This window comes from Mytilus californianus, unplaced genomic scaffold, assembly GCF_021869535.1.
Source record: "Mytilus californianus isolate M0D057914Y unplaced genomic scaffold, xbMytCali1.0.p SCAF_6, whole genome shotgun sequence".
Taxonomy (NCBI): domain Eukaryota; kingdom Metazoa; phylum Mollusca; class Bivalvia; order Mytilida; family Mytilidae; genus Mytilus; species Mytilus californianus.
In genome coordinates, this window is record NW_026262712.1 from 24,979,509 (window position 1) to 25,123,687 (window position 144,179).

The 144,179-nt window shown below is 33.1% G+C and overlaps 2 protein-coding genes and 2 long non-coding RNA genes across 4 annotated transcripts; 2 read left to right on the forward strand and 2 right to left on the reverse strand.

The window, feature by feature from the left end:
• Window positions 1–25,264: 25,264 nt before the first annotated feature.
• On the reverse strand, window positions 25,265–106,096 carry LOC127705557 (uncharacterized). The gene is made up of 20 exons (XM_052209883.1): window positions 106,067–106,096; window positions 105,342–105,503; window positions 103,460–103,641; window positions 102,037–102,109; window positions 100,673–100,850; window positions 100,166–100,284; window positions 97,493–97,612; window positions 96,890–96,958; window positions 81,198–81,449; window positions 69,445–69,502; window positions 64,750–66,384; window positions 59,023–59,085; window positions 55,633–55,707; window positions 55,191–55,250; window positions 54,627–54,689; window positions 53,713–53,754; window positions 52,358–52,417; window positions 42,337–42,387; window positions 41,194–41,301; window positions 25,265–25,425 (listed from the first exon to the last, which is right to left on the reverse strand). Exons 1-20 carry the CDS (start codon window positions 106,094–106,096, stop codon window positions 25,265–25,267), a joined length of 3,561 nt encoding a protein of 1,186 aa, XP_052065843.1.
• Window positions 26,396–30,513, forward strand: LOC127706114 (uncharacterized). Its single transcript, XR_007984228.1, has 2 exons — window positions 26,396–26,639; window positions 29,691–30,513. It is a non-coding gene; the product is annotated as an uncharacterized LOC127706114 (long non-coding RNA).
• A 4,689-nt stretch (window positions 106,097–110,785) lies between the features above and the next one.
• LOC127706122 (uncharacterized) lies at window positions 110,786–113,461 on the forward strand. Its single transcript, XR_007984236.1, has 2 exons — window positions 110,786–111,529; window positions 112,295–113,461. It is a non-coding gene; the product is annotated as an uncharacterized LOC127706122 (long non-coding RNA).
• Window positions 113,462–135,343: 21,882 nt separating this feature from the next.
• On the reverse strand, window positions 135,344–140,408 carry LOC127706091 (uncharacterized). Its single transcript, XM_052210546.1, has 2 exons — window positions 139,636–140,408; window positions 135,344–137,353 (listed from the first exon to the last, which is right to left on the reverse strand). Exons 1-2 carry the CDS (start codon window positions 140,147–140,149, stop codon window positions 136,368–136,370), a joined length of 1,500 nt encoding a protein of 499 aa, XP_052066506.1. The 5' UTR covers window positions 140,150–140,408; the 3' UTR covers window positions 135,344–136,367.
• Window positions 140,409–144,179: the final 3,771 nt, after the last annotated feature.

The following is a 144,179-nucleotide window of genomic DNA, read 5'->3' on the forward strand; positions in this document are numbered from 1 at the left end:
AATGAGGAGATGATCTCCGATACAAAAATACAATGAGGAGCTGATCTCCGATACCAAAAAATACTATGAGAAGCTGATCTCCGGTACAAAAAAAATACAATGGGGAGCTGATCTCCAATACCAAAAATACTATGAGGAGCTGATCTCCGGTACAAAAAAATACAATGAGGAGCTGATCTCTGGTACAAAAACAATGAGGAGCTTATCTCCGATACAAAAATAACAATGAGGAGCTGATCTCCGATACTTATAAAACAATGAGGATCTGATCTCCTATACTTATATAACAATGATGATCTTCTAATGTTAGCATTAGGTTTAACTTGCTTGAGCACATAATTGCGGATGCAACTGAAGGCAGCGTCACTATTAAACACTTTTCTGATTGATCTTCCATTCTTAGATAATAAGGTTTCTTTCCAATGAGGCTCTTGATCTGTGATAGGTGATAAGGCAGCACATTTTGGTTTTCAACAGCACCATCCTTTCTTGAATTTTCAATGGAGCCATTGTTTTACCATGTACACTACAGATCTGAAACTAAATGAATATTTGATAAGCGTTATGCTTCAATAATACAGTTAGCCATTCTTTATAACTTATAAAATATGATACAAAATGAGCTCTAAAAGCTGACTCTAGTAAATAGCAGTTCTTGAATGTCTGCTTTTTAAACTAATAAAAATCTGACTGAAAAAAATAAGACTAATGTACTTATCTTATGACAATTCTGTTGTAGAATTTGATCTTTTCTATTAGACTGGTCCTTTTGTTGAAGCTGGTTCATCCAATTTGTTGAATTTTGATCAGATTAAAAAATTTTGAATTTTGTTTTTTTTTAGAACATAACTATGCCACTGTCATAAAAGTCAATAGAACTTGCCCGAGTCACTCCGCCATATCTGTCACCGAGGGCCAGTGTGGCATGCTTTTTGCTAGGGGGGACTAATTTTGCATGCCTGACCCAAGGGACAAGGGGTCAGTCTATAAATAGACTTACGACAGACAAGTGGCAAAGTTAATACTCTAAAACGTTTAACAATTTAATAAATAACAATATATGCCAAAGATAATTCCAAATAATTAAAACAAACGCACTAAAGAATTTAAATGTCACTGTTCTTAAGAATTGTCTAATCACTTTTGTAGAATCACTAGCTGGAATTGTCCGAAATAGGAATTTGCAGAATAACTGATTTTAAGGCTGAGAATGTCTGAATCACTAATATGGAAATGTTCTGATCGATGAGTAGGTTGGTTGATTTGAATTGTCCAAAGTTGTTTAGATGTTAGAGTCACTTAGTTGAAACGGTATCTTGAGTTGAAGGTCTTGAGCCGTTGAGCTGTTAGTCTGTCCCATGTTGTCTGGTGGAGGCGTACAATGAATCCAGTTGATTGATGGCCAATCTTGTTATAACTGAAAATTGATTGCATAGCCAAGACTGGATACAGACGCTACTCTGTAGGTTCACTCCAAACTCCTTCCACACTGTTGTTAACTGTAACTGTACCAGTTGTTGTATAGTTAAGTTGAGTCTGTTCCAGTTGTTGGGTCTTAAAACACATCCTTGATAGCTAATGAATATCCTGAGTTGCCGCGCCGGTTAGATACTGAAGAGCGAACTGTTTGGTCACAGTTGTGAAGCTGACTTCTTTTCTCCTACTTGGCTTGAAGGTACTCTGTTCCTGGAACTCACTTACTGTCTTAACTGGATGGTCACCTAAGTGACTATGATGTTACTGTCCCTACATGCTGATTCTATTGTGACTTTTCCCTACTGTAACTGTGACTGTGACTAATAGTGAAGTATCAAAATTTCTACGAACTATTTATACCAAAACTGAAAAGAACTCAAGCTGAGACATAAATTTCAAATTAATCCGAGTAATAATGATTTTGTATATAAAATGCCAAATGTAAAAATATGAATAGTGAAATTAAGATCAAATGCAATTAAAGGATTAAACTCTAATTATCAAATGACATCTGTCTACCTAATTACTAAATTAACAATAACTATGAAAAAGAGAAATACTCAAAGACATGTGTGACATATACAAATGTTTCTAATTAGCCATAGGTAATTTAATTAAAGTACCATTAAATTAGAAAACTGAAAAATAAACTTAATTCCTTAATAAAGCAAACTTTTGATTATGAACAAATAATTCTAAAATTATCTAACATACAGAAAAATGTATATGAAATACTGAAAAATACTTAAAAAACACTGGGAGGGAAAATGCACCTATGACATATTTCCCCCCGCTCAAAAATGTTTGTCCTCAAACATTACATAAATACCTATTCTATACATGAACATAAAGATATGCAGATAGAGTAAAAATATATACAACATAAAAATATAAAACCAAAGTCCTTAGCTATGTGAAGCACAATTTTGAAAAGAGGTTTGAAAACCTTTTTTGGAAGTACATTGTACTGAAGTAAGTTCATCAAGCTTACTTAGTACATGACATACACATTTTGGAGTACTGAAATAAGTTCATCAGGCTTACTTAGTACTTGATCAGTCACAAAGTCTGGCTGATGAGACCATACTTTTTAATGATCAACCAAATGATAAAATAACAAATTAACCAATACAAAATATAGACTTGGTGATACATGTATACTATTGATTATCAATCTAAGTAATATATACATGGACGTCTGTTAATAAATTGACTGTATACCTGAAATATATATATATGACAATTGACAAAAAAAATATAATATATTCCCTAAGATAAAATAAATATAGAGGAAAGGTTGTCTCCACTATTAAGACAATAAGGAGGCTTGACTTGTGGTCCTTTTAAACGAAATGGGACAGACTGATCCCCAGTCTCTAAACACACAAGAACTGATCTCCAGTACCTAAAAAACAATGAGGAGCTGATCACCGATTCAAAAATTACAATGAGGAGATGATCTCCGATACAAAAATACAATGAGGAGCTGATCTCCGATACCAAAAAATACTATGAGAAGCTGATCTCCGGTACAAAAAAAATACAATGGGGAGCTGATCTCCAATACCAAAAATACTATGAGGAGCTGATCTCCGGTACAAAAAAATACAATGAGGAGCTGATCTCTGGTACAAAAACAATGAGGAGCTTATCTCCGATACAAAAATAACAATGAGGAGCTGATCTCCGATACTTATAAAACAATGAGGATCTGATCTCCTATACTTATATAACAATGATGATCTTCTAATGTTAGCATTAGGTTTAACTTGCTTGAGCACATAATTGCGGATGCAACTGAAGGCAGCGTCACTATTAAACACTTTTCTGATTGATCTTCCATTCTTAGATAATAAGGTTTCTTTCCAATGAGGCTCTTGATCTGTGATAGGTGATAAGGCAGCACATTTTGGTTTTCAACAGCACCATCCTTTCTTGAATTTTCAATGGAGCCATTGTTTTACCATGTACACTACAGATCTGAAACTAAATGAATATTTGATAAGCGTTATGCTTCAATAATACAGTTAGCCATTCTTTATAACTTATAAAATATGATACAAAATGAGCTCTAAAAGCTGACTCTAGTAAATAGCAGTTCTTGAATGTCTGCTTTTTAAACTAATAAAAATCTGACTGAAAAAAATAAGACTAATGTACTTATCTTATGACAATTCTGTTGTAGAATTTGATCTTTTCTATTAGACTGGTCCTTTTGTTGAAGCTGGTTCATCCAATTTGTTGAATTTTGATCAGATTAAAAAATTTTGAATTTTGTTTTTTTTTAGAACATAACTATGCCACTGTCATAAAAGTCAATAGAACTTGCCCGAGTCACTCCGCCATATCTGTCACCGAGGGCCAGTGTGGCATGCTTTTTGCTAGGGGGGACTAATTTTGCATGCCTGACCCAAGGGACAAGGGGTCAGTCTATAAATAGACTTACGACAGACAAGTGGCAAAGTTAATACTCTAAAACGTTTAACAATTTAATAAATAACAATATATGCCAAAGATAATTCCAAATAATTAAAACAAACGCACTAAAGAATTTAAATGTCACTGTTCTTAAGAATTGTCTAATCACTTTTGTAGAATCACTAGCTGGAATTGTCCGAAATAGGAATTTGCAGAATAACTGATTTTAAGGCTGAGAATGTCTGAATCACTAATATGGAAATGTTCTGATCGATGAGTAGGTTGGTTGATTTGAATTGTCCAAAGTTGTTTAGATGTTAGAGTCACTTAGTTGAAACGGTATCTTGAGTTGAAGGTCTTGAGCCGTTGAGCTGTTAGTCTGTCCCATGTTGTCTGGTGGAGGCGTACAATGAATCCAGTTGATTGATGGCCAATCTTGTTATAACTGAAAATTGATTGCATAGCCAAGACTGGATACAGACGCTACTCTGTAGGTTCACTCCAAACTCCTTCCACACTGTTGTTAACTGTAACTGTACCAGTTGTTGTATAGTTAAGTTGAGTCTGTTCCAGTTGTTGGGTCTTAAAACACATCCTTGATAGCTAATGAATATCCTGAGTTGCCGCGCCGGTTAGATACTGAAGAGCGAACTGTTTGGTCACAGTTGTGAAGCTGACTTCTTTTCTCCTACTTGGCTTGAAGGTACTCTGTTCCTGGAACTCACTTACTGTCTTAACTGGATGGTCACCTAAGTGACTATGATGTTACTGTCCCTACATGCTGATTCTATTGTGACTTTTCCCTACTGTAACTGTGACTGTGACTAATAGTGAAGTATCAAAATTTCTACGAACTATTTATACCAAAACTGAAAAGAACTCAAGCTGAGACATAAATTTCAAATTAATCCGAGTAATAATGATTTTGTATATAAAATGCCAAATGTAAAAATATGAATAGTGATATTAAGATCAAATGCAATTAAAGGATTAAACTCTAATTATCAAATGACATCTGTCTACCTAATTACTAAATTAACAATAACTATGAAAAAGAGAAATACTCAAAGACATGTGTGACATATACAAATGTTTCTAATTAGCCATAGGTAATTTAATTAAAGTACCATTAAATTAGAAAACCGAAAAATAAACTTAATTCCTTAATAAAGCAAACTTTTGATTATGAACAAATAATTCTATAATTATCTAACATACAGAAAAATGTATATGAAATACTGAAAAATACTTAAAAAACACTGGGAGGGAAAATGCACCTATGACATATTCATTTATTTACAGTGATTAATAAATATCTTATTATATATTAAAACAAACACTTTTTCAGGAATGTATGAGCATGTTTTGAGTTAGTTGTGTTTTTTATATTAAAAAGTTTGTTTCATTTTACATGTTTTAATAAACAATTATGAAAATAGGATAATAGCCCAAGACACTGAAATAAACTTTGTATCAGACAAAAAGACCATTTCGTATCTCCCAATGCATGCGTGCATCCTTCCATTCACAATACATGTATTCATTCGATATACAATGACATATAATATAATTTTAAACAAAATAAAACCATGTAAAATGAATTTTACAACATTTACAGTTAGACTTTGTAACTTGATGTCATATTTGCAATTATTTTCTTTCTGTTATTCTTTATTTTGTTTTTGTTGTCTTATTTTAATAATTACTGTATTTTGTTCATTTATTTGTCTCTATTTTTCACTTTCATTAACTTCTTTAAGCATGTTCACTTCATTTGATTGAATGTCACAATTTTCTGACACAGTGAAATGAAACCATCAAGAGTTACTCCCCTTGCACTCTAAGTAATAGTAAACACTGGTCAAAACAACACATAAATGTTTTTCCGTGAGCTTATAAACTTGCATGAACATGCTTCAATGTTTATTTCAGTGTCTTGGGGGTGTGAGGGTGGACTTTTCTCCCATTTTCATTTTTTACTTTTGTTAAAAACTCGTATTTTCTCAAATGATTAATGTGGAGGTAAAAAGTGCAAGGCATATACTTCCATTTAAATTTCTTAAATATAAAATCATGACAAACCACAATTTAAGATTCAGCATGCAGTTAGTATAGGTTGTGCCATGCACAATATGTTTGGTGCATTGGTGTGATTCTTAGCTACACATATTTTTCTTTGGTTGTTAGTCCCGAGGTTCTAAAACAATATGGTCTGCATTCACACACAATGCATTGCGAAAAAGGTGTGAGGCACCTAAATTTTTGTCCAAATACGTTGATTTCAACTTCAAACATTTTTGCTAAACATGCAACATTTATTTTTGTTCTTTTGCCATTTGGGTATGTAACATATTGATCATCCCTAAACTATAATTATTTCTCCTTTGAATGGCCCCAGTCCAAATAATGCCTGTCCCATTTTCTGCCTCTTCACTGTTTAAAAGCATAAAATTTGTATTTTTTTTATAAAAATCAAAAGTATTGGAAGCTGTTTTTAATTAGATAGCACTAAAAGAGTGTAACTGACCTTGATTTCAGCAGCTTTCATCCTAAATTGTGATCATTGAACCATGAATACTCCATCACCTTTGAAATTAAACTTGACAATTTGGTTCAAGATTCTTACTTAATTTTCCATAGGAGTTAATGGTAACATTTTCCTCTGTTGCTCAGTCCATATCGTTTACTTGAATATGTATGATGGCTCATATTGAAGCTGAGACATTTATACATGTCTGATTAAATTTTCGGGTTGGCAAGTGAGATTACTTTTTTCACAAATTGCCGGACCCCGAAAGATGGTGAAAAATGTCACTCTCCTCATGAAATAATCACAAAATTCTGATCATAAAATTCAATAAAAAATTCAATTGTCCTTTCTAATAATTTATTTAAGGTCAAATCTACATATTTCTTTTCTCATCACATCAGCTCTATAAAACAGTTCTTATTGTTCATCTCAAGGTCCATGAGGGATATTGACCCATATGTTTTAAATTGGAGTTGGTGAATTGGTGGTCTGACACCTAAAGCTACTTGTCAAATTGATATTTTAGTGTTTAAAAGTGTTTTCATTTATATTTTATTTATAAATAATTAAAAGCATACTTAACTGACATACATGATTATCTCAAGATAGATATCAGCTGATATATGATCATTGAAATCAACTTCAGGATGTAATATCCATGTGATTATGGCTATGAGTCCCCCAGTTACATGTCATTATACTTACACACTTATTAATTTTTGTAAGTATCATACAGAGCTTTTTAAATTATAAAAAATGTTAATTAAAGTATAAGGATTTATTTTTGCATTATAAATTTTAGGGTGGATTCCCCAATATTGGTGTCAATAAATAGCTGGCATCTGACTGAATTTCTTCAATTTTATTAAAAGAAAGATTTGCAAGTGAGTTAACTCAAAATCCAACATGGAACATAATAAATATAGGATATTTTTAAGTCCCCTCCCAAAAAATGGTCCCAATTTAGGATTTTTCTCATTAAACATTCATTTAATCAAGAGTGCAAAACTTTGTACACATGCAACGAGGAACTGATAAAAAATTACTGTTTTATCCCAGCAACCCAATGAATATACCATCTTTTTTCAAGTCACCTTTTTGATAAAACAGTCCCTCATTTCAGCTTATAAAACTCTTATGATCTCAGGTTTTGATGAGTGGAAGCTACTATTCAACATGATACAAATTTAAAGACTCTTTATACAAATTTTATTTGAAAAAAAAAATGAATGTGCTATACCTAGACAACAAGAATACAGCAGAACATATATATTCATAACACGTCCTTCTCCCAATTTAAAATAATGGTTCCTAACTTTGTTTCAGATTTTTATTTTGATTATGTTCTGATGAGTTGAAAACTTCATCAAATTTGAAGAAGATGTGATAAATAGATGGAGAATGTGTCAATGGGACACAGATGATGCCCCCACTTGCATATCTTTTTATAAAGAGACATAACTAGAGAACTGTAAAAGTGACCCTACCCAAATTAGATCTGGATCTGTGTTTAATGGAGATTAGCCAGGTGTATCATATCACTTGTTTGAAAAAAAACTAAAGTTAAAGAACTGAAACTAATTTTGGGGCATACATACGGACCAGGGTAACGCTCAATGCCCAATCAGCCAAGGAGGGGTCATACAAATTAAGGCACTATCCCTGCAACAAGATCAAATGTATACAGGATAATTTTATAAGTCCCCCTATAAATGGTGATCCTGTTCAGCTTTATGAATATCTGTGGCCTCCATGTTTTGGTTGAGTGTTCAAAACTTCATTTAAATTAGGAGAAATCTGATGAGAAATGCGGGCTCTAGAGATGGAGTGCAGAAATGCTCTATCTGAAATAAGACTATTTCCTCTTTAGCAATGGAACATTGTGCTTAAATTTCATAAGTACTGGTTATATCTAAACAAAAGACCCCTCTTACCATGTTTATCATATAAAAAGACTGATGGACCCACTGACTGCATACATCATGTGATGCAAATGGAAATCAAAATCACAAAATAAAACAGCAGGCTTCTAGGAGCATAATAAGGTCAACCTTAAATAAATCTAAAATAACTAAAGTTAATGAGATATTTTGTGCAGTGCTTTGGGTACATTTTTTTTATTACTAAGATTTTTTTCAAACAATTGTTTTAGCTATTTGGGTTAACTAATATGACTAACATTCTTCAAAATAGAAATAGAAAATATATATTTAAGGTTTTGCAAGAAAAGAAACCATAAAGTATAGAATTGCCTTTTTTTTTTTTAATTTGAAACATATGGAAAGGGTGAAATCATGTATTTGGACATTGTAAAGGAGAACCACAGTTGTATCATTTTCCCAAAAGTTTTGCTTATTTTTTGTAAGTTTTTTTTTAGAAAAAAGTAAAATCCCCAACATTCTGAACTCTGAGGAAACTTTTTCTTTACGTTCTTTTTTAGGGATGGATATGTTTGGCTATGGTTGGATACATCAGCTACAATTTGTTAAAAACAATTCTAGTCTAGCTCTATTGTGATACATTACCAAAACAATTAGGACAACCAGAAATTCACATAAGGCAAATTAAATTTTTTTTTTATTGTAAAGTTCAAATCAGTTATGATTAATTTTTGTTAAATTCATCATTCATTTTTCATGTTTTTGTAAGCTATACAGTTTTTAATTACTACACATTCATTAGCATTATTTAGTTTTGTTTGTTTTAATTTTCAAATTTTTAATATAAAGAAATTGACATGTAACTGTATTAGCTGCTCAAAGGCAGGGGTATCATTGGGTACCACCCAACTAATTGTATCTCACTTTGACAAGATAATCACTTTGTCAGATTGTTAAACTTATAATTTATACTTTAAACATGATTAACTTAAGACATTTTAAGGTATCTACAATTTTTTTTTAAAGTTTTAAGATTATCATTCTATGGAGTTTAAACAAAAATCCATTCCCTCTTCTTTTTTTTTTCTTCCTAAAGGGCAAGTAGTGAATGGTAATTTTCCAACATGAGCTATGTTTGAAAAATTTGCCACTATCTACATGGAAGAAAAATAAGATGCCATCAGCTCGAATCATCTTGATAAAATTAAACAGAAAGATCCTTAAGATCTCCTTGAAGATGAAAACCAGCCTATCAATTAATAATTAAATGATCTGTGTTTGATATACTAAAAAACGGAAGATTTATATGCAAAATTTAAAATGGTCTATGTTTTGAAAAACATAGAATTGATTCTTGTACTCAGTAAACCCTGATCCTAATATCTGATATGAATTAACTCATAACCAAAACCAAAATAAAAAAATTATTAGAAAATGAAATAAAATGCTCTGCTAGGGCGCAGCTTGATATGACCGCAGAGGTCGAACCCGGAACAGTTGGGGCAAGTATGGACACAACATTCAAGCTTGATACAGCACTGAATTTGTATTGTAATTAAATATTTGACACAGCATAGGTTTCTGACACAGAATGAATGTGGTCTAAGAACTTAAAATGTTTTAATTTACCTATTCAAACCATATCATTATCATTTGCTTTTATATATAAATCAGAAATAACCAATTTAAAATGGAAAATTTTAAAGAAAAAAAAGGAAAAAAAAAATCCCCCACCCCAAATTTTTTGAACCCCCTTATGATTAATCACCCCCAATCTCAATCCCAGCCTTCCCTTTGTGGTATGGTACCTTGCAGTACAATTTCAGAGAGATCCATACACTTGAACACAAGTTATTGTCTGGAAACTAGAAAAATGCTTGTTTTTTGGCCCCTTTTTGGCCCTAAATTCCTAAACGTTTAGGGCAATTACCCCCAAACTCAAACCCAGCTTTCCCTTTGTGGTATGGTACCTTGCAGTACAATTTCAGAGAGATCCATACACTTGAACACAAGTTATTGTCTGGAAACTAGAAAAATGCTTATTTTTGGCCCCTTTTCGGCCCCTTATTCCTAAACGTTTAAGGCAATTACCCCCAAACTCAATTCCAGCTTTCCCTTTGTGGTATGGTACCTTGCAGTACAATTTCAGAGAGATCCATACACTTGAACACAAGTTATTGTCTGGAAACTAGAAAAATGCTTATTTTTGGCCCCTTTTTGGCCCCTTATTCCTAAACGTTTAGGGCAATTACCCCCAAACTCAAACCCAGCTTTCCCTTTGTGAAATGGAACCTTGCAGTACAATTTCATAAAGATCCATACACTTACACACAATTTATTGTCATGAAACTAGAAAAATGCTTGTTTTTTGGCCCCTTTATGGCCCCTAATTCCTAAAATTTTGAGGGAATTAACCCCAAAATCAATCCTAGTCTTCCCTTTGTGGTATGGTACCTTGCAGTACAATTTCAGAGAGATCCATACACTTGAACACAAGTTATTGTCTGGAAACTAGAAAAATGCTTATTTTTGGCCCCTTTTCGGCCCCTTATTCCTAAACGTTTAGGGCAATTACCCCCAAACTCAATTCCAGCTTTCCCTTTGTGATATGGAACCTTGTAGTACAATGTCAGAGAGATCCATACACTTACACACAAGTTATTGTCATGAAACTAGAAAAATGCTTGTTTTTTGCCCTTTTTTGGCCCCTTATTCCAAAAATTTGGAGGAAATTACCCCCAAAATCAACCCCACCATTCCCTTTGTGATATGGAACCTTGTGGTACAATGTCAGAGAGATCCATACACTAACACACAAGTTATGTCTGGAAGTTACAAAAATGCTTATTTTTGGCCCCTTTTTGGCCCCTAATTCCTTAACTGTTGGTACCATAACCCCCAAAATCAATCCCCACCTTCCTTTTGTGGTATTGATCCTTATGGTAAAATTTCATAGAGATCCAAAGAGATCCATTCACCTAAAGTTAGAGTGCGAAAACCAATGTGTCTTCGGACAACGCCAACGTCATACTAATATACGACCGCAAAATATGTTTGCGCTCGTATAAAAAATCATTTTTTTCTGTGATAAAATGCAAAAAAAAAAAATCTTTATGATGAAAGAAAAAAAAAGATGATGGCATGTAGTACAGTTGAAAGGCCATAATGGCAGACAGCTGGCAGGTGGAACAGTTAATAAACAATGGTTACAAATGACATCAGATTGTTAAAGTGACAAAAAATTGCTACAGATGACAGCAAGAAGTACAGTTGGCACACCATGGTGAAAAAAAATACAGCTTGCAAAAAGATGTTTACAGATATCAGTAGACGATACAGTTGGCAAACAATGGATGCACATGGCAGATGACAGAACATTTGACAGACTACGGTAATAAATATCAGCATATGGTACAGTAGACAGACGATTATCACAAACACATAAGACGGTTCAGTTGACAATCAATCGTTACAGAGGGCAGCAGAATTAACAGTGGAGAAATTATTCTTACACATGGCAGCAAATAGTAGACTTGACAACAAATAGTTACAGATGGCGATATGTGGTAAGGTTGACAGACAATAGTTACAGCTGATGGTAGACGACAGACCATGGTGAAAGACTGCCGGCAGGTGGTATAGTTGACTAAAGATGGATACAGTTATCAAGCAGATGTACAGGTGACAAATAAAATGACGGTGACAGATTGCAGTAGTTGGTACATTTAACAAACGATGGTCACAGATGACAGCAAATGGAACAGATGGTAGCAAATGGAACAGATAAATGCAGATAGTCTCAGATGGTAGCAAATGGGACATATAATAGCAGATGATAGCAGAATTGACAAGTGATGGTTACAGACAGATGGTGCAGTTGACAGACAATGGTAACGGATGGAGCTAATGGTACAGTGAACAGTCGATATCAACAGCTGACAACCGATGGTAACAGATGGTAGCACATGGGAGAGTTGACACAAATGTAAAATCACAAACTCCAAGGAAAATTTAAAACAGAAAGTTCGTCAATAATTGGCAAAATCAAAAGCTCAAAAACACCAAATGAATGGAAACCAACTTCTTTATAAAAGAATGACCTTATCAACAACAAATTATCTTCTCATTGAAACACACGAATATAGTGGTGCAAAGGGAGAAAAATTTTCGGATGGCACTGAACAAAGTACTATAAATTGGAGATAACTCAATTGAAGATAAATGAAATGATTAGTTTATATGCAGGTTCAGGTGTAATACCAATAAAATCATAATACGTCACATCTGGTTGCATACGAAAAAAGGTTGAAAAAAAATATTCCCTTGAATTTAACAGTTAAAGGAAATTAATCCTACATTTCATTGTAGTAAAAAATTTCTGAGTCATGATCATATATCTTGGGTGTTTCAAATCACCATTATTTTTTATTTGGTGTTTCTATAGAATATTTTGGAAACTTGAGGTTACATAGTTACTAAAGCTTGTACACAGTTAAAGAAGAGATGAAAATTTTATTGGTTAACTTCCAATGATGGTTATTTTCTTATAAGCAATGAAATGTTCTGTGAAATTTTGTCTACAGTACTGCACAGGATAAAACTTTATACTCATTCCAAGTATTTCTGTATTTGAAAAAAAGATAAATTCTGCACAATTTTTAAAAAAGTGCAAAGTTAACAAAGACTATTAGGGGAAAATCAGTGGTGGTATTACACCTTCAGTGTTAAAGGACAACAGATGTGGCTTCTAGGACAAGTTGTCAAGGTTTTGACAATGAGAAAAAATGAGAATTTAAATAAACAGTGTGCTTTCAGAGAATAGTACAGCAGTTAATATTTCACAGCATTCAGATGTTTTGATAGATTTGATGGAAGGTGCTTGCAATCAAAATTTTACAAAATTAAAAGATTTAACCACAAACGACACCAAGTCTCCTGCAGAAGTTTGTTCTATAACTGAAAGTTCCATGCATTCAATTGTCTTACCTTCAAGTGATGGTTACTGATGAGAACAGATGGTACAGTTCATAGCCAATGATAAAAGATGGTAGGAGATGGTACAGTTGATAAACGATAGTTACAGATGACAAACGATGGTTACAGATAACAGCAGATAGAACAGTTGACAAACAATGGATACAAATTGCAGTGGACAGCAGAGTTAACATACAACGTTTATAAATATCAGCAGATGTGACAGTACACAGACGACTGTTACAAACATCAGAAGATGGTATAGTTGACAAGCAATCGTTATTGAGAGCAGCAGAATCAACAGTGGACAAATGATTGTTACAGATGGTAGAAAATGGTACACTTGACAAAAATTGGTTACAGATGGCTATATGTTGTAAGGTTGACAGACGACAGTTACAGCTGATGGCATATGGAAAAATGTGAATTTGTAGATTGATTAAATGAAAACAAAACATAATATTTAATTGATCCACTTGAATTTTTAGATTGGGTAAATGAAAACAAAACATTACAAGATGAAGACAATATGAAGTGGAAGGACAATGGTTGGAAACAGTTGAATATGCTAAAGGATTATAAACTTCCAAATGGTGCTGACGTGGTGCTAACACAATACCAGAAGTGTTGAACTTTGTCTAGATCTCCTAATGGTAAGACATGCTTGTATTTTAGAAAAGAACTTACAGACAACACAATGATAACAAATTATAGCCAGATAAGCTAAAAACATGCAGTGATGCTCACATTCTTTGAAAGCTGTTGAACGGCGGATTATACACCTACTTGCAAGATGCATACTAGACAAATCACCATGAAAAATAGTGTTAAGACAGTTTAATTGGCTGGTGGGATAGCTTACACACCATGACAACAGATGGCTGGCAGGTGGCATAGGTGACAGACCACAATAGCCGTTGCACTTGCAGATGGTACTGGTGACAAATCATGATGACAACAATGGCCTGATGAGAGATTGCAGCTGGCAGATGACTATTCATGACAAACCACAGGCATTTGATAGAAGTGATATATACTAGGATAAGAGGCTCAATGGCATCTGTTACAGGAGAGAGGTTATGATGAAATTTTGCTAACAGGTGGCAAAGATAACAGACCATTAAGACCAATGACAGGCGTAACATACTGTTGTGATCATTCCTTATTGAACTACATAAAGTAAATTAGAAAATTGCGAAATTAAATAGTCATGAAGTGGACTATAAAGGGTAAAAGGCAAAATAAAGTATAGCCGAAAATAAGTTGGTTTACAGTACATCCTAATGTGTTGAATCCCAAGTGATACAGAAATTGCAATCAAGACATGTTGCTTCCAGGTGCACAGATAACTGATCGTTGCAAACCACATTCATTGGATAGAGGTGACAGATTAACGAAAACCGATAGAATGGCAAATGATGCAGGAGAGAGGCAATGATGACAAATTGCTGACAGGTGGCACAGATAACTGATCATTACAAACCACATTCATTTGATAGAGGTGACAGAATAATGAAAACCGGTAGAACGACAACTGATACAGGGGAGAGGCTGTGATGACACACTGCTGACGGGTGGCATAGCTAATAGATCATGACAAACCACAGACATTTAAAATAGTTGGCGGTATATAATAAACAATTGGGCAACTGATACTGGAGAGGCAATAATGACACATTGCAGACAGGTGGCATAGGCTACAGATCATGAAAAACAGCAGACATTTGAAAAAGTTGGCAAACTTTAATGAACAATTGAATGGCAAACTGATACAGGAGAGGGGCAATGATGACACACTGCTGACAGGTGGCACATATAACTGATCATGACAAACCACAGACATATGATATAAAGGTGACAGACTATAAATGAACAAAATGAATAGAAACTAATACATAAGGGAGGCAATGATGAAATATTATTGACAGGTGGCAAAGATCACATATCATTTTGACAAACGACAAGCATATGATAGTGATGATATACTAGAATATCAGGTTGAAAGGCAATTTTCACAGGAGAGAAGCATTGGTGTCATATTGCTGACAAGTGTCAAAGATAACAGACCAAAACTATGATCAACAATAGGCATGTAATAGAGGTAATAAACTGATGATACTTTGAATGGCAACTGATACACTGGAAATGCAATGAAGACATATTGGTGACAGGTGGCAAAGATAACAGGCCATGATGGCAGTAGACGGTAATGTTGACAAATGATGGTTAAATAGGGTCGTAGATATCTCAGTCGACAAACAATGAATACAGATGGCAGTAGATGGTACTGTTGACAGATGATGGTTACATATGGCAAAAGAAGGTACAGTTGACAAACATTGGTTACAGATAGCAGTAGATGGTACTGTTGCCAAACGATGGTTACAGATGGTAGTAGACAGACGATGCTTACAGTTGGTAGTAGATGGAACAGTTGTCAAACGATGGTTACAGATGGTAGTAGATGGTATAGCTGACAAACGATGGTTACAGTTGGAAGTAGATGGTACAGTTCACAAACGATGGTTACTGATGGTAGTAGATGGAACAGTTGATAAACGATGGTTACAGATGGTAGTAGAGAGTACAGGTGACAAACGATGGTTACAGATGGTAGTAGATGGTACAGTAGACAGACGATGGTTACAGTTGGTAGTAGATGGTATAGTTGACAAACGATGGTTACAGATGGTAGTAGATGGTACAGTTCACAATCGATGGTTACAGATGGAAGTAGATGGGATAGTTGACAGACGATGGTTACAGATGGAAGTAGATGGAACAGTTGTCAAACGATGGTTACAGATGGTAGTAGATAGTACAGTTGACAAACGATGGTTACAGATGGAAGTAGATGGTACAATTGACAGACGATGGTTTCAGATGGTAGTAGATGGTACAGTTGACAAACGATGGTTACAGATGGTAGAAGATGGTACAGTTGACAAACGATGGTTACAGATGGTAGTAGATGGTACAGTTGACAGACGACGGTTACAGTTGGTAGTAGATGGTATAGTTGACAAACGATGGTTACAGATGGTAGTAGATGGTACAGTTCACAAACGATGGTTACAGATGGTAGTAGAAAGTAAAGTTGACAAACGATAGTTACAGATGGTATTAAATGGTATAGTTGACAAACGATGGTTACAGATGGTAGTAGATGGTATAGTTGACAAACGATGTTCACAGATGAAGTAGATGGTACAGTTAACAAACCATGGTGACAGATGGTAGTAGATGGTATAGTTGACAAACGATGGTGATAAATGGTAGTAGATGGTATAGTTGACAAACGATTGTTACAGATGGTAGTATATGGTACAGTTGACTGGCGATGGTTACAGATGGTAGTAGATGGTACAGTTGACAAACGATTGTTACAGATGATAGTAGATGGAACAGTTGATAAACGATGGTTATAGATGGTAGTAGATGGTACAGTTGACAAACGATGATTACAGATGGTAGTAGATGGTGCAGTTGACAGACGATGGTTACAGATGTTAGTAGATGGTACAGTTGACAAACGATGGTTACAGATGGTAGAAGATGGTACAGTTGACAAACGATGGTTGCAGATGGTAGTAGATAATACAGTTGACAAACGATGGTTACAGATAGTAGTAGATGGTACAGTTGACAAACGATGGTTACAGATGATAGTAGATGGTACAGTTGACAAACGAAGGTTACAGATGGTAGTAGACGGTACAGTTGACAAACGATGGTTACAGATGGTAGTAGCAGGTACAGTTGACAAACGATTGTTACAGTTCGTAGTAGATGGTATAGTTAACAAACGATTGTTACAGATGGTAGTAGATGATACAGTTGACAAAGGATGGTGACAGATGATAGAAGATGATACAGATGACAGACGATGGTGACAGATGGTAGTAGATGGAACAGTTGACAAACGATGGTTACAGATGGAAGTAGATGGTACAGTTGACAAACAATGGTTACAGATGGTAGAAGATGGTACAGTTGACAGGCGATGGTTGCAGGTGGTAGTAGATGGTACAGTTGACAAACGATGGCGACAGATGGTAGTAGATGGTACAGTTGACAAACGATTATGACAGATGATAGGAGATGGTACAGTTGACAAAGGATGGTTACATATGGTAGTAGATGGTACAGTTGACAAACGATTATGACAGATGATAGTAGATGGTACAGTTGACAAAGGATGGTTACAGATGGTAGTAGAGAGTACAGGTGACAAACGATGGTTACAGATGGTAGTAGATGGTACAGTAGGCAGACGACGGTTACAGATGGTAGTAGATGGTACAGTAGACAGACGATGGTTACAGTTGGTAGTAGATGGTATAGTTGACAAACGATGGTTACAGATGGTAGTAGATGGTACAGTTCACAAACGATGGTTACAGATGGTAATAGATGGGATAGTTGACAGACGATGGTTACAGATGGAAGTAGATGGAACAGTTGACAGACGATGGTTACAGTTGGTAGTAGATGAAACAGTTGTCAAACGATGGTTACAGATGGTAGTAGATAGTACAGTTGACAAACGATGGTGACAGATGGAAGTAGATGGTACAGTTGACAAACGATGGTTACAGATGGTAGTATATAGTACAGTTGACAAACGATGGTTGCAGGTGGTAGTAGAAAGTAAAGTTGACAAACGATAGTTACAGATGGTATTATATGGTATAGTTGGCAAACGAAGGTTACAGATGGTAGTAGATGGTATAGTTGACAAACGATGGTGACAGATGGACGTAGATGGTATAGTTGACAAACGAGGGTGACAAATGGTAGTAGATGGTATAGTTGACAAACGATTGTTACATTTGGTAGTAGATGGGATAGTTGACAAACGATGGTTACAGATGGTAGTAGATGGTACAGTTGACTGGCAATGGTTACAGATGGTAGTAGATGGTACAGTTGACAAACGATTGTTACAGATGATAGTAGATGGAACAGTTGACAAACGATGGTGACAGATGGTAGTAGATGGAACAGTTGAAAAACGATGGTTACAGATGGAAGTAGATGGTACAGTTGACAAACGATGGTTACAGATGGTAGTAGATGGTACATTTGACAAACGATGGTTACAGATGGTAGAAGACGGTACAGTTGACAAACGATGGTTACAGATGGTAGTAGATGGTACAGTTGACAAATGATGGTTACAGTTGGTAGTAGATGGTATAGTTGACAAACGATGATTACAGATGGTAGTAGATGGTACAGTTCACAAACGATGGTTACAGATGGCAGTAGAAAGTAAAGTTGACAAACGATAGTTACAGATGGTATTAGATGGTATAGTTGACAAACGATGGTTACAGATGGTAGTAGATGGTATAGTTGACAAACGATGTTCACAGATGAAGTAGATGGTACAGTTAACAAACCATGGTGACAGATGGTAGTAGATGGTATAGTTGACAAACGATGGTGACAAATGGTAGTAGATGGTATAGTTGACAACCGATTGTTACAGATGGTAGTAGATGGTACAGTTGACTGGCGATGGTTACAGATGGTAGTAGATGGTACAGTTGACAAACGATTGTTACAGATGATAGTAGATGGTACAGTTGACAAACGATTGTTACAGATGATAGTAGATGGAACAGTTGACAAACGATGGTTACAGATGGTAGTAGATGGTACAGTTGACAATCGATGATTACAGATGGTAGTAGATGGTGCAGTTGACAGACGATGGTTACAGATGGTAGTAGATGGTACAGTTGACAAACGATGGTTACAGATGGTAGAAGATGGTACAGTTGACAAACGATGGTTGCAGATGGTAGTAGATTATACAGTTGACAAACGATGGTTACAGACGGTAGTAGATGGTACAGTTCACAAACGATGGTTACAGATGGAAGTAGATGGGATAGTTGACAGACAATGGTTACAGATGATAGTAGATGGTACAGTTGACAAACGATGGTTACAGATGGTAGAAGATGGTACAGTTGACAAACGATGATTGCAGATGGTAGTAGATTATACAGTTGACAAACGATGGTGACAAATGGTAGTAGATGGTATAGTTGACAAACGATTGTTACAGATGGTAGTAGATGGTACAGTTGACTGGCGATGGTTACAGATGGTAGTAGATGGTACAGTTGACAAACGATTGTTACAGATGATAGTAGATGGAACAGTTGACAAACGATGGTTACAGATGGTAGTAGATGGAACAGTTGATAAACGATGGTTACAGATGGTAGTAGAGAGTACAGGTGACAAACGATGGTTACAGATGGTAGTAGATGGTACAGTAGACAGACGACGGTTACAGATGGTAGTAGATGGTACAGTAGACAGACGATGGTTACAGTTGGTAGTAGATGGTATAGTTGACAAACGATGGTTACAGATGGTAGTAGATGGTACAGTTCACAAACGATGGTTACAGATGGAAGTAGATGGGATAGTTGACAGACGATGGTTACAAATGGAAGTAGATGGAACAGTAGTCAAACGATGGTTACAGATGGTAGTAGATAGTAGTTGACAAACGATGGTTACAGATGGAAGTAGATGGTACAGTTGACAAACGATGGTTACAGATGATAGTAGATGGTACAGTTGACAAACGAAGGTTACAGATGGTAGTAGATTGTACAGTTGACAAACGATGGTTACTGATGGTAGTAGCAGGTACAGTTGACAAACGATTGTTACAGTTCGTAGTAGATGGTATAGTTAATAAACGATTGTTACAGATGGTATTAGATGATACAGTTGACAAAGGATGGTGACAGATGATAGTAGATGATACAGATGACAGACGATGGTGACAGATGGTAGTAGATGGAACAGTTGACAAACGATGGTTACAGATGGAAGTAGATGGTACAGTTGACAAACAATGGTTAGAGATGGTAGAAGATGGTACAGTTGACAGGCGATGGTTGCAGGTGGTAGTAGATGGTACAGTTGACAAACGATGGCGACAGATGGTAGTAGATGGTACAGTTGACAAACGATTATGACAGATGATAGTAGATGGTACAGTTGACAAACGATGGTTACATATGGAAGTAGATGGTACAGGTAACAGACGATGTGTACAGATGGTAGTAGATGGTACAGTTGACAGGCGATAATTGCAGGTGGTTGTAGATGGTACAGTTGACAAACGATGGTGACAGATGGTAGTAGATGGTACAGTTGACAAACGATGGTTACAGATGGTAGTAGATGGTACAGTTGACAAACGATGGTTACAGATGGTAGTAGATAGTATAGTTGACAAACGATGGTTACAGATGGTAGTAGATAGTACAGTTAACAAATGATGGTTACAGATGGTAGTAGATGGAACAGCTGACAAACGATGGTTACAGATGGTAGTAGATGGAACAGTTGACAAACGATTGTTACAGATGGTAGGATGAGGAACAGTCTACAGGTACACCATATCTCTATGTCCGGCTGAGGAACAGTCTACAGGTACACCATATCTCTGCGTCAGGCTGAGGAACAGTCTACAGGTACACCAAATCTCTGTGTCAGGCTGAGGAACAGTCTACAGGTGAATGAAATCTCTGTGTTAGGCTGAGGAACAGTCTACAGATACACCAAATCTCTGTGTCATGCTGAGGAACAGTCTACAGGTAAACCAAATCTCTGTGTCATGCTAACGGACAGTGTACAGATACACCATATCTCTGTCAGGCGGAGGAACAGTCTACAGGTACACCATATATCTGTGTAAGGCTTAAGAACAGTCTACAGGTACACCATATCTCTGTTTCATGCTGAGGAATTGAGGATATGAATTTCTGGTAAAAAGGTCATCATTAAAGCATAATACAGGCCAATAATTATTAAATATTTTTAAAAGTTGGAACAAGGGAAAGGTTCATAGTGTACTGATTTTTATTTGAATCTAAGTCGCAATAAATGCATTTATGTCTTCTAAACATATTACATGTGTTATGCTTTGATATAAAACAAGTATTTTGGTCATTTTGTAAATGGTTTTTGAAGACCCAGAATATATAGAGTGCATGCGAATACAAACTAAATAGTTCAAAACACAGTGTTTGTCAATTTTGACATATCAAACTTTAGATTGTATCAAAATTTAAGGCGAAGTGTACGTAATCAACTACTCCACAGATTTTTTAAAAATTTTACATGTGGATTCTGCTTGTAAAAATACATCAGAAAATAAAATAAAAAAAGGGGGTAACCGTTTTCGTTTTTCAGATACAAGCTGTTGAAATTAACAGCATGATACGCCAAAAATACAAAGGATATATAGGGAAAATCATAAAAATCGGCAGATATTTTTTACTTTATCAAGATTTTCTAATTCGTTGGTCCACAGAATTTTTTTAAAAATCGAAATGTGATTCAAAAATGAACGATGAATATATTGGTGCAAAGAAAGTCCTTAGCAACCGTGCTAGTTTTCAAGCTATATCGTCTGGAAGTTTCATTTTTAGCGGAAAAAATAAAAAAATATTCGGCGACGTTATTGATGTCTACTGTAACGTCGTCATAAATTCTAATATATAACGCTATTATACCGTACAGTGTCGTAACAAAAATCGTGTGTATAACCCATTTTCCTAATTTTTGCAAATGCTCAAGCGTAATCGAATTGATAAGGAAATAAACTGACTAATTTTCAAGGATATTTCTGCTGCCAAAAAAAAATAAAAAAATTGGCAAATAAATATACTGCAAGTGAAATAAAGTTACTTTATAGACTCCATCTTTTCTAAATAAGACAGGGTTCCACATCTTTTTGGCAATGTTTGTATTGTTCTAATAATTATGAATCAAATATCGAGTTTGAAATTGCCCCGGTTAGCACAGCGTTGACCGAATGATTCGATAGATAAAAAATAAAAGGATAGGGAGTAAATGTACATGGGACAAAATCGCACACAATGTATAGAAAAAGAATTATCAATGAACAGGGCTTTTATTCCTGTTCTTCATCTTGACAGTTGATGTAGGGTCTTCAACAATAAACGAATCATTCATACCATACAACAAGGTCAAGACGGCCCCTAGCGTCGACTTATGCGGTACTATTGATAAAAATAAACCACAGTTCACCTTCTTGCTCCCCACCCGCCTCTAAGTGCCAACTTGTGCGATGCTTGTGTGCGACGGTTCTCCAGTCGAAAGCACCAGAGATACAAGAAAAGTGCAGTAATTTTGAAAGACATCGATCGCCGCTAAAATATGCTTTAAAGTTACACATGTCGGGAGCGGTCAATGAATTAAATTATTTATAATTACGGGCGAGGTTTTTCAACTATTTGTCATACATTGCCCCAAAAAAGACCAATATATTCGAAACAACAAATGATAGACAATACATATAAAACTAAACAACAAATGATAGACAGAACGGGACACATCGAAATATATGTAAGAAAACCTAAAAAAAATATATATATATTAAAAAATTCGGTTATAATATTGAGGTCGCGTATAGAAGTCTTTTTTTAAATCTTATTTCTGGATGTTCGTATTTGAAAGAAGTAAATATAATTTTCTGCATCTTTTAATCCTCACCATTTCCGATGCTATTAAGGTATTGCGTGCAAAACCCATTATTTTTGTCAGGTTCACACACCTGCATGTGACACAACTCTGCAATTTTATTTTAAAAGTTCCTGTCTCAATCGCTTTCCTTTTTTCTTCACCTACACGACAAAGCATGATGTAATGTTTGATGGAGTTTCAGTAACAAAGGAAATAATTTCTTGTCCCTTTTTGTTAAATATCAACATGTACGACTCCCAAAAAATAAGAAAACTGCATCTGAATATTATCTTGAGAATTTGTATGGCTGTAATAAGGTCAAAAGAAGAACCCGCATATGAATTTCAGCCAAATAAAACAGATCGGAGTTTTTTTATATAACTTCCCGTAGCACAGATCATTCCCAGTGTTATGCCTTAGCATTGTGTATATTGTAATGCAGCTATTGCATTGTATAGTGTAATTCAAAAGCTTTGTGTATAGTGATATGCTATAAATGTACTGATGTAATGCTATAAATTTACGGATGTAATGCATGTACAAGGGCGATGTTATGAGAATGTATCAGTATGATGCTAGAAATTGTTCCTAGTGCAATGCAAGGTGATTGTTCATAATGTAATGCTATACGAGTTTAACTTGTGTATAGTGCCATTCAAGTTTTTTTTATATCATATAAAAATAAGGAGATGTGGTATGATTGCAAAAGAGACAACTATCGGTAGATCAGATGGGTTTTTTTTTTCTGTGAGTCCGTACTGGTCATGGTTCAAATTCTCTTTTGTTTTAAAAATATTTTACCAAATATCATTCAATATACAACAAAATGCCTAAAACTTGAAGTTTAAAGACTGAACTATCGACAAATTTAGTGTCGTCAAGTATATTAAACATTGTTGGGAATTTTTTCAAGAAAGTAAGGCCCGTGACCCCTATTACTTAAAAGTTTCCCCTATATAAACAAAATGAAATACCCCAAACTTAATTTCAATGTATTATGACGGAAAAATAAGGTCCGTGATCCCAAGTTTTTATATTGAAATTTGAAATTACATTGACTGAAAAGTCTTTTACAGAAGTTTACGAATAATCTATCGTCGAACATTTAGACACCCTAGCTACCTTACTGAATGAAGTGGATGTAAGCAATTATTAGATAGGCAACCATACAGCCTTCAACAATAAGAAAAATCCATACCGTATAGTCTGTTATAAAAGGCCCCGACATTGTAACATTATTTTCTTCGCCCTTCCCCCTTCTTCCCCTACCTTATACTCTTATACTCTATTCTATCATAATCTTCAATTGAGACTTGAGAAGAAAAATTGTACTTCAAAATTGTATTCACTTCTTCTGAATGATACCTTAAAGCACAACAAAAGAATACAAATTTTGCAATCCCTTCCAAATTAGAATTTGATAAAGTAAAAACAACATGTTCTATTTTTATCATACATGCGTAGTTTCAGTTTCAACCATGGTTCTAAATTTAGATTCTACTTTCCCCAAAAATTGCGGACGGAATAGAAGACACCTGTTTATTTTCTGCACATTGAGAACTGAGATTTGGATGACATAGATTTTACTTATTCCGAGATAAATGTGATAGTGCTCAATTCTAAGTTTCTGTGTAATGTCTTGTGGATGGAATCTGATTATCTTTTTTGGCTATGTTCTTCGACTTATAAATGTTATAAGGACTTATAAATGTTGCACTATAGTGCCGTAGTGGTCGATAACCCCTTTGTATCTTTTATACTTTTAACATAAATGAAATCATCCTTAAATTTTCAATTTGCATAAAAAACGGGACATGCCAACGTCTTTCTAGTTCAACATACAAATTCACATGCAATATAATTATTCGTTACCTACAATTTTACGCTACACTGTGAATTTCATTAAAAACTATTGTTTTTCAAAAAATATTGTGGGTCAATTTTGGTTTGATTTTAACGAGTTTGATACGACTAGAAGCAGAACTGTCACTGGTTTATTTGTTTATTTGTTTATTTGGTTATAGTTTTGTTGTTTAGGCGTTTTTACTTTCTGTTTAAATAAACACTGAGTCGTATTGTGTACCTGTTCCTGCCTGTCTAAAACAAAAACAGTGGCAATAGAGTCAGACTAACTCACAAGAGGATACTCAGATTTCTGATTGAAGATGTTGGAGTCATTCTGATAATTTCTTTGAAGTTTTGAGATGGCACAGGAATACTTGTCACAGTTTTGATTCATGATAGACCACACGAAGTCATTTGTCTTTCATGTGCCCATTTTTCCTTTCTTTGAGTAGGGGAGATAACTCGCGTAACTAACGATGCACGGTGTTTATCCCAAATTCCGCTAGAGGCGTGCAATTACGTATACTTCGCCTTAATGAATAAGTTATCTTATTGTATTTATTGAATTATCATTATCATTAAATATCTCATTAGTAGTTTAAATAAACATACCTTAACAGTAAAATTTCTTTTTCCTCTCCTCATATATTCCTCTGAACCTTTTTCTTTCATTAAATATTTTTGATTTGATAATATCTCTCCTTGTCAAAAAGTCAGTCTCTTGGGCCATTACACTTGGATGTAACTCCATAAATATTTTTATGTCCTTAAAACCTGGATAAAATATCACGTTTGTATTAATAAAAAAATAAAATTGAAACTATTTTAAGGATAGTGGTCTCTTCTTCTTGGGTTTTCTTAAAATAACAATATACATATTGGGAATTCACTTTTGTAAAAAAAAGTTAAAGAAGCAAAAGAAATGATTTCAGTTTTCCAATTGTGAACTTTCCATTAGTATGAAAAACAAGCAGCTCTATAGATATTGGAAGGAAAAATGGTGCTTTTTTTTTTTTAAATTTGAGGTCAAAGTTCGGTAATTCAGATTTTCATTAGTGTTAAAAAAATTTCACGGGGGGTTATAAAAAGTCAGAAAATAATGTCTGAATTGTGAAATAGGCAAGAAATTACTCCTTTAATGAAAACTTAAATAATAGTAATTCATTTTTGATTCATTTCCAACTACTGTAAATTCAGAAATTATTGCGTGCATTTATTATTGCGATTTTGTCATTTTAGACTAAATGGGATTTGAATTTTTGCTATATTGAGAAAAATCCTGTTTAATTCATATAAAAAATTTCAAAATGAGAGTTTAAATTTTTGCGATTATAACCCTGTCGCATTTTTCGCAATAATTTCTGAATTTACAGTAAATATAATCACCAAATGCCCATTTTTTGAAATTCAGATCAATGATCAACAAGAAAAATGCAAAGACGAAACAGGAAATTGCTTTCAATTGATATTTTTTACATTATATGTACATTTAAAGATATATATCTGAACGATGATAGTTGTATTTCTATTTAATTATATACTGGTTGCCACTACGTGGGTATGTTAAGGCAATTTTTTCAGGGGCAAATAACTCTTGTGATGCTCATGAATATTAATGAGCAACGTTGCGTCTCCATAGTGACGACACTGTCCGCTTCATATCTCTGGTCATCAATCGCTCTCGTATTTTGTTCTTTTTATTGATAAACTATGCAGAATTAGATAAATAATGATAATTTGTTGTAATTAAAAACCATATGTCACATTGTTTTACAAGCCATAACTTGTATTGTATGAAAATCCTTCTTGTCGATCTCGCAACGGAGGCGTGGCTTATTTTCCTTATTTGGAAAACCGATTCAACAGGAAGCTTGAAACCCACATGTTTTGAACGGACGGATTGTTTTTGTTGCATGAGGCGAAGAATGGCCTATGTACCCAAGGATTTCAGCATAAAAGCAGAATCGTACGACATAACTTGACTATGAGTAAGTATTTGGTCGTCTTTTTGCTGTTTTCTGTAGCCGACTATCTTCATTTTGACAAAAATCTACCCTTGAAGTTGCATCTTCTCCCCCTTTTTTCCATCTGTTCAGTAGAATTTAGAAATTATCCATGAACCAAGGATTTGTATAGTATACTATGCCTGAACTTTCTTAAATGCAAGTCCATTGATGGTCCACAGTGTTTATGTGCAATTTAGTTGAAGTTTTAGAATACCCATGAGTTGTCCAGGAAATTTGTTATGCTATAGTTACACTTTTTGATATAAAAACAAATTAATGTGCTCTAGCCTATTCCATGGTTGGCCAGTTGACATTCAATCTGTTTGAATTCATGAATCATGGATATTATTTCTTTTGAGAGCGAGTGATATCAGAACATGAGATTGGCAGCTCTGATAATAAGTTACTGGTCTAAAATGAATCTGAAGGCAACTGTAGAAGAAGAAGACACTAGACTGAATTTTCTACAAAGACCCTACCTCAATATTATCAATATAAACTGTATTGAGCACCTTTATTATCACAGAGTTTATAACTTCCCAGACAGTGTGTAGGCAAGACACTGCCAGATGTTTTGAAGAACTTTATCTATGTACATGTTCAAACTACACTTTCCCTCAATTTCAAAGCTGCATCATGCAAGGTCAGTTTTTAGACATGCCAAAACAACAAAAATTCTAGATTTTTATTCACTTAAAGACTTGAAAGACTTAAAATTAAGTGTAACTGTATGCTGATTGATTTTTTATTCTTTGGCTACCGCAGGCCAGATTCTTATTTTCTAAAGAAAATTTTGCATAGTATGTATACCTATTTGTCTGTTGTGTACAAAAAAAATGTAGTACTTACTAAATAGAAATTCTGAGAGACCTAAAAGAAGTTTTTTAAAAACCTGGGCTGTTGGTCCTGTGCCCAAATGTAAATCTTATATATACAAATGTATATACCCTTATTTTATTCTGTATGCTACTTTGTACATCTATACATGTTGTAGTTCTTTAATATGTATATGAATAAAAGGAGATGTAGGGTAGGGCGTACATTGTTAATTGTTTGTGTACATAATCATATATCATGAGACAGCTACCGAAGTTCTTTCTGTTCGACATGTTGTACTACCAGAATAAAGTTCATTTTTGTTTCATTCTGTTTAATTATATAACAGTCTGTATGAAATATGTTACATGTATTAAAAGGGAAAATAAATATTATAATTATTCAGCCTAAGGCTAAATTGATGTCATGTATGTCACATAGAGGTGTCTTCGAAAAATATTGAAAAACAAATGTCACCCACGGAATCAGACAAGTATCAAATAAAAAAGATTTACATTTGTATCTAGCTTTCCTCTCTTACATAATAATATAAAATAAGTAATATCAAAACTGGAAAACATATTATGATTGCCAACAATTCACAGCATGAACAGATCCAACACTGTGTCCAAATGAAGTAGAAGTTAACATCTATAGGTCACAGTGTTCTCCCCAGACACTTTATTTAGCATCTTGGTAAACTGGGAAATTAGAAATATCATCTTGTTAAGGTTTTTGTTTTATGTCACGAGTATCATTTTACTTATATATATGACAATATAGAATTATTATTATAAAAATTATAGCATCACATTGATATTAAACATTATCTATACATAAACTAATTCAGATGCAGAGGCGGATTCAATGGGGGGGGTCCTGGGCCCACCTTTTCTGGGGAAAATTTGGTTGTTTATATATATAGGAAATCACTGAAGCATGACTTGAGCGGGCCCCTTCTTGGGCAGTCTGTGCAGTGGGCCCCAACTTATGAAAATTTCTGCATCCGCCACTGAGATAGCATCACGTTCACGAAATAAAGCATCACATGATGCTGAAAGACCCTCGGGATCGCGAACACTGGGTTGCTGTATGGCTTTTAATGCTAATTTGGTATAGGGGCCCCCCTTTTGTTGGAAAAATTTGGTCGATTATATAGGGAATCACAGAAGCATGACTGGAGTGGACCCCCCCTTAGGTCAGTCTGGATCCGCCACTGGTCCTATATATAGATTCGGAAAAGGCGAATTACCTACCTTAAACCTTTTTGTTTCAACTTGGAGGCTGGAAACAAGCATTAGTTTAAATTTGTTTTGGCCTGAAGAAAATGAAATTAACAAACAATTTTTTTTGTTTGCAAAAACTTGTTATATTGAATGTTAGGTGGATAGTGTTCAGTTTTTAACACACCATTTTTAGCTCACCGGGGCCCTTCAGGCCCCATGTGAGCTTATGCCATCACTTATCGTCCGTCGTCTGTCGTTGTAAACTATTTCAAAAATCTTCTCCTCTGAAACTACTGGGCCAAATACCTTCAAACTTTAACCAAATGTTCCTTAGGGTATCTAGTTTATAAATTGTATCCGAAGTTTTGATCCATCAATAAACATGGCCGCCATGGCTAAAAATAGAACATAGGGGTCAAATGCAGTTTTTGGCTTATATCTCAAAAACTAAAGCTTTTAGAGCAAATGTGACAAGGGGTAAAATTGTTCAATTGGTCAAGATTTATCAGCTCTGAAATTTTCAGACGAATCGAACAACCCATTGTTGGGTTGCTGCCACCGAATTGGTAGTTTTAACAAAATTTTGCAGTTTTTTTTGTTATTATTTTGAATATTATCATGATTATTATAGATATATATAAACTGTAAGCAGCAATAATGTTCAGCAAAGTAAGATCTACAAAAAAGTTAAAATGACCATAATTGTCAATTGACCTCTAAAGGAGTTATTGACCTTTAAAGACAATTTTACACAATTTGTTCATCAAGTTTGCTAACATTTAAAAATCTTCTCCTCTGAAATACAGGTGAGCGATTCAGGCTCTTAAGAGCCTCTTGTTTCACAGAATTATTGCATGTATACTTGGAATACAATATAAATCATAAATGTTTATATATAAAAAATATTTGTGTCTGTAATACTGCTTACTGGATGGGTTCTTTTTTTTTGTGTGTACACAATTGTTAAATTGTTTCTTTTTTATTATTACAGGTTCAAGATGACAATGATGAGAACAAAGATAAGCCTAACACGTACATTGCAATAAGTGTCTGTGACTGCAGAATGTATGAACAGTTGGTAATCCACAAGCTTTGTGTCAAAATACGTCTTTTTTAACACATATTCTATCGTCATCCAGAAAACATGGAAAACAATGTGTTCAGGGCAATATAACTTTTTGAAATGGAATAAAGTAAACTTTCCAACCAGATATTCCACAGTGTGATCATGGTGATGTCAAACAGCATGTTAAAAATGGTTAAAAAAAATCTAGTAAGATTCAGCTTAAAGGTTAAAGGAGGAACCAGTTATTGACACCCACCATTTCTTGCCTGTTTTTCTGGAGAGAAAGAAAACCCTCCATTAATAGAATGCAGAAAGTGAAAGATATGGCTAATTGACTGTTTAATTTTAAAATTAATGGAACCTACAGATGGAAACGTGTGTAAAGCAAAAACTTCATTCAATCTATAAAGTAATTCAACATCTTGTAGCAGCCTCGTAGAGATCGTTCTACAGCCATACAGGTTGATCTAAAGTGAACAGATCTAACTTTCAACACAGAGATTAATCTAAACAAGTACGATTTGATCAAAAAAGAATTTGTACACATATACATTGTATATGTATAGTGGAAAAAATTACATGTGCAATTAATTACAAACAGAAAACCAACATAAAAGGGCTAAAAGTTATAGATATCTGTAAATTTACATAAGAACAGCAGTATCAACATTTGAACAGTAACTTCATCCATTAAATTTTTGTCAAGCTTGTGTATCAAAACATTAATTTGATTAAATATTTCTTTTTATGCACTGTATTGAAAATTTCATGAGTAAGTAGGTCAGATCGATTTCATATTTTTATGAAAGTTATTGGGTCCTTCATCACAATTAGTCATAGGTCACTGTACAGCTTTCAACAATGAGTAAAACTCTTATCATGTGCATTTATACATATAATTACCTGAGTTATGCTACATTAAATACACAAATTAAAAATAAAGACAGACAGCAACCAAAAAGAACAACATCAGCTTTAGCTTGAGAGACTGGCATATAAAATGTGACATAGTAATAAAATTGAGAATGGAAATGGGGAATGTGTCAAAGAGACAACAACCCGACCACAGAACAGACAACAACAGAAGGTCACCAATAGGTCTTCAATGCAGCGAGAAATTCCTGCACCCGCACTATAGATTAAACATGTTTTTGAGAGTTTTACAGTGACATAAACATGATTAAGAAAGGGCATTAAATATCATGTACATCTACATGATGTATGGGTACAAAAAATGTACATATAAAAATAAGAAAATGTGGTTTCATTGCTAAAAAGACAACTCTCCGCAACATGGACAAGCAACTAAATGATGTAGAAGTCAACAACTAAAGGTCAATGTAAGGCCTACAACTATGAGCAAAATTAAAACAACATAGCCATTTAGCTTGAATGCTCGTCTTGTAAATTGTACAGTTGCCTTTAACAATTGAGGGTGTTACAGTACAGAATTCAATAAAAAGAAACCAGAAAAAAGTTCAACCCCGAGAAATCCTAAGAAAATTTTGTAAATAATGACAAATGAAACATGCAGTGGTGGATCCAGGTTTAAAGTTTGAGATTCAGGTTGTTCAATAGCAGGTGGTACCCCGTACTTTTAATTCCCATGTTACAAAAAGTTTCATGTACATTAACCAGCTAAATTTAGGATTTTGTCGAGCCTGCGACCTTTGTCGCAGAAAGCTCGACAAAGGGATAGTGATCCGGCAGCGGCGTCGTCGTTGGCTAACTTCTTAAAAGCTTTATATTTTAGAAGGTGGAAGACCTGGATGCTTCATACTTTGTATATGGATGCCTCATGTTACGAAGTTTCTGTCAGTCACATGTCCAATGTCCTTGACCTCATTTTCATGGTTCAGTGACTACTTGAAAAAAAAGTTAAGATTTTTTGAAATATTAAATTTTCTCATATATTATAAGTAATGGGATAACTATATTTGGTATGTGCGTACCTTGCAAGGTCCTCATGCCCGTCAGACAGTTTTCACTTGACCTCGACCTCATTTCATGGATCAGTGAACAAGGTTAAGTTTTGGTGGTCAAGTCCATATCTCAGATACATGTACAATAAGCAATAGGTCTAGTATATTCGGTGTATGGAAGAACTGTTAGGTGTACATGTCCAACTGGCAGGTGTCATCTGACCTAGACCTCATTTTCATGGTTCAGTGGTTATAGTTAAGTTTTTGTGTTTTGGTCTGTTTTTTTTATACTGTATGCAATAGGTCTACTATATTTGGTGTATTGAATGATTGTAAGGTGTACATGTCTAGCTGTCCGGTGTCATCTAACCTTGACCTCATTTTCATGGTTCAGTGGTCAAAGTTAAGTTTTTGAGGTTTTTTTTTTTTTTCTAATACTATAGGCAATAGGTCAACTATATTTGGTGTATGGAAATATTTATGATCTATATGTCAGTCGCGCAGGTTTTATTTGACCGTGACCTCATTTTCAGGGTTCATTGCTCAGTGTTAAGTTTTTGTTTTTTGGTCTGTTTTCTTAAACTATAAGCAATAGGTCAACCATATTTGTTGTATGGAAGAATTGTTAGCTGTACATGTTTGCCTGGCATGGTTCATCTGACATTGACCTCATTTTCATGGTTCATTGGTCAATGTTTAGTTTTCTTGGTACATGTTAAGTTTATGTGACAGTTGTAATCAAGCTTTATCTTTAGGACTATCAACATAATATCAATGATTAGTAAAGAAGGTGAGACATTTCAGCGAGACATTTCAGTGTGTGCACTCTTGTTTATATTTTTGTAATATATTTAAAAGAATCTACTATAAGGTGAAAAATGTCAGTCAACATGAGAGATAATTAAAACCTTGGTGACTAAGCTTAAGTATAGATATCAATGAATACCAGCAATTGACAAGTTCAAATTCCATGGACAATGCAGAAAAATAAAATAAATATATCAATAGCTCAATCAAAATTGATGTCAAACACACAAAATGTGCAAAAGGACATCAGTTATGGTAAAAGAAATATTTAAAGAAGTTAAACATAAAAGCAACGATTTGGTATTAAACATGAATCCCAGGAAAAGTTGAACTTGTACACGTATGTTTTATTAGATTGTATTTGGACAGAAAACATACTTTCAGTAGTGTTAAATTTACAGATACATGTAATAATACAGTATTGCCATTTCAATAATCAAAATTAAGACACAGATGAGACTTCTATGCTTATATATTTTTCTTCGGTAAAGTTCCATTACACAGATTGCCCTTTTGCATACCACTCAAACTTTATATACTGTAAATTCAGAAATTATTGAATGCGAATAATATGACTAGGTTAGTATCACAATAATAAGAACTTGCATTCTTATAACTGAAACATACACATTTATGCAGAATTAACAAAGAGACAATCCAACCAAAGAGCAGATAACAGTCAAGGCAACCATTCTTGAATAATTGCAATAATAAATGCATGCAAAAATTTCAGTATTTACAGTTTTGAAAAATTGCTGGGTATCCTGATTTTACATGTTTTATAAACTGTTTTTTATCTTAAATAATAAATCATTTTTTGATAATAAAAAGTTGAAAATTGACATATATATATATATATGTGAAATCCCATTTTAAATAATTCTAGTGTTGGTTATTATAATATATAAGTTTATCCAGACTTTTTTTAAAGAGGGGTCAACAAGAAATCTGTAAGCAATACATGGTCACACATAGACTTTAATGCCATTTGTCTGTTTTTATATCAAAATTAGGAGATGTAGTATGATCGCCATTGAGACAACTATCCACCAAAGTTCAAAGGAAGTAGAATTTAGCAATTATACTTTATAGGCAACTACCGCCTTTGATAATGAGAAAATCCATAACGTATAGTGGGCTAAAAATGACTTAGACATAAAAAAAAAATTGAGAAACTTAACAGCCTAATAACAACAAAACAAATATGACAGACATGAACCAATTTAAAGGAAGCCACTGAAAAAATGGTCCCTTTAATACTGTAACACAACAACACAAATTCATTATTTTTGTCACAAAATGAAATGTGATGCGTTGATAACACAATATACATGATATAGATAAAATGTATGCGAGTACTGACTGGGACATCAATTTAAAAAAATGAATATCCTGGCCAGGTAAGAACTGGAAAAACACAAAATTAATGAAAAAAAGTGGAAATAATTTTTCACACAGCAACCCCCAGAAAAAAATATGTCTGTGTAGCAACAGATGAAAGGAAACATTCCATTTTTCCCACCCTTAATACCAAATTCTCTTGCATTTAAAATAAAGTGGTTCTCTATACTTTTCAAGACTTCTGATTGAACTTGTCATACTCATTTCCAAACATATTCTGCAACTGAATATGTCAGAACTGCTTCTTTTCTTTTATTCTTCTGTTATATAATTTTTAATGCATACCATTAGCATAAATTTGAAAACCCATATTTAATAAAGGGTTTATATAGTTAGAGATCAAGGATTTCATTTATATAGTAAGAGATCAGTGATTTATATAGCAAGATCTTGCTATACACAAAATAAATAGTCTTATATGAATATAAACCACCTGGGGCTAGAGGAAAGTAAATGGTTGATAAAAAGAACCAAGGACGACAACACATAACATACTCAGACTACCAAACTATACACCATAAGACTACTCTTCAAAGTTGAAGCGACCAAATTTGCATAGAGATTGGTAAAACAATTTATATTTATGTGGAAGGTGGAACTGCACATATTTTGTCAGTCCTTTTTTGGGGAAAATTCAACATTCTACATACAATTGAAGCCTAAAGAGGGGCATCAAACAAAGACAACTTGTTTTACTATTGTCGGTTACTGCAAAGGTCAAACGATTTCAACATATATTGTCAATAGGACCAATTTTTGTTGAGGTTTAATAATGTCAATATTCCCGCATCGTCAACTGTGACAACAGAGTTGCGGTTCTTTGATGATTGTACGAGTCTTCAGTGCGCTTGAATAACATAGACAATTTATCGAAACCATAGTTACCAATTATAAATTCACAAAAAGCGGGTTACCAGAGACGATATTTCTCAAAAAAATAAACTGAAATAGAAAGCTATAGATAAAACCTAATAGAAAAGTGCTGCGCACTTATTGAATATGAAACTGTAATCAAAATAGGAACGAAACTATGTACAAATTTAACGTTATATGCTGCCGGGTAAACTAAAATTATTATTTTTATTTAATATGTTCACTTCTGGAAAATCGCACAGCACTTTTAATTAACGGGAAAGCACAAGGATTCGTTTAAAAAAAAGTTTGTTGATTTTTATTCAGTGTAGTAACCCGTTTTTTGCCAATTTGGTTAAGGTATAGAACCACTAATTCAGGCCCGGTCGGAAAGAACATACAAGAAAGTAGTACATATTGTAAACAAAATAGTTCCTACGCATAGCTGTATCTTTGTCAATAGTTGGAATATTTGGGTAGTTTTAGTATCAAATGAAAGCTTGGGGACTTGGGATCACTGTAGAACCCTTATTGAAAGTTTTATTTGAATAATAAAGAAGTATATGAAATTTTAATAGGAGTGCTCATTTGGCCTGTTGTTCAGATCAGAAGTTCCTGTTTTTGTACTATCAAACTTCTGGGAACCAGTACGCTCTAATATGCAATTAAAGGTATGTTGATTTTTTCAGCACAAGTCAGGATAAGGTACAGTTTTGACATGAAATAACTGCCACTTTATTTGAACTTAAGACAAAGTAGCCATTAATGCTTGAATTTGCAGAATTTAACATAGAAAGCAATGGGGCTATGAATTAGTGGTTTTATACCTATTACTGACAGGCATGTGAAATTCTATTTTTAGAAATCATACCCTTTACAGTGAAAATTGGTCACATTTGTTGTCAGAAATCATGTTACATTATTTTTTTTATGTAACAATTATGTTAGTGTCAAGTTACAACCCTCAAATTGCTAAAATAAGGTATTTTAGCCTTTTTTGGTCATTTAGCATGCACACAGTTAAGATTTTACCCGAAATTTTAATTTTTGGATTATCTAACACTGAAACCAATGACTTGTATATCATGACTAGTTTACAGTATACATATTGTTTTTGGTCAAATTATCTAGTGAGTGTTCATGTTTTATTGTGTTTCTTAGTGAATTACTTATTTCAAGGAAAATTGGTGTATACTTATGTAGGAAATCCAAAATCTCACTTGAAATGCATTTTATAACCATTTTAGCAAGTTGTCTAGCTTGGAGATACATAAATTGCTCTTGTTGATCCATGTTTATACATAAAAGTATGGTTTTTTACCAAATCACTCTCCTTTTCCAACATGTAGAAAAAAGGGGGGACAAAATTATCAATTATATTTTATGTTTGGACCACTGTATTTATATTGAAGGAAGAATCTCTGATAAAAATAAACATATAGGTAAGAACACTGTTATTTGAGTAGATATTAACAAATCAGAGCTGGGAAAAATTGAAAAAGTGTTATATCTGTCACTTATTTAGTATCCATAAGTAGTTTTCTTTGTTTAACGCATATGCTACTACCAGTCCAATTTGAGCTTGAATTCAGTGATATAGTGTTTTGACAAAAGCTTGATGTGTTTTTCTATGCTAGAAATAGATCATAGAAGGAAATTAAGTCAAGCAGAAGTCAATATAACAAGTTTGGTGCTGTTATAGGTATAGAACCACTAATTCAGGCCTGGTCGGAAAGAACATACAAGAAAGTAGTACATATTGTAAACAAAATAGTTCCTACGCATAGCTGTATCTTTGTCAATAGTTGGAATATTTGGGTAGTTTTAGTATCAAATGAAAGCTTGGGGACTTGGGATCACTGTAGAACCCTTATTGAAAGTTTTATTTGAATAATAAAGAAGTATATGAAATTTTAATAGGAGTGCTCATTTGGCCTGTTGTTCAGATCAGAAGTTCCTGTTTTTGTACTATCAAACTTCTGGGAACCAGTACGCTCTAATATGCAATTAAAGGTATGTTGATTTTTTCAGCACAAGTCAGGATAAGGTACAGTTTTGACATGAAATAACTGCCACTTTATTTGAACTTAAGACAAAGTAGCCATTAATGCTTGAATTTGCAGAATTTAACATAGAAAGCAATGGGGCTATGAATTAGTGGTTTTATACCTTAAGGCATTTTACCCCTGTAGAAGTCACGTGACTTAGGCGATCATGACCAAAATTTCGGTTTACTGAATCCTTACTACACGAATATATAAATTCAACAACTTAGATTCATGAATTTTGGTTTAAACAATTTTATTCTTGATATATCATAATTTTGCCACTATTTACGTTTCAAAGTTCCTTAACCTACCTGCGTAGGTAACTGAATAAAATCGTTTAAATGAAGTACTGTTGGTTAGCTTATATTTTGCTGTTATGAACATTGAGATTGTATGGGTAGGAATTTTGACATGGGAAACCGACTATTGATCAGGACCCCCTTAGAAAAAGCTGCTGTAAGGGTGCATAAACATGCAAAGTGCACAACATTTTTCGAACACCTGCTTCTCATTATTGATCCTCGGGTTTAAACAATCCAAACAGTCAAAGTGCATGGTATCCACACTCCATCAGTTATATACAGTAGTACATTTGTACAATAATTTTTCCAATATTTCCGACTTAATATATATTGTTCAGACATTGTTTTCATCATCGTCTTCTTCAGAAATGGCTTGGCGAGTAGATGATTCCTATTTCACACATATCATGCACACAATTAAATACTTGTACAAGCCAAAAGTTATTCGTTGCATACATAGCTTAAATTTCAAGTTCTTTTCCCTTGTATGTGAAAATAAGGTCTTGAAGAATCTCTGATGACATAGGTCCATCAAAGAAAACTGGTATGTTTTCTGAATTCATCAAACACATGTACGTTTTTTTAAAAATAGTAAACAAATCTTCAATGCTTTCAGTTGGATGAGACAAAATATTAAATTAGGACAACCAATGACGGCCTAGCTTCCATACGTTTTGTTCAATACTGTGTTTATACAATTTATGTATATGTGTCAATTGAAACATGTTTTGAATTAAGGAACCATGATTGAGAGCCACATATGGAAGTGTTAATTCTGGAACACTACGATTAAACTGTTTGCAAATTAGAATATGTTACTGTATTTCGAGCATAAATTTCAGAGTCGACACGTAAGTCATATAGCTCAGCTTAAACCAATAATTTACCAACTGTTGATATGTAAAAGATGAAAGCCCATGAAATCCTCATATTCTTATAATGTAGGAGTAAATAACATCTGCCATAGACCATTTTTCCTGTAGGGCAACAATATACAATTGCTGGTCAAAAGTTTGTAAAGGGTTTTGCTGAACATATCTAAACATTGTTTCATAGTGGTATATACAATAAATGTTGCCATGTTGCTAGGTTTTATGTCTATGATCGGAGCAAAGGTTAGAAAGGTATCTTCAAATTTGAATTATGATAGACTTTGAAAAAGCCAGCAACAATTGGGACAATTTTTTTCAGTATTTCCTGCAAAATTGGGAATTGGATCAAATCTTTGTCTTGAAATAAGTCGGAGAAATATCCACAATATGTCAGCTGTATCTACGTTTTCATGCAAACAAAACTCAATGTCCCTTATAGCAGTGTTTTTTTAGTATCTTATCGATTGGTCAGCATTCCATAAGTTTAGTATTAGAATCATCAAGCATCACAGATCTTTATAGTTAATTTAGTTTAACCTGAAAGGAACTAAGAATAGCGTTTGCTGTGTGTTTCTCAGCATTGATGTCAACATTACATGCTCCCTCCTGGATTATATGACCACCTTCTCTGCAATGTAGCAATGTGGGTAAGTTCCACTGGATAAATCTAAAAACTGCCTTCAACTATGAACTATTGAAGAGGCTGCATGTAATATTTAGTGTTCATTTATACTTATTGTCTTAATTTCAGTTTTAATCTTGACGGTAATTTTTCAGGTTTTAAATGGCTATCTGCTCGAATGGCTTCAAAAATTTTACTTTAAACATCTTTAATTTCAAAAATCATGTACATGACATATACATATAAATACAGTAATACATTAATACTAAGGGCTACGGAAACAAGGTTTCCCTTATATTAATCCATCTCCCAAAATATTTTGATTGAACTACCAAACCCAACATTTGATTCTCCTTCTCCTTTCTGTTGCCGTATATTTTTTTCACAATTTATTTTTAAATGTTGTCAATTTGTGTAATAGACTATAAAAGTATCCATACTATTATATTTAATTGACATAAACACGAACTATGGTATGGTGCATTGGACAATAAAAAGTAAATGTACTTCGTATTGGTTAGAGAAAGAATCTGGAATTTCACTAAATTATAATAAACTATTAAAAATATGTTGAAAAAAAAGACACAAAAGCAAACTTTTTGTCGAGTTGCTTTTTGAATGAAAAAATCAACATGTCTTTTTCTTTCCACTTATGAAAAACTGCAGCGCAGGAAATAGCTACGACCAGGAAAGTAGGATTAAGGTATTGGCTTTGAAAAAAATTAATTATCAGCCTGCAATTATGCCGGTCCATTAAAGTCCTAAAATAAGCACCTTTTCTTGATTGGTCACTCCACTAAGAGCCTGTGTTGCTTACCTTGGTCTATGTGCATACAATGTATTTAATAAAGGACATTCTCCAATATTGTAGACAAGAATAAGAATTCATGACAAAATCTCTGTTTAATTGATCTTGAATTACTGATCATTTAGTCTGTTCAGTTTCTCTCAATCTTCTTTAGTTTTTCCTTAAAACTCAAAAGAGGGTAAAAAAAATCCTCATTTCAGGGCTCACTCCTATAAAGAGTAAGAGTCTACCACCCAATATATCCTCAAAATTTCACTTCTTAGTAGATCTTGCCATGCTGATAATTTTTGTGATTTAAAATGTCTATTTATCTATTATAATTTTTATCATATATGGCAAAACACAAAACGCAAATAGTAAAAAATCGTCAATAACTCCAATAAGAAGTCCTCTGATGATTTCCTCCAAGTTGTCCTTATTGTAGAACTTGTCTTGCTAATCATTTTTGCAATCTAAGTTTCTCTTTTCTATTATTTTTTCAAGATAAAAGGCAAAAATGGTAAAATTTGTCATTTAAGGGCAATAACTCCTATAAGAAGCTGTCTGACAGTTTTAACGTAATGGACATTAGATAGAGCTTATCATTCAGAACATTTTTGCTCAGTCAGATTTTCTCTATTTATAGTGGTTATTAAAATAATACAAATAACCTGCATGTTACCCCTATATTCTTTTTTTAGGCATGTCTGCCATCTTGGTTCCATCGGAGAAATTTTAAAACTACATACACCAATGAAGATTGTAGCCAAGTTTGGTTAAATTTGACCAAGTAGTTTCAGAGGAGAAGATTTTTGTAAAAGTTAACAAGGACAGACGACAACAATGACGACAAGTGGTGAGAAAAGCTCACTAGGACTTTCGGGCCAGGTGAGCTAAAAAGAGAGGCAAAAGAAACGAAAGGGACATTCAAACTAATAATGCCTGATAGGAAACAAAAGTTTTTTAATATCTTATCAACTGGGAGATATATACTCGATATGCATGCACTATTGGAATGATACTACATAGAAATGGGAAGTTCACAATTGGGAAGCAGTGATTTTCTCTTTGGTTGAAAACTTTTGTTCAATTTTGTTCTCAACCAACCCTCATTGTCAATTGCAAGATGTAAGTCAAGACATGATGCAGACTTAACAATATCTGTTGTATCCTGTATTTCAAGTTCCATGGGACAGATGAATTCAACATAGTCAACAAACTTTTAATCATTTAATGAGAGGACATCATCTTTATAGTGGAAAGCAATTGAAAAACCCTGATCTCAATGAAAATTACTAAAAATTATTTCTGAAAAAAAAAATGTGTTTGACCTGAATCCCAATCTGACATATATATGACACTTTGCTTTTGGTTTCAGTCATGATGTTCTGAGAGCTCAAAAATGCAAATAAAGGTTACTTGATTTTTTCCATTGAAGTTTCTATATTATTTTGTAAAATGTGCGGCTTTAAAAGAATAAAGATGTATAAACTATCTATGATACCTGATCCATGTCTAAATCAAGGAAACCAAAAAGTCATCATTACCTGTTTTAAATATATATATACTACAACCTAAATAATTCAGATATTTTTTTTTCTAAATACAGTGCTTCAGCCTGGTTTCAAAATATATTGAATATTATAGTTATTTTGGTATCAAATGAAAGTGAGAAAACTTGTGACAATTGTAGAACTTTTTGACTGACTTTTTTGAATAATAAAATCAATGTATCAAATTCAAATAGGTGGGCTTGAATCAGTGGTGTTTCTACTTCAGGATATTGACCTTAATACTATATGTAATACAACATACCAGGCATTCTCCCTTTTGCACCTTCTTTAGATACATCCTGGATGTATTGTTTGAAGTAGGATTTTACAGTGTTTGAATCTTTCTCACTCCATTGAACATATCGTCTTCCTTCAAAGAAAATAAGGCAACTCTATAATTCATAAGAGCTTATTCAAAATAGGTACATATTTAATGACAAACCTGTAGGTATGGTTGATACAGTTGGATTCATTTTCGTATATTCTTGTCATTTTCAAGAATGAATGAAGATAATGTATTTTTTGGTGTTTGATAATATCTATATTTGTTTATAAATAACAAAAAATAATGAAAAGATTTTTTTTTTTACCAAAAAAAGTTATTGTTACCAAGCTATTTAAAAAGGACATGTCACTAAATTTCTTTCCAGCACACAGCTTGTTACAGTAAACTTCAATATTACATTAAGCTTTCAAGTGTTAAATTGGAATTGCAATAATTCAAATCAATTTGTTTGAGGTGATTAATTGTCGCTATATTGTTTTGTGGAAATAACCAACATATTTTACTTTCAAATGAAGATTCCCTTTTGTTCCATTCAGAGTAATGAGGAGTTATCCCTGAAGGAATAGTAGTTGACACAGGGTAACCTCATCATTATTGATGGAGGTGCATGCATGGCCACTTTTATAGATTATTTACAATCTAATGTACGCAGACCGTAAGTTTCCTTGTTTGTATTGTTTTACATTTGTCATTTCAGGGCCTTTTATAGCTTACCATGCGGTATGGTTTGCTCATTGTTGAAGACCATACCATGACCTACAGTTGTTAATTTCTACATAATTTGGTGGAGAGATGTCTCATTGACAATCATATTGCATAGTCTTATTTTAATATCAATTGAGTACTAACAATTCAAACAGTGTTTTGACTAGATAGTTGACTTCGGGGTTGTAAAAACATGTTGAAGCTCCGTGTTGTCCATATGATGACCATCATTTCATTATTCAGAACATTCATCCAATGCATTCCAAAAAGAATCGAAACATTTTAATACTATGTGTCTTTTTTATTGGAGAACCCTTCAACAATATAGCTTTGATCTTTAAAATATAAATTTCAGTAAAATCTATACTGATCATCTTTTATCCAAAATACACTGCTTTATTCTCAAAAACATACCTTTCTTTCTTGTTCTTAATAGTTCTGCAATTTCTTCTTCAATTTCTTCATCTACAATAAAGTTACCAATTTGACTAAATTTGGTCCAATATATGAATGATTGGTGTATTGCAATTCATACATTAATTACTATTCATGTAATGATGCTGACCATTAAAGCCAAAGATGGAAAATCTTTTATTAAAGGCTGCATATAAAGTTAAAAAGATCGGATCCAGTCTCAGAATACAAGACCCCCCCCCCTAAATGACCCCAGGTTAACCAGGGCAGCTGATTCATAAAACTTAAATTGGAAATATCTATTTAATATTTGACCATAACCCTCTTAATTTACTTCCTTGTTAGAGTTAGTGTTCATTTTGATGGTAACTGCACTTCACATGTTTTCTATTGGGTATTTGAGTGTTGTGTGTACAAGATTGGCAAAGGGAGAGGTTTACTGGTTTTAACAGTTTCAATATCGCCTCATTTTGTGGCCAATGTCAGTCTGTCTAGACTACTAAAATTGAGAATGAAAATGTGGAATATGTCTAAGAGACAACAACCCGACCAAAGTGCAGATAACATCTGAAGGCCACCAATGGGTCTTCAACGCAGCGAGAAAATCCAACAACCGGAGGTGGGCCTCAGTTGGCCCCGAAATAAAAATCTGAGTCAGATGTCAGAATAGGTAACAAAAGAAACTATGCAAAATGACAATGATACATAAATAAACAAAGAACTACTAGCAGTAACTGACATGCCAGCTCCAGACCTCAATTAAACTGATTGAAAGATTATGTCTTCATCATATGAAAATCAAGCACAATCCCTCCCGTTTGTTTAGTATCATACCATCATAAAATATATGAGAAGAATATAACCTGTATCATGCCAACAACTGGTTTTAGAATAAATGTGTTTATTTCGGATTAGAGGACCCTATGAGTGAATCAATATTAATACCAAAATATGCCATTCTTAATGACCTGACAACAGTATCGTAACTATATCCCTTCTGTGTAGTCTGTTTAAAGGTTTGGTTAGCTTTTGAGGTGAATGCCGACATTTTTGTGCTTTGTAAAGAATATTACCAAAAAGATTGGATGTGAAATACCTGAACTTATAAGATGTCTGCATGTTGATTTATATTTACGAATGATGTCCTTGTACCGATGATAAAATTAAGTAAATGTTTTGACTACTGTAAATTCAGAAATTATTGCAAGGTTTTTATTATTGCGACAGAGTTGTAAACGCAATAATTTAAACTCACATTTTGAAATATTTTATATAAACTAAACAGGATTTTTTTCAAAATCGTAAAAATTAAAATCGCATTTAAGTCTAAAATGACAAAATCGCAATAATAAATGCACGCAATAATTTCTGAATTTACAGTAATTTGTGATATCTAAAACTGAGGTGTTATAATTTTTCAGTAATACAGAGATTTCTTTAGTTAAAATCAAGTACGTTGTTACATACACGAGAGAATCGAACAAGTTGAGATATATAAACACCATAAGATGGTGACAAGGGAACTCACAATTTAAAAATGGATAATTAACAATAGGAAATGAAAAATCATCTCTTTTATCATAAATTTTGGTATTAAGCTTCCCATATCAAGATCCAGGAAAGGGCAGTGTTCATTGTTAGTATTAGCTTTAATTATAGTCAGTTTGGCAGGATAAATCTCTTTAGTGTACATACTGAAGTTGTCATTATTGAGAGCCAATATATCATCCAAATATCTAAAAGTGTTATTCAATTTTTGAATCAGATGTTTTTTCGATGATTTTTTGCTAATTTTTGTCATAAATTGTAACTCATAATAATACAGAAACAGGGCTGATATGCATAAAACAACTTAAGTGAAGATAATCTATCATAGTACTAATTTATCGTAGGACATGTTGAAAAATCCGCCCGTTCAGAACAAATCTGAACTTAGGATGCTTTATTCATACGGGCCCTGGTCTGCAATAAGTGGTGCTTAATTAGTCCCCATGAGAATTCTGATAACTTGACGATATACGGAATCTCCATAGCGAACAAAAAATGTTATCTAGTAAAAATTCAAATATCCTTAATTGTTGTTTATCTGTTCTATTATGTAAGAGTTCTGTTGTTGACAGTTGATTCGATCTGTTATACCAGTCAGAGCTCTGACATAAACAAGTCAGAATAAAATGACTTCCATAGGTCAGATATAATTTGATGTAAGTGTTGTCTCCCTTCTTGCACTCAACAGAATATGACTTGTACAGGTCAGTTTATGTCAGACTTTAATTTATCATAAAATGACTTCCACAGGTCAGCTTTTGCACAAAATATTGTGACTTAATATCTTCATATTCTAATAAGATTTATGCCCCTTTTTAATGCATTTTGACTTCGAGAGGTCATTTTTGTTCTGATTTGAAGCAGTCATTACTACCACTTTGTTATCAATCTCCATAAAAATATGGTGATTACTAGTTTCGAATTAAAGAGTTTTAAAAAGTGGGGCTCATCTGACATCATACCTTCTCCTTTCCAGAATCTAAACATAATATATTTATCTCATCACTTTCAATTATTTCAAAATACAAAGAAAAACCAGGTGAGAAAAAATGGATCATACAATTTTCTGAATATCAAAAGATTTACAAAATACAATATTGGATACATTTACTAGTACCATGACAATACTTCAAATCTTCCAAGGAAAAACAAGACACTTATTCATGATAAGACTATGTTAAAAAAAGATATATTCTCATCCACTTTAAGCTAAATGTATTAAGAGCAAAACATTTATTATTTTAATATTTCATTGAGGTAAATACTGTTGTGCAAACTGACTCAAACAAGTCACATAATGTTCTGACTTACTAAACGACTATTACAACTTTTAAGTCTAGTATTGTCATATTGATTTAAAAATGTATAGGTAAGCCAGAAAAAAGACTGAGGAAATTAGGTCCCCATAAGTCACAATAATGAGGACTATAAAAAAGTTTATTTGGTATATTCAATATTAAATGTATTTTGTTTTAAACAGGTCAAATCATGTTCTGACTTAAAAGAGTCGGTCCAAAACTAAAATAAATTTATTAATTTATTGAACACTAAATGGATTGCAACTGTAACAGTAGGGCATTGTCATGATTGGGATGTGATTGTTAGAATGTATGGATACAAGTAGGAAAAAATATCACAAATATTAAGTCACAATTTTTAGAACTATATAAAAGTTTATTTGGTATATATTTGATATCTTAATATTTCATTGAGGTAAATCCTGTTGTGCAAACTGACTTGAACAAGTCACATTATGTTCTGACTTCAAAGAGTCAGTCAAAAACTATACTTTTACTAATTATTGCAACTTTTAAGTCTGGAATTGTCATATGCATTTAAGAATGTATGGGAAAATCAGATAAAAGACACCCAATAATAAAGTCACAATAATGAGGACTATAAAAAAGTTTATTTTGTTATATTTAATATTCAAATGTATTTTGTTTACAAATTTCATCAAATTATCTTAAAATTTTATTCTATTTCTGCATTTTCATGACTTTTTTTTTCTGTTAAGTTAACATATGGAACTTTTGGTTATAAAAAATATTATTTTGAAAACCATTTGACTGAATTGTTTCTAAACAAACTTATCAATTAATTAACTCAACAGTAGCAGATTCAGATTAGGGGGGGGGGGCTTAGAGGAAAAGACCAGTTTTGATTGGAAATTTTGTTCTGTAAACTGACTTTAACAGGTCAAATCATGTTCTGACTTCAAAGAGTCAAACAAAACTTAACTTATTACAACTTTTAAGTCTAGTATTGTCATATTGATTTAAAAATATATAGGTGAGCCAGATAAAAGACAGAGGAAATAAGGTCGCCATAAGTCACAATAATGAGGACTATAAAAAAGTTTATTTGGTATATTCAATATTAAATGTATTTTGTTTTAAACAGGTCAAATCATGTTCTGACTTAAAAGAGTCAGTCCAAAACTAAAATAAATTTATTGAAATATATAAGCTGGGCATTGCCATATGTTATTTAATGAATGTATGGGAACGTCAGATAAAAGACACAGAAAATATATGTAAGATCCCCTAAAATAAATAACCATTTGACTTAATTGTTTCTAAAAACTTATCAAATTTATAATAAACTCGAAAATGGCAGATTCAGAAGCAGGGCTTAAAGGAAGTACACCTAGCTTTGATTGGAAATTTTGTTCTGTAAACTGACTTTAACAGGTCAAATCATGTTCTGACTTCAAAGAGTCAAACAAAACTAAACTTATTACAACTTTTAAGTATAGTATTGTCATATTGATTTAAAAATGTATGGGTGAGCCAGATAAAAGACAGAGAGAATAAAGTCCCCATAAGTCACAATAATGAGGACTATAAAAAAGTTTATTTGGTATATTCAATATTAAATGTATTTTGTTTTAAACAGGTCAAATCATGTTCTGACTTAAAAGAGTCGGTCCAAAACTAAAATAAATTTATTAATTTATTGAACACTAAATGGATTGCAACTGTAACAGTAGGGCATTGTCATGATTGGGATGTGATTGTTAGAATGTATGGATACAAGTAGGAAAAAATATCACAAATATTAAGTCACAATTTTTAGAACTATATAAAAGTTTATTTGGTATATATTTGATATCTTAATATTTCATTGAGGTAAATCCTGTTGTGCAAACTGACTTGAACAAGTCACATTATGTTCTGACTTCAAAGAGTCAGTCAAAAACTATACTTTTACTAATTATTGCAACTTTTAAGTCTGGAATTGTCATATGCATTTAAGAATGTATGGGAAAATCAGATAAAAGACACCCAATAATAAAGTCTCAATAATGAGGACTATAAAAAAGTTTATTTTGTTATATTTAATATTCAAATGTATTTTGTTTACAAATTTCATCAAATTATCTTAAAATTTTATTCTATTTCTGCATTTTCATGACTTTTTTTTTCTGTTAAGTTAACATATGGAACTTTTGGTGATAAAAAATATTATTTTAAAAACCATTTGACTAATTGTTTCTAAACAAACTTATCAATTAATTAACTCAACAGTAGCAGATTCAGATTAGGGGGGGGGGGGGGGAGGGGGCTTAGAGGAAAAGACCAGTTTTGATTGGAAATTTTGTTCTGTAAACTGACTTTAACAGGTCAAATCATGTTCTGACTTCAAAGAGTCAAACAAAACTTAACGTATTACAACTGTTAAGTCTAGTATTGTCATATTGATTTAAAAATATATAGGTGAGCCAGATAAAAGACAGAGGAAATAAGGTCGCCATAAGTCACAATAATGAGGACTATAAAAAAGTTTATTTGGTATATTCAATATTAAATGTATTTTGTTTTAAACAGGTCAAATCATGTTCTGACTTAAAAGAGTCAGTCCAAAACTAAAATAAATTTATTGAAATATATAAGCTGGGCATTGCCATATGTTATTTAATGAATGTATGGGAACGTCAGATAAAAGACACAGAAAATATATGTAAGATCCCCTAAAATAAATAACCATTTGACTTAATTGTTTCTAAAAACTTATCAAATTTATAATAAACTCGAAAATGGCAGATTCAGAAGCAGGGCTTAAAGGAAGTACACCTAGCTTTGATTGGAAATTTTGTTCTGTAAACTGACTTTAACAGGTCAAATCATGTTCTGACTTCAAAGAGTCAAACAAAACTAAACTTATTACAACTTTTAAGTATAGTATTGTCATATTGATTTAAAAATGTATGGGTGAGCCAGATAAAAGACAGAGAGAATAAAGTCCCCATAAGTCACAATAATGAGGACTATAAAAAAGTTTATTTGGTATATTCAATATTAAATGTATTTTGTTTTAAACAGGTCAAATCATGTTCTGACTTAAAAGAGTCAGTCCAAAACTAAAATAAATTTATTGAAATATTTAAGCCTGGCATTGCAGGGCTTAAAGGAAGTACACCTAGCTTTGATTGGAAATTTTGTTCTGCAAATTGACTTAAACAGGTCAAGTCATGTTCTGACTTTAAAAAATTAGTCAAAAACTAAATTTATTGAAATTATTAAGTCAGGCATTGCCATTTGATATTAATGATAATGTATGGAAAAATCAATTAATAAACTCAACAGTGGCAGATTTTGAAGGGGGCTAAGAGGAAGAACACATAGCTTTGATTGGAAATTTTGTTCTGCAAATTGACTCAAACAGGTCAAATCATGTTCTGACTTAAAAGAGTCCGTCAAAAACTAAATGGATATGCATAAAATCTGGTTCATAATTTTTGAAAAGATGGAGAGATTAATGAGTCTATATTTTGTTATTCCGACTCACAAATGTCACTATGTGACAAATTTCGGGAATTTTTCTCTCCTTTTGACTGATTCCTATATGTTGTATGGGTGCCATAACTATCACTACAACGTGTACAAAGTCAGCATATTCTAAGGGACGCCATCAAAAGACCAATGTAGGATAAAAAAAACTTAAATCAAATAGTTTGGGGGTGGGGGTGGGGTTAAAGTTGCTGCAAGTTTTGTTTATCCAAAATCGATTTTACATAAATCCATATTGGTCAATCAATCTTTCCCAAATTAAGTTAAGAGGGGGTGTGGGTGGGTCAGTGAAAAAACTATGTGATGTGAATTAAGCTTTTTTATCCTACATTGAACTTTTGATGTCGTCCCTAATGACTTGACCTATTACAGTATTTCTGTCTGAATTTTGTATGAATATTCTGTATTTACTAATTTAACTACATGTATGTGATTGCAAGTGTATTAATTAGCTTTGTTTATTACTTATATTAAACTAAACCTCTATTAATCAATTATCTTTACTCTGGTTATTGATTATATAAGAAAAACTCTGCCTATTACTATATGACTGTAATCTAAACTCTGATTGTTAACATCCTGGATTGCATATCTGTATGACCATTAAACTCATGGTATGCCCATTTTATTTGAGGATATAAAAGTATTGTTTTTTCAATATAACATTTTCAGACACATTGAATCTGTGAAGACAGCTTTCAATTTGACTTTAGAAATTAAAGAGTTTGTAAGCAAAATGTTGGGGAAATTTAATTATAATTAAGAATGTTTAAAATTAGTTAAGAAAAAAGCCGACATTATTAATGTTAAAAAAATTTTGAGGAGAAAAAACATACAAATTCAGACCAAATATGGTGACTTTGTTTTCCTTCAAGAAGCCGTACATATAATCCATAATATTTTCACTGTTTTTTAAATACATGTAAAAGTTGAAAGATAACTATCTATTGATTTTTTTTTTAAAGAGCTTTTTTCGCAACACTTATAACTTTGTTATTTATGTTCCATTGTACACTTGTTATTCTTAATATCTTTAAAAATTGTTGTTTGGGAACAAAATCTTGTCAGGGTTTCTTATGGTACTAGCATGACAAGTGCATTCATATTCTAAAATACTCTAAACATTAAAAAAAAGTCAGTATTTTCAGATCATTCTGAGTCTTTCTGACCTTATTAAGTCAGAACATTCAGACTTTTATAAGTCAGAACATTCTGACTTCCAATGTTCTTCTCACTTCTGTAGAAACAAAGACTATCTATGTCTCAAATAAGAGGTAAATGCTTCATGTGGCTAAGCATCTGGGGTAAGAAATATAGATGTGTAATTTCAGAGGAAAACAAATATGCCAAATTTTTTTTTTTTTTATATAGATTAGACCGTTGGTTTTTCGGTTTGAATGGTTTTACACTAGTAATTTTTTGAGGCCCTTTATAGCTTGCTGTTCGGAGTGAGCCAAGGCTCCGTGTTGAAGGCCGTACCTTGACCTATAATGGTTTACTTTTATAAATTGTAACTTGGATGGAGAGTTGTCTCATTGGCACTCATACCACATCTTCCTATATCCATGTAATTAATAAGATGTGATGCATGTGAGAGGAAAATAATACTGAATAGACAATTCTGTTTGCACAAACACTGATAAATATAATATGTAAAGGTGGTCTCTCAGCAGATTAAAATAAACAAGAAATAATTGTAACAGGATGCTGTTACGAAGTCTCCCAAACAAAGCTCCCATAATTCATCATTCCCATGGTTGCCTGACATTGGGCAAGTTCCAGTACAAATTGGTTTTGTCTAGTAAAGTGATATGCATAAGTGACGCCTAGGGTTTGACCCTGCATGTCATTCAAATCTTCTTGAAATGACGAACAGGAATATCATATGGTTTACCTTTAGGGGTGGTGATCCAGAACATTTCAAAAAGGGGGATGGGGATGACCCCAATGGACTTCCCCCATATTTCATTTGATTTGTTTTATTGTCCTGTGCAAGAATGTATATGGTTTAGGGGTGGGGATCTCGACCGTTTACAAGTTTTCAAACATGAGTGGGTGGGGTGACCCTCAGGGACTTCACCTTTATTTCATTTGATTTGTCTTATTGACCCTTACAAGAATATATATGGTTAAGGGGTTGGACTCCCGACCGTTTACAAGTTTGCACACAGGAGGGGGTGGGGGTGACCCCAAGGGACTTCCCTTATATTTCGTTTGATTTGTTTTATTGTCCTATTCAAGAAAATATGTGGTTTAGGGGTGGGGATCTCGACCGTTTACAAGTTTTCAAACAGGAGGGGGTAGGGGTGACCCCCAGGGACCTCCCCAACATATCATTTGATTTGTTAAATTGTCCCATACAAGAATATATATGGTTTAGGGGTGGGGATCTCTACCGTTTACAAAATATAAGAACATTTGCAAATGGCAGGGGGTGGGGGTAAACCTGGAGACTAGCCCGGTATATTTCATTCAAATCAATTTGACATTATAAAGAGGAATAGAGAAATGACAGGGATAGGGGTGATCCCTGGAGACTTGCCCTACATTTCATTTGATTTGTTTTATCATGTCCCATGATCATAAATGAAGACCAGGTGTGTGCATCACTTATTGTTCTCAAGTTATAACTTTAAAAATAAAAAAAAACCCTTGGGTTCTTTAGTTAAACCCCTCCCTTCCTTTTTCTTTTATTAAAATTTTTCCCATTTTTGTTTCATTATCATCATATCAATATTCACAATGATCGTTTTTCTCATAGGGAGAAACGAATCAGAAAGGTTAAAAAATCAATTCGTGATTGAGTTTAAAAATAGAAAAATCACGTGACGATGTTCAGCTCGAAGCAATAATTTTACTTTTTAAATTGCACTGACTGGTTAATAATGTTGATATTGTTTAAGACAACACGAGTTATCTCCCGAAAATAACAATTCATTATCATAACAACATTTTCTGACCTGAACAAGTCAGAATTGTCAAACACCAGGTCATCTCAAAGACCACGCGTCCGTATTTACAGGTCGCGCGCCTTCATGAAACAGCAAAAAAATTACTTGCAAGGAACTTCTTTATAGGCAAAAAATATAAAAATGCCCATGAAAATACGGAGGTAATATGAATTACCTTTCTAAAAATGCCCACAATGACCTAGATTTTCACTAAAAATCGTAAATAATCAATATAATATTCAATGACTTCTCGTTCGAGACACTTCCAAAACAACGACTCTCAAACACGTGATCTCTTGCAAAAAACCACGTGATCGTATGTGTCGTAGATCGGCGGCAAATTCAAAATAACTTCTGGTTTTACGGACTCGAGTGAAAACTACGCAAAACAAAAATTGACGCGTACAGGTCAGAATTTCAAAACACTTTCTGACTTGAAGAAGTCATTTTATTCTGACTTGTTTATGTCAGAGCTCTGACTGTATACTGTGCAGTATTTTATTTGTGATTCCTGTTCAGATCTTTAATAGATAATTGAATGAACAGGTATGACACAGGCACTTTTCCCCCTTGAATTAGAAAATCTTACATCAAGAAACATCCACTTAATATTCACATGAAATTCATCTCTTAGGTATAGGATTTATTATTATAAATTTTAAGTGTTAGAGATACACACATTATTTTCCCCAGTATATACAAACGAACTGTACAAATGGTGTCTATTACCTTTGCTCTTTCTTTTCAATCCTCTCTTTTGTTGATTGCTACCCACAAAGGAAACAATAACTATGAAGAATAATCTGACCTAAACACCCCCATGTTTATTCAGTAAAAATCACATTACAGTGTCCAAAAAATAAACCAAACAGCAGCAACGTGTACACAAAATAAACATGCTATTGTTTAAAGAGATATTTAATCTAAGTTTCTGAAAAAATTTGTAGCTACCAATTTACCCACAAAATGAGTGAATAATCACTACTTCTGAGTGCACAATCATGAACATAAAATAAAAGATTAAACATGACTTTCTCAAAAATTACAAAAAGGTTAATTGAAATCATAAGCTTGATGTCAATGGTAATTAAGCCATAATAGTGGTAAACATTCAGGCAATAAAATTTGTTCTAATGGAATAAAAAATTTAAACATCTTGATAATGCAGTTTTCTATGATCAATTATAGCATTATGAATATGTAACAGTACACATCTGAATTAACTTCCTACTTCTAGTTAGTATTCATGTTGATAAGAACTGCACTATGCAGGTTTTTTAAATTATGTATTTGAGTTTTATGAAAGATAGGCGCAGGGAAAGGTTTACAGGTTTTAGCAGATTCAATATCACCTCATGTTGTGGTCAATCTCAGTCTATCTAAACTAAGTATTCTTCATTGTTGCTTGTCTGTTCTATTATGTAGGAGTTTAATTGTTCACAGTTGATTTGATCTGTTGTACTGTGCAGTATGTTTTTTGTGATTCCACCTAAGCCCTTTAATGGATACTGTTTGAGAAGGTATGACCCAGTCATCTTGAATCAGAAAATCTTGCATCAAGAAATATCCATTCAATGATTCACAAGAAATTCATCTCTAACACTTATCATCCTTTGATTTTAGTTGTCTACAAATAGAACCCCTAGTGTGGACAGTGTATAACTTGCAATTTTTTTTCATCACCTTCAAAATTTCATTCTTTTTTATTTTTTGCATAAAATAGTAAGCAGGTAAGTAGAGGGATGAAATTACATGTAAAAACAAATTTGGGGTATGAATTTTTAAGTAAAGAAGTGATTTGGTCCAGTTTGAAAAGATCAAAAGTTAGTATGCCTGAAGCTGTCAAACTGATCTACGGACCCCTTTAACTTAAAAATGTCCATATTTTGAGTTAGAGCCGATAAAATTTTCTAAAATTTCAACATAATTTGTCCCAAGAGTGGTACACTTTTTTTTCTTAATATAGCAGTAGCCATTTTCTTATTTTGTGGTTAAATATGCACTATGAAATAACTGTGTTCTCAGGCCAGGTATAGTGTTTATAATAATAAATTTTAATTGATAGAAATTATTGTCCTTATTACCTTTGCTCTTTCTTTTCAATCCTCTCTTTTGTTGAATGTTGCCTGAAAAGGAAACAATAACTTTGAAGACTAATTATCTGACCTAAACACTCCTTTTCATCCAGGTTCGTACTTACATGAGCAACACCACTGGTGCCACATTTGGACCAGGGTCTGCTCAACCATCTTGTGCACTTGAGATCACTCCTGGTTTTTGTTGGGGCTTGTGTCAATCAGTCTTAAGTTATCTAAGTTGAATTTTGTTAATTGTTGTTGGTCTTTTGTTCTTTTTCATTTTCTGTCATGGCCTTGACAATTTTTTTTTCAAATTAAGTTTGAATGTCTCTTTGGTTTCTTTTTTCTCTGTTTTGTTCATTGTTTTTGGTTAAATATATATATATGAGCCTTAATCAAAGATATATTTTATACACATTAATTTCCGATGAAGCTGTCACTTAATCTAAATATTAATGACAAGACCTCAATACACAAAATGCAGGAAATTTGATGGTTTTTTACCAATTGGTAAGACAAATTTTCGTACAAAAAGATTTGGTCGTCTAGTCTCTTTAAATAAGAACCAGGTATAAATAAAATTTAAGAAAAATTCTTAAGGGAACTTAGGGGCATTACTCTTCATTGGTAAAACTCAAAACCATCAAATTCAACTTGATCAAGATTTCATAAACTATGACATTGTCTTCAAGTTTCAAGATTTGGTAAAGTGGTACTTTAATTATCATCCAGAAACCAAATAATTTCCTGATTTTTAAGGTAACTAAAGGATGTTTCTCTTGACTTAAGCTTGTAAATGCCAAATCAAACTAAATCAAACTTGACTGAATTTTATGGTCCACAATATTATTTCAAAAGAATTGGTTGAGTGGCAGAGAGGTTCTTTAATTTTCCCTAGTTAAGGCATTAAAAAGAAATACCTTCATCAGAATTGTCATCACTTTGTGGACTAGAATCATCCTCTGAAGAACTGTATTTAATAACTGAAAGAATGTATATCAAAAATAAGGTTCATCTCATATATGACTGTCCATAATATATAAAAAATATGTGTAAACAAGTACAAACAAAACAATAATTAATAAACAGTATTAAAGAATGCTCATATTTGCTAATCATTAACCTGCTTATATGAAATCATGACATATTCCACTAACATCTGAGATTCCATTAAATATATATCATTCTTTGTTTCATTTACTTTTTATGGGTATCAATTTTTGGACATGGAGCAAATATTGTATTTTCATGGATACTTGATTTTGGGTTTTGCTTAAGTCTGCAGTCATGCTTTTAGCAAGTTTTGATTTTGTTGATTACTAAAATTTGATATTCACATAAACCACCAATTCAAAAAAATTACCAAACAATTAATAGTGAATTCACAGTATTTAAAATAAGTTAAGAAAAGTAATAAAGAGTAGAAAAGTTTATATTCAATCCATAAAACAACAAGAAAAAAAATGTATTAAATAACAATATACCTCTATTCTTTCTTTTTTTCCCTCTCTTTGCTCTTCCAAAACTTGAACTTGAACCTGAATCTATCATAAAAATGTAATCACCCAAATATACAGATGCAAAATTGCAGAGTCCTTTCACCAAAAAAAGTGTGTGTATACAAATTTTTATTTAATGGTTGTTTAAAGGTTGTCTTTACATTTTAATTCAGGAATATTAGAAAAGGTTTCTTTGAAAACATTTTATATAAGATATTTTTTTACTTTTATCTCTTATCAATACATTCCACCACTCTGTTATGAAACGATTCAAAATGAAATTTTGTTTTCTATTAATGATAATCATAATGGATTTTTCGAAAAGTTTCTATAATTGATTACCATTAAACTAGTTTTCCAACTGCACAGAATTGCCTTAATAGTTTGTATTTTAATTATCAGTAATTCATAATTTAGATAAACATACCCTCATCACTCTCTGTTATATCTGTATTTTCATCAGTACCACCACTATTGTCATATGAAGTACCCGCAACATCTTCTGAAAAAAAAAAGGGGAATGTGTCCACAGACTATGCCCCTGCTTGCATATATAACATCATAAAGGGACATAACTCAAGTACTGTAAACTAGAGGCTTCAAGAAGCCTATGTTGCTAACCTGATATTTTTTTTTTACAATTGATGCATGAAATAATTCAACCATTTACATTTTGCTTTAGTTTCAGAGATATAGGCTAAAACTGCATTTACCCATATGTTCTATTTTTAGCTATGTCAGCCATGTACATTTGGCCCAGTAGTTTCAGAGGAGAAGATTTTTGTAAAAGTTAACAGACAACGAAAATGCATAAGGACGGACAACGTACGCCAAATGATGAGAAAAACTCACTTTTTAATAACATGAGCAACACTATGGGTGCCACATGTGGAGCAGGATCTGCTTACCCTTCCGGATCACCTGAGATCACCCCCAGTTTTTGGTGGGGGTCAAGTTGCTTAGTCTTTAGTTTTCTATGTTGTGTCTTGTGTACTATTATTTGTCTGTTTGTCTTTTTCTTTTTAAGGCATGGCTTTGTTAGTTTCTTTTTCATCTATGAGTTTGACTGTCCCTCTGGTATCTTTCACCCCTCTTTTTTTATCTCTTTTGGGCATAGCCAGTTGAGCTAAAAAAAGTGACATTATCTAAATTTGTACTCCATCTGAGTTTTGTGGTAATAAGCATTGTGTATAAGTTTCATAACATTAAGTTGAGGCAAATTTAAGGTAAGATTACTGAAATAAAAAATTCTGCAATTTTTTCATTTGGAAAGGGACATTATTACGTATAAGAACTATTAAGTTGAAACCACCAAAATTAAAATTTGATCTGTGTTTTGTGGTAATTATCATAGTGCATAAGTTTTATAACTTTTGGTTGAGGCAATATAAAGTCACTACAGGACAGAAACGAATATCTCAGCAATTTTTCCATTTATAAAGGGTCAAAACTCTAGAACGGTAAAAGCTACGCCACCAAAATTCAAACATGATCTGAGTTTCGTAGTAATAAGCATTATGTATAAGTTTCATAGCATTTGGTTAAGGCAAACTAAAGTTAAACAGAAACAAAAAATTCACCAATTTTTCCATTTGGAAAGGGGCATACTTAGTCTACTGTCTAGAACAATAAAAGTGACACCAACAAAATTCAGACATGATCTGTGTTTTGTAGTAATTAGCATTGGATATAAGTTTCATAACATTTGGTTGAGGCAAACAGAACAGAAATGAACAATTTTTCCATTTATAAAGGGGCAAACTAAGGTTAGAGAAAGGAAACCAACTTTTTGGACCTATGGACATACGGTCATACAGATGGACAAGGGCAAAACTAAATGCCCCCTCTGCTACGGTAGGGGCATTAAAAGAATTCTCTTTTATTTGTAGCCTTAAAACAGCTAAGCTAATTTTCAGATACAGCTTTTACAAAGTGTCATTATCAATTGAATAATCCAACAAATATTATTTAATGACATTTAAAACAAAAAAATTATGTGTTAAAAAAATTATACTTTAAAGGCAACTAAAATAAATTCAATTAATTTTAATCATTATACAAAGTAACATAAATTTTTACAACTTTACCTTATTGTACAATCATAATCAAGAAAATTGGTCTAGTCAGAATTTGTAACTACACTTGAGGCTCTTTAGGAGCATTTCAGGGCAATAACTCCTACAAGTAGTTATCTGGCAGTATTTATACAACTGGATACTACATAGTTCTCATCAGTTCTGCCATGTCTGATTTTCTTATTTATTATAGTTTTCAAGATATTATAGACAAAACTTGATTTTTACCCCTAAATTTATTTTTTAGCCATATCAGTCATTTAGGGGCTATTTATAACTTACTAACCAGTATCGTTTCTGCTCATTGTTAAAGGCCTTACGGTGATACAGTTTTGGTAATAACTGTTTATCACTTTCAATTATAGTTTGTGCAAAAACAGCACAAATACAAATAAAATGCTTTGCTGGGCGCAGCCTGATATGACCGCAGAGGTAAAACCCTGAACAGTTGGGGCAAATTTGGACACAGTATTCAAGCTTGATACTGTCTGAATTTGAATTGTGATCCAATTTTTGACACAATTCAGGTTACTGACACAAGATAAATGTGGTCAAAGATCTTAAAAATCTATTGCGCAATACTGTGCAATTGAAAATTTCTTCTTGAAACTTATCAAATATTGAAATTTGAAAAATTTTGATGAAAAAAAATTATGAACCCCTTAAAAAATTGGAAAAAAATCCCCCCCCCTCCTCTCCTTGAAGCAGTTACCCCCATACTCAATCTCAGCATTCCTTTTGTAGTATGAAACCCTGTTGTACAATTTTAGAGAGATCCATACACTTAAAAACAAGTTATTGTCTGGAAACTACAAAAATGCTTGTTTTTGGCCCCTTTTTTGCCCCTAATTCCTGAATTTTTGGGGTGATTACCCCCAAACTCAATCCCAGCCTTCCCTTTTTGATATGGAACATTGTCGTACAATGTAAGAGAGATCCATACACTTACACACAAGTTATTGTCCGGAAACTACAAAAATGCCTGTTTTGACCCCTTTTTGGCCCCTAATTCCTAATCTGTTGGTACCATAACCCCTTAAATCAATCCCAATCTTCCTTTTGTGGTATTGAACCTTCTTGTAAAATTTCATAGAGATCCATTCATTTAAACTAAAGTTAATGTCCTGAAACCAAATGTGTCTTTGGACGACGACGAAGACAAAGCAGACGACTACGACATCTGATCATAGCATTATACGATCCCCAAAAATATTTTGCAGTCATATATAAAGGCATTAACTCCTAAAGGAAGTAAGTTGACAATTACAGCCATGTTGCTTATTTATAAGTCTCATTGTACTAAACATCTTTGTTTTTACTAGTTCTCCTTATCTATAAAGATTTCGGCAAAAATGAAATAAAGAGCTGCAGCATGTGCATATACGCCTATTGCCCATTTTGCTAGTCTTCATGCTTTTAATGAAATTCTATAATTGTCATTAGTGTGAAAAAATTGACAGTTTTCAACAATTTGTCAATAAATAAAAGTTCTCAATGTCATTTTATATATATATATAAAAAAAAACAACAGACAGCTTATTTCAATAGATATAAACAAGTCATCAAAGTTTCATGAAAACTGCTCAAATTATTTTTGAGTTATTGTCCCAACTCTGAAAATAAATCCCCTTTTTTAGGAATAAAGTCCAAATACTTAAAAAACATAAAATCAAATACTTTTGAGTATGTACATGAGCTTGAATATATATATTTTCATATATAACTGTCTTTAAATATACTACCTTGGTCAGCATTTTGCATTTTTGCTGGTAATGACTGAGAATCAGGATAAGCTTTAATACCATCTAAATATAAAAATAAACTGTTATCACAGATATATGTCTCGCCTTTTTGTAATTTTGATAATGCAAATGTTGAAATTAAAATAGCAATACTTTAACATGTAAGTTATGCAAATATTCAAAGTTGATGAACCATGACTGAAGGTACATGGCTAAACAATCTCCATGGAATGAGATGTGCCAATGCTAATACAACTGCATACCAAATACCATTGACTTATATTATAAGTTGTTCCCTTTAAACAAACCTAAACACAAACAATAACTTGTAAACTATGTAAAAGTTTCAAAGTCAATGAACCATGATCAGGGGTGGGGCTAAATAATCTCCATGGAAACAGAAAACGGCCAAAGGCCACCAATGGGTCTTTAACACAAGAAAATCAAGCACCCTAAGGCGGGCTTCAGCTGGCTTCTAAACAAAAATGTGTACTAGTTCAGTGAAAATAGACGTTACACTAAACTCCAAAACATATAAATGAACTAAAATCGTAATAACATACAAGAGTAACAAAGGCCAGAGGCTCTTGACTTAGGACAGGTGCAAAAATGGTTAGACATGCTTTGCGAGATCTCAACCCTTCCCAATTACCTCTAGCCAATGAAGAATAAACAAACACAGCAATACACAGTAAAATTCAGTTTAAAAGAAGTCTGAGTATGATGTCAGAATAGGTGCGATATCTCAACCCTCCCCAATTACCTCTAGCCAATGAAGAATAAACAAACACAGCAATACACAGTAAAATTCAGTTTAAAAGAAGTCTGAGTATGATGTCAGAATAGGTGTGATATCTCAACCCTCCCCAATTACCTCTAGCCAATGAAGAATAAACAAACACAGCAATACACAGTAAAATTCAGTTTAAAAGAAGTCTGAGTATGATGTCAGAATAGGTGCGAGATCTCAACCCTCCCCAATTACCTCTAGCCAATGAAGAATAAACAAACATGACAAACACAGCAATACACAGTAAAATTCAGTTTAAAAGAAGTCTGAGTATGATGTCAGAATAGGTAACGTATCATGCTAACAACTGGTTTTAGACAGTTGATTTGATCTGTTGTACTGTCCGTTTGGTATTTTTCACCTCTCTTTTTTTTCTAAGCAGATCACCAAATTGTAAATGTCTCAAGATAACCCATAACAGCAATTTTGACAACTTTTGGCAAATTTTAAGCATTTACCACAAAAATGTATTAGAAGATCATCGTTAACTCAATCTATACTCTTTGATATTTAATTTCCATTAGGATTGGGCAACTTTTAGATGTTGACCTTTAGAATGAAAACAAATACAGGGTAAATTAGATCCTTTCACTTTTTGTTGTCGAAAAATGAAATTAAGTCAGCTGGTGTGTCGAAATGCATATATGATATATATAAATAGATATGCAAAGTATTACCAAATCTATAGTTTAATCAACTGCTCCGATCCTGAAATAGTCTTCAATGAATAGCATATTACAAATTTTTAACTGCCATTTAAGGTCATAAAATAAGGTAAATGCAATTCAAAAAGGTACTTTTTTCAGAATTTTATAAATCTCCTACTCCATTTCTTCATATGTATTTTTTGTTTCATTGTATAAGCAATTCATATTTCCAGTTTACTGTGCTAACTAAATCTCAGGGGCTAGAGAATGTTATTCTAGAACATAAATGTGCTCTCTTTACAATGAACACACTGGGAATTAAATAATTTTCCAGGACCTACTTGCCCTGAATTTCCACAAAAAAAGATTGCATGATTCTTAAAAGTGGTTTGAATTGCAATATAAATTATGTTTGTGATTTGTTTATGTGTATGAATAAAAGGATGTATGTGATTACCATTAATGAGACAGCAACCAAAAGACATCTAGAGAGAAATTTAGCAGTGTTTTTAAAATACTAGCCAGCAGGTACAAATTGTGTACTAAGTTTTAACACTAGCAAAGAAAAGAAAACTAAATAATAGATCATTAAGTGTCCCTTCTATATATCAATTTGCCAACAAATAAGATAGACTTTTAATCATCAAGATGTTGGTATCTCCTACAAATTGTGTACAAATTTAATTTATTTTCAGAAATTCATTTACTGTCATGACTGTAGAGCCAGGGGAAATCTGTTAGTCATCACTTCAGGAATTCTCATTATGATTTTTTTCCTTCTTATTCCCAGTCTTTCTACCCTTCCATTTTCAGCCTTATATTCACTCGTCATGAATGATTATTATTTTCATTCTTTTGTCTAGTTGTTTTTATCAGGTATTTATTGATCCTGATAGAAGTCATTCAAGAAAAACAAGTGAAACTGCGAGCTACTGCTCACTGATGAACAAATTTCAGAAATCCTTGTCTTGTATTTCCTGAGAAAAATGTGACGAAAATTTTCAACTTGGCTATCATGTGTAAAAAATGATACAAGTGTTCAGTTAACAAGAAGTTGTTGAGTGATGAATCTGAAAACACATCACACAGTATAGCTGACTTATATAAACCCTAAAACCAAATTTCAGAAATCCTTGTATTGTAGTTCCTCAGAGAAAAATGTGACGTAAATTTTCAACTTGGCTATCATGTGTAAAATGATACAAGTGTTCGGTTAACAAGAAGTTGTTGAGTGAAGAATCTGAAATACATCACTCGGTATAGGTGACTTATATAAACCCTGAAACTAAAATTTACGAAATCCTTTTATTGTAGGTCCGGAGAAAAAAGTCACTAAAATTTTCAACTTGGCTATCATGTGTAAAAAATGATACAAGTGTTTGGTAAACAGTAAGTTGTTAAGTTATGAATCTGAAAACGTGTCACAGGGTAAAGCTCACTTATATAGACCCTGAAACCAAATTTCAGAAATCCTTGTATTGTAGTTCCTGAGAAAAATGTGACGTAAATTTTCAACTTGGCTATCATGTGTAAAATGATACAAGTGTTCGGTTAACAAGAAGTTGTTGAGTGAAGAATCTGAAATACATCACTCGGTATAGGGGACTTATATAAACCCTGAAACTAAAATTTACGAAATCCTTTTATTGTAGGTCCGGAGAAAAAAGTCACTAAAATTTTCAACTTGGCTATCATGTGTAAAAAATGAAACAAGTGTTCGGTAAACAGTAAGTTGTTTAGTTATGAATCTGAAAACGCGTCACAGGGTAAAGCTCACTTATATAGACCCTGAAACCAAATTTCAGAAATCCTTGTAGTGTAGGTCCTGAGAAAAATGTTAGCAAATTTTCAACTTGGTTATCATGTGTAAAATAATACAAGTGTTCTGTAAACAGGAAGTTGTTGCGTGATGAATCTGAAAACGCATCACACAGTATAGGTGACTTATATAAACCCTGAAACCAAATTTCAGATATCCTTGTATTGTAGTTCCTAAGAAAAATGCGACGAAAAATATTCATGGGACGGATGGACAGACAGAGGAAAAACAGTATACCCCCACTTTTTTAAAGCAGGGGTATAATAATAAAATGTCACTTCCGTTAGATGTCAGATAAACCTAATTGGCCATCCTGGGTTAATGGACAAAGATCATGTTATGTTTTGGAGTCCAACTAATTTTTGTTATTCTGGCTTATCAATCTATTTTAAATTTTAACTGATACTTAGATCTCATCATGAACAATGATGTGAAAATAATTCTAAATCTTTTATTTAATTTAATTATGTCAAGTGTAATGTTTTACTTATCTATGGGTAACCAGGTCAAAATAATGTATAATTAGTCAGGCAAATTGGGCAGAGCATTTCCATACCCCTGTCTAATTTGATGGGAATCAACAACAGAATCATACATTGATTGGCTAACATCAAAAAAATTTATAAAGTTAAAAATGGAAAATATGTTAAAAAAAATTATAAAGTTAGAAAGGGAAAAAATGTTAATTTGTCACTTAATACACATGACATGGGTAAAATCTCTTTGTTCTTAATTACTGTGCTATAATCGGGATAATGCACAGCAAAGGTGTGCACTAACTACCTCAGATATACTGCACAGTTCAAAAGTACTCTTACCTTTAGGGGCAGTCCTGGATTTTGAAAGAGGTTTAACTCCATAAAATTTTATAATTATAAATATCACAGAGTGTAGCATGACTAAAAACAATTTTTGACGATTTTATGCTAAAACATGATATGTTTTCAAATCAAAGGATGGGACATGAAATATTTTATAATATCTAGTGCACAATGTACATCTGAATTTTAACAGTGTTTCACAGTCAAACCAGATAATAATGATTTTTTTGTAATTTCTGCCAAAATAAAATGTATTTTAGAATATCTAAATAAATAAAATCTGATTTGAATTAGTTTCGTGCTCAATGGAATTTATTACGACTATTTAGATATGTATGCCTTTTAAGTGATTATTTTGGGATCGAATTTAATGGGAATCATATTTTAAGTTTGTATATTAACAGCATGGGGGGGATGGGGGTGAATCAGATTTTGTTAAGATGCGACATGTCTTCAAAAATTTATACAGTAGAAACAAAATTGGAGGGGGAGGGGAAGTTAAAGATTGAAAAGTGAAACATTTTTTTCTGTTTACTTAATATTTTTAATTTAGGTACATCTCCACATGAGAAGGTCAACTATTCATATGTATTACATATGGATAGTTGACCTTCCAACGGATAGAAACAAGTCCCTGTGTACATGCATCTCTCATCGGTCCATCTTCCTCTAAGCATATTATTGAGGGAAAGAAAGACAATTAATGTATACACAATAACCATGTTAGTAATGATTTTTCATACACCGATTTAAAAGTACACCAAACAGAACTAAAACTGTAGAAGATGTAGGTTATACGCCAATAAGACAGCAACCAAACGATAAGTACAAACTAAGGACATCTAGAAGGCAACATATAGTATAGTTTTCAACAATAGATAGGTGTCTACACAATATGTCAATTTCTAATTCGTCACTAATTTAAATAAAAATTGTGAATAAATTTAACAGAAACGATAATAAAAAAACCTACCATTAAATCGCATTTCTCCAAATAATGTAACATTTTTTTTTACAATTTATTATTTAGGAAGAAGCCTAAATATGAAAAAAGTTAATATTTTAATACTTAATAATTTTACATAAAAGCGTATTTCCCCCTTTCTTTATCCTACAAGGAACTTTCCTAGGAGCCATGGATTGCGGAATATAATCCGCATATTTCTAAAATGTTCACGTAAATTGATGGCGTCATGTGTTCAAACAGTTATTGGCCAATCAAATCGGTATATATCATTTAATCTGCACGGTCGGGATGACTCTTTAACCTGAACTCCTACGTCATTCCGGTTAATAAGGGTCACTCGAGTTGTGCAGATTAAATGATATATACCGACTTGCTTGTCAATAACTATAACATAATGTCTAGGCTAATTGATATGATGATTTATATCAATTAATACTAGATCCAGTATTTTTCACTGTTTTACACTTTTGATTTTAACCTGCAATCGTACAAAAAGTACATTGAAGCTTTTACTTGCCAATCTGACAAGTATGGCTGCAGCTTTTACCTGGCCAATGATGACTTTCACTCAGGTCCTGGGCAGTCAAACAACCATTTATGTGGACCCTGCTCTGATTGTATGTCTTTGGGGGAAAAGTCAAGACTCTATCTATATGTAAACAATAAATATAAAAAAAACTTACCTTTGTCCATAAGATAAAAAAACTTTCCAACTTTTGTAATTTCTTGAACAGCCAATGGACATTGGTAAACATGTTTATTGATTTCTTCTGAATGGCCCATGTGTCTATAAAAAGCCTGCCTGTCTGTCTCTGGTACATCCAAGTTTGCAAACACAGTTGACATGTAATGTCTCATTTGGGTGGCATTAATCTCTTTTGTCAGCCCTGCCTGCTTACAAACTTTGTTTACACTATTCCATCCATTTACATGAAAATTGGAGCCTTTGATGTTTGGAAATACATATATATTACTAGGTTTTACACCTGCCATCTGTCTTATCTGTGGATCAGTAAGCTTTCTTATAGCTTTCCAAGAATCTTTCGGAATGAGCGTTGGGAGCATATGGCATACACTTTTGCCAGACTGATATGACAATTTGTATATTTCAAACAATTCAAGTTCTTCTGATGTTTTGGCTTTTTTCTTGTGGGTTTCATCTAACCAGACGCCATCTTTTGCATCATTCCATTCTTTTATAGTAAGTCTACTTGGTTCTCCTCCCCGCTTGGCATTAAACAGTGTAATTCTTGCCACCACAAGATCTCTAAGCCGGGGATATTCATTAACATCTAAAATCTGATATGGGTCATCCATCTGAGCAATTCCAGTAAGGGTGTAATTTCGCAATCTTCTTACATCATCATCAAGAGGTAAATATTGGGGTCGCCTCAAGTTTTCCTGTCTATTCTTAATACAATTGTATTCAGCTCCATCGAATATCTCCTTTCTGTAATAATCAAATAATGTTTTAAATTCCTCAATTTTTACCAGCTCATCTTTCTTACCCTTCAATAAATGCTGCCCTTTTATATGTTTAATAACATTTTTTAAAAGATGACCTACGTTTTTCTTTAATCCAGATTTCATGCCACCATCGTCTTTTGCAGCCATCACATGGATAGCATCCATAAAAGTGGTAAAGTGTTCCATTTTAAACATGTCTAATGTTGCATTTATGTCTACGCCAATTTTAGCTGCCTCGCTTTTAAAACAAAAGAAAAGATTTGCTAGCATCCTCATGTGCTTCATTATATTTTTTCTATTCTGTGGGTTTTTATCCTTCCTTGCTGCAAATCTTCTGTAACTGTGAAATCCAAAATCTTTTAGGTATTTATCAGTTTTACAAAACTTTCCACTTGTGTCATCCAAAAAGCCACTTAAGATGTCTGCCTTATAATCTTCAGTGTAACCATCATCTCTAACAGCAGAAAGTGGAATTGCAGTTGGTGTAATTGTTGTTCCCTCTGCTGCTGAACATTTGTTTCTGTGAATGTTCAAGTGTTCTTTTACAAAATACCCCTGACATGTGGAACACATAACCCTACTTTCCATGGCATCTCCTTCCCTCTGTTTTCTTGTCTGCCTTTCCTTAAGTATTTGCTTTACATCAAAGTCATCCTCTTTCATTAGCTTCAAGTTGTACTGGTGATAGCCTCTCCTTTTCAAATTGCACAAGACCTGATTTCTGTCCTTTACTGGAAGCTGCTTTGCTGCCTTTACCTCATCGTTGTCCTTATGTTTAGTTAGAATATGCCTGCTTAATCGACTTTGAAATATACCACAAAATGGACATGGCCTTTTTGGTTTTCTAGTTCCTTCAAAAAAAGATGTTTATCAATAATAATTTAACATACTATCAATATGAACTAAGACCGTACACTAGAATATATAAGAACATGTTTTCCTCATCTGGAATCTATGCTTTATGTAGACGATTGTCTTTAACAATTTACAAAAAAGTTATGGTGCTAAAATAAAAGCTTTCCTTAACTGCATGGTTACTATGCTGTTTCATTTTGATTAAGCAGGGTCATACATTCAGTTCAGATTAGAAATAGCATCACAAGATTGGTAGAGAACCAAAATAAGATTAATATTTAAATGGTACAATGATACAATTTTAAAATAGATATAAGAAGATGTGGTATGAGTGCCAATGAGACAACTCTCCATCCAAGTCAAAATTTATAAAAGTAAACCATTATAGGTCACTAAAAAGCTTATTTCTAAAGTTTAATTCAATTAGGCTATTTGACTGGCCCTGATGGCCATTTTCAATTTCATAACTATAACTATAGTAACTATAACCATGATACTTTAAACATAATAGGTGATTAAAGCTCAACATATCATATGGTAAAGAGATACTTGTATATTATTAGTTATACAGTGTGCTAGCTATAGTGAACTTATATGATATATACAGGATCAGTAAATTCCATATGGGGGTGAGAGCAAGGATCTGGAAATGGTCATATTTGCCAGTCATGTCCTAAGCTGAAAGCTATTTGTCCTAAACGAAAAATTGGGATTTAGGACAAATTTTATTTTCTTACAGAAATAATTTGGGTCAATTTCGATCGGGTTTCTTAATCACCATTTTGCACTTGTTTTTGTTTCATAATCCGTTTCCTGTAATAAAACTGCTACTCCAGTATAGTTTGATTATCCTGAGGGCCCTTCTAATAACTATATTAATGCATCTGGAAATATTGGCTACAGATCGATAATCATTTTCTACCTGTGTTCTTAATTCACACCTGAATGCAAATACAATCATCAATTCTGATTTAAAAATTAAAACTTAATTTAATTTACGTAGAAATAAATTGGGAATGTGTCCATGGGACACAGATGATGCCCCCACTTGCATATCATATAAAGTTATAAAGGGACATAACTGAAGACAGTAAAAGTAAAAATTCAGCAATTTTTCCATTTGAAAGGGGCATAACTCTAGAACGGTTAAAGTGACACCAACAAAATTTAAAATTGATCTGTATTTTGTGGTAATAAGCATTGTGTATAAGTTTCATAACATTTGGTTGAGGCAAACTAAAGTTAAAGAACGGAAACGAAAAATTCAGCAATTTTTCCATTTGGAAGGGGGCATAACTCTAAAATGGTTAAAGTGACGCAACCAAAATTCAAATTTGATCTGTCTTTTGTGGTAATTAGCATTCTGTATAAGTTTCATAACATTAAGTTGAGGCAAACTAAAGCTAGAGAACGGAAACCAACTTTGGGACGTACGTACGGACGTGCGTACAGAAGGACAAGGGTAAAACTTAATGCCCCCTCTGCTACTACGGGGTATAAAAAGTATTTTTCACGAGTTACACATGTGCTTTATTTACACATGCATGAATTTGTCTTCCACAGATTAGACATTTGATAGTAAAATGCAAAATGATTTTATTCTTAAATAAAAGAGTGCAACTATTACCTGTTATATTCAAACACTTTTAAAGGTAATAAAGTTAAAAAGTAATTGGTTTCCTGTCAATTTGATTAACAAAATGAATCCCCGAAATGAATCCAGAATTACTCACTTTTTAGTATTGTCGCAAAACTTCTGGTTTTAATTTTGTCTTTAAAGTTGAAAGAAACGTTAGTGATGATTGAAAAATCAACCATTTTGAGTCATTAAAAGTCATTTCAATTTTAAACTAAACATGTTTGCTGTTTACAGTTTATCTCTACCTTTTATATTATTCAAGATAATCACCAAAAACTTCAAAATTTCCTTAAAATTACCAATTCAGGGGCAGCAACCCAACAACAGGTCGTTTGATGCTTCAGAAAATTTCAGGGCAGATAGATCTTGACCTGTTGAACATTTTTATCCCATGTCAGATTGCTCTAAATGCTTTAGTTTCAAAGATATCAGCCAAAAACTTCATTTTACCATATGTTCTATTTTTAGCTATGGCGGCCTTCTTGGTTGATCGGCGGGGTCATTGGATACATTTTTTTTAAATTAGATACTCTTTAATTTGGCCCAGTAGTGTCAGAGCAGAAGATTTTTGTAAAAGTTAACAGACGATGACGGACGACAGACAAAAGACACCAAGTGATGAGAAAGCTCACTTGGCCAGGGTCAGATGAGTTAAAAAAAATAGTTTTTGTTTTAAAGGAACATGACTCTTCTGCTAACTTGTGTATTAAAAATGAACTTACCTAACTGACCGTGTATTAAAAGTAAAACACCCCCACTGATCTTATATCAAAAATGCAGTTCCCAGGTGTTTAATTTAAACCAATGATACTCCTAGAAGCATATAGGAGGTGATATACATGTAAAAGACCATATGATAACCTAGAGATATAGTTTATGTTTAATGTTTGTCATTTCGTCGTCGTTTAAATAACAAATACTCCACAGATCTTTTCATTCCTATGAGAAACAACAATTATGATTATTGTATATTTTCCCCCAAATTGATTTCATTCGAAACTGAAAGCAAAAAAAAAACAAAAACATGGCATTTATTGTAACCTGATGAAAAAACAGAGATGGAAGGTCATCAAAACTTTTTTCCTTTTTTTTTCTTTTTAATCAGCAAGCAGCGATACGTACAGCTTTAACTAATCCTTGAATCAGATCCAGTTTTGCATTTACCTATTTTCAGTTGGCCACCATTTGACAAGGTTGTTTTGTCTGCCAGATATGTTTTTAAAAAACATCACTATCTAGAACAATACTGGTGAACATATAATTTGCCCAAATTTCAGTGAATAAATAGGGTGGATCAGGGCTCAGTAAACACACAAGTTTCTTTTTCCCTAATTATTAGTATTGTCAAATAGTCATCCATATCATATTTCTGCGTATCAGATAAAAAAAAAACATAAAATTTATATCATACCCTTACCTCCTTTGTGGTTGTCATCTACATGTACTGCTTCTTCCTCATTTTCACCATCATCACTCTAAAAATTCAAAAAGGAAAAAATTAAAGATAACGTTTTACTGTGTAACAAAAAATACCAAATTCTTTTAAAATGTTTGTGTTTGAACAAATTTCTTTTTATCAAACCACTAACACATTGAAATGTCTAGTGTCAACAGTAATAAAGTTAAAGTATTTTTTAATTATAACAATAAACTAGAGGCTCTAAAGAACCTGTGTCGCTCACCTTGGTCTATGTGCTGCAGTGCATATTAAACAATGGACTCTACAACATTGAAGACAAGAACAGAATTCATGACAAAATTCTCTGTTTTGGTGATGGTGACTTGTTTGTAGATCTTACTTTACTGGACATTCTTGCTGTTTATAATTATAATGAACTTGGCCCAGTAGTTTCAGAGGAAAAGATTTTAGTAAAATATAACAAAAATTTACAAAAAATTGTGAAAAATTTACTTTAAAGGGCGATAACTCCTAAAGGGGTCAATTGATAATTTTGATCAAATTGAATTATTTGTAGAACTTACTTTGCTGAACATTTTTGCAGTTTACATTGTATCTCTATCTACTATAATATTCAAGATAATAACTAAGAAAATGCAAAATTTCCTTAAATTACCAATTCAGGGGCAGCAACCCAACAAGATTTGTCTGATGCAAGTAGAAATTTCTGGGCAGATAGATCTTAACCTGATGACAATTTTATCCCATGTCAGATTGCTCTAAATGCTTTAGTTTCAGAGATATAAGCCAAAAACTGCATTTTACCCCATGTTCTATTTTTAGCCATGGCAGCCATCTTGGTTGATGAGAGGTGGTCATCAGATACATTTTTTAAAACTAAATACCCTAAGGATGATTTAGGCCAAGTTTGGATTTATTTGGCCCAGTAGTTTCAGTGGAGAAGATTTTTGTAAAAGTTAACAGACGACGACGATGATGGACGACGGATGCCAAGTGATGAGAAAAGCTCACTTTGCTCTTTTGTGCCAGGTGAGCTAAAAATTATCAGAGAGCTTTTTTAATTTTCAATTTAAAACATTATATATATATATATATATATATATAGCTCTTGTTTGTTTTCATACCAGTACTAAAAAAAAGCAAAATATCCATCTTAGAGTAAGAGTACATCACAGTTACTGCTACAATACAAAAAAATTATGTCTTCCCACACCAAAACATTTATACAAGAACACGTTTGTTTTTGTCTTTTGTTGTTACACCTTTGTCGTAATTTGAGAAGAAGATAGAGAGCTCACAAGCATGTTAAACCCTTCCACATTCTTTAAGTTCCTATCCCAAGCCTGTAATTCAATGTTGTGGGTGATTATTGTCATCCATAGTTGTTTGTTTGCTTCATTCTTTCAGTTTGAATCAGGTCTTTGATTATGTTGTTTGAATGGTCTCACAATTTGTCACCCTAGGGTTTAGAAAAAACTTACAATATTTTACAGTATGGATTTTGCCTATTGTTGAATGTTTTACAGAATCTCTGTTAGATAGTTGTCATGAGCATTCATACCTCATCTCCTTATCTTTTATAATGAGATCAAGAAAGGTAAGGGAAACAATTCAACTTGTACCATGTCAACTAAAAGTCAACTAGTACCAATGTTAACAGGTACCACTGCGACCTCAGTACCATTAAAAATTTAATATATAAATGTTCTATGAATTGTTTTAACAAATCTTTATAAAATATTTATTGAAATTCTTAATTAATAGTAACATAGACTTAAATTGAATTGATTGTTATCTTTACCATGTTTACATTACCTTCTACAACCATTCTAATTTACAAATTTAATTCCTTTAATTTTTTCGTGTGATGATGTATGTAATCAATTGTTTAATCCAATTAATCAAAATATAATTAAACACAACACAAAATAATATCAACACAAACCTACTCTTTACACAGTTCTCCAACATTTGATAATTAGACTAAAACAACATAGGGGATTAGGGGGTCCTCTTAAGGACTGGCATCTTGATATTAACCAGTAATTCACCTGTTCTTAATTAAAATATTGTTAAAAAAGGGTATTATCTAATAGTGATTTATTTAAACATTAACATTTTCTTTTACAATATTGGTTTTTCATATATTTTTTAAATAGTTTCCCAAGATTTTAAAAGTCCATATAATCTAGCACAGTAATGTAAATCTTTCTTTTATTTTGTTTTTATATTTTTTCCCCTATTTTTTATAATAATATATTTTTGATTACTGTAAATTCAGAAATTATTTGTCATTTTAGACTAAAATGTGATTTTAATTTTTGCGATATTGAGAAAAATCCTGTTTAACTCATATAGAAAATTTCAAAATGCGAGTTTTAATTATTGCTATTCGCATTTTTCGCAATAATTTCTGAATTTACAGTACAATTTTGCGATCTTGAATAAAAATACACATTTTATATTCTTAGAGCTATTGAGAATATATAATAGCTAGAGTCATTAATTATAAATAGGAAGATGTGGTATGAGTGCAAATGAGACAACTCTCCATCCAAGTCACAATGTATAAAAAGTAAACCATTATAGGTCAAAGTACGGCCTTCAACAAGGAGACTTGGCTCACACCGAACAGTAAGCTATAAAGGGCATGACTGTGTTAAACAGTCAAACAGGAAAACCAGCGGTTTAATCTATATAAATCAAAGCACTGTAAGCGCTATATGCAGTTAACCAAAAACCAAGGCAAACGTAATTATGAAAACTGTGGCAGTGTTGCTTCATTTTTTTTTTAAAGATTTGAAAGACAAACATTAAACATTCGTATATTGTACATGTATGTTTATTAAATGAATTGATTATGAAGGCAAATTAATTAATATTTTATCAAGATTTTCAAAAGCAATGCATATATCAATGTGTATTTTTAATGATAGAGTTTGCAGTGGTACAAGTTAGCAATGATTGCAGTTGTTCTAGTTGGTAGTTAACGTTGGTGCCAGTTGACTTTTAGTGGTACAAGTTGACGTAGTGCGAGTTTGTAATAGTATGAATGGACTTGCTTCCCTGGCAGGAACACTGAGTTTGGGTTCTACAGTACAAAAGTTATCAGACACAAATCAGCCAAAGGTTTACTACTACAGGGATCAAAGGTGAGGTCTGATTGACCTGCCCATAGTAAATGTAAATGACCCTTACCTTCACCAAGTCCATGATGTCATTGTCACTCCATCCCAAGTTTGGAATAAAATGACAGGTTATTATAAAACAGTTGGTCAAACATTCTTGGGCTTTACACTGCTTGAAAGATTTATGTTTTCTTTAAAATGAGCCGTAAATGAAAATTTTTATAGGCCCAGAAATAATTCAAAAAATAATTAAAGTAAATTCAATTAACCTAGACTTATTTTTGCATCAATTAAATTTTATAATAAACAAGAAATAATTGTAACAGGATGCTGTTACGAAGTCTTCCAAACAGCTCCCATACATCGTCATTCCCATGGTCGCCTGACATTGGGGAAAGTCCAGTACAAATTGGTTAGGTCTAGTAAAGTGATATGCATATGTGACGCCTAGGAGACTGACCCTGTATGTCATTCAAATCTTCTTGAAATGACGAACAGGAATAAATATGGTTTAGGGGTGTGTATCTCACCGTTTACAAGTTCTCACAAAGGGGGGTGATCAGCAGGGGACTCACCCTTTATTTCATTTAATTTAGTTTATTGTCCCATACAAGAATATATATGGTTTCGGGGTGGGGATCTCAACCATTTACAAGTATTCAAAAAGAAGGGGGTGGGGATGACCCCTGTGGACTCCCCCTATATTTGATTTGATTTGATTTATTGTCCCATACCAGAATATATGTGGTGTAGGGGTGGTGATCTCAACCGTTTACAAGTTTTCACAAAGAAGGGGGTGGGGTGTCTCCAGGGACTCCCCTATATTTCATTTGATTTGTTATCTTGTCCCATACATGAATATATGGTTGAGGGTGGGGATCTAGACAGTTTACAAGTTTTCAAAAAGAAGGGGGGTCGGGGTGACTCCTGTGGACTCCAATAAATTTCATTTGATTTGTTTTATTGTCCCATACAAGAATATATATGGTGTAGGGTTTTGGATATCGACCATTTACAAGTTTTCGAAAAAGAAGGGAGTGGGAGTGACCACAGGGACTCCCTCTATATTTCATTTGATTTGTTATCTTGTCCCCTAAATGAATATATACGGTTTAAGAGTGGGGATCGAGATGGTTTACAAGTTTTCAAAAAGAAGGGGTGGGGTGACCCCTATGGACTCCCCTATATTTCATTTGATTTGTTTTATTGGCCAATACAAGAAAATATATGCAGTAGGGGTGGGGATCTCGGTCGTTTACAAGTTCTCAAATAGAAGAGGGTGGGGTGACGCTGGGGATTCCCCCTATATTTCATTTGATTTGTTTTATTGTCCCATACAAGTATATATATGGTTTAGGGGTGGGGATCGCGATCGTTTACAAGATAAAAGCACATTTTCAAATTGAAGGGGTGGGATGACCCCAGGGACTCACCCTATATTTTATTTTATTTGTTCTATTGTCCTGTCATCATTACTGAAGACTGTATGTGTCTATCACTTACTGTTTTCAAGTAATAGACATTTGAAAATTGAAAAAAAAATAAAATCCCATAGGGTTCTATAGTAAACCCCTCCCTTATTAAGGCCCCTCAAAATACCCCTAAATAGACCCCAATGCACAAACGAAAGATTGATGGCTCCGCTAGACATGTTAGTCTTACATTTTATGAAACCCTAAGTAAATCTGACAAGCGGTTCGAGTTGTCTTTTTAGACGGTCCGAGTGGACTCGGTCCGACTCGTCTCGGGGATGAGTTGTCCACATTTCGTAAAACATCCCATCAACGTTGATTTTCGAATCTTTTTCATTCATAAACAACAACAACTTTGGCAAGTCAGTGATATTATATAACGGAATAATATAATAAAAGAAAGGAATTTAAATGTGCATACATTTAATTGAAATCAATTAAATAATCACAATCTTCTTAAACATGTTAAACGAAAAGAACATCATGATTAACAAAACTTACTTTATAACATCAGAATACTTACTAGCTTACAAGCTTACGGTTTGTGTAAGTTGAAATTACCACCAACTGAGACTTCTTTATATTTAAAACTTTATTTCCTCTATCATAGAGATTTGGTGTACATGAACAATATTCCTGCACCTTTTGCCATTTGGGAAATGTAAACGACTTGTAAATAGAGATTTTCGGCAATTAACTATCTCATACAATTGTTCTTTGACATCTTAGCCAAAAGCACATGGGATAATACACTACGTATGGATTTCTTTTGAGCACTACTTCCTATGTGCAACTTCAAAAATTTTGGGTAGTTCGACGATCATTTAAGGTTTTTCTGGTCATATTTTTTCTATTCCAGAATTGAAAGTATGAAAAAAGTGCCCAATTAGTGATAAATAACATATAAGCCAGCTAGATAATAACAATAGCACTTTTTACACCATTCAGTGGGAAGAACACAAATCTAGGGTGGTAGCATAATGCAGCTTAACTGCATAAAAACGAGAAACGAGACACACTTATAAAATCACACCAACAAACGACTTAAATAAAATTGAGAATGGAAATGGGGAATGTGTCAAAGAGACAACAACCCGACCATAGAGCAGACAACAGCCGAAGGCCACCAATGGGTCTTCAATGCAGCGAGAAACTCCCGCACCCGGAGGCGTCCTTCAGCTGGCCCCTAAACAAATATGTATACTAGTTCAGAGATAATGGACATCATACTAAACTCCAAATTATACACAAGAAACTAAAATTAAAAATGATACAAGACTAACAAAGGCCAGAGGCTCCTGACTTGGGACAGGCGCAAAAATGCGGCAGGGTTAAACATGTTTTTTGAGATCTCAACCCTCCCCCTATACCTCTAGCCAATGCAGAAAAAACAAACGTACAACAGTACGCACAGTAAAACTCAGTTCAAGAGAAGTCTGAGTCCGATGTCAGAATAGGAAACAAAAGAAAATAAACAAAATGACAATAATACATCAATAACAACAGACTACTAGCAGTTACTGACATGCCAGCTCCAGACCTCAATTAAACTGATTGAAAGATTATGTCTTCATCATATGAATATCAGGCACAATCCCTCCTGTTAGGGGTTTAGTATTATACCATCATAAAATATATGAGAAGAACATAACCCGTGTCATGCCAACAACTGGTTTTAGAATAAATATGTTTAATTCCGATGCAAAGACCCTATAAAAGTGAATCAATATTAAAGCCAAAATATGCAATCTTTAATGACCTGACAACAGTATCGTAACTATTTCCCTTCTTAATAAGTCTGTTTAAAGGTTTTGTTAGCTTTTGAGGTGAATACTGACATGTTTGTGCTTTGTAAAGAATATTACCAATATAAAGTCTTTTAAGCTTATATAAAAGTATCAAACGCTGCTTATCATTAAAGATGTAGTTTATTTAAATTTCTTAGTTAACTTGCATTTATTGTCCAAAGCTTAAGTGACAAATCGAGAATACTTGTAGATCACAATTCACCAAGCCAGTTCCCACAGTTAAACACTCTATAGTTCATGACATGATGTACCCAGCTTGTATTCTCCCCTTTTCGTGGAAAAACGTGGACATATATACGATTGACTCTTCCATCTGCTTAAACAGCATGCCAGGAACTCTGACTTTGGCTCTTATGATATACTGACAGAACGACTAGGTAGATATATATGGTTCTTCCCACTAGAGAACAACATCTTTAGGTAACTTTCTACGGAAATAAAACTTTGTTGTTGTGCATCGTTTTAGATTTGAGAATCTACATGTAACACAAATTCAACAAGTAAAACTGTGAGCTACTGCTCACTGATGATACCCCCGCCGTAATATTTCGGTAAACAGGATGCTGTTGAGTGATGAATCTGAAAACACATCACAAGGTGTAACTTACTTATATAAACCCTGAAACCAAATTTCAGAAATCCTTGTCAAGTAGTTCCTGAGAAAAATGTGACGAAAATTTTCAACTTGGCTATCATGTGTAAAATAATACAAGTGTTCGGTAAACAGGAAGTTGTTGAGTGATGAATCTGAAAACACATCACACGGTGTAACTTACTTATTTAAACCCTGAAACCAAATTTCAGAAATCCTTGTCAAGTAGTTCCTGAGAAAAATGTGACGAAAATTTTCAACTTGGCTATCATGTGTAAAATAATACAAGTGTTCGGTAAACAGGAAGTTGTTGAGTGATGAATCTGAAAACGCATCACACGGTGTAACTTACTTATATAAACCCTGAAACCAAATTTCAGAAATCCTTGTCAAGTAGTTCCTGAGAAAAATGCGACGAAAATATTCATGGGATGGACGGATGGACTGACGGACTGACGGATGGGCTGACGGAAGGACAGACAGAGGTAAAACAGTATACCCCCCCTTTTTTAAAGCGGGGGTATAAAAATATATCGAGTAATAGAATAAATTACTAAAATAGGGTACAGTCAGCATGGTCAGTGATCATTCCGATTGTTCATGTTATTTTCATTACAAAATCATTTAAAAAAAATAATTTTGAGATTATTTCTTGATAACTTTTTATGAAATTTTGAGTCTGATTTGAATTTTCATTGTTTAATCATGGAATTTTTAGTTGAATAACTTTTTAATTTTGTATTAAAATTTCTGGTTATATTCAACCAAAAATATATGGAAACCCAATTATTATTTAAAAAAAAAATAGATTTTCAATGTCTTCATATATATCTTTTAACAATATCCCATTTACATTATTTTTGTTAAGAACTGATATAGGTGAATTACAGGTGCTTATCCAGATGCCAGTCCTTATGAGGACCCCTTAATCCCTAATGTTGTTTTAGTCTAATTATCAAATGTTGGAGAAACGTGACTAAACTGTTTTTGTCATCCAATTAGCTGAGGAACAATCAGCTACAAAGGAGTAGGGGCTATAATGGCCTAAAATGGCCCCAGATTTACAAAAAAAAAAAAAATAAAACCGAACAGATTTTTCTCCATAAGTTATTAGAATAGGAGTCAATGATTTAAAAAAAAAAGGTTTTGTCCAACAAAAAAAGGTTTAATGACATCACAATGGTAGGTGCAAATGACGGAATAATCTGGAAATTAAGCAAAAATACAGAAATTAGGATGGCTTTCCTACATTTTGACCACAGCACCATGCTTGCATCAATTTGAATTTTAACATTTGTAGAGTTTATAAATATCAAACTACAGAGAAAAAAATTTTTTGGTGCAAGGTTGGTACGATAGTTTATTTTATACTTTTTTCATAGCCATGCAGAGCAATTAAAAGATTTAAAATGTAAATTTAAATAATTGGTGAGAAACATAAGATTTATTTTGTTGGCGATCAAAACAGGAAAAAGGCAAATGCCTTTACACTTGCCCCTTTGATTGGACACTTGATATCATCATTTTCGATAGTTTTGGTTAATTAATGCGAGATCTTTGCTTTAGTACTAAAATGCTAAATGATGAGAATAAAAACAAAAAAAGGTTTTTCTGTCAATGGTAATAGAAAGTAATACATTTTTTTGTACATTAATTAGGTCGTTAGTTTTCTCGTTTGAATTGTTTTACATTTGTGATTTTGGGGCCTTTGATAGCTGACTTTGCTGTATGGGCTCTGCTCATTGTTGAAGGCCGTATGGTGACCTATAGCTGTTAATTTCTGTGTCATTTGGTCTCTTGTGAAGAGTTGTCTCATTGGCAATCATACCACATCTTCTTTTTTTATATTTAAACCAAATGTGTCAAGTTCGAAATTATAACATAGGTGTTTAAGGAGAAATCGAGAATGGTGCAGTATTTTTTTATGTAAATCTATATTAGCCGAGTTGCAAGATAGTAGGTCAAACTTAACTTATAATATCATCAATGCTTTCTTTATCCAGAAAATATAATTTCTGTAAAAAAAACAACTGTTTGAGCTATAAACAATATATATATCGTCATGTGGCATGACTAATTAACGGATTTGACAGATATAAAATTAGAGAAAAAACAGTACCCAACGCAAATAAGCTGTTGACACAGAGTTGTTTCCCTTTTTTGTAATTTTCTATAATATAATGCAAATATTGAATCCTAAGGGCAATATTAAATATATAAACTATGCAAAACATTCAAAGTAAATAAATCATGACTTTAGATGCAGGACCAAATAACCTTCCAGGGATTAAACTTAACGGTCGCCCAGTCGCCCAATGGGACCAGATTTTTTGGGTTTGGCGAATATATTTATCATCCTGATCAACCAGCAGGCGACCGAAAATATTTTGCATTGAATCCCATGTCTATCCTTTCCCCCACGATATAAACAAAAACTGTTCCCAAAGGGAAACCCAATTGTCTAATTAAAGCGGGAAAATTGAACGGAGGATTTCCTGAAACCAGTTAGGTCATTTTAATAACCAAAACCCAGTCGGACAACTAAGTTTTCGATGCGAAGTCATAATTTGACACATGTATACCCCTTCTCTAAACACGTTTTCTAATTTCTTTTTTAAAGCTTCTACGATTAATTCATTATTTTTAAGTGTTTTCGTTACGCTGTTGAATCTGAATTACTTTCGAGATGCATCCCAGTTGTTCAGGGAGTCATTACAAGTCCGTTTTTGAAAAAACTTGTAAACACAACTTGTTCTTCAATGAAAAAAGGAAACGCAAAATCTCATAAATAAATATAATAATATCTAGTATGCTAACCAATCTTCGATGAAAAGTAATTATATAATATTTTTGATCAACACTTATTAGAGGATGGCTTGGATTTGAAATAACATTTAATGTTTTATGGAAACAGCTAAATTGTCAACAGGAAGTTCAAATTGAAGGGAGATAATTTTGGCGGGAAATGTTCTGAATTCAGTACTGTCAAATCTTATGATATATTTATGATGGCAATAATTCAAATATTATAAAGTTACCACACATAACCTTTACCAGACTCAAACATTACATATAGGATTACATAAAAAGGCATTTAAGTTTTATTTTATTAGTATAAAAATTGGTTGGGCCCCTAAAATTTCAACTGGGCCCCTGAAAAAAATATTTTGGGGCCCAGCTGGCCCCTGGTGAAAAAGAGTTAAGTTTAGTCCCTGCCTTCATGGCAATGAGAAATGCCAATGCTTATTAAACTGCATACCAAATAACATTGACTCATCATAAGTGGTACTCTTTACACTAACCTAAACACAAACTTTAACTTGTAACAATGTAACAAGAGTGCACACGCTGAAATGTCTCGCCTTCTTTACTAATCATTGATATTATGTTGATAGTCCTAAATATAAAGCTTTATTACAACTGTCACATAAACTTAACATTAACCAAGTAAACTAAACATTGACTAATGAACCATGAAAATGAGGTCATGGTCAGATGAACCATGTTAGGTAGGCATGTACAGCTAACAGTTCTTCCATACAACAAATATAGTTGACCTATTGCTTATAGTTTAAGAAAAACAGACCAAAACACAAAAACTTAACACTGAGCAATGAACCTTGAAAATGAGGTCAAGGTCAAATAAAACCTGCGTGACTGACATATAGATCATAAAATATTTCCATACACCAAATATAGTTGAACTATTGCATATAGTATTAGAAAAAAAAGACCAAAACTCAAAAACTTAACTTTGACCACTGAACCATGAAAATGAGGTCAAGGTCAGATGACACCTGCCAGCTAGACATGTACACCTTACAATCATTCCATACACCAAATATAGTAGACCTATTGCATACAGTATAAGAAAAACAGACCAAAACACAAAAACTTAACTATAACCACTGAACCATGAAAATGAGGTCAAGGTCAGATGACACCTGCCAGTTGGACATGTACACCTTACAGTCCTTCCATACACCGAATATACTAGACCTATTGCTTATTGTACATGTATCTGAGATATGGACTTGACCACCAAAACTTAACCTTGTTCACTGATCCATGAAATGAGGTCGAGGTCAAGTGAAAACTGTCTGACGGGCATGAGGACCTTGCAAGGTACGCACATACCAAATATAGTTATCCTATTACTTATAATAAGAGAGAATTTAACATTACAAAAAATCTTAACTTTTTTTTCAAGTAGTCACTGAACCATGAAAATGAGGTCAAGGACATTGGACATGTGACTGACGGAAATTTCGTAACATGAGGCATCCATATACAAAGTATGAAGCATCCAGATCTTCCACCTTCTAAAATATAAAGCTTTTAAGAAGTTAGCTAACGCCGCCGCCGCCGCCAGATCACTATCCCTATGTCAAGCTTTCTGCGACAAAAGTCGCAGGCTCGACAAAAATTTATATGTCAATGAACCATGATAGGGATTGGGGGCCCAGCTGGCCCCTGGAGAAAAAGAGTTAAGTTTAGTCCCTGCCTTCATGGCAATGAGAAATGCCAATGCTTATAAAACTGCATACCAAATAACATTGACTCATCATAAGTGGTACCCTTTACACTAACCTAAACACAAACTTTAACTTGTAACAATGTAAAAATTTATATGTCAATGAACCATGATAGGGAATGGATTCAAATGACACATATCTTCTGTAACAGTCGTTAAATAGCCTTAGTCTCTACAAATCACAATCAGATAAATGTAAAATTCTTTTTAAGTTACCATGTTGCCTGCAAGAGTTGTTCCATCATCACTACAAGATACTGCTGTCTCGTTAGTACAAGGTTCTGGCTGTATAGTTTCAGATAATATCAACTTATTGTTTCCAATAGCTGGCTGTGAAACCTCAGAGGACTGTTGGACACTTATGTCATCGGACAAATTTACAATTCCTGAATACTGTGATTCATTTGTATCACTAGCTAACTGTGTACTCTGTCCAGGAGACATTAAGTTGTTGGTTCCACTTGTTGACTAAAGAAGAGAAAATGGTTATCAAGTAAACTTATAAAACTAATTGAACTTCCTTTTGATCATGTATTTTTGTGAAAAATATAGTGGATTTCTCTTCCATAGACATCTATAGAAATAATTTCTGGTTTACAAGGAGTTACAGATGTAGACTTAGAATAATGAATCAACTAATGGTCATTGTTGAAAGCAGTACATAGAATTGTAATGGTTTAGATCTGTGTTCTTTGGTCTATGGAAAGTTGTCTCATTGGCAAACATACATAAGATACAATGATCCCTGTATGCAGCTGATTTCACTGAGCAGAGACGAAAAGTGAGTTATAGGGTGGTGATGCACTGACTTTAATATTCAAATGGAAATCTGAACCTCTACTTTAATATTGTCCTTAATAGAATTTTTTTGTTTTTTAAGGGGTGTTGACCCATTTAAGAACATGAAAACATGTCACAAGTGAGTTGAGACAGGGACATAATATCAGTCAACCAATTGGTAATGGTGACCTAAAATCTTGTGTAGTATCGATGTTAGTAACTCTTCATAATTCTGTCAGAGCAGTTTTTATTTCAGGAGCACACCCTTGCTAAAGCATAAAGAGACACTAAGACATAACATACCTTGACTGATCTCTTTGAAATAATAGACTGATGTACTTTTGATAAACCTTAAAATACATAATTATATTTGATAAAAAAATGACTTAATAAAGCTTGTAAAAACTTAAATTGGGACTTTAAATTGTTATTTTTCACTTATGCAAGGTAAACTAAATATGACAGTAAGAACAAAATCTTATTCATATAAAAAATAAGAAATATTGATATTCATCTTTCCAAATTCTGTGAAGTTAAATTCTTGCATGCAGCATCTAGAATTAAATTTTCTTTTATCATGTTTAAAGTCCAAATAACATAACTGATACACTTCATTTTTTATAACAAAAAAAGATTTACTAAACCTGCACTTATGATTTATGATACTGTACCATCAATATTCATTAACAAAAAATACACTGAATTATAAGAAATAAGAATTAATCTAAATATAATAATTCAAAAATTCCCACCACATTGTCTTAATATGACAGCCCCAATGTGAAGTCGATACTGATTAAGATCTTCTGCTGTCATAACAAACTGGATATCACCACCAGAAAGAAACATTTCAGCCATCTAGAAAACAAATGACTAAAATATTAAATTGTCTTTTATATATAGTTATACAACTTGAACTTCAATTAGTTTTTATAATAAATAAATGGGGAATGTGTCCATGGGACACAGATGATGCCTCCATTTGCATATAACATTGTAAAGGGACATAACTCAAGAAATATAAAAGTGATGCTACCCAAATTTGTACTTGATCTGAGTTTTGTGGTAATAAGCATTGTGTATAAGTTTCCTACATTCATATTAGTTGAGGCAAACTTAAGTAAGAGAATGGATAATGTAAAAGGGCATAACTCTAGGACGGTAAAAGTGATACCACCAAAATTTGAACTTGATCTGTGTGTTTTGTGGTAATTAGCATTGTGCATAAGTTTCAATACATTTGGTTGAGGCAAACTAAAGTTAGAGAACAGAAACTGAAAATTCAGCAATTTTTCAATTAGTAAGATGGCATAACTCTAGAACAGTAAAAGTGATGCCACCAAAATTCAAATTTGATCTGTGTTTTGTGGTAATGAGCATTGTGTATAGGTTTCATAACATTAGGAAGAGACAGACTAAAGTTAGAGAATGCAAACGAAAAATTCAGCAATTTTTTTATTTGTGAAGGGGCATAACTCTAAAACGGTCAAAGTGACACCACTAAAATTCAATCTTGATCTGTGTTTTGTGGTAATTAGCATTCTGTATAAGTTTCATAAAATTTGGTTGTGGTTAACTAAAGTTAGAGAACTGAAACCGATTTTGGGATGTATTTTCGTACTGACGTACGTACAGACGGACAAGGGTAAAACTAAATGCCCCCTCTGCATAGAGATAAGGAGATAAGATTTATCTGCCAGTTCTACAACAACCTACTTGATATGATAAAACTACAGGTTCACCTTGGTCTATGGGCGAATCAAACATTATGCACACTCTCCAACATTGTAGACGAGAATAGACTTCATGACAAAAATCTCTATTTTGTTGATCTTGTATTACTGATCTTTTAGTCTGTTTAGTTTCTTTGACTTATTAAAAGATCTTGCCTTGCTGATCATTTTTGTGATTTAAAGTGTTTATTTTTCTATTATAATTTAAATCTATGAGGCATAACAGAAAAAAAAAAGTTTCCCTCTAAATATCAGTTTTCATGATAATAGCAAAAATGAAAAAAAAATTGTTTGTCATTTATGGGCCATAACTCCTATATGAATTTGTCTAACAGTTTTGACATATATGGACAATTGGTAGAGCTCATTATTCTGAACATATTTGTTCCTTTCAGATTATCTCTATTTATAAAGGTTTAAAAAATAATAGACAAAACTTGCCTTTTACCCCTATGTTCTATTTTTAGCCATGTCAGCCATGTTGGTTGGTAGGGGGGGTCATCTGACACATTTTTTAACTAGATACCTTAATTATGATTGTGGCCAAGTTTGGTTTAATTTGTCTCAGTAGTTTCAGAGGAGAAGATTTACAAAAATTTACAAAAAATTGTTAAAAATTGACTACGAGGGCAATAACTTCTAAAGGGTCAATTGACCATTTTGGTCAAGTTGACTTATTTGTAGATCTTACTTTGCTGAACATTATTGCTGTTTACAGTTTATCTCTATCTATAATAATATTCCAAGACAATAACCAAAAATGGCAAAATTTCCTTAAAATTACCAATTCAGGGGCAGCAACCCAACAACTGGTTGTCCGATACATCTGAAAATTTCAGGGCAGATAGATCTTGACCTGATAACCAATTTTACCCCATGTCAGATTGCTCTAAATGCTTTGGTTTCAGAGCTATAAGCCAAAAACTACATTTTACCCCTATGTTCTATTTTTAGCCATGGCGGCCATCTTGGTTGGTTGGCCGGGTCACCGGACACATTTTTTAAACTAGATACCCCAATGATGATTGTGGCCAAGTTTGTTTAAATTTGGCCAAGTAGTTTCAGAGGAGAAGATTTTTGTAAAAGTTAACGGACGACGGACGACGGACGCCAAGTGATGAGAAAAGCTCACTTGGCCCTTTGGGCCAGGTAAGCTAAAAATTGCAAAATGTCCTTAAAATTACTAATTTAGCAACCCAACAACTGGTTGTCTAATGCGTCTGAAAATTTCTGGGCAGATAGATCTTGGCCTGGTGAACATTTTTACCCCATGTCAGATTTGCTCTAAATGCTTTAGTTCAGAGCTATAAGCCAAAAACTGCATTTTACCCCCATGTTCTATTTTTAGCAATGGCGGCCATTTTGGTTGATAGGCGGGGTCATCGAATACATTTTTTAAACTAGATACCCTAAGGATGATTTAGGCCAAGTTTGGTTTCATTTGACCCAGTAGTTTCAGAGAAGATTTTTGTAAAAGTTAACGGACGACGACGATGACGACGTACAACGGACGACAGAAGCCAAGTGATGAGAAAAGCTCACTTGGCCCTTTTGGGCCAGGTGAGCTAAAAATTAGCAGACCAGACCGAAACTTAAACCTTATCTGTGACTCATCATGGTCAATTCACATACCAAAAATCAGACCAATATCTGGAGGCGTTAAGAAAAAAATGTCCGGATAACTGTGATTTTCATCAATTTATCAAAGGCCTAAACCAGTAATTTCCACAAAAATTAGCAGAGCGGAAGGAAACATAAACTCAATCTGTAACTAATCATGATTAATTCACATATATACCAAAAAATTAGCCCAAAAGTCCAAAGTCCCTAATTTTTGACAAAAATTAGCAGAGGAAAAACACTTAAACTTGATCTGTAATTCATCATGGTTAGCTCACATACCAAAAATCTAAAGGCGTTTAGAAAAAAAGTCCCTATAACTGTGATTTTCAACAATTTATCGAAGTCCAAAACCTGTAATTTCGACAAAAATCAGCAGAGTGGAACAAAACTTTAACGGGATCTGTAACTAATCATGTTTAACTCACATACAAAAAAATCAGCCTAATATCTGAAGGTGTATAGAAAAAAAATCTGTATAACTGTGATTTTCAACAATTTATCAAAGTCTAAAGTCCCTAATTTCGACAAAAATTTGCAGAGGAAAAACACTTACCAGTAAACCTGATCTGTAATTCATCATGGTAACTCACATTCCAAAAATCTAAAGGATTTTAGAAAAAAAGTCCCTATAACTGTGATTTTCAACAAATTATCGAAGTCCAAAACCTGCAATTTCGACAAAAATCAGCAGAGTGGAACAAAACTTTAAAGGGATCTGTAACTAATCATGGTTAACTCACATACAAAAAAATCAGCCTAATATCTGAAGGTGTATAGAAAAAAAATCTGTATAACTGTGATTTTCAACAATTTATCAAAGTCTAAAGTCCCTAATTTCGACAAAAATTTGCAGAGGAAAAACACTTACCAGTAAACCTGATCTGTAATTCATCATGGTAACTCACATTCCAAAAATCTAAAGGATTTTAGAAAAAAAGTCCCTATAACTGTGATTTTCAACAATTTATGGAAGTCCAAAACCTGTAATTTCGACAAAAATCAGCAGAGTGGAACAAAACTTTAACGGGATCTGTAACTAATCATGTTTAACTCACATACAAAAAAATCAGCCTAATATCTGAAGGTGTATAGAAAAAAAATCTGTATAACTGTGATTTTCAACAATTTATCAAAGTCCAAAGTCCCTAATTTCGACAAAAATTTGCAGAGGAAAAACACTTACCAGTAAACCTGATCTGTAATTCATCATGGTAACTCACATTCCAAAAATCTAAAGGATTTTAGAAAAAAAGTCCCTATAACTGTGATTTTCAACAATTTATCGAAGTCCAAAACCTGTAATTTCGACAAAAATCAGCAGAGTGGAACAAAACTTTAACGGGATCTGTAACTAATCATGTTTAACTCACATACAAAAAAATCAGCCTAATATCTGAAGGTGTATAGAAAAAAAATCTGTATAACTGTGATTTTCAACAATTTATCAAAGTCCAAAGTCCCTAATTTCGACAAAAATTTGCAGAGGAAAAACACTTACCAGTAAACCTGATCTGTAATTCATCATGGTAACTCACATTCCAAAAATCTAAAGGATTTTAGAAAAAAAGTCCCTATAACTGTGATTTTCAACAAATTATCGAAGTCCAAAACCTGCAATTTCGACAAAAATCAGCAGAGTGGAACAAAACTTTAAAGGGATCTGTAACTAATCATGGTTAACTCACATACCAAAAATCAGCCCAATATCTGAAGGCGTTAAGAAAAAAAAGTCTATATACCTGTGATTTTCAACAATTTATCAAAGTTCAAAGTCAGCAAATTTTGCAAAAATTAGTAGAGCAGAATGAAACTTACACTCGATCTATAACTCATCATGGTTAACTCACATACCAAAAATCAACCTAATATCTGAAGGCTTTTAGAAAAAAAAGTATGTATAACTGTGATTTTCAACAAGTCCAAAGCCTGTAAATTCGTCGAAAATTAGTAGAGTGGAATGAAACTTGAACTTGATCTGTAACTCATCATGGTTAAATCACATACCAAAAACCAGCCCAATATCTGAAGGTGTTTAGAAAAAAATTGTGTATAATGGTTTGTTGCCGAATGACAGAATGACGGGATAACAGAATGACAGAATGATGGACAAGGGTAAAACTATATGGCCCCCAACAACTTTGTTGTGGGCCATAATTTGTTGGGTGGCCATAAAAAATCTTTGACCCAGACTAAGAGACAGTATATAAATCTTCAAGACTTTCATTGCAGGAAAAATAATCATATTTATCATAGATCTTAGCTGAATAAATTAGCCATCAGTTTGGATGACAAATTAAATGGCTGCTAATTATCATTCCAGAATTTTGGTAATCAGACATTTTGATTCAGAAATGGAATTTATATATAGGATTTTAAAATGACTTAAATGTGGTTCAATTTCATAGCTATCCACAGACTTATACTTGAGTTAGTCCAGAAACCAGAAAATCGAAGGATTTCTGCCCCTTTTCAACCCTTATTCCTAAACCATTTGGGCCATGACACCCAAAATCAACCCCAACATTCCTTTTGAGAACCTTGTGGTAAAATTAAATAGAGATCCATACACTTATACACAAGATATTGTCCTTAAACAAGAATAAGGATTGTTTTTTACCCATTTTTGGACCCTAATTCCTAATCAGCTTAGACAATTACCCCTAAAATCAATCTCAACCTTCCTATTCTGGTATGGAATCTTTTTATAAAATTTCATTGATCCATACAATTATACTCCAGTTATTGTCTGCGAAACCAGGAACATGCTTGTTTTTGGCCCCTTATTACAAAACAGCTATGACAGTGGCTGTCGTTTGTTGATGTGGTTCATAAGTGTTTCTCGTTTCTTGTTTTTTATATAAATTAGCCTTTTGGTTTTCCTGTTTGAATGGTTTTACACTAGTCATTTTTTGGGGCCCTTTATAGATTGCTGTTCAGTGTGAGCCAAGGCTCCATGTTGAAGACTGTACTTTGACCTATAATGAATTACTTTTACAAATTGTGACTTGGAATTGTCTCTTTGGCACTCATATCACATCTTCTTATATCTATGACAATAACCCTTAAAATCAATCCCAAACCTTCTATTGTGGTATGGGAATTTGAGCTAAAATTTCATAGAGATCCATAAACTAAAACTCAAATTATTGTCTGTGAACCAAGTTATTGTCTACAAACCAAAAAAAATGCTCGCTTTTGGCCTCTTATTAAAAAACAGCTACGACAATAACCCCCAAAATCAATCCCAACCATCTTTCTGTGGTATGGAATCTTGTGGTAAAATTTCATAGAGATCCAGACACTTGTTTTACTGTATGTATTGCTGTGTGTTTGTTTTTTCTATATTGGCTAGAGGTATAGGGGAAGGGTTGAGATCTCACAAAACATGTTTAACCCCGCACATTTTTGCACCTGTCCAAAGTCAGGAGCCTCTGGCCTTTGTAAGTCTTGTATGATTTTAATTTTTCGTTCATTTATATGTTTTGGAGTTTAGTATGGCCTCCATTATCACTGAATTAGTGCACATTTCTGTTTAGGGGCAAGCTGAAGCACGCCTTTGGGTGCAGGATTTTCTTGCTGTGTTGAAGACCCATTGGTGGCCTTCCGTTGTTTTTTGCTCTTTAGTAGGGTTGTTGTCTCTTTGAAACATTCCCCATTTCCATTCTCAATTTGATTACTTATACTCAAGTTGTTGTATACAAGTCATAATGTCTTTGGAAATATTCCTTGCATATCAAAAACTGTAATAAATGATGCAAAATATCATCTGTCTACATATACCATGAAAGTAATTTTATTTGTGGAGTACTGATTTTCTTGGATAGCTTTATCCACAAATTTTAGTGTCCAAAGCAATATAACAACTGTTGTCCAAATCAAGACATGGAAAGCTCCCCATGTAGGTATGACTACATGGATACAGGCATATAATCCAGAGAATACATGGAATATCAGCAAACGCACTATGAACTATACATACAACTTCAGACAGAATTTTATCCATTTAATCTTTTAAAAAACAACTATCAACCCTTTAATTCTCCTGCAAAAAAAGATGAAGTGTTCATTTTATCCCCTTTAAATTGTCATTAAAAAAAAAAATCCTATGGGGCTTGCATTTTTATTTCATTAAGAATTGATTTCTGTATTCACAGCACAACTGTAGCATTTTCTATGTTCTTTAAGTGACATGTTTATTACCTTATTAACACTTCTGATGATTGTTAATCTATTGATCATTCAATCTCAGCTTAATTAGTGTCATGACTTCAGATAACATGTGTGCAACAATTAAAATGTTCACTGTGCAATTTCCTTCATCGACTATTTGTACAAAGCATAGATGAATTCGCTTATTCCCAAAATGCAATTCTTTTTCTTAAAAATTTGATGGATGTTTTCAGTAATGAAAGACGAACAAGTAAGTAAAAATTAAAATATTTTTTTGCAATGTACCACAAATCATTATAAATCAACATTTGATTATTTTCAAGAACCTGCTTTTGAAGGCTTCAAAAACTTCACTCCATTTTTTTTCAGAAAACTAAAACTAATATATTAAGGAACCCAAACTTATAACTTTTGATCAAACCACGTAAATTGATTTCCATGAATAAAAGTACTTTCACGAAAATAAAAAAATTCATAAATATTTTTTTTTCTGGATTGTTATCTTTTAAAAAGAATCAGCCTCAATTTATGAAAAGTGAAAATTCCTAAGATTTCAACTACTTAATGTCTTTTAATAAATCAAATTAGTAGTAAAATTCAAAAGCAAATAATCATTATAAAACTACCAAATAGCACTTCATGAATTAATCATACCTTTAGGACATAAACTCCACAAGAAATGCTGTCCAGTTGTTTGGAATGATCAAGCACATTAACTCGCCAGGTTCCATTTCCATCTAGCATGAAGTCGGACCTTTCTTTCATGAAAAAGCTGAAATAATCAGTGAGATACTCTTGTATGTAGTCATCAATATGGTTTACTTCTTCTACACTTCTAGTGTAAATCAAAAAGCTACCATGCATTATTCTTAATTTTCTGTAAGAGTACATAGTTAAAGTCATTTACATAATAAATACAAATTTTACATATTTTGATGGATTACCTTGGCACCTATGTAAAATATCTTGATTTTCCTCTTGTTACATCAAGGTATAAGTATATTTTGAATAAAAAAATAACTATATATTGCTGAAATTATGTAAATAGCTTTTCACTTCTGTTCTTGTACTATGAACAACATATTTATTTATTTTGAAAAAAATATTTCCATACTCCATGTACTCCTTACAACAAAATTTTTTGTTTTTACCTGTGTACGTTATTTCATTTAAAGGCATTTTGTCTAAGGTTATTGTTGTCTTTCTGATTTTGTTTAATATCACCCCGTTTTTTATGAACTTGGTATGTACTTTGTGTCATAGATCAAATTTATTCCTTCAGTGTAAGTTACTTGTTTTGTTAATGTGTCTTTTGATTGAGTTAAGCCATTTCAATTGATATTTTATAGTGTGTCTTTCTATGTTGTGATGTTTTACTGTTATTTCAGGTTAGGGGTGAAGGTAGGCGCCTGTTAAAAAGTTTAAACCTGCTGCATTTCTTTGCACCTGTCCTAAGTCAGAAACCTGTTGTTCAGTGGTTGTTGTTTGTTGATGTGGTTCATAAGTGTTTCTCGTCTCATTTCTATATAGATTAGACCGATGGTTTTCCTGTTTGAATGGTTTTTCACCAGTCATTTTATGGGCCCTTTATAGCTTGCTGTTCGGTGTGGGCCAAGGCTCCGTGTTGAAGACCGTACTTTGACCTATAATGGTTTACTTTTACTAATTGTGACTAGGGTGAAGAGTTGTCTAATTGGCACTCATTTTTCTTCTTCTAATTATTTTATTAATTAAGCTTCCTTAAAATTATTTTGTTATTTCTTGGTTGTGCAATGTCTCCAAGAGGTTACTGGGCTCATTCTTAAAACATGTTTTAACATTGCCACTATTGCCCAATTAACTCTTAGAGTAGTTGTGAAATATAAGGTAGAAGTAAAAAATAATATCTGAAGACAATAGTTTTACTTACTACCAGTTCTCCATTAAAGTATGAAGCGACAGGAATGTTTCACCCATAGGATTATAATAGCAAATCAACTTGTCTTGAGGTAAAATAATCTTGAAGATAAGAAATAATTATGACAGAAATGGCTTTAGGTAATATTTCTAAAAGATGAAATGAGATTTGTATAAATCATGAAAAGACACGCATAGAATGAGTATATGAGTGAACTGTATATCTTCCTACGTATACATTGTCCTATACAACATACATTTCTTAAATTTAAGATCAACAAAGAAAGCGCCTTTGAACATATCAAATTTATAAAGAGTATAAGATACGTAACTTTAAACAATGAGTCTTTTTTACTTGAAATATATTAAAAATATAATCGTATTCAATGTGTCAAACATATCCACTTACCTGAACAATTTCCTATCTTATTAGATTATACATGTACAACTATATAAAGTTATTGTGTGAGATAAAATTCTTTAGAGAAAAATTGCCAGGCAATAGAAAGAAAGTAATTATTCTTAACACTGTTAATTCAGAAATAATTGCAAGGTTTTTATTAATGCAAATAATGAGACTGTGTGCGTATCACAATAATAATAACTCGCATTTTAATATCTGATACATATCTGTTTGCAGATTTTCCTGAAATCACAATACTTAGTCTCGTTTTTATGGGCATTCTTCAAAAATGACAATAATTTCTGAATTTATAATAGTACCTTTTAAATTTGTTGAAAAAAATTGGCTTTTTCGCGTTAATAAGTAATGAATGAAATCAGAGAAAAATCTTGGCACTCCCCTTTTATGAAGTTAATGTAATAAAATTACTTACAAAGTGAATTTTATATTTTTTCTTAGAACGAACATTTGTTAAATTTAGTTTCTTGCTTTATGAAATTACAGTAAAATCTATACACACAAAAAAGAGAATATACCACTTTGATGTGATTGGTAAAATGGGATACAATTTCCTTCATTTGAAGGTGTATTATAGGTCAGATAATACATGTTATAAGGGTTTTCTTGTTATATTTCAAACCCTGGGGTGCCATGTTTGCCCAAAATATTACCATCCTATATTCATTCTTTTATTTGAACAATCCTGAAAACCCTCAGTGTATTATATAACAAGAAAAGCAAATGAGAAATATTCCAACCTATCTTGATGGAAATGCTCTATTGTCATTTTTATTCAAGAAAACCCTTTTTGCAATTTTTTGCCATTAAGTTTCTTGAAAGCATCCTATAAGTTAAAGTATTGAGATCTTGAACGATTGACAAGAGACAGGTATCCACTAGATATTAAGGAAAATGGATATAAACAACAATGACACAAACAATTACTGGATAGTAAGCTATTTCAAGCCTGAGCATGACAATGAAAATAACACTTTATAAATTTTGTGCATCTATAGCACTTTCCTGGATATATATCTTCATCAGGAATGTTCAAACCAAATTATTGAAAGCCAGAGATGTATAAATACATAGAAACCTTTGGTGCTAAACAAAAAATTTTAAAATGTAAAACAATAACAACAAGAAAATAAGCAGGTGGATTCATCTGAAACAATAAACAAACAAGAATGTGTCCATAGTACACGGATGCCAGACTCGCACTACCATTTTCTATTTTCAGTGGACTGTGAAATTGGGGGTCAAAACTTTAATTTGGCATTAAAAGTAGAAAGATCATATCATAGGGAACATGTGTACTAAGTTTCAAGTTGATTGGACTTCAACTTCATTATTATACAGCTGCGCCATGAGCGCATGATACGCCCGTTGCGTTTTCAAAAAATAAAAAGTTCAATAACTACTCGTCAAATCAGATATTGAAGAATAAACTGCTTCGCTGAGCGCAGCTGGATATGCCAGCAGAGGTCCAACCCTGAACAGTTGGGGCAAAAATGGACACAATATTCAAGCTTGATACAGGTCTGAATTTGGACTGTAATTAAATATTTGACATTTTATAGGTTTCTGAATAAATGTAGTCAAAGAACTTGAAATTGGTTATATGAATTGAATTTATATTCAATAAAAGATTTCTTGCTGTTGTGCAATACACTGTGCTGTTGCGCAATACTAAGTAAATCTGTTGTAAGACTATAAACAAATAAAGTTCAATTTCTTCTCAATGTCATATTTGAAATTTATGAAAATCAATAGGGAGATTACATCAATAGCTATAAATAATTGACCAAAGTCTCATGAGAACTGCTGAAAGCATTTTTGAGTTATTGTCCAAAAACTGGAAAATCCCCCCTTTTTTAATGAATAAAACCCCATAACTCAGAAATGTTAAATCTAAAATTTATAAAATTCTAAAGGGAGCTTACATCAACAGATATAAACAATTCACAAAAGTTTCATGAGAACTGCTGAAAGTATTTTTTAGTTATTGTCCAAAAACTGGAAAATCCCCCTTTTTTTATGAATAAAACCCTGTAACTCGGAAACGTTTAATCTAAAATTTACAAAAAAATCCAAAAGGGAGCTCATGTCAATAGATATAAACAATTCACCAAAATTTCTTGCAAGTTGGTGAAAGCATTCTTGAGTTATTGTCGGAAAACTGGAAAATCCCCCCTTTTTTAATGAATAAAACCCCCAAAACTTGGAAACGGTAAATCTGAAACAGAAATTTATAAAAAACGAAAGGGAGCTCACGTCAATAGATATAAACAATTCACCAAAGTTTCATGCATATTAGGTAAAGCTTTTTTGAGTTAATGTCAGATACGTTGACGGCGGACGGACGGACAGACAGACAGTCAATGGTATACCATAATACGTCCCGTAAAAGGGCGTATAAAAACTAAAGGGAGGTTATCTTAATAGATATAAATCAGTCACCAAAGTTTAATGAAAAGTGCTCAAAGCACTTTAACTTTTAAGGATATTGTCCCAAAACTGGAAAATCACCCCTTTTTCATGAATAAAATCCCATAACTCGGAAACATAAAATCTAAAATTAATAGAAATAACTAGAGTCTACAAACTATGCTAACTATACCGGCAAAATTTGACTTTTAGATCTTGCCTTGCTGATCATTTTTGTGATTTAAAGTGTTTATTTAATTATTATAATTTAAATCATATAAGGCATAAAAGGATAAAAATGTTTCTCTCTAAATATAGTTTTCATGATAATAGGCAAAAATGATAAAATTTGTCATTTATGGGCAATAACTCCTAAAAGAATTTGTCTTACAGTTTTGACGTGTTTGGACAATTGGTAGAGCTCATTAATCTGAACATTTTTGCTCCTTTCAGATTTTCTCTATCTATAACGGTTGAAAAAATAAAAGACAAAACTTGCATTTTACCCCTATTTTCTATTTTTAACCATGTTGGCCATCTTGATTGGTAGGCGGGGTCATCAGACATATTTTTAAAACAAGATACCCAAATGATGATTGTGGCCAAGTTTGGTTAAATTTGTCTTCGTAGTTTTAGAGGAGAGGTTTGTTTGTAAAAGATTACAAAATTGACAAAAAATAGTTAAAAATCGACTTTAAAGAGCAATAACTCTTTATGGGGTCAATAGACAATTTAGGTCATGTTGACTTATTTGTAGATCTTACTTTGCTGAACATTATTGCTGTTTACAGTTTATCTCTATCTATTATAGTATTCAAGATAATAACCTAAAACTGCAAAATTTCATTAAAATTACCAATTCAGGAGCAGCAACCCAACAACGGGTTGTCTGTTGCGTCTGAAAATTTCAGGACAGATAGATCTTGGCCTGGTGAACATTTTAACTTGTCTCAGATTTGCTCTAAATGCTTTAGTTTCAGAGATATAAGCAAAAAACTGCATTTACCCCCATGTTCTATTTTTAGCCATGGCGGCCATCTTGGTTGATGGGCAGGGTCATCGGATATATTTTTTTACATAAGATACCCTAAGTATGATTTAGGCCAAGTTTGGTTTTATTTGGCCCAGTAGTTCCAGAGGAGAAGATTTTTGTAAAAGTTAACAGATGAAGACGGATGACAGACGCCAAGTGATGAGAAAAGCTCACTTGGCCCTTTTGGGCCAGGTGAGCTAAAAAGGGAGCTCATGTCAATAGATATAAACAATTCACCAAAGTTAAGAAAACTGCTCAAAGCATTTTTGAGTTGTTGTCCGAAAACTTGAAAATCCTCCTTTTTGCAATGAATAAAACTCCCACAACTCAGAAACGTAAAATCTAAAATTTATAAAAATCGAAAGGGAGCTTATGCCAACGTCATACCAATATAAGACCACAATAATAAAAACCCATAACTTGGAAACTTAAAATCTAGAATTTATAAAAAATGAAAGGGAGCTCACGTCCATAGATATAAACAATTCACCAAAGTTTCAAGCAAATTGTTTAAAGCATTGTTGAGTTAATGTCCAACATGTTGATGACTGACATACGGACAATGGTATACCATAATACGTCCCATAAACGGGTGTATAAAAACTACCTTGACCAAAAACCTTTAACCTGAAGCGGGACACCCCACTCGCACTATCATTTCTATGTTCAGTGGACCATAAAATTGGGGTCAAAACTCTTATTCGGCATTAAAATTAGTAAAATCATATTAAAGGGAACACATGTGTAATTAGTCTTAAGTTGATTGGACTTTATCAAAAACTACCTTGACCAAAAACTTTAACCTGAAGCGGGACGGACAAACGGATGCACAGACCGAAAAACATAATGCCCCTAGGTGGGGCATAAAAAACAAATATGACTGACAACAACCAAATACATCCACTAACTTACAACTTGGGACAGGAACATAAAGATTTTGACTGGGCAAAAATTCCTGGTGAGTGCTCAAAATGAAAAAGTCAGTTGGATAGGACTCTACTCATCAGATCTGCATGAGTATTGTAAAATTTCTAACTACCAGCAAAAAGGAAGTGCCTAAATGGCAGATATAAACATTGCTTAACTCAATATTATCAAGCTTCAGACCAAATAATAAATCATTCCCTTCAACAAGTGCCGAGAATACTTTGACGAAAATTTTCCTTGCACAATGGGTGTGGTCAAATTTCAAACTATCAGCAAACAGGATGTGAATATAGGCCATAATAGGGTAAATGTAAAAATTGCTTACTTGCTACAACTTAACATTATCAATCTGCAGACAAAATATTAAATCATTTCCTTTAACAGGAGCTGAGAATACTTTGACAAAATCGTCAAAGTTTACTTTCGAAAGATGTAAGGACAGAGGGATGGACTGACAGATGCATTTATCAGTTACTAGACCTGCCTCTAACAAATATACATTATAAATAAATCATGCTCTCCCAGAGTAAAATAACAATCAGCACATATCCAACAGATTTAATACGCATCATAAACAGTATGAGAAAAGCATGACCTAGTGCTTGACCTATAGTTACTAACCTCTAAGTCAATTGGTCTCTGGTGGAAAGTAATCTCATTGGGAATCATACTACATCTTTTTTCATTGTTTAAAGATAAAAATGCAGGATAAAAATCTTAAAATAACATTAATGGTATCAATTTTGATGCACCAGATGGGCATTTGACAATTAATGTCTCTTCACTGATGCTCAAGGCCAAAATATTTGAAAATCCTAAACTTATTCAAAAGTTGTAAAGCTGATAAAACCAAAAAGAACAAAAAAGTAGAGCCATCTAGGACATTTTACAGACTTGTAATTTGTTCATTACATACCAAAAGAGTCCAGTGGTTTTCTCCCTCATTCACTGCACCAATAACACAGTCATATTCTTGGAAGTTGACCTATAAATAAAGTCATTTGAAAAGATTTTGCATTGAAGTATGTTGTCTTGATTGCAATAGTTAAAACTATAACTGATCTTTCTTTTTTTCTCAAAAACAATGATATATAACATAGTAGTTTAATATAGCTATAGCTAATATTTCCCAGTTATTTTATTAACACTTCAGGTACCCAATCAGGCAATATTGAATTTCATTGCAATTTGACCTCGTCTTTTATAATTTTATATACCTTTTTTTCTGCAAGAAATATGGCGATGGGAAAGATTTTGAGTTTTTACCCATTATCTACTGTTGATTTTTTTTTTATAAAATTTGTCAAATATAGGCTACAAGGTTTGTATAGGTTAATACCCCCTTAAAGATTCCAAGCTAGTCTCTTTGTTTTTTGCAAAACAATTGTTCTTATATGAAGTTTTCATGTGGAAAAAATTTTAACTAGCCATAATTTTCCTCAAAATTTTCCTCAAAATTTTCATATGTTTAAATCTTATTATTTGTTTCAATCTTGAACTTTATCTATACCATATGTACCTCTTGTAAATAGCCATGTGTCTCTGTTTGCCTGTTTGCAATAGCTGTCATAATAGTACTATTGATGTAAATTGTTCCAGTTGATCCTACAGTCAGCTGATGTAAATAAGCATCAATAACCTACAAAAAGAAATCTGTATTATTTTCAATACATTTTGTTTCAGATTAGTGTTTCTCAGGCAGAAAATGTTCCTTCACACTTCCAATAGGATAAAATTAAAAATGGTGAGGATCAATAATGGAAAAAAGAAAGTAACAAACATATATGTATTTACTTTGTAATTCATTTCCCTTTCCTATATTGATTGAGGATGTTTGCTACACGTTTCAAAATAACAAGCTTTTTAAATGATTGTTATAAATTGATATTATATAAATAACAGACCTCAAAATGCAGAAAAAAATGATGGGTCTGTGTGGCCCTTTTTGACCCCAAAATATAGTGTTTTTACAGAGTTGTTAAAAATATAAACTTTTAGCTATTTATTGGAAAGTAAAATACTTTTGTTACATAAATATTGGCTGTTTTTGACAATACAATAGACATGCATCAGGTACTAGCATCATTCTTTCATGCAAAAATACTAAAATCTTCACAATTTTATATTTGTGCTAATTTAAAGACAGTTTTTGTCTTAAATGGAAATGGCAGCACTAGTGAATCAGTTTTAATATTTAAACATAAGTTGTATTTAATGATAATACATAATTAAATGTTGAGACTGAACACGAATGAGGCCACTAACATTTTAGATAAAAAAAAAACATCTGAAAAGTGATTAAAATTGAGAATGGAAATGGGGAATGTGTCAAAGAGACAACAACCCGACCATAGAGCAGACAACAGCTGAAGGCCACCAATGGGTCTTCAATGCAGGGAGAAACTCCCGCACCCAGAGGTGTCCTTCAGCTGGCCCCTAAACAAATATGTATACTAGTTCAGTGATAATGGACGTCATACTAAACTCCAAATTATACACAAGAAACTAAAATTAAAAATGATACAAGACTAACAAAGGCCAGGGTCTTCAATGCAGGGAGAAACTCCCGCACCCAGAGGTGTCCTTCAGCTGGCCCCTAAACAAATATGTATACTAGTTCAGTGATAATGGACGTCATACTAAACTCCAAATTATACACAAGAAACTAAAATTAAAAATGATACAAGACTAACAAAGGCCAGGGGCTCCTGACTTGGGACAGGCGCAAAAATGCGGCGGGGTTAAACATGTTTTTTGAGATCTCAACCCTCCCCCTATACCTCTAGCCAATGTAGAAAAAACAAACGTACAACAGTAGCACAGTAAAACTCAGTTCAAGAGAAGTCCGAGTCCGATGTCAGAATAGGAAACAAAAGAAAATAAACAAAATGACAATAATACATAAATAACAACAGACTACTAGCAGTTACTGACATGACAGCTCCAGACCTCAATTAAACTGATTGAAAGATTATGTCTTCATCATATGAATATCAGGCACAATCCCTCCTGTTAGGGGTTTAGTATTATACTGTCATAAAATATATGAGAAAAACATAACCCGTGTCATGCCAACAACTGGTTTTAGAATAAATATGTTTAATTCCGATGCAAAGACCCTATAAGTGAATCAATATTAAAGCCAAAATATGCAATCTTTAATGACCTGACAACAGTATCGTAACTATATCCCTTCTTAATAAGTCTGTTTAAAGGTTTTGTTAGCTTTTGAGGTGAATACTGACATTTTTGTGCTTTGTAAAGAATATTACCATAAAAGAATGGATGTGAAATACCCGAACGTATAAGATGTCTGCATGTTGAGTTATATTTACGAATGATGTCCTTATACCGATGATAAAATTTAGTAAATGTTTTGACTAGTTTATGATATCGAAAACCCTGGTGTAATAATTTTTCAGTAATATATAAATTTCTCTCGCTAAAATCTAATACGTTGTTACATACACGAGCGAATCGTACAAGTTGAGATATAAAAACACCATAAGATGGTGACAAGGGAACGTCACCATCTAAAAATGGATAATTAACGATAGGAAATGAAAAATCGTCTCTTTTATCATAAATTTTTGTATTAAGCTTCCTGTTAATGATATAGATATCAAGATCGAGGAAAGGACAGTGGTCATTGTAAGTATTAGCTTTATTTAAAGTAAGTTCAACAGGATAAATTTCTTTAGTATACATACTGAAGTTGTCATTATTGAGAGCCAATATATCATCCAAATATCTAAAAGTATTGCATATTTGATAGATTTTTCATATTTAATCTTGAATTTGAGCTTTATTAATGACCAAATCAGTTCAAATCTTTAACATTAACTAATTGATATGACTGAAGTAAACACTGAAATAATTGTTGAAACAGCCTTATAACAAAACAATAAACCCCAAAAAAAAATATGACAGATGGCAACCAACAACAACCACTTCTACAGGTGAAGACTTTAGGTTGCCTTCTAGATGTCATTTTGTTTATTTTTGTGATATGTTTGCTGTCTTTTTATAAATCCTGATCTCTTTTTATTCATAATATCATATGTAAAAATTGTGTGGCCTTGAAATTGAATTCACAGTTTATTCATATAAATCCCCTAATCAGCATCATAGCATGTGTCTTAATGATGACATGTTTAGCTTAAAAAATGAAACATAGTTTTTTACATCATACCTCATCTGGCAAAAATCCTCTCATAAAAAATAAGCTTTCCAGTGTTACATTGATGTTCTCAATTTTACCAACTGTGTCATTCTTGTCAACGTTGTCCCACTTCCATAATTCTGAAATACCTTTAAACAGAAATAATATTTAAGATAACACTGCATTTTGATTACAATAAAACTGTACGAGTTCAAGATTCATGTTGGATATCTTTTGCTTATTTTTGTAATCGGGTTGTTATCTCATTGACGTATATCTAACATCTCCTTTTATTCATATAACAGCTAATATATATTCTGTCTGATTGTCTATAAAGTTTTCACTATAAACATTATTTTAACATTAACTGACGTTATAACCTTCGTTAATTTAGCAAAAATTTCTACATATATGGTCTGATTTGCAGCAAAATCTTATTCACAGGACAAACGAGTCTCAACTCACAATATTCTCAATCATAAACCAACAAACATCCTATATATAAACTGTCAATATATATATAGTTTAAAAACTTACAGACTTTTGCCAATAGGTCGTCCTCATTCATACTTGGCACTTGGGTTGCTGTATACATAGTAGATTCTGAATCATCTGTTACATTAGGCGGTATTACTTCAGAATCTATTTCCATACTAAAGAGATTTCCTGTCACACTTTTTGTATTCTCATTTCTCGTTGCTTTCCTATCTTCATCCTTAAACATATAATTAAAATAAACATTGCTGTCTGCTTCATTTTCTTTTCATTTGTTGTTTTAAGCATACTCAGGCCATTGCGGTTTTATCTTTTGAATTGTTTCACATTTTGTCGTACTTAGATCTTTGATAGCAGTCATATTATACATGATATATATATGCTCATCGTTTAAGGCCATACAGTGTCCTGTGGTTATTAATGTCAATAACCTGGTCTCTGGTGGATAGAATTCTGGCATCTCCTTTCTCATTTATATTCAGACAAAAACATTTTTTTTTTTAAACATTTATTTTAACATAAAGCTTAAGGTCAAACTTTTGTGCCACCTTACGATGAAGGTATTTTCATACCACTTTTTGGGCTGCTTGAACTTTGAATAAGAAAAAATACCAGTAATATGGTTTCATTTTGAAACCTTGCATTGTTATTTAAATATTACCCAAGGCCCTACCCCAAATGATATTTTGCTACAAGAAGTCTTATACAAATATATGTTAACAATGGTTAATGTGGGTAAATCATTTTTTCTTGGCTCATAACTAATTATGTAAAAAGTCATATATGTCTTAATTGGTCATTCTAAGTCAAATTTGTCTTTAGGAGTAATACCACCATTGTTTTTCCCCTACAAGTCTTTGTTAAAATGGCATTTTTCAAAATCCTTGTTTTTCGTATATTTCATACACAAATTAGGCAGTTGATTTTCTTAATTGAAATTTTGACAGTTTTTCATGACAGGGCCTTTTAAAACTTTCTGTACAATATGGGTTTTGATCATAATTGAGAGCTGTTCAGTGATCTAAAATTGCTTAAATCTTTTCGATATTTGTCTGATTTGCATTTTTCCATAGACATACAGAAGTGGTAATGTCTTTAAAAAAGTTCCCATACCAGTGATAACATACACTAACAAATACTGTGGATTTATTTATTTCACTGTAATTGGTTGATCTTTTTAAAGTGGTTATTAACAAAATCCATGAAATTTGGTATCCAACAAACTATAATGATCCAAAACTTATCATCAAATACCAAGACTTGGTGAATGTCTCAGAAAACTAATTCTTTCAGTCTTTTGGTCTTTAAGTCAATTGGATGATATGGCATTGACATATCTCATATACCTTTTTATTTACATATTAAGATAAACATAGTTATCCTGTTTAAACTGCTAATGCGCTTACCAGGGAAACCTTAATATCCACAACATCTTGACTGTTATAATCATCCCAAACTGGTAGAGACCACTGAGTTTGTCTGAAATAGATTACATTTTTATTGCTTTGAATATAATTTCAACACCTTTGCATGTCAACTAAGGAGAGCCGTGGTGTAGTGGTTAGTGCATCGGACTACTAACACAAAGGTTCCTGGTTCGATCCCCGGTGCGGGGAGAAAATTTCAGGGACTGAATTTTCAGCTCTCCCTTGACACAATTTGCGAGTATGGTCTTGAGGAATGATGATAGTCCGTCAGAAGGGGACGATAAATGGCTGACCCGTGTTAAGAGAAAGCCATATCTCTTGCACGTAAAAGACACCCTTGTAGATTTCGAAAAAGAGCAGGCTAATGCCGCTACAAGGCAGCACTCGCACTCGCAAAGTGGAAAGGGATTAATACAAGTTTCAATAACTTGTTTCCCAATCCACTATAAATAAATATGTTTAAACTAAACTAAACTAATTTAAACATTTAAACAGAGTACATAAAAGAAAATAAAAGAACAGAGTTCCAATTTCCCACGCGTTGCACATATTTTATCTATGCAAGGTAAAACGGCAATAACTAGAAAACCCTTTATTTTTGTTCTTTAAAATAAATTATAATATACTGTAAGTTTTTAAAAAATTTGAAAAGAATTGTACCTGTGAGAGCGCTAACGAGGCCGTTTTCACATAAATATAATATTTCCAAGGGGCATGACTTTATTAAAAAAAGTTGTTAGGCCACCATTATAAAACTTGTCCGAGATATTGCTCATATTAAACTATTGTATAAGTTTTATAAAAATGTGGCAAGAATCGTACCGGTGAGTGTGCTAAGGAGGTTATTTTCCATAAATTTAATATTTCCAAGGGGCAGAACTCTTTTAAAAATAGTCGATTGGCCACCATTATAAAACTAGTCTGAGATATTGCTGATTTTAACCTATAGTATAAGTTTTATAAAAATCTGGCAAGAATTGTACCTGTAAGAGCACTAACAAGACTGGACGGATGGACACACAGACGGATGAACAGATGGACTGACGCCAAGTATTTCTGTGTCCCGCACAAAAGTGTGCATAGGGATAAATGATTGTAAATTAAACATAATCTTGAATTATATACTCATTATTCTAGTTTCTCAAATAAGTTTCATATACTATCTGTTAATCAAATATGTACGAATTATAGAAAATCATTTGTTTGTGGATTTTAAAATTGTATTTTTCTAAATTGTTAATTTCAAATCAATGGCAAAAATATGCATACTGTTTGGTGTGAAAAAAAAATCCAAACAATAACCACCAAATCCAGGACTATAGAATACTGCAAATGAAAGAATTTTATGTAAAATCAACGCTTTTAGTCACACCTTACATGATGACTACCTTTCAACAATTACCTGGTTTTAGCATGATAATAGTACACATTGCCCTCCAAGTCTTTTGCAATTTCCCAGTTTGGTGGGAGTGATGGAACTCTCATTTTTGGTGGTGGAGGTGGTGGTGGTAGTAATGGAATATCATCTTGTACAATTGCCTCAGTACATAAAACATGCTGTGATAAATCTGGTACTTGTTGTGGCTGTTTAATTTTCAAAAGTAAAAACAAATTAAAATGTCTACAAAGCTTTACATACTTATAAAAATAATGGGGATGAGATATGATTGCCAATTATGCCTTCTTTTAAAACAAGTTTTGAATTTTCAATATTTCCCAATACAGTGCATTTCTAATTTACAAAACTAGAGGCTCTATGCTCTAAAGAGCCTGTGTCACTCACCTTGGTCTATGTGCATATCAAACAAAGGACACTCTCCAACATTGTCGACGAGAATAGACCATGACAAAAATCTCTATTTTGTTGATCTTGTATTACTGATCTTTTAGTCTGTTTGGTTTCTCTCCATCTTCTTTAGTTTTTGATCAAAACACAAAATGGGGGAAAAACTCCTATGAAGAGTGACAGTCTACTAACTATATCAGCAAAATTAGACTTTTTAATAGATCTTGCCCTGCTGATCATTTTTGAGATTTAAAGTGTTTATTTATCTATTATAATTTAAATCATATAAGGCATAATGGGAAAAAAATGTTTCTCTCTTAATATCATAGTTTTCATGATACAAGGCAAACATGAAAAAAAATGTTAAATTTGTCATTTATGGGCAAAAACTCCTTAAGGGGTCAATTGACCATTTTGGTCATGTTAGACTTATTTGTAGATCTTACTTTGCTGAACATTATTGCTGTTTACAGTTTATATCTATCTATAATATTATTCAAGATAAAAACCAAAAACTGAAAAATTTCCTTAAAATTACCAATTCAGAGGCAGCAACCCAACTACAGGTTGTCTGATTTGTCTGAAAATTTCAGGGCAGATAGATTTTAACCTGATGAACATTTTTTTCCCTGATCAGATTTTCTTTAAATGCTTTAGTTTCAGAGATAAAAGCCAAAAAATGCATTTTACCCCAATGTTCTATGTTTAGCCATGGCGGCTATATTGGTTGTTGGCCAGGGTCACTGGATACATTTTTAAAACTTGATACCCTAAGTATGATAAAGGCCAAGTTTGGTTTAATTTAGCCCAGTAATTTCAGAGGAGAAGATTTTTGTAAAAGTTAATGGACAATGACGACGAGGGACGACGAGAGACGACGAGGATGGACAACGAGGAAAGACACCAAGTGATGAGAAAAGCTCACTTGGCCCTTTTCGGCCAGGTGAGCTAAAAAAGTAAATCAACAAAATAATGTCATTCCAAATTGCTTTAAATTTCATTGGCTTACAATTATTCTGAATTTATCAAATTATCTCAAAAATGTAGGTCTGGCAATTATGTTAAAGGTTTGACAAGGTGGAAAAGTGTGACAGACAAAAAATATTCTTACAGCTCTGATATTTCGCTTCACATCATTATATTTTTTTTTTAAATTTATTGTTCCAGTCTTATAATGCCAATGTTGAGTTGTTTTTTATGAATGAGTTACACCGGTTGACTCAAGGTCATTGGCCGTAAAAGATGTCCTCCAACAATTAGTTCTTCTGTGACATTTTAAAGGGAGCATTGTGACATCGAAAATTTACAGGAAAGAGCTCAAATACATAAGTCGTCTATGGACTTAAAGATCTTTAGATTTGTTGGAATCTTATTTTCCCTTGTATGGCACAAGAAACTGTCAAGCAATACTTTACCTTCAAAAGAAAAAATTGAAATAGATAAATTAGAACACCCTACTTATACTAATTTCAGTGACTATATGATGTTTCAAACATACTCTCATTCTGTCGTTTAGTGCTTCTTTATATTGCTGTTTAATTGCGTCATCAACATTGTCAACTTCTACTTGATCCATTACATCTTTAATTACTAGTTCTGTACAAAGTTCCTCATTCAATGCAGGAGCTAATTCCTGCAGAGTCTCAAAACTTGAAATCTCCTAAAAAGTATTTAAAAAGAAATTGGAATAAATATTCAAATATATGTTTGGTTATCTGATATTCAGACTTTTAAAAAATGTCCTTGGTTAAGAGTTCAAACAAAATTGCTTATTTTTATTAAAAAAATTCAACATGTTCACTTCAATGACTCGTTACTCAGTGTAAATTGTACCATGAAAAACCCAGGGATCAAACTGATTGATTTTGACATGAACTGTTATACAGTTTTTAACAGAAAGGTTTTATAATGGTCTATACTATTCAACATTAATACTGCTAAAAAACTTTGAATTATATCAGAATATTGAAATTTTCTAAGATAATAAAAATGAAACAAGAGTGCACACGCTGAATTTGTCTTACATGCTCATGGCATGAAAATTCCCATTTCTCGTTTCCCGAGGGAAAGTAAAATTTTACACAGGAAGTCATGTTACAATCCTTTCTTCACGTCTTGATAGTTCTTTTTTAACAAAGTCTGTTGGTGTCCTTCAGTAATCACATAGATCAACTGTTACAAGATGTAAAATATGTTTAAACAGTTCAGGAGTAAACCAGTTACTTTCTGCACTGGTTTCAATAGCTTATACATTCATCATTTCACATACAGTGTTCCATAGGTAACAGTTGCTGTTTATGCTGGACACTCAGATATGAGCTTGTTAAAACTGTTTTGCTTCTTCAGGCTAAAGAAAGCTTGATATATTTTTTTATTGAATTGGATTGAAAACAACAATACAAATGAGACAAAATAAACATGTTCTCAAGCAATTAAATCACCTCCAGGTATTCTTCTTTTAAAGATAAAGGTTTAACTAAAACATCACAGAAACTCAGATCAGATAAATGCTGTCAGACAGACATATACAAATTACAATTTTTTATACACAAAATGTAATTGACCTATTGCTTAAAATATTTGTAAAACTGACCAAAAAACAAACATAACATTGACCAATGAACCATGAAAATTAGGTCAAGGTCAGATGATACCTGCCAGACAGACATATACACTTTATGATCATTTCATACACCAAATATAGTTGACCTATTGCTCATAGTACTTGAAAAACAGACCAAACAACAAAATTTAACATTGACCAATGTACCATGAAAATGAGGTCAAGGTCAGATGTAACCTGCCAGACTGACATTTACCCATTACAGTCATTCCATACACCAAATATTGTTGACCTATTGTTTAAAGTATTTGAGAAACGGATCTGATCACATAACTTTTAACCTTGATCACTGATCCATGAAATGAGGTTGAGCTCAGTTGAAGGTTACAATAAACCATTAGATTTTATGGGCGCAGCCATTTTATGAAGATAACATGGTATTCAGAATTAAGAGTATGGCTAATCCTGATTGGTCGATATGTGCGCCAGTTATTTTTTATCATTAGAGACTTCGTGCACTCTGCATTATACCAAAGGCAAAATAAATTATTTTCCTTAGCCCTAACGGAACTAAGATGTATTTTCAACACTAGGATGAGACACATGTTTTTAAGTGCAAAATTGATAAGCATGGGAGATAAGTACAATTACGTTAAGAAAAGCAATGGGAACCTATATTTTTTGGACCAAAAAAAACTGTCAGAATAATTTTTCTTTAATTCTAGCAAGGTTTCGATAAAAAAATCAACTTTCTAAAGTCTGTATCTCGAAAAAGGCTATCATTGTCGCCTATGGGGAAATTAATTGTTTATTACAATCTGAACCTTGTCTGACAGATATGTACACATTACAAGGAACCCATATACCAAATAAGTGAGAAATTCAAATTTTTTCAAGCAGTTGCTGAACCATGAAAATGAGGTCAAGGACATATGATAGACGGAGACTTCGTAAGATAAGGTATTTGCATACAAAATATGAAGCATCCCAGTCTTCTACCTTCTGATATTTAAAGCTTTAAGGAAATAGTTTACGCTGCTGACGCCACCCGATAGTAATACCTATGTCTTTCATACTGCTACTTTTGTCACAGGCGAGACAAAAATGGTAAGTTTTAAATCTGAAGACAAAGATACTATAGGTTCAATAGATTTTATCAAGTTTCAGAAAGCTTTTGGAATATTTTTTTAACCCCGCTTTTAAATTTTGTGCCATCTTTTACTTTTTTAATTAATTAGGATTGTAAATCTTGTTTCTTGTATGTTTTATCTTAATATGGTCCACATATACAAAGGGGGAGGTTTGTGTGTACATAAATCTGGCTTAGCCCAATCATAGTGTGAGACCTACAAAGTCAGAATATACGGACCATGAGCTGTTTGTCTTCATTTATATGTCAATTTTATTTTAGGAGTTTGGTGTGGTCTGCTGTACTGTCCAATATTTTTTGCATCTCCTGCTGTGTCCATGTATTTTCTTTACTTTGACTACTCCAATTGATAATACTTTACAAATCAAAACAAAATATTTGCCTTATTTGTTTTCACTTTTGTTAAAACAGTCTAAGGAAATGAGGTAACTAATATAAATATTATCTGTGGATGTAGGTTACATTTGTCACTATTTCTGCTGTTGCTGTAATCAGAGTATATAAGTAGCTGTGGTAGAGCAGTAAAGAGTGAAATCACAGGTCAGATAAACTGACATTACACACACCAAGAAACAATATGTGATATCTGCAAATAAGAATAATTACTGAAGCTAAGTTCTACTTACATATTCTGCTCTTTTGTGTTCTTCACTGTTATTCCTTTTTCTGCCTATTGAATTAAACAAATGAGTCAATGGGGAATAATACTTTTTTTTCTTAACTTATTTTCACTACTATTTGTGATAGGCAATTGATTTCAATTCTTCAGACCTCAAATATAACAATCAAATCACTCAAGACCTCCAATGAATGTTTGAATGTCCTTACTGTGTCAGAAATCTACACTATACAAAGAAAACGATGGAGTTTCCTTTTATCTAAGTCAGTGTTCTTCTACTAATATTTCAGTGTGTTTAACTAGTTCCCTTATACTACACTAGAACACACTAACTTTTGTAATAATGGCATATGCATATGAAAATAATGGAATGAATTATTTTCAGAGTATTCAAAACTCTCTGAATGTTTTTGACAAATCACTTGCTTTTGATTGCATGGCATCCTTTTAATTTGGTTGACATTTATCATGTTTATGATTTTGTTACAACATATAAAACTTTTACTAAATTCTTTCATTCTGTTAAGAGTTTTATTGTATGTACACTAGTACTGTCACAAAGGCTACCATAATCTCTATATTGATTGTTGGTATAATGTCTAGTGGCAAATATTTCATGCATGTTCAGAACAATCCTTTTAATTGACCAAAGTCCATTAGTAATAATCAATCTTATCCATCAATAGTCAAGACAATTCGGTAACTAAGATTCAAAACTTTTTGGGACTAGCTAAGTAGTCCTTCTACATCTGGACATTTTTTCATCAGTTTCATACCTATGTTACAAGGTTGTCCTACTTTAAATCTTCCACCTGTAAAGAAAATGAATCAAAGATAATAACTTATCCTTTCTTTAAATTTATATCCTATGATGAAAAGAAACATCTTTTTTGTACACAAAGTAGATGCATATATTTAAATAATCACTTAAAATGTGTCATATATTGTACTCCTGCTTTAAAAACCTATGCCAAGAACATCGAAAATTAAATAATGAATGCATGAATATATTATACATATGTTCTATGAATTTAACCATATATTCAGTTTTGGCTGTCTTGTTTTTTTTATGTCCTTGGGTTGCTGTCATATTGACATATTCCTAACATCACTTTCTTGTTTATTCATATATAGACTTCTCATTTATAATTGATATTGGGTTTTCCAAAACAAAAACTTGTAAGATTAATTTGTGTAATAGCATGAAGATTTTGTAAGTCTACAAATCAAGATTAAAGAGATCTCAAAATTCAAAGTTAATCTCCCACATTTGCATGTCCCTTTCCAGAGTAAGGAACCTTGATAGTAGTTGCCATATGACTTGGTACAACCTTTTTATCATTTGGAGAATTGGTTGTTAATGACAGATCTGTGTTTGTGTCAGTTAAATTTATTCACAACTTTTAAAGACTCTGGATAATTAGGAGCTTGACATATTGCATGGACACCTATCTTTAATAGTTTGAAGACTTAATGTTGCTTGTCTACATGTCTTCAGGTCAATTTTGTTAACAGGTTGCTGTCTCATTGACCTATACCCTCTAGCTCCTTTGAATGATAACATAAACTCTATAATTTTATACAGAATAAAGAATAACAAACACAAAACAAATTACAAATTGCCACACATAAACAGAATGCTTGCAGTTACTGAAAGTGTGTTCAATTTCATTGTTCATGTTGACTTAGAATTATGCAGTTCTACACTTAATATTCATAGGTTGTTTCATAGAAGATTTCATACAGCAATGTCATAATTATAATGCTCAAATTTGTAACAACAAAGGCATTGTAGCTTATAATATGATATGGGTTTGCTCATGGTTGAAGTCCATTAAGTGCTCTATTATTGTTTACATTCTCATCCTTGGAGGATAGTTGTCCGATTGGCTACCATAACACCATATATAGATATAAGAACAGTTTTCCTGATATTTATACTGTTAAAGGTAGAACAATTTCATATATCATAAAACACATATACAGTATATATACAAGTATTAACATGTTACCTTTCAGTTTAGAAATACAAAATCTCTTCAGACTAACATAGCATTTCTTTGTCATCTGAAAGCAAAATTTTTCAATTAACAAAGACCTTAATTTGTTGCAATGGTCAAGCACCAAATATCGTTTCAAATACATTTACTTTAAATATTTCTTTATAAGTTATGCTAGAAAATTATTATTCTATATATCTAAAATGGTTATCAATAGCTAGTGTACAATAAATTACCCTTTTCACATTGAAATTCTGTGACCTTTTGCAACTCTTAATGTGATGCAACAAAAGTCATTTTTCAATTTGACCTAAGTACTGAATAAATACAAAAAAACTTGTCTTACTGATTTTCACTGTGACATTAAATTTTCAACACCATCCAGTGTTGGGACAATAAGCCCTTCCTGCGTCCAAAAATAATTGAAAAGGACCTCATAATTAAGGAACATTCATGCCATGTTTGGTTTCATTCCATTCAGTGGTTCTCTAAAAGAAGACATTTGTATGTATTGTCCATAGGGTCCTATGTTAAACGAAGTCCCTTGCTCGTGGTTATCTTGGATGATGGATCGGCTTCAAAGTAACAACACTTTGTCAGCACCGCATAAGGCAGATTTTACAATAAAAAGGAAGTATTGCTTTTTTGTATCCATCAAAAAAGGAATTGCTGAAACTGTGAAACAGAGTGTGAAATGAAGTAATGCATTATGTTATTTAATAAAAGGTGTCTTTCTGAGTAAATAAAAATAAAAATCACCCTGTGTTTATGTTTTTTGTTAGAATTAGTGGGTTTTCAATTTCAAAATATTGGACATTGAATAGACATTGTGACCTACTTGACTGACATCTAGCTTATTTGGAGTGGAATTTTAAAGTATTATTTATAAGTGGAGCCTAATAACATGGACTTATATTTTAATAAAAAGTTTTCTTTTGTGTTTTAATTATAATTTCAAGGCACATTTTTATTGGTAAAGGCTAAAAAAGGTAATTTATTATATTATTGCGAACGTCACATCTTTTTCGTCCATTGTGGTATGTTACGATCGCAATTTTTTTGTTGGTTCTCAGACGGCCAATTGTTATTTTTAACTCGGGTTTTATAAATAATTGATATAAATAGCAATCACATTAAATTTTGATGACGAAAGGGGGTCAACGGACTTTCAGAATCAATATCATTGGCTGTTTTAGTTTTTGCGAACGTTACTGCTCTACGTTTCCGTCCAAATCAATGTCACGTGAGCAATATATATTTAGATCTGTAACTCTCCTGTATAGGAGTTACGATATCGCCCTTTGCAGAAATGGATGCGGAGCCGGTTCCCTCACATAATGGGAAAGCAAAGAAGGTAAGTTGACTGTTATATCGTTACATGAGGTCCTTTATTGTATTCCGTCCATCAAAAAGACATTCGCAACAAAACGTTGAATCAAGTAATGTCATTTAAATGTCACATTAAGAAACTTTTGTTGTGGTTTTTCATCTCCCAACGAGATTTGACCATATTTTACGTACAGTTGAGTCTTCTAGTTCATCAAAATACATTTCTTTTAATAATTTGATGCGAACGGTATAACATGGACAGATTTTTATGTAGCGATCGTTACTTTGGGACAATATATTGTTGATGTGATGTTATATAAGAAAATTAAAACAGTCTAATATAGTAATGAAGGGGCGCTCATTACTATATATATTTGAAGGTAATAGTCTTTCCTTTTCGAAGAGCTTCATACCACATCTTCTATTTTTATAATAACAACTTAGTTCATTAATTGCCAAAATTAGTCCAGTTCTTAAAATTGTCAAAATTGGCATAAAAGTCATTGCTCACAGACAAAATGATAAACATACATTTGATTTTCAGGGGTATCTTAGCATAATCTCGGGTAATCATTAAAAGAAGATGGTAACTTGAACTGTTCTAGCTACAATTAATGATGACAACATATCTTTAATTACCATATATTCTGAAAGCATTCGGCAAAAAACTATGTCTTGATTGAAGTAAATTTGAAGGCAGTACTTCAATACATTTTAAAAATTTTAATAGTCGTTCATTTTTTAAATTGTATTCATATACCAGTAATATTTTCAATTTATTTTCTTTCAGATGAAGTCCTCCAGAACTAACAGAGACGATAAATTTTTCAAACATTAAAATATTTTTAATCTTCTTAGTCTAGGCAGTATTTTAGACTTTTGAATGCAAATGCATCATGAATTAAATGGGCAAAGCAAGGTGTTCTGAAGACTACAAAAGACTTTCTTTACCAAAATCCATGGTGAAAGTCATTGAGGCATTGATCACTATGGTATTTCCATATTCACTGCGAATTGATTTGAAATTGTTCATTCTTCTGTTGTTTGATGTTTCTTGCTAGACATTACATGGGCATTTTGGCTTGTGCTTCATAAATAATCCATATCCCCCTTCTGTTTTGAGTGCCAAAGGTTGCAGGTTCAATACGTAGCCAGATAAAAGAAGACATTAAAATTGGGTCTTTGCTGCTTCTCATCCAAGCCGACAGCATCTAGGAGTAAAAGCAAAGGTCAGCTTACAGAGGCAACAGAGTCTGTATAATGTGTCTTTGTGGAAAATCCTGCTAAGCGTGTCGGTCTAGTACAAAGCAGAGATCATATTAAATCAACTTGTTCTCGTCCTGATGTGCACATACTAGGTTGACACTGGACGTTAAACAATAATTAATCCATCCATCCATAAAATCTGGTGTCTCAGTCTGGTACAAAAAACAGTTCTTATTGCATTAGGTACTCGTATCATATCAACATCTCAGTTCACGACTAAAGATATGAACAGATCTAGAAGAATCATTCAGTTACATCTGAAAACTTTTTCGATAAAGATATCATGAATCTTATTTTTCACCTCCTGTAACAATTTTGGCCCTATTTAGTGCGACCCATCTAGATAGCAAATTTTCTTAATGTAATACTGAAGAAGATGTTGCTAATGTTACTATTACAAATTGGTTTCTTGTGTATTCATTTGATACAAAGTACACCTGCCAATGACATTCTGTATATTTAGATATTCTAAACCAGACTGTACAATTTAATTACTCAAAGCATTTATAAAGCACGACTGTGTGCATACATTTTATTTTTTAAAGATGCTGTTGCTAATGTGACATGTCCAAATGTCGCTAACGTTACTCATTTTTGTCTCCGTCACATTAGCAACAGCCTTAATTCAAAACATGTTTTCTTTCAAGAATCTGGCACAAATTAAACTAGTAAAAAGTAAATATTGGCAACACATGCAACTTTATACTTATTCAATTCTTTTTACTGTGTATTAGATGTCATTTACTTTGAAAAACATAAACTTTTTGTCCCATTTTCCATATGTCACATGTCCATCATCTTAAACATATTTTTTTCCACTAATATATTAGAAATAGTAATGTGAAAGATGCTGAATATCTTCCTAAACCCTTTACCTTTCAGAATTTATTTTGGTTTTATTGCTGGTTAAAGGCTTTAAACCAAAATTAATGAAATTTTGGACCAGGGTGCAAAAGGAGAAAATGTGGGTATCCTGTTTCCTTGGCAACTATTCAATAATCTCTTACATTATTTACTCCTTTTTTGAAGAATTATGATCTACTGATAATAAATTTTCAGAAAATATAATTTTTTTTCGTGTAATGCCTTCTTTAATTATTTATCATGGAAGTAGGAGGCAGAACACAATACTGTAAAATCTGCCATAAGCAATATTCATCCCATGCTTTATTTCATTCCATTCAGTGGTTCTCTGAAAGAAGCCATTTATATGTATTGTCCATACTAAGGGTCCAATGTTCAATGAAGTCCCCAGCTGGCTGCCATCTTGGATGATGGATCGGCTTCAAAGCAACAGCACCTCATAAGGAACATTTATGCCATGTTTAGTTTCATTCCATTCAGTGGTTCCCTAAAAGAAGACTTTTGTATGTATTGTCCATAGGGTCCTATGTTAAATGAAGTCCCCTGCTGGCAGCCATCTTGGACGATGGATCGGCTTCAAAGTAACAACACTAGGTCAGCACCTCATAAGGAATATTCATGCCATGTTTGGTTTCATTCAATTCAGTGGTTCCCTAAAAGAAGACATTTGTATGTATTGTCAATAGGGTCCTATGTTAAACGAAGTATCCAACTGGCAGACATCTTGGATGATGGATCGCCTACTAAGTTACAACACGTGGTCAGCACCTCATAAGGAACATTTTTGCCATGTTTTATAACATTCCATTCAGTGTTTCTCTAAAAGAAAACATTTGTATGTATTGTCAATAGGGTCCTAAGTTAAACGAAGTCCCCAACTGGCAGACATCTTGGATGATGGATCACTTACAAAGTTACAACATTTACTTAACACCTCATAAGGAACATTCATGCCATGCTTTATTTCATTCCATTAAGTGGTTCTCTAAAAGAAGACATTTGTATGTATTTCCCATAGGGTCCTATGTTAAACTTTAGTCCCACTCTGGTGGCCAACTTGGATAATGGATTGACTTCAAAGTTTCAACACTTGGTCAGCACCTCATAAGAAACATTCATGCTATGTTTGGTTTCATTCCATTCAGTGGTCCTCTTAAAGAAGACATTTGTATGTTTTGTCCATAGGATGCTATGTTAAACAAAGTCCCCCGCTGGCGGCCATCTTGGATGATTGATCAGCTACAAAGTAACAACACTTGGTCAGCACCTCATTAGGAACATTCATGCCATGTTTGGTTTCATTCCGTTAAGTGGTTCTCTACAAGAAGACATTTGAATGTATTGTCCATAGGGGCCTATGTTAAAGGAAGTCCCTTGCTGGCCACCATCTTGGATGATGGATCGGCTTGAAAAAATACTTGGTCAGCACCTCATAAGGAACATTCATGCCATGTTTGATTCACACCATTAAGTGGTTTCTTAGCCATCTTGGGTGATGGATCGCTTACAAATTTACAACACTTGGTCAGCATCTCATAAGGAACATTCATGCCATGCTTTATTTCATTCCATTTAGTGGTTCTCTAAAAGAAAACAGTTGTATGTATTTCCCATAGGGTCCTATTTTAAACTAAGTCCCTCTCTTGGGGCCATCTTGGATGATGGATCGGCTTCAAAGTAACAACACTTGGTCAGCACCTCAAAAGAAACATTCATGCCATGCTTAGTTTAATTCCATTCAGTGGTTCTTTAAAAGAAGACATTTGTATGTATTGTCCATCGTGTCCTTTGTGCTTCTTGACATTTTTTTGATTCAAGCATCACTGATGAGTCTTTTGTAGACGAAACGTGCATCTGGCGCTAATACAAAATTTCAATCCTTGTATCTTTTATGAGTTTATTGTTGAACAAAGTCCCCTGCTGGCAGCCATCTTGGATGATGGATCGACTTCAAAGTAACAACTCTTGGTCAGCACCTCATAAGGAACAATTTCATCCATTGTATATGGTTTCATTCCATTCAGTGGTTCTATAAAAGAAGACATTTGTATGTATAGTCCATATGGTCCCATGTTAAACGAAGTCCCTCGCTGGTGGCCATCTTGGATAATGGATCAGCTTCAAAGTAACCACACTTGGTCAGCACCCCATAAGGAACATTCATGCCATGTGTGGTTTCATTACATTCAGTGGTTCTCTAGAAGAAGTTCAAAATGTAAAAAGTTAACGAGGACAATGATGACGAGGGAGGACAACGGGACGACCACGGACAACAGACTCCAAGTGATGAGAAAAACTTGCTTGGCCCTTCTGCCAGGTGAGCTAAAAATATGAAAAAAAGAAATGTGAAATACCAATATGCCTCCCAAACTTGGTGTTGAGGGTGCCAAAATTAGAATCATACAGGTTTTCCTGAAACATACCCTTTTTTATTTTTTTGTTATAAACTAATGGCCCATTTGACAACATGGCTCATTAATACTAAAAATGGCCCAGTGAAATATTTTTGGGGCTCTGGGCCCACACAGAAATCAAAGCGTTATATTAAGAAAATGTCAAAATCTAGATCGTTTAATTTAATTTGTTTTCATAGGAAATACTGGGCATTGTAAACCAGTCCGGTAATGATATATATCTTAATACCAAAAATTACCACGTTGAAATAAACACGACTTGTTGCAAATCCACAAACACAGTTAGGTTTACCAATACGACACTCTGATTAAATTAACAAAAGTATTTTGATATTTAAACAAGCAAGAAAGACCCTATTTATTCTTTTAAAACAGCAAAATTTAATTCATAAAAAATAAAATTAACGGTGTTTGTACACTTTAAACTAGTAATAAGAGGGAACTAGATTATATAGCCTTTCACTGTAAATGTGTTCAAAAATGAAGCCTGTTACGTAACATTTGGCAGATCAAAATTTCTAAGAAAAGGAGTTAACTATTAAACTGCCATTTAAATATTGCATTTGAGGAATGCTTTATCAAATCAACTTAATTTTCATTACAAAAATCATGCAAACACATACTTTTACTGGATCTTGAAAGAACATAGAATGAAAAACGTGTGCACTCTATTTTGAAGATAAACAAAATGGCCATACACGATGAGAGTAAAAGCAAATGCTTTTAAAAATCTTTCAGATTACCATGTCTTACCTGAAGTTTTGAAGACTGGACTTGCTCAGTAGGTAAACTACCATCACACATTTTCTGTTTGCTTTCAAGTAAACTAGGTTCACCTGTTGTAATGAAAATGCAATACTGTATTACAACCTTGATTCCATGCAAAGTTAGGAGTACACTAAACCATCAATGTATAAAGTTTATAGGACTTAATGCATTTTACAACCTGTTGACAAAGAGAAAAGTCTATATAAAAAGAAGATGTGGTATAATTGCTGATGAGACAACTCTACACAAGAGACCAATTGACACAGAAATTAACAGCTACATATAGGTAACCGTACAACCACCAACAATGAGCAAAGCCCATACTGCATACCAGTAGTCAGCTATAAAAGGCCCCAAAATCACAAATGTAAAACAATTCTACAGGAAAACAATTAATAATAGCCGGCTCCTCACTTGGGACAGGCACATACATACAAAATGTGGCAGGGTTAAACATGTTAGCGGGATCCCAACCCTCCCCCTAGTCTGTGTGTAATTTTGACAATAAAATGCAAATGTTGAAATTGAAATGGCATGCTTTAATATGTAAACTATGTATATCATTATTCAAAGTCAATAAACCATGACTGATAGTGCAGGAGCAAATAATCTACCTGGAAATTAGTTATGCATAATGTTGACACAACTGCATACCAATTATTGTGGCATACCAATTATCAGTGACTTACCATTAGCTGCTTATCTTACACTGACCTAATCTCAAAAGGTTGATGCTGAAGAAGATATTTTCAACATAATTGCTTTGGAGGCCTAAGTCTCGCCTACCAACTTTGTTATATGTATCCTAGAAAAACGTTATAGCAGGAATTACCCAAAATATTGCATAGCACAACAGATCACATCAATCACCAACACATGGTTGCTCCGAAATAACAAACAAAAACTGTTTTTGTTTTTGATAGATTAATAATAGCCGGGCTAATTAATGTACAAAAAAAATGAACGAAAAACAAATATGTAACACAGCAACAAACAACAACTACTGAATTACTGGCTCCTCACTTGGGACAGGCACATATATACAGAATGTGGCAGGGTTAAACATGTTAGCGGGATCCCATAACTAAAGATGTTTTGTTATTCATGCATTCATGAAAATGTATGGTCCTTAACAACCTATCAATGTTATGCACTTATAATTTGGCATAGCAAAACTACTCCTCTTACTGCATTACTTTTTATTGCATTTTAACACTAAATCTGTCTGGGAGAAAATGGTTTATTTGTTAATTGTTGTTGGCTTTAAAGTAGTTTTCAGTAACTGCAAGTACAATTAGATTGGTACTTTGTGTCTTTTGTCTTTTCATTAGTTGTTTTCAGATTTTATGTTGATCTAATGCTCAAACTCTCTAACTGATTTTAACAGTTATTTTGTGCTATTACACCACTGTCAACAGATTAGGGGAGAGTTGAGCCCTCATCAGGAATTTCAACCAATTCCTAATGTTTATGTTCAGTAGTGGAGTTAAAAGGGGCACAAAGGGTATGTGAAACAGTATGCAACAATAATTTGGCTGCCAGGCATTCTTGCAGAATACTAATTAACTAATTAGCCTTGATTGCAATGAGGGGACTTGTTTTTATAGTAATCAATCATAATGTCACTTTTATGACTGGACATTTGTGGCTGTTTAATATAAATGGTCAGGTCAAAAATATAGCATTAACTTCATTTTTTTCTGAATTATTTAAAAATGGAAAACCCATGTGTAATGCCCAAATCAGGCTTGGCACAACCTGTCCAGAATATAATTTGTCAGACTTGTCCGATCAATATTTTTAGACCTTTTTTGGAAGACCTGGTACACTTGTTTCATAATAAAATTTACCCATTCAAGTATATAAAACATAACTTTTTTTAAATTTGAAGTATCTTACACTTTTTAATTAATGGATAACCTATACCCATGAAATCCACAAATTAGTATCCATTGAATAAAACTGAATCTGCAGTACATAAATTAATCATATATGGACTAAATAAAGTATAAATCAAACTTTTTAGGAGATATTTTGTTCATGAAATTGACTTACACAATAAACTGCCTTGTTTAAAATCATTCCTTTCAGTATGTTTTAGTATTTTCTGCTTTGTTGAAAGTAGGTCAAGGTCATCCAATGATGGTGGATTATTGTCAGCAGAAAGCACCTCAGAAGATTTTCCAGGGTCTGTTGACTTGCCATGTAACTGAATATATGAACTGTGTACATTAGTACTTCCATTATCTTCATGATGTACAATACTGTCTTGTGATTTAAGAGAACCATTACTAGAACTAGAATCTGCAGGATTTGTTGATTGACTGCTCACAGAACTTGAAAGATCATGCAACTCTAGGTCATCAGCCTGGAAGTGATTATCATCTTGACTTGAATCATGTGCTGTATCATCATTGGAGTGACAGATAAGAGGAATTTGTGTCTTTACAAACTCACACTCTATTTCAAGGTTTGGAAGACTGCCTAAAATGAGAAAGCACACAGAAACATGGTATATTTGTTATATCATATTTAATACTATAAATTTGTAAAATTTGTCTGATGTTTCAGTTTGTTTTACTTTAACAGACAGATGCAATTGTATAGTTTCTACAAAGTTTGGTTGTGTACTTTTCTGTCAATTAAAACATTAATCACTAAAAATATAACACACAACCGTGCCATGCTTTCTTTTTCTTTTTTAATAAGTCTGATTCTCATAGAACAGTATTTTTTTATTATTCATAAAGCCATGATAAAGGAAGAGGGATTAGCACCATTTAATTAATCAGTCACTGCATTTAAATTCTAAGTAACACACAGCATTTTCATACATTTGTTACATCGATCAACTATCAAAATGAAAAATGGACTCAATAATCTCAGAATTTACTGATCAATATGTTTTCCTTCATAATTATGCATTGTCATTTAAGGAGTGTCTAAGGGTAATGGTGTCTCATTTACATAATAGCCAACATCTGATTATCAATCCTTCTATTGAATAAACTCATCCTAGATACATGTACCAGGATTGAAATTTCAAATTTGAAATGACAAAAAAATATCTTTTGTAGTTGCCTTAGTTTAGGAAATAGGATAGAGAGCAACAGCTAAATTAAATGATATAAATATATATGTACCTTTATCATAAGATGCTTCATCTGTATTTGTTGTAGACTGTAAATGAAATTTAGATGAAAATCTCTAGAATCAAAGCAGCATGTATTTGATCAACTAGAAAAGAATACTGAAAATCTCTCCTTAGATGATACAAATAATTACCGATTATCAGGTTGTCTGCATGCATTGTAAAATATCAGCTGTGTGTCACACCATGAAGCTTTTTGTCTAGTGAGCGCAGCAAAGGAGTTCAAAAAGGCTTCATATTTTGTCTAGCAGCTAATATTTTACAATATAACTATGCAAACTACCAGATAATCATTTATCGGGTTGTATTTGTGTATTTTGCATGATAGAAACAAGTTTTTTCTTTGTTTCACCAGTAAAACGGAAATTGACTTGATAAGTTCGGGTTAAACTTCAGGGTTTGACACTAACTAAATTTCAGTACTAGCCAGCAGGGCTAGTTAAATTATCATTCTACTAGCCCTCCTAAGGCACTTGGACGGTCGTGCCACCGGCACGACCCTTTCTAGGAGGGTCTGGGGGCATGCCCCCCCAGAAAATTTTGATATAAATGAAGCTAAATCCTGTGTTCTGGAGCATTTCCTAAGGGTTTTGAACATGTTGTTTGTTTCCTGAAATTTGACTGGTTTTAATTGCTAATAAAAAACAACAATAAAAAAATTATTTTCATTTTTTAATCATCTATTATTAATATTAAGAATCTGTATGACTTATTTTGAGGACCCCTTTAGATCATTACTTCATCATCCTCCTCATTATCGATATTTTTTACTAGTGTCTTGAATGAAGATGGATAAGTACATGAAGTAAGGGATTTAAAACAAGAGGCTCTCAAGAGCCTGAATCGCTCACCTGTAATTTTTTGCTTAAATCTTTCATCAATGATTATTTTTGCTTTTTAATATATATTAATGAGTGGCTTAAAAATTCCATTGAAATGTTCTTTGTATCTGTCATATTTTCTTCAAAAGCAAAGATATACATTTTACCCCTATGTTCCATTTTAGCCATAGTGGCTATGTTTCTTGACATACAAGAAAATAAAATACAAAATTTATACTAGATACTCTGAAACTCATTCAGCCCAAGTTTGGCTAAAATTGATTCAGCAGTTTCAAAGGAGAAGATTTTTTAAAGTAAGCAAACTAGATGAACAAATTGTGAAAAATTGTCTTTAAAGGGCAATAACTCCTTAAGGACACATTTGACAATTTTGGTCATATTAACTTATTTGTAGATCTTACTTTGCTGAACATTTTTGCTATTCACAGTTTATCTTTATCGTTAATAATATTCAAGATAATAACCAAAAACTGCAAAATTCCTTAAAATTACCAATTTAGTGGCAGCAACCCAACAATGGACTGTTAGATTCATCTGAAAATTTCATGGCTGATAGAACTTGGCCTAATGAACATTTTAACCTCTCATCAGATTTGCTCTAATTGCTTAAGTGTTTGAGATATAAGCCAAAAACTGCATTTTCCCCTATGTTCTATTTTTAGCCATGGTGTCCATGCTTTTTGACGAAACAGAAAATAAAACACATTCTTTATTCTAGATACCCTAAGGATCATTCAGCTTAAGTTTGGTTGGAATTGGTTCAGTAGTTTCAGAGGAGAAGATTTTTTAAAGTTAGAAAACATGATAAACAAATTGTGTAAAATTGTCCTCAAAGGGCAATACTCCTTAAGGGGTCATTTGACAATTTTGGTCATATAAACTTATTTTTAGATCTTACTTTGCTGAACATATTTGCTGTTTACAGTTTATCTTGATGATTAATACTATTCAAGATAATAACCAAAAACTGCAAAATTTCCTTAAAATTACCAATTTAGTGGCAGCAACCCAACAATGGGTTATTAGATTCATCTGAAAATTTCAGGGCTGATAGAACTTCACCTAATGAACACTTTTACCCTCTGTCAGATTTGTTCTAACTCCTTTGGTTTTTTAGATATAAGCCAAAAACTGCATTTTACCCCTATGTTCTATTTTTAGCCATGGCGGCCATGTTTTTTGACGAAACAGAAAATAAAACACAAACTTTATTCTAGATACCCTAAGGATCATTCAGCTTAAGTTCCTATCAAACTTACTTGAGTGTAAAAAATTTGATATTGAAAATTGCTACTAATTGACAATGACCTAGGGTGCATGGCCTTGAAATAGTTGTCAAACTGATATGTACTGATAGTAATGCAATTTCAGAGAAAATACAATTGATCTGTCACAAGTAAGTTCCTATTTAACTGCCTTAAGCAGAAAACTTCACAGTTTTTGACACCGCCTACACGTCACCAGAAATGTAACTCATATGTCTCGCCTTCAGCGATTTCATTGAAAGCAAGATAAAAAATTGAATAGAGAACAGCAAACTTAATATTTACACAACTCAGGGCCCAAGAAACGAGGTGACATTCACCCAATGAGACTGATACTGATCCTGTATTACAAGGATTTGAAAACAATATGTTCTTTTTGTTTTAAAGATCTGGGTTGTTTTTCAGCTTAATAAACACTGTAAAAATTTGAAGGCTGAAATATCTGTACCTGATGTAATAATTATCATGAACAGAAAAATAATGATGTTCTGTCTGATCCTTGTAGGCAAAGTCTTGACACAGAAGTGTGTATTTTAATCATATTGGTAAAATGCAAATGTTGAAATTGAAATACCAATACCTTAAAATGTAAATTATGTAAAAAATAAGAAGTCAATGACCCATGACTGAAGGTACATGGCCAAATAATTTCCATGGAAATTAGATATGCAAATACATAACAAATATAATTAACTTATTACAACTTAGAACAACGGACAAACATAGTACACAAAACATAACAAAGAAAACTAAAGACTAAGCAACACAAACCCCACCTAAAACAAGGGTGATCTCAGGTGCTCCCGAATGGTAAGCAGATCATGGCTCCAAATGTGACACCCGTCGTGTTGCTCATGTTAGTACAAACCCGGTAATAAGTCTAATTCGGTAGGTCACATTAGGGAAAAGGGGACGGGATTGTAGTTATGAATGAGGGGGTAGGGCCAAACAATCTTGGAAGAAATGAGATGTGCCAATAATTTTCCAACTGCATACCAAATATTGTTGACTTACTATAAGTCATTAAGTGGTTACCCTTAAAAAAACTTAATCACAAACTTTGAACATTTAAACAAAGAAATTGTTTTAAGGTCAATAGACCATGGAAGAGGGGGCAGGACAAAGCAATCTCCTTGGAAATAAGATGTGCCAATGTATATAGAACTGCATACCAAATATCATTGACCTATCATAAGTGGTTCCTCATAAACTGACCTAATCACTAACTTTAACCTGTAAACTATGCAAATGTTTCAAAGTGAATAGACCATGACTGAGGGGACAGGGTCAAATAATCTCCATGAAAATGAGATGTGCCAATGCAATGTTTTTACAACTGCATACCAAATATCATTGACTTATAAGTGGTTCCCCTTAAACTGACCTTATCATAAATTTTAATATTATGTTGACGGCAGCCGGATAAAAATAAACAGTATACCTAAGTCTCCCTTTTTGACTCAACGGTAAATTAAGATTTAGGGTTCTTTGTCAATAAGTAAAGTTGTTGGGTAATTTTAAAATCAAATGAAAGCTGAAGGACTTAGGCTCACTGTAATGTATGTTAAAAGTTTCTTTTGATTAATAAAAACATATATGAAATTTAAATAAAAGGGCATATTTGCACTGTTTATCAGATCAGAAGTATCTGTTTTTGTACTACCCAACTTCAAGGAATCAGTGTGCTTTCATATGCAACAAGAGGATGTCAGAGCGACAGCAAACTGTTTTTTTTTCAACATTTATTTGTATCCTGGCATTTTCAATATCACAAGGACCATGCATAAATCCTGAATGGTAAAAGTGACAATCATCAATATTGAACTTGACCTCCAATTCGTCATCAATAACAACATATTAAAATTTGAAAAGCTTTGGTTGAAAGGTTCATGAGTTAGAGCACGGTTACAACTGGAAAGACTATTTTTCAATCTAACAAGAACCATAACTCCTGAACGGTGAAAGTGAAAATCGTCAATATTGAACTAACTGACCTCCCTTTTGTCATTTAAAATTGAAAAGGCTTTGGTTGATGGTTCATGGGTGAATATATGGACACTGGCGGCAGCCTGATTGCATGCCTGACGGCCTGCAGTACATCCCAAAATCATTAAACCATTGTCGTGACGTCAGCCTATTCATTTACCGTGGATTCTTTTTCTAGAATCAATGCTTTCTAAATCTGTCGCTGAAATGGATTCACCAAATTATATTCAATTGTTTCCTTTGTGTGTCTAATTTCATTAAGTTTGAATTAGCTATTTACTGATTTCTGTTCACTAATGGAATTAATTTAAAAACTTACCTTTAATTTTTGTAATTTTTATATGCCTTCACTGGGAAGCGAACCCGTCCTTGAAGTCTGTTATGTTTGACTAACATCAACATATCGACGAAACCTCTCGGCTACCAATTGGTTACAATTTACATGTCTATTTTATATGTATAAATGAACATATGATATACATCGGTACAACTGACACACAGGGCTTGTACCTTTATATATACATAATAGGCAATCGTATAGTATAAGTTGGTAGCCGCGAGGTTAGCATGGTTAAGATCAATGAGTTAAAGAGTCAAGTTAAAGATAGGGACTTGTCGGTTTAGGTTCGAATCCCTGTATTTTCTTTGTTGTCCCTATTCTTTAGTTTTTCTGTTTTTTTCTTATTTAGTATGTAATTGTGGATATTTTTGTAATAATAGCGAGTTTTACCGTTTGTTTTTGGATTATTATTGGCTATTTCAGATATTTGAAACAATAATGATTACATTCAATTTGTCCATTTTTGTTTTATAAATATAGTAAGATTTCATCTGTTTTACTACATAATTTTACAAATGTTTATTCGCAAATTCCTATGCGAGTAAATCGTGATGTGCCTAGAATTAGGCTTCTTGCTAGAAATTTTTCGTAACATACTTATTATATATATTTTTATATACGCTCTTTGGTCAGGTTGTTGTCTCTTTGACACATTCCCAATTTCCATTCTCAATTTTATTAGAAATAAGTTCGAATATGTCAAGTTATTTTGTGAACACAGATAATATTCAGATGCCTGATAATTTAAAGGTAGACGTGTTGTGTTATATTTGTATTTTTCTAACCAATTAGTTGTGATCTTATATTTAGTAATGCATGGTTGAACATGATATCATGGTTATTCATACCCACTTACAATACCTTCTAATTAAAAAATTCGTAAGGGTTCCGCGGAACCCAGTGTCTCGCCTACTTTTTCTGTTAATCGCAGGCTCAACAAAAATGAGGAAGTAAATCAATAAAAATATTCCTCTTGATACTGTCTTTTGATTGTAAGAAGCTTCTGTCCAAGTTTGGTAAAAATCAAGGATAGTTTATGAATCTAATAAATGTTTAAAAACTTTAACTGCAGACTGAATGTAATGTTAACTGGAAGAAAACAAAATTTCCTTCTGGATACTACCATTTGATCATAAACAAGCTTCTGTCCAAGTTTGGTACAAATCCAAAATAGTATAAGAAAGTTATTAAAATTTTAAAAACTTTAACCACAGAGTGAATGTGTTGTTTCCTGGCAGAAAATCTAAGTCAATTTAAAAGTAAAATACGGAAAAAATGGATTTATTTTTTTACAATATGTCCTTCTAGATACTAGCTTTTGATCATAAACAAGCTTCTGTCCAAGTTTGGTACAAATCCAGGATAGTTTAAGAAAGTTATTAAAATTTTAAAAACTTTAACCACAGAGTGAATGTGTTGTTTCCTGACAGAAAATCTAAGTCCATTTAAAAGTAAAATAAGGAAAAAATGGATTTATTTTTTTACAAAATCTACTTCTGGATACTATCTTATGATCATAAACAAGCTTCTGTCCAAGTTTGGTACAAACCCAGGATAGTTTAAGAAAGTTATTAAAATTTTAAAAACTTTAACCACAGAGTGAATGTAATATTTCCCGGCAGAAAAACTAAGTCCATTTATAAGTAAAATACGGAAAAAATGGAATTTTATTTTTACAAAATTTACTTCTGGATACTATCTTATGATCATAAACAAGCTTCTATCCAAGTTTGGTAAAAATCCAGGATAGTTTAAGAAAGTTATTAAAATTTCAAAAACTTTAACCACAGAGTGAATATTTGTGGACGCCGCCGACGACAACGACGACGCCGACGGAATGTAGGATCGCTATGTCTCGCTTTTTCGACTAAAGTCGAAGGCTCGACAAAAAAGGCTTTAATTTTGAAAAGACATTAACACAATAGTTTAAGTATATGTATTGTAAGAGAATGATAATCCCTTTCTTCATGATTAAGTACGAGCGTTAGCGAGTACTTATCATGAAGTAAGGGATTATCATTCTCTTACAAACTTAGAATATTGTAAAGTGCTCAAGGCTCAAATGATCTATTCAAGAATTAGTTTCAATTGTTAGTGCAATGTTTATAATTGATGCATGACTTCCTTTTTGGGCATGTCATTTATGGATTAGTTTTACTGATGTAAGGACTTTCATGTCATTTTGGAAATATTTTTTTGTTTAAAAAGCGTTATAGATATTAGGTGACACAACAGTAGAAAGAAAAGGTAGGAATTGGATATGTTTCTTGATTGTGAGTATGAATGTAAATCATGTAATATTTTAGTGAGGAATTATCCTTTTTTTTATTTACAGTTTAAATCAATTAATATGTTTGAGTTACAATTAAATTTTATTTCACAGCCAATATTTTGGTCTGGCTTTTTACATCAAATAAATAATATTTCATTATTTCAGGGAAATGTTCAAAAATAATACCTTTAAAAGTTTTTAATATTGGGCTCGTTTCTCTAAAGGTCACAAGTTTGATCGTAACTTCTTATCATTCAATACAAATTATGACCGATCTTCAAAGTCACAAGTCCTTAGATTAAACAGAACCCTAGTTCCTTTCAGCAAGGGCAACTGTAAAAAGCTTATTTTACATGTCAACATTAAAGTGACATGTTATTTCATGCAATGTTTTATGGCAAATTTGATATAGGTGAACGTATTTTCAAAGCAAAATGTTACTTTTAAATTGAAAAGAAAAGTGTTTTGATATATTGGCCATGCAGGCAGTGAACCGGCACTCCTTAATTGAAGGGAAATAACACTTTTGAAAAGCTATGAAATTGTGATGCATACAACTGAACTGGATACAATATTGGCGGTTTCCATGTATTGATTTACTACTGGCATACTTATGCATTTAGATTTGCATCTCTGGTTAAAATCTGTCTTAAATGTAATAGTATCACTATAAAACTCCTAAATATGTGTTTGTTTTGAAAAAAAATAGTGCAATTTATTCAGAAATTTCCACGTTTTCTTAATTGATACAGGATACCATAATCGTTGTATCTTTATGTTTTAGTCAAAAAAAATGTATTTATTGGTTTTGAAATTCCAGTTTTATACAATTAATTCCAATGTCAAATTCCTATTAATCCAGTAAAGTAAAAAACTTTTAACTTGGAATTAAAATCTTATAGTAGGCATCATGTGATATTTGTGACCTGTACACCATCTACATGGTTTCCACATTAACCTTCTTTAGTGGGCTAAAATCGATAAAGTACTTCCTTTCAAGTCCTGCATGGTAAAAGTTTACTTCTCCTTTGACAATAATATTGCATTTTTAAAAAGTGTTTGCTGAATATGATTAAAGTTAAAAAAAAAAAATTGTGACAAAGATGCCAACTCTGTACATTCCAAGTGTAACGGTATATCAACATGTATTTTTTTTTACATTATCTTTATTTACCTAAAATATCAAGTACAATTTACTGCTAAAGCAAAATCAATTCAACGAGCATCGGCAGAATGATAAGAGACGTAATGTTGATTAAATTTTCCAAGGACCCTTTTCATCGTTATCCAGAGACAAAGTGTGCTGTAACGTCCCTCGAATAAGAAATCGATTTTGTCAAGTCATTGGGCATTTATTTTCCCTCAAGATAGTATGTAACATTATACACGTAAGATAAATAATAGACCCCCGTCGCGATCTCTTTGAAAATTGTATTTTCCTTTTTTAAACAATATGAAAACAGTCTACAGAATATGTTTGCTACTATCCCGTTGGAAACAAAAACGATGTTTAGACCTAATATTTCATATATCCGGCCGTAAGCACTTATTCACATGTTAGCCACATGTTTCACGTATGACCGGAAATGATTTGGACTGAACGACAAAAACAATTTTAATAAATAAAAAGTAAATAACTGGACTTCTGTTTTGTGTGAAATGTAACGCATAACGATAACGTCATTTTCTAACTTAATTATTAAGAAGAACAAAACTAGAATGTAAATAATCATTGATTTACCTGTTTGAACATCTTGCGAGAGTTTATATTTGCATATTGTTATGAAGAATTCATTTACATAAAGCAGACTACACCATCTAAAATTTGCGTTACGAAATCGGAAACCAAAGTAACGCTACTTTTCTTACACCTGCTACAAAATTAGTTATAGTTCTCGGCAATTTCTTCTGACTATTCTTTTTGATCGATGTTCTTCATTATTTGAAAGCAAAAGTTATGATTTTGCAGGTGACGATTATCTTTAAATCGGACAGCGTTACACACTTCAGAAGTGAAATTAACGATAAGAAACGACACACAAAAGTGGCCGAATAATCTTAAATATTTGTTTATTTCAAATTCTCTCTAGGGGAGATTAGAAAGCACCTATATTTTAATAGAAATAATAGCATTTGATGGTGGAGCAACAACTTCTCTCAACAAAATACAACATTTTATCACTTTTCTATCGTTATCGGAAACGGTCCCAATACCAAATTATTGCCCATATATATATATACAAGTGTATATACCAAATATAGTTGTCCTATAGCTAGCTATTAACCATGGCTTTAACTGAATGTCTTGCCTGTCCTTTTCTCCTCATGGTTGGATATGATGATAAGTCTTTAAAGATAAGGTTTCCACTACAGGTATCACATAAACTTAATATTATCCCTGTTCCATTATAATTAATGGCATTATGCACATATATATATGTTACCCAATTGTCCTTTTGCTAATTACGGATTTGATTCTGTCATTACACACTTTTAAAACAATTTACTTCCCTTTGTAAATTGTAGACTGGTTCTACGCAAAGCATGATAAGAAAACTGAAATATTCGGAAAACTTGACAACTATATATATTTTGCAATGATGAGTTAGTTGCCTCATAAACATTTAACTAGTGCTCCACTCTGTGTTTTTCACAAATTATGATTTGGTGAAATTGACCATCTGGATTAATATGAATTAGGTACCGTATTTATTGATGATGATTTTTTGTCTCTGTTTAAGGTAGTCTTAGACATATATCATTCAAATGCCTGTACTGTAAAGTCATGAATGAGCAAGCAGTCTCTATTTGTATGTATGGATATCAACAACAACTGAAATCTTATAACAATCTAACAATACAAATAGAAGCTCTGTCATATTAAACCTAAATACAGTTGTGTAAAATTCAATGCTTTTAATACATACTGCTACATTGGTGATTTTTGAATTCTTCCTCCATGGCAGGTACTTAGATGCTTCCCCATAATCATAACGGAGTTCCTCTCCTGTTTTTATATCCCTAACAGCAAATAAAGCCAAGTGGGGGCTGTCATCAACATCAATTCTTTTCATAACAGAATTTTTTTCAATACCTATACCATCATTTACATATCTGGCTTTAAGCCTAGAATATGTGCCATCAATGCTAAAAAAGAGAACAGAATTCAACATTATCAATCATGAAACACTTATTGAATAAAAAGTATTTCTAAAGAGTTCATCCGGCATTAAACACTTGGTCAGGCTTACCCTTGACCCTGGCTAATCTGACAAGTCTGTGCCAGTGGGAGTATATGTCCAATAATTTTACAGAAATTAGTTTCAAAAATTTCAATTCAATCTTTATATATACACATGCATAAAGAAGGAGATGTTGAATGATTGTCAATGATACAACTATCCCATAGTGACCAAATGATGTGGTTGTAACGACTATTTATAGTTGTCATATTATCCTCTTCAAATGCTTCCTCCCCATCCTTGGGTCCTTTTTTCAAAAGAAAGTTCAAATTCAGTAAATGACATTGTCTTAGGAAACCAATAATTTCCAAACATTTCTATTTCCAGTAACCAAGACCTTGAACTTTGACCCATTGATAATTAAGGCTCCAATTATTTCAATCTGCATACTGTTGTGTAAATTCAGAAATAATTGTGAGGTTTTTCTTAATATGAATAATGCGACTGGATGAGTATTGCCAAAAAAAGAACTCCCATCCTGATAATTAAAATATAGATGCGAATTCACTTTTTTTTCGAAATCGCAATATAGTATCACTCTCATTTTTGTCCATTCTTGAAAAATCACAATAATAAATGCATGCAATAATTTCTGAATTTACAGTATATCTCACTCAAATTAAGGTTAAGTTACAGTAAATGGGCTATGTCACAGATTTTCTTAATATTTTGCATACACCTCGTTTGGCTCGTTGAACTGTATCTGAAAATCGAAAAAATTATGCCTTTATCTCCTTTTTTTCCCTTAAATATTACTGATTGAATTCTTTCAAAATAGGTGCCCATTTGTATAGATAGCACATAAAATCGGTGAAAAACGTTCTTAACTTTGTCTTCAAATCATCAAATTTCCAATTTTTCCTCCATAGATTTTTCTTAAAAAATTATGTGTTGTTGATAAAAAAAATTCTGTTTTAATGATGTAAAATAATCATATGGTCACCGACATCGTTTTTACAGTTTACTTCAAGCAAAGTGGTGTACTTGGTGAAAAAATACACAAAAACGTTGAAATAATTGTAACGTAATCGCATTGTAGACCCTAAATCGTTGATTTTTTAAATTTTTTACTACAGACTAGGTAACAGATTTGTTAATACACCATCATATCATTAAAACGGAAATTTATGTATCAACAACATAGAGTTTTTTAAGAAAAATCTATGGAGTAAAAATAAAAAATTGTTGATTTTAAGGTAAATTTATGAACTTTTTTTGTCAATTTCATGTGCTTCCTATACAAATGTTCACCTATTATAAAAGAATTCAATCAGTAATATTTCAGATAATAAAAGAGAATAAACTGTTAACACAGAGATATGTTCTGACTATTTGTTATTTTGATAATGCAAATGTTGAAATTAAAATAGCAATACTTTAACATGTAAGTTATGCAAATATTCAAAGTCAATGAACCATGACTGAAGGTACAGGGCTAAACAATCTCCATGGAATTGAGATGTGCCAATGCTAATACAACTGCAAACCATATACCATTGACTTTTCATAAGTCGTTCCCTTTAAACAAACCTAAACACAAACATTAACTTGTAAACTATGTAAAAGTTTCAAAGTCAATGAACCATAATTAGGGGGTGGGGTTATATAATCTCCATGGAAATGAAACTTGCAAATGCCAATACATTTGCATACCGAAAATCATTGACTTATTGCTCCCAAAATGAAAGAACCTTAGTGAGCGCACTCACATACCCCACGTCCCCACATTGTCATTGGAGAAATAAAATAAGTGTAAGAAAAAAAAATTATATCAGAAAAAAAAATTGAATCATAATTTCCTGTCAATATGCACATCTACATAGTATGTCCTTATTATCTACACAGTTTCATGAAATTCTGTTGTGTGGTTTGAGAGGAGTTGCGATGACAAAAGGTTGCAGTAGTATATTGGGCAAATAAGTTCAAAGGGGCGTAACTCCTGGAAAAAAAATTGAATTGTAATTTCCTGTCGATATGCACATCTAGGTAGTATGTCCTTATCATCTGAAAAGGTTTCATGAAATTCTGTTGTGTGGTTTGAGAGGAGTTGCGATGACAAGAAACAGGACTGACGGACTGACGGACGGACAGACGGACAGACGGACGGACAGACGGACGGACAGACGGACAGATGGACGGACAGGTCAAAAACATTATACCCTCCGCAACTCGTTGCATGGGGTATAATTAATAGTGTTTTTTTTTTCCTCTCTATATTTTCAAACTGAAGTCAAATCTCAAATTCAAGTCAACATCCAGTTAGCATTTGTTATGGACATACAGACAGACAAATGAACTTAAGATCGACAGATGGACAGATGGAAGGAACAGTGTAAATTCAGAAACGAAAAAAAAGCAAGATTAACAAGTGAATTAAATTGCGAGCTTAGTAACTGATCACTGATGATACCTCTGCCCAAATACTTGACGGTAAACAATAAGTTGTTGAGTGATGAATCTAACAAGAGGCTGTCAGAAAGACAGCAAACCGGATTTTCCTGCAGAGGTCGAACCCTGAACAGTTGAGCAAGTATGGACACTACATTTAAACTTAAAATAGCTCTGAATTTGGATTGTAATTGAATATTTGACACATCATAGGTTTGTGACACAAAATGAATGTAGTCAAAGAACTGATATATTTGAAATTGGACATTTAAATACCTATTATGGTCCAATATCAAAAATCTAAGTACATATTAGAATCAGCATATCAAAGAACCCCAGGAATTCAATTTTTGATGAAATCAGACAAAAGTTTAATCTAGGACCCTTTGGACCTCAATGTGGACCAATTTGATAAAGGAGCCCACAATCCAAAATCTCTCAATACATGGTTAGATTCAGCATTTCAAAGAACCCCATAAATTCAATTTTTGTTGAATCAAACAAAGTTTAATTTTGGACCCTGATTTGGACCAACTTGAAAACTGGGCCTAAAAATCTAATATTTAAATAGAGTTTAGATTCAGCATTTGAAAGAACCCTATATATATATTTAATTTATGTTGAAATGAAACACAGGTTAATTTTATCCATAATATTTTCTGTGCAAAAGGAAATAACTCAAACTGGATAAAAAGTTCTCTAAAATAAGATATGATGCAATTTTTCAAATTATAATCAATAATATAATAACAACAACCAGTGATGACTAAGTTCTCTAAAATCAGATATGATTTAACACTCAAACATTGTTAGAATCAGCATATCAAAGAACCAAAGAATTCAATATTTGATGAAATTAAACAAAAGTTTAATTTAGGACCCTTTGGACCTCAATATGGTATTATCTTATTAATAATGAAAAGCTCACCCGTTTACAAGTTCTTAAACAGGAGGGGGTGGTAGTGACCCAAGGGGACTCATCTTATATTTCATTTGATTTGTTTTATTGTCACATACAAGAATATATATATATGGCTTCGGGGTGGGGATCTTGACCATTTACAAGTTTTCAAAAAAAAGGGGGGGTGGGGGTATTTGTTTTATTGTCCCATTCAAGAATATATATGGTTTAGGGGTGCGGATCTTGACCGTTTACAAGTTATCAAAAAGAAGGGGGTGGGGGTTACCCCTATGGACTTTCCCTATATTTCATTTGATTTGTTTTATTGTCCCATACAAGAATATTTATGGTTTAGGGGTGGGGATCTCGACCGTTTACAAGTTCTCAAACAGGAGGGGGTGGGGTGACCCCAGGGGACTCACCTTTTATTTCATTTGATTTGTTTTATTGTCCCATACAAGAATATATATGGTTTTGGGGTGGGGATCTCGACCGTTTACACAAGTTTTCAAAAAGAAGGGGGTGGGGGTTACCCCCATGGACTTCCCCAATATTTCATTTGATTTGTTTTATTGACCCATACAAGAATATATATGGTTTAGGGGTGGGGATCTTGACCATTTACAAGTTTTCAAAAAGAAGGGGGGTGGGGGTGACCCCCTGGACTTCCCTTATATTTCATTTGATTAGTGTTATTGTCCCATACAAGAATACATATGGTTTAGGGGTTGGGATCTTGACCGTTTACAAGTTCTCAAACAGGAGAGGGGTGGGGGTGACCCAAGGGGACTCGCCTTATATTTCATTTGATTTGTTTAATTGTCCCATACAAGAAAATATATGTTTTCGGGGTGGGGATCTTGACCGTTAACAAGTTTTCAAAAAAAAAAAGGGGGTGGGGGTTTCCCCAGGGGACTTCCCCTCAATTTCATTTGATTTGTTTTATTGTCCCATTCAAGAATATATATGGTTTTGGGGTGGGGATCTCGACCGTTTACAAGTTCTTAAACAGAAAAAAGGTGGGGATGACCCCAGGGGACTTGACTTTTATTTCATTTGATTTGTTTTATTGTAACATACAAGAATATATATGGTTTAAGGGTGGGGATCTTGACCATTTACAAGTTTTCAAAAAAAAAAAAGGGGTGGGGGTTACCCCCGGGGACTTCCCCCAAATTTCAATTGATTTGTTTTATTGTCCCATACAAGAATATATATGGTTTAGGGGTGGGGATCTCAACCGTTTACAAGTTTTCAAAAAGAAGGGGTTGGGATTTACCCCAGTGGACTTCATCTATATTTCATTTGATTTGATATATTGTCCAATACAAGAATATATATGGTTTCTGGGTGGGAATCTTGACCGTTTACAAGCTATCAAAAAGAAGGGGGTGGGGGTTACCCCAATGGACTTCCCCTATATTGCATTTGATTTGTTTTATTGTCCCATACAAGAATATATATGGTTTAGGGGTGGGGATCTCGACCTTTTACAAGTTCTTAAGGGAATGGTCATTATTTATCAGCTGAGGGGGTCGGTTCAAATTTTCAAATTTTTCACATTAAAAGGTTTTGTTGACAACCCCCCCATGATTCTTATGAACCACATAATGACCCCCCCCCTGAGAACATAGCTTCAAAAGTTTGACCCCCCCCCCCCCCCCCCCCCCCTAAACCAAACAAAAATCTCTATCGATTAACAGTTGGGAGAAGATGATGACTGGAAGCTACAATGTAAAAAGTTGCAGGCATTGACTTGAAAAATAGCTATGAGAAGTATGTGGACATTGACACTACCCGTAATAGAATACGGCATAAAGGGGTTTTCCTTGATTGCAGAACTCATTTTCTTTGATTTTGAACTGATATTTCATAATACATCCTACACTATAGTTCTGTTATTTTATATAACATGAATAAGTAGCTTGAACTAATTAATTTGATAATTAATCCACATCACTTTGAAAACGGCCCCACCCATTTCCCTCCCCCCTGTGTATGTGTATAGTGTGTATGTGTATATATGCTGTTGGAATCTAGACCAGTCTCAGATCAGATGCATGTTAATGTCTAACTCTGATCGGAATCCAGTCAGGAAACCTGTGAATCCAGATGGTTACTAGTGTAAAACAAAGACATGTTTGGGAAAAGAACCACAGTTTAATGCTTAAATTTCATATTAATAAAACACAAACAACAGTACAGTTTGAAAACAATACACAAATTAATTAATTAATAATCTGTGGTATTCCACTCAAGGGAATATTACATTTATAATATGAAACCAAAACTGTGTGTTCTTGTAATATAATCTACTCTACACATTTATAAAATATACAGTTAAATTAAATCAATTATATATCTATAATTAGTTGATGAAGCAACCTAAACATCTCAATAAAAATTAAAAATAAAATAGGGTGGGTGAGGATGGGATTTTAAATTCGCTAATGCCAAATTGCAATGCGTCTGCTTCATGCAGTTGTATTATCTAGAATGCCTAAATGAGGCGCGCAGTAATTAAAACAAAAGGATGATAATTAATTAATTATCTCTGCCGATTGGATAATTTGAAATAAGGGCCTTGTTCTGATTGGTTCCCTTCCCACATCTCACAAAGCAATTAGAGAGCGAGATGTCAAGAGTGGCCAGTAGGGAATTCCTTATATCATTGGTTGTTATTAATAGATATAAGCTGAAATAAAATACCCAATCGGCAATAAGGACAGGTAATGCATGTGCGATGATACATGTCAACATGCTGTGTATTAATAATCCATTTTTCTTGTTAATAAAAATATCACATTAATCCACATCACTTTGAAAACGGCCCCACCCATTTCCCTCCCCCCTGTGTATGTGTATAGTGTGTATGTGTATATATGCTGTTGGAATCTAGACCAGTCTCAGATCAGATGCATGTTAATGTCTAACTCTGATCGGAATCCAGTCAGGAAACCTGTGAATCCAGATGGTTACTAGTGTAAAACAAAGACATGTTTGGGAAAAGAACCACAGTTTAATGCTTAAATTTCATATTAATAAAACACAAACAACAGTACAGTTTGAAAACAATACACAAATTAATTAATTAATAATCTGTGGTATTCCAAACTTCCCAAACATGTGTGGTGTAACCAGTAGAAGGTAGGTTAAATGGTTTATTATTTCCCCAGGGCAACTGCAAATTTGTTCATGACTTCCTGTCTGTGTGCAAAAGAAGGATCCAAGTATGATTTGTATGCATTAGATTTCCAATCACCCTGTGATTGTATGAGATCAGCTGGAACCCCACATTCTAAGGCAAAGGAGGCCCCTCCTCTGCGAAAACTATGTCCCGAATATTTGCTGCTGTCATAACCCAACCTAGATAAGTTCTGTTTTAGCATTTTTACAAAGGCTGTATATGTAAGAGGGATAACCTTGCCTCGTACTAAATACAGGAAGACAGGTGAGGGGGCTGACACTGCTGGCACCTGTTTAAAATTTAAAAGAAGCGCCTTAGAGGGACATAAATGAGAATTCTTCACTCTAGGAAGGGGAATTTCTAATATACGCTCTGAAAATTGAATTGTTTTGGTTTTGCGTACTTTTAAACAGACACCATCTGAGTGAAAATGGATTTCCTCACGAGTAAAATGTCGCAAAGGATCAAAAGCTGAAATTGAAGGGGCAAACAAATTTGACTTCCTTAAAAAGGAGAAAAAAGCCACTAAGCAGGCTGCCCAAAAACACAAGTCCTTACTACTGCTGACTGACAGTAAAGTAAATATCTCATTCAAAATTTTTGGTGTAATAGGCAATTTTCTATGTATGGCAGCACCTAACACACGTTTAGCACCCTTGAGTACTGACTCCATAAAAAAGGAATCTATCGGAGATGCAACTCCTGATTCTAAATGTAGCAACCGCACAATTGACAAATAATTTGTTATGGAATTAAATTGTAACCTTGAAGATAAATAGGCTACATATCTGGCTAAATTCATAGGACTTAATGGAACAAGGGTAATATTTAATCTTCTACAAAATTCTGCGTATGACTTGAAATAGTTTAAATATGTCTTTTTGGTAGATTCAGCATAAGTATGACATCTAAAGTTAGCAACAATACTATCCAGTGATCTCACCTCCCTCGATACCAGTGAGCCTAAATAAAAGAAAACGAAGGGCATTACTAGACATGTGCCTAACAAGATCCTGTAAATACAGTGGCTGTCGAACATAATCACGCAAAAATTGTTCACAGAAAGGTAGATCATGCATCCGTGAAATACAGTCTGCTAGTATATTCGTTTTGCCTGGAACATGCTTAGCTATCAAGTGAAAATTATACGTTGCTGATAACCAAAAGAGCTCACGCAAAAAGGACATCAAAATAGCATTTTTTTATGTACCTTTATTAATGCAACTTACAGTTACCGCATTATCGCAATGAACTATAATACGCTGACCACGCCAATATGGGGCCCATCGCTTTACTGCTAACGCCACTGAGAAAGCCTCTAATTCATTTATGTGAAGTTTCAAAGCAAAGGGGTGATCTTCTGCCCAATTTACATAAAACCAATCATTTTGATAGACACCCCCTCCACCTGATTTACAAGCATCAGTAGCTACAGAGGTGATAGGAACCTTTGAAAGTAAAATTGACTTCCCATTAAAAGTTGAAATAAAGTTATGCCACCACTTTATATCTTGCAATATTTCGCCTGTCAGACGCAATTTATGCCAATCTAGCTTTAATCGCATGATGCCGTTTATAATTCTACGGAGAAAAACTCTCCCGCCTCGAACCACAGCAGACGCCCAATTAAGCTTTCCCGCTAAAGATTGCAATTGCTTTTTTGAAGCACGCTTACGCAATAAAAATTCAGCTAATTCTGATTTCAAATCATGCAATTTTGCAATAGGAAGTCTAGTTTCTAAAGTAGTAGAATCTATCTCAACCCCTAAAAATACAATCTGTTGGCAGGGGTCTGTTACTTTAGACCAGCTGATACAAAAACCTAACTTCCTGAGCAGCGCAATTAAAATTGCTAACGCCTGAGCGCAGCGCTTCTTTGTCTTCTCGCAAATAAAAAAATCATCTAAATATGCCACAATGGTGAAGCCTCTACGTGACATCATTCTGCGAATTGCCTGAGATAATCTATGAAAAATACCAGGTGCTAATTTTGATCCAAACGGAAGTTTTTTATCTATGAAAGTATAATCATGACCATCAGGAAAAGTCCATGTAAGCCCAGTGACCTCTCTACTTTGTTCACTTATTTTGACAGATCTGTAAGCGGCCTTTAGGTCCACTTTTGACATATAAAAATTTTTTGAAACTAACTTGCATGCATCATCTACTGTTTGAAATTTTTGTTTATCAAATTCTCCTGCAAAATCATTTACTGCAAAACCTATTGGTCTGCTACAATCATGAATAATTCGAACTCCGCCATCAGATTTAGGGATAACCCCAAGCGGACTGATAATTTTGGGGGGGGAATTGACAAAAATATAGTTTCCGTTATCAATTTCTGTTAAAATTTGTTTATGTGCCTGTTTGTAAAAAGGGCTACTAGGCTTTGCAGAAGGATGATTTTTGGAGCGTACATTTTCTGGTAGGGGGACATTAGTGACAATGTCAAATCCATGTTCTATGCCAAATAACAAAAATTCTTTGTCAAAATCATCACTTAACTCATTAGTCCATGAAATTAGATCAAGAGCACGAGTAGGCTTCACCATTGTATCTAGTTTTTTGTATGCTGAAATGCTGGGTGCTTTTCAGCACATGCAGGTATAGCACATGAATGCTCAAACTTACAGTGTGGCATAAAACAGCCTCTACGACTATTGAATTTCTTGCAAATCATCCTTCCCCCCGGAGAATGAGAAGCATATGTAACTGCATGTTTATTAGCCATTACTTTCGAGCTCTGAGTTTGAGGTGCAATGCGGGAATTCTGACTCTGCAAAAACTTTGGCCTCAAAAATACAGAATGGAGATGGGGAATGTCTGTACCCCATCTAAATTGGTGTTGCTTTTGCAGGCGTCGGTATTCCCGATCAAGGAAAACACCAACTCACAGCTCGAAAGAAAAAGATAAATGCGCATAGTATAAGATAAATAATCCATAACTTGGGATGATTGTAACTCTCCTATAGCTATCAACTTATGCATTATGGACAAATTAGCCATAGACCATTGTGTTACCGACAATGTTTCTAATTTAGGCTTGACAGGCCCCGATTTGAAAACTAATTTGCCCCCTGACGATTCCGAAACTAATTCCTCTGATTCTGAGTGCCCCCCTAAAGTATTAGGTACAAAATCAGTTATATCAAAGAAATTCACATTAGGATCAAAATTTGTAGACTTTAAAAATATTTGAGGGTCTTTCCATGAGTAAATGTCATTGACCAGCAAATTGTCTCTACCTGTGGAAGAATTATGAGAGTCATTCACAAATTGTCCTGTAATGTTCTTCTCCCTCGACATCATCTTTAGGATCTCTTGCACATAGGCATCCTCCGATCGGGGGTTTGACGTATGGGCGCCGCCATCTTTGTTGTTTACATCGTCGCCATCTTTGTTGTTTACACCGTCGCCATCTTGGTTGCTGGTGCCGCCATTTTGTATCCTAGCGGAAGTTCTCTGTGTAGCCTCGTTTTCATTTCCGTAAGGGTGCGTGTCCGCCATATTCCCAGCTTCAGCGCGACCGTCCTTGAAAGTTTTTCCAACTGCTCGTATCAACACTTTTTGCTGCCCGAGCGGAATATTAATAGCTGGCATATCCTCTTTTTCAATCAATGAAATCGCTTCCATAGAATCGAAGCCAAGTCTAATTAATTCGGAAGCTGTGTTTGGATTCAGCTTCATTGTGGATGCCCACATCTGTACCTGCTCGACATTACGTGGAACATCTACTTCGCCTTCACTGTCGCTCGCCATATCGCCTATAGTCGCAAATATACTATTTGGTACAAATGTTAAAAAAGTTTAAAGCAGAGCATTTCTGACTCGGATAAATCCGTCGCCGGAGCGTGTAGGATAAAAACTACAAAAGTCTACAGGGAAACGCAATAAATTCCATCACCAGAACACGGTATGCAAGGATTACACACGTCAACAGCAGATCTCAATAAATTCCATCGCCGGAATGTGCACAAAAGTCTACAGTGTATCACTGTTAAATATCATTCTCGGGAATTAAGCTATTCAGACAAAAGTTCTCTATACTTTCACTGGTTTTAACAACGTTGCCGAAATATCCATTTCCAAGGATTTAAACCAATTTTTCCCGTAAAATTTTTCGATGTTTAAAGACAATATATATATATATTTTAAATTCGCTAATGCCAAATTGCAATGCGTCTGCTTCATGCAGTTGTATTATCTAGAATGCCTAAATGAGGCGCGCAGTAATTAAAACAAAAGGATGATAATTAATTAATTATCTCTGCCGATTGGATAATTTGAAATAAGGGCCTTGTTCTGATTGGTTCCCTTCCCACATCTCACAAAGCAATTAGAGAGCGAGATGTCAAGAGTGGCCAGTAGGGAATTCCTTATATCATTGGTTGTTATTAATAGATATAAGCTGAAATAAAATACCCAATCGGCAATAAGGACAGGTAATGCATGTGCGATGATACATGTCAACATGCTGTGTATTAATAATCCATTTTTCTTGTTAATAAAAATATCACAAGATAATTTACTTTGTCTGGTTAGCAGTCATTAGTAAGTGATATTCTGTAAATATTGTATTGCCTTGATGTTTCATCATGACCTTCCATATTCTTTATTTTGAAGCTGATGCAACTGATTTTAGAAAACATTTTTCAGTTGTATTCTTCTTTGAGAAAACCCTGAGTATACAATAGAGTTTTTTTTCTTGTTTTTTTCTTTCTTTCGAATATGAATAGCTGACACATGCAAGAAGAAAAATGGACAAAATAAGCATTTAAATGAAAACAAATACATGTATATATTGCTTTTTTACTTGAACCTTTATGAACAGAATGAAGTCATACCTTAATACAGATTGTCCCTGATTTTGAAACTGCTAATTCTTAAAAAGTTAAGCTTTTAAAGGCACAATTAGCCAAATTTGTTTATATACATGAGCATGTGCTATTATAAATGAATGGAATGACATAAAAAGAAAAAAAAAACAGAAAATTCTTTGTTCCAATTTATTTGAATGCAACCTATAATTCTACAATATTATATATAACCTTTCAATAATGAATTTCCCTCTGTCTGACACAGAATTATTTGTGAATGAAAAAACATTAAAAAAAAAGAGAAAACATGGCTCAATTCTTTTAATGTCTTTATTAAAATTTTGAAGTTGGATTTTAATTTTCTCATCATATAGTTATTTTTTTATTTCAATCCCACTCTTGGAAGTGCAACTGAAAATAACACATTACAAATATTACTAATTGCATGGACATGATTTATTTGAGATAAAGAAATATACATGTAGGTTAATAACTATATGAACATTCAATATTTTATTTCAATGTGAAAATGTTTTACGAAATCCGATGTGTATTGTTTTGTGTGTTTGAATGCCATGCTGCCCAACAAGGGCCCTCGATTTGAACATTAAAAATTCTTTTAATTATTCGATATCTTTGAAATAATTTCATAAAATAATTATACATATTTACAAATGATTTTAGAACGTACACACCTTTTACAGTCCTATATCTATCCTAAGAAATCGCATCAAAATGATTTGAACACTTCAGAAAGTTGTAATACACATGTTCAGAAACTTTTAAAACTGATTGTTTCCTGTGGTCAAAACTAGAGACAAATGTTTTATACAGTTGTTAATCTTGAGATAAGTCGGATTGTAAACTTTCACATCCTACTTGTCCTATGGATAATCATGGAACTATTATATTGAATATAATAGTTCCATGGGACAATGAACCATGACAGATGACTGTGATAAGGAGTGATCAGATTCACTATCCTTGAGAAATTAGGCATCCTTCTAGTGCTCACTGTACATGACCAAAGATTTAATAATGATAGAAACTATTTAAAAGATTGCATACTCGCTTCAATATCGTCAACAATTTATATGCTTGTCAGACATAAAAACTTTCATTGTGTGACCCCCCCCAGTCAAATAAAATTTTTGATGTCAACCCCCCCAGCTGTATGATATTTTTGGTAGTGACCCCCCTAAAATGAACCGACCCCCTCAGCTGATAAATAATGACTGTTCCCTAAACAGGAAAAAGGTGGGGTACCCAAGGGGACTTGACTTTTATTTCATTTGATTTGTTTTATTGTAATATACAAGAAGAAAAATGGTTTCACGGTGGGGATCTTGACTGTTTACAAGTTTTCAAAAGAAGGGGGTGGGGTTTACCCTCGTGGACTTCCCCTAAATTTTATTTGATTTGTTTTATTGTCAAATACAAGAATAAATATGGTTTAGGGGTGGGGATCTCAACCGTTTACAATTTCTCAAACAGAAGGGGTTTGGGGGTTACCACAATGGACTTCCCCTATATTTCATTTGATTTCTTTTATTGTCCCATACAAAAATATATATGGTTTAGGGGTGGGGATCTCGACCATTTACAAGTTCTCAAACAGACACGCTGGGGGTGACCCCAGGGGACTCACCTTTCATTTCATTTGATTTGTAACATACAAGAATATATATGGTTTCAGGGTGGGGAGCTTGCATATTTACAAGTTTTCAAAAAAAAGGAGGGTAGCTGTGAACCTGAGGACTATCCCAATATTTCATTTGATTTGTTTTATTGTCCCATACAAGAATATATATGGTTTAGGAGTAGGGATCTCAACCGTTTACAAGATAAAAGCACATTTTCAAATTGAAGGGGGGTAGGGATAGAATTTATATGATTTACAGACACTTAATTATCTACAAAATGTCTAATAATGAACAGTAAATTCCAAACTTCATTTATACAGTAATACTAGTAAGTTTCAAACTGTATATATACAGTCCTACAGATCTTATCAGAAAACAGAAAATTTTCAAATAAATCTGTCACTCCAATGATTATCATCTGCTCAAATATTTCCAAGATCTAATTAATAATGAAAATAAATCATTATCATATGCTGAAATATCTATAATATCTAATTGAACAGAACTATGGTTGTTTAACATAGTACTCTAACATAATTAATAATGTAATAATCTTCAAAATGTCTAATGATATAGCTTATAATCATTACCACTTAGGAAATAGATAATTTTCAAATAAATCTGTCACTCCAATTTTTATTCTGAGATAAGACAAATCATAACATGACAACAACAGAAAAATATTTAAAAATTCTACTTTTGGATATTAAAAATGGCGATAACTCACAAAGGAGATATACTAAAATCTTGAAAATTAATACAGACCTTCATTAAGTCCCAGGAAACAACATATTTAAATTTGAAAAAAATTAATTAAAGCGTTTTCATGTTATTGTGCGGACACTGTTTGGCAGCCGCCAAACCTCCCAGCCGCCCGCCGTATATCACCATTTTAATAACCGATATTTCCTTCGAAAATGCGGTTAAAATGCATCAAACATTATAGCTGACTTGTATAAACCCTGAAACCAAATTTCAGAAATCCTTGTTATGTAGTTCCTGAGAAAAATGTGACGAAAATTTTCAGCTTGGATATCACTATCCCTATATCGAGCTTTCTGCGACAGACTCAACAAAAATGTTATCGTTTTATAAGAAGTTTATCATATCAGAATACCACTAGAAGTTAAGCAACCATCAATCAATCAATCATATCCAAATAAAAAAAATAAAGACATTTCCTATATTACATTGTGAACATCCAGTTAGATTTATTTTTTATAAGATAACTTAATTCTATGAATTATCACTCTCTACTTAAAATCACAAGAGTGCACACGCTGAAATGTCTCGCCTTCTTTACTAACCATTGATTTTATGTTGATAGAC

Excerpts from the sequence above, each read along its gene's own strand:
- LOC127705557 (XM_052209883.1), bottom strand. The coding sequence starts at position 106,096 with ATGTATAAGCTATTGAAACCAGTGCAGAAA. Across the intron at positions 66,385-69,444 it reads AGATGACAACCACAAAGGAG|GAACTAGAAAACCAAAAAGG; the intron begins GTAAGGGTATGA and ends CTTTTTTTGAAG. Across the intron at positions 53,755-54,626 it reads TGATGACAATTCTGATGAAG|GCAACATTCAACAAAAGAGA; the intron begins GTATTTCTTTTT and ends TTTCCTTTTCAG.
- LOC127706091 (XM_052210546.1), bottom strand. The coding sequence starts at position 140,149 with ATGGCGAGCGACAGTGAAGGCGAAGTAGATGTTCCACGTAATGTCGAG. Across the intron at positions 137,354-139,635 it reads CTCTCATAATTCTTCCACAG|GCTCACTGGTATCGAGGGAG; the intron begins GTAGAGACAATT and ends TCTTTTATTTAG.